Raw genomic sequence first — 144,179 nt, 5'->3', positions numbered from 1 at the left:
AAAAACACCCCAATGGAACATCAAGGGTCATTACAAAAGAGCTTGAGTACAAAATGCTAGATGAATACGTGTTAAAATGCTAGATAAACACTTGTGTGCACAGTTTGTGTAACATTGCCTTTTAAATGCCTCCAAGGTCATCACATTGCCTGAAAAACCTCAAGTTTTTGTTTCTCAGTGTTTGAGAGCATCCGTATCCAGGCATCAACACCCAGCCTTCCGCTTGGTAGGCTTAAGGATCAAAATTCAGCTCTTGAGTGCTCTTTCCTGGGTTGAAACTTTAGTGACAAAGATGTTGTTGGTTGTACTGTGTTGGCTGTCTGCTGGGCTCTCAGGCACTCAGAAACCTGACACCCATTTTTATAATTTAATATTGGACTTTATCAACCCAGATATTCATATGTTGTTGCTTAATAAACTTTAGAGCAGTGTTACTTCTACTGCCGTTATTCCCATTTGTGGCTTGTGCTACCCACAGTGGTGACACAGGTCTTGGTGCTTGAAACATCAGACCAGGACCAGACCAAACATTCAAGCACAATGAATGCCCTCTGAGTACCTTCTGTAACCCACCTCTGTTCAAATGGGGGTCACAACTGTGTCTGTTTGGGGTTCAGTCTCAAAATATCCAACAGCACTTATTTAAACAATAAGCATCAATAAGGCCAATCACTTTAAAGCACGTGTTTAAACGGTTTGCTGAATCACAGTCAGCATGTTAAAACTTGAAGGAAGCCAGTCTAAAGCTTGGCTTTACATTTGAAGGACTAGCTTTAAGAGTAATTTTCTAACCTCACAACCCAATCCTAGGAGTGTCTGTTGTACCAGGCATGGCATATCATACCAGATTCATGAGAATCACCTTGGCACAACCTGCACTCTCTGTTTCCTGGTTTTGCTCTGGAGAAGCAATGTTCCCACCACAGGTTTATGTCCAGAAGCTTCTCTAAGGAGGCATCACCCATCCAGCACTGCCTATCTGGATGCACAGTCTGGGCAGCAGAGCCCCTGGGGAACCTGGCCTTTTTCACTGCTACGTTCTCAGGCAGATGAACCAGAGCAATTAAACACAACGTTAATATATCTACTGAAATGCTAAATTCAAGACTTGGAAACGTTCCTGCTGAAATGCTAATTTTAAAACTTGGAAATGTTCCTATCTGCTTCCTTCCACTTCAAAACACAGTGAGTTAACTAGGTCTGACCCTTTGGCAGTGCTCCATTTAAGTGGCACAGATTTGCCTACTTAACAAAGTCCTTTTGTTTCCCACAGCTGTGAAATTCTGGTGCTCTGTAAATTTTCATGTTTCCCAGGTTACCTTGGCACCAGGCTGTGACTAAATGTCTGCAAAGGATTTTTAACTCCAGCTTTGGAAGAATATAACCACAAGGAAGAATGATGGCTTTCAGTGAGTACCCCATGCTAGCAAGAACAATGCTCAAAATCAGCTTCAGATGTCCACAAAGCTTCTGGGAGATCTGTAGTTAAATAGGGAGCTGAATTCTCTGTTCTGCTCTGTTCCTGACTGCATCATGTTTGTCTTTCTTCCATTCCCCTTCCCCATGTTATACCTGTTCAGGGAGACAGGGCGTATGATATCTTTTCAAAAGAATTAGTTTTAAGGATCACTTTTATTTGAAGAAACTTCAAATTCTGAAGCTGATTTCCTGCTCTGTGGGAGGAAATGGATCTTTTCTCACTGATTCCACAAGGACAGGAAGCAATTCCAAGCACACACACATATGGTATCAATAAGACACCTTGAAGCAAAGAGATTTTAACTGAACTAATGAACTACTGTGGCAAAATATCCTTCCATTTTCTTGGTGGCTGCAGAAGGTCCCAGGTGGTTTGAATGGGAGCAAGTCTGTGCCATATAGAATAAATAAGTAGGAAATATTTGCAGGTGCTGGAGCATTGGTCTGTGGTCGTTCCACAAACTCCCTCCATGCCTTATCCAGTAGGGAATAATAACCAGGACCTCTAATAAAAAGCCTCAAGAAATCATTGCGTGGACACTGGCAGACAGACCTAAGGGTTCTTTGCACTGGGGCCAAATAAGAGGCAGTGCCAAATCAGATGCTAAACATGGGTGCACTAAACCACAGAGACACCTTGTATGACTTTTATCAGCAGGGTTTCCTTTACTTTTTTTTTTACCTGAGACATTTAGGGTTTCTTCCTTAAATATTTAAGACATCTGTAGCAGGTTGGGTTTGTAACTGGGCAGAAACACTAATTTCATGTAGTGGTTTGGCCCAAAATACTCATTACTGTTTATCTTCTGTGAGATAAGAATCAGGAGAAATGCAAAGCAGGCACCAAACTTGAAAGAATATAAAGAAGTTTATTAACAGACCTAAAAGAAGTAAAAAAAAAAAATTATACCACTTTCAGAACTCTCCTCCTCCCCCCACCTTCCTCCCTTCTCCCACTGACAATGTAAAAAGACAACCCTTGAGATGTTCAGTCTATTTACCACTTCCATAATAACCTTGTTCAGTCCATTTAGAAAGAGAAGTCTCTTCTTGCTCGTGCTATGAAAACATTATCACAACGAGACAGCCACCCACTTCCAAATATTGTTCAGTCCATTTAGGAAGAGGAGTCTCTCTGCTGCGATGTGAGTCCCTTCCCCCGACTTGCAGCTTTTTCCGCAACTGCTTTCGAGGGTCCACTCTTGAAGTTTTTTGGGGTACAATTTTAAGGTTGAGCCGTTCAGAAACAAAAAACAGAGGCCCTTCTCCTTCCCTGGGAGCAAAGGGTCTTCCTCATCTTCATCATTAGGACTATCTCTGGGAGCATCTCTAGGAACTGAGGTTTTCTCCTTTCCCATTTGGAGCAAAAGTCCTCATCTGGTCCGTCTCTCCCTGTCCAAACTTCTCATGAAATTACAGCTGCGTCAGCATCTGCCTATCTCAGCGCAGGTGCTTTTGCTTACAAGTTGAACTGAACACTCCACCCCCCATATCTTCATGAAATTACAACGGGATACTCTGATATACCATAGCTTCACAACAGAATTTCAGCTTTAAGCCTCTCCTCTCTCTCTTCCCTCAGGTTTTCAGCTCTTCACAGCAATAAAAGGGTTAATCTCACCTCGACCTTGCAGCTTTGCAGCTGGAATGTTGAATTTTTCTTATCGAAGTGGAGAGGGGGGAGAGCCGAGCCGCTCTGGCTGCCCACGGCAAGGCAGTGGGGGGAGGGGGGGTTCCATGGGTGGAACAGGCCCATCGGCTCCAGGATGGCCGTGGCTCGGCCCGGCCTGGCCCAAGCAGGGCCTGGCCGGGCCCGCTGGCCCCCACACGGGGCCCGCAGCTGCCTGTCCCAGCGCCGGAAACGAGAGAGAGCTTGGGGGGGAGTTTGTCTATTCTTAAGTGTGTATCACAGAGGCGGTCACAACTTTAAGAGGCTTAAAGAATTGTCCATATTCAAACTGGCCAGCTGATAGGTTCTATCAGGTCCCAGAGGAAACTGTAAGCACCCCTTTGCAAGGACATCACCTCCGGGACTATGCTTGCTAACCTATGACAACATCCCAGGGCAGCAGGTAACCGAAGTAACGAATCCTGATGACCTTTCCTTGTCAATGCTCTACGCAAATCTTGAAACATCACCATAACACAGCATTTTTTAAAAATGTAATTTTTTAATTTATTATTATTACCAAAACACCCAGACCATGTCATAAACCAGGTTTCCAGTATTTTGATCATTTGTACTATGCAGAATAACAAATAATCCCTGCCTGAAAGGACTAATAATATCATTAAATAATATGGAAAATGGGGCCTGAAGAAGCCACAAATCCTGTCTACAGTCAAGAGAGAGACTCTGACAGAAACCATGGGAGAATTCCAAGATGAAACCTGGCATCACCTGGAGTCAAACACAAAACTCTCTCTAGTTTCAGTGAACCAGGTCTGAATGCATATGTTTCTGCTTCATAGCCCTTTGCTCAGACAACTCAAACCTGGTATTTCATAAGTTTTCTTATTTCTAGTCCTTTTTCTTTTGCACCAAACACATTTGTTCCCATGCCTTGTGTTTACAAACTGATACTTTTATAATATAATTAGGATAAAACTATGTGTAATTCTATTAATCTCTGTCCAAGTGTTCGTTAGTTAAAGTACAAAATTCTTGACAAGGATATATCCAATATTTACACTGCAATGCTTTTTCCCCAACATGTCCTTCTGTGAAATACTATTTCACTGCTTCTTGTTCTTTATCCTGCATTTCTATTGGTGCATTCAATAAGATTGGCTTTTCAGATTTCAGTTTCTTCTTTAAAATGAGGAGAATTAGTGTACTTGGGATGTAGGACACTCCACGTAACACTGCTGGCAGGCCAAGATAGAGCCACCTGAAATAAATCATGCGTTTCATTAAATATATGCATTTGTAAAAAAGTGCAAAACTATTCAGCAAACACTGTTTTGTGAAAATTACACAGCCACTCTAAAGCTTGTGCCCTGATCCTTTTGGATCTCACAGAGGATGAGAATGGGAGAACAGAGAATATGTCAGTTAGCGGAATGGCCTTTTACATCTCCCAGTTTCAGGCAAACAATTTAGCCAGTGAAGTCAGGCACCTGGTACTCTTATGGCTTTATCCATAGGGAAAAGAGAGAGTCCTGAAAGGGCTCAGACTACCTGGTTAAAATTTCTAGGTATTCATAGGAATATTCTTCCAAATCAACCTCAACACATTATTAAAAGGAATTAGTATGAGGCCACAAGTTCAACTAGATTTTTCTTTAAAATCCCACAACAATCCTTGAAGGACTATAAAAACATGAGGTACAGTATTCTGGGCCGATTTCCAACTTGAGTAACTGTGTCTTCTCTAGAAACTTCTTATCTTTTTAAATTCAAATACTCTTTCAACCATTTTCTGTTCAAAGAATTTGCAGTCACCCATTAAAACTTTTTCCCACGTAAGCTTGCTGCTCTTCAGTAACTTTATCATAATTCAGTGTTTTTAAGGCTTGTTCTCATGAAAGGTTATTATTGAATATTATGGCACCAGCACATTTCTGTTCAAAGGTTTTTCTAATGTCTGTGTCAAAGGTTGCACTTGACAAATAAAGCCAATGTCAAAGAAAATTGTGTCACGTCTCTAACACAGGAGCAGTTTGTCTACTAGGAAGACATAAAGTTCATAAAATTACATCTCTATGCATGCAAAAATAGAGTAAGAAGGAGAAATTAAAATAAAGTAGAAAATATACCTGTATGTGACAATATCATACATCCTACATGCTCCTTCTCCGCCACAAGTCATAGTACCCCACTTCAAGCAAGTGGTATCTATCAAAGCTCCAAAATAAATGGGAGATGGAATTCCAGCTAAAAAGAATATTAGCAACATTTCTGTGAATAGCAGTTTTCTTCTGGTTATCAGCTACGCTACAGAGCCTATGCTGTTTGTCATCTACTCCATCTGTACTGTCCTCTTGCAGCATGAGCCACATTCTCTATATATCTTGTGCTCTCTCTTCTTCCTCATCCACCTACCCTCAACCAAATATTTTCTTCCCTGCGGCCTGTTAAACAATATCCACATGCTACAGTATGGACAGTGTTTCCTATTCAGAACTCAACATTTTCTCTCATCACTGAGAGGCAATGCTGCCTTCAATAAACATAAACAATAAGCAAGAATGAAGGAATGCCACATGGCATTCCAACAAGTAGCAGATGTAGTCCCATGTCCTGGTTTCTGCTGGAATACAGTTAATTTTCTTCTAAGCAGCAGGTACAGTGCGGTGTTTTGGATTTAATAGGAGAATAATGTTTAAAACACAGTGATGTTTTAGTTGCTGCTCAGGAGTGCTTACATCAAGGAGTTTTCTGTGTCTCATGTTTTGTTAGTGAGGAGCTGCACAGGAAACCATGGGGGGGGAACAGCCAGGACAGCTGACCCAAACTGGCCAAAGGGATATTCCATAATCTGGAATGTCGTGCTTAGTATACAGACTGGACAGAAGTGGCAAGGAGGGACCGACTGCTGCTTGGGGATGGGATGGGTATTGGTCAACAGATCACACACAATTTTATTCTGCATCACTTTTTTTTCTTTTGTTTTATTCCTCTATTTTTCCTATTATTATTATATTTTACTTTATTTCCATTACTAAACTGTTCTTCTCTTAACCTGCATGTTCTACCATTTTTCCAACTCTCCTCCCTATTCCATGTGGGAGGAGAGTAAGTGGATGCATAGTGCTTATATCCTGACTGGGGTCATACCAAGGTACCAGCCTATTACCCAGTATAAAAAAAATGCAAACTGCAAGCTGTTCTACTTTGCCATGCTGCTGAGATCTGTAAAAAAATCCTAAATTCTTTCCAATCAAAGGCACTCCATAGAAGCAATGACTCCTGTGCCATGCCCATAGCCCTGATGTGACCCTTCTCTAACTCTAGGTCAGCTCTAACTGCTCTTCTGAAGTGTGTTAGATATTTTCTTACCAAATACTCTTGAAGCCAGTCCATGGATGCCCACTCCAAAAGATTTCTCTTCAGGCTTTAGAGACCTGTATGATAATTGCATTTTACACTTACAGGTAGAGGTGACATTAATAAGAGCTATTTAACCCTTTTTTTAAACCAAGTTCTTCATCACATTAAGCCCAAACCATTCTAGTAAGAGCAGTCGTTGAAAGAGTTACGTTCATTAGGTGATTGCTGAAAAGTTCCTTATCTAGAACTGCCAAATCACAAAAGGAAAAGCTACTGTCAAGGCACCCTCCACTTGTACCGAGGCCAACACAAAGTGCCAGGTAGCTGTGCCTTAATCAACATCACGTTCCTGTGATTGATAAACACATGGGTATCACACACCACTCAATGTCCCAGTGCCCTGACTCAGTGGTCCTGCATTAATTCAGGATAAAGCTGATAGCCAGAAGCAACATCAGATTATAAAGCTGACATGACACTAAAGCTTAGCAGCACAGAAATGACATAAGATTTCTCTGCTCTTCCTCCTTCCATAAGCAAACTAAGCAACTTTTAATTCCCTGGAGAATTAAAACCTCAAAATAAAAAGTTCAGTAGATTTCTTAAGGCAAGGAAATTTTACCGTACCTTATTAAGACCATGTATCCAGGCATGGCTGCTAAGGAAAAAATGAAGCTGCAGACTAATGTCAATATTAAAAAATAATGGAGCATCTTGTCACAGTTTTCATGTCCATCACACTGGCCCAGAGTTGCAGAGATGTTTTGAGATGAAAACCCTGAGGCTGCGACACAGGTGCAGTTTTCAAATACCTGTCATAAGAGTGTTTTAATCACACAGATTGTCCAAACTCACACACTGAGTGGCAAACCCACACTCTGTTGGCACCCAGCTCACTGTCTCCTGCACTTGAGATTGTCACTCATGAGCAGCCCTGCACTGTGGCCTCTCTCCCAGACTGCCAGGCACAGGTCCAGCCATCCCCTGTATGTGGGGATAGAAGGTCTGAAATACCTGGTTTCTTGCTTAAATCTACAGGGTGAAAGAGATTATTAAGTCCATGCTATAGACTATCATTTTGGCTGAAATGTTCTTGGGCACTCAGGTTCCCAACTGGCAATACCTTGAGAATAATTTCTCACTCCATGTTAAGCATTTAAGATTCCTTTAATTCTTAGTAGAGGAGCACTCTTCTTCATTATATTTTTTCATTTAAACTAGTTTTCATATTCATTTTGAAATTTCTGGTGCTACTCAATGAATTTGTTCAAATCTCTCACCTTATATATTCAATCAAATGTGCATGGATATTCCCCACCCTATATTGGTATAATTATTTGTCACCTACTATAGTTCATAGCTACAGTACAATAAATTGTATGCTTTACCACACTTCTTCCAGTTCCTCTTGAGGATTTACACCCAGCAAGACAAGGTGACACATAAGTGATTCCATTGTTCCCACAAACAGGGTCCCAAATTTTAAGCGGGCATTCACAATCCATGTTGCATCCAGCCAGTAGAGTATTTTCAGCATATGAAACTTGTTCTATTCTGAAACACATTTAGAAGATGAATAAATATTTCAATAATGAAATAACCACAGTAACCTTCTGCAATGCTTGAGATTCTATTCTAGCTCAAGTGTTGAATCAGGACCCAGTCCTACATGCTCCTATCCTGGAGTTATGCCTTTCTACCTTTCTATAGGACAATAAATTGTATTATATTACATTCATATTATAAATTAATGTGTACCCTACAGCATTTTTCTCATCTATGGCATGTATGTCCTTGATTGTCCATAAGAGTTGCATCTACACCTCCATGTCCATTTTACAAACACACAACCCAACCTGGTCTAGTGGAAGGTGTCCCTGCCCATGACAGGGAGGTTGGAAACAGAGGATCTTTAAGGTACCTTCCAACCCAAACCCTTCTATGATTCCCAATGATTAATGGCAGGCTTCAAATCAAGAAACTGCAGATAAAACATCCTCTGATAACTTGACAGTAATGAAATGGAGTAAACCGGTGTAAGATTAAGAAGGGGATTTTTTCCTCTCTTATTCTGAAATTGCACTCATGTATGCTGGATTTGACCAACAATTTTTATTTTCACCTGCAGTTACATGATTTTACTAATTGTATTAGTAAAAGAATTAATATGGACATGCAATTGTCTTTACATGGATGTCCATTTTAATGCACTTTTATTGTTTGAAACAGAGATAACAGAAAACAGACCTACTGCCTCATGCAAGCAAAAAGTCTTGAGAATTTAGAGTAGGAAAATAAAATTGAGCCCCTGGCAGATTCTTGACCAGAAAAATCATCCTGGTGTCTTAAGACTGAAGTCCTCTTGAGTCTCAAAGAACATACCCTTGATAGGAAACTGTTAGACCAGCAACTGGTGAGGTGTCACAGACAGTCCAATAGGCAGCAAAGTAGAGAAGGTATTCCAGTAAAGACACCCAAAATGCTATGTTCGCAGCCTGATAGATATTTATCTTGAATTTCTTCATGAACAAGCCTCCAGAAAAATACCCAACGCATAGAACTGGTAAGTTGTAAACACCTATTTAAACAAGTGAAACTTCCATGTTAAAATAAAGGAGACCATCAAAGCTGCTCTACTACAAGGTAGCTAAAGAAGTAGCTACTGCAGCTGCTGTTAGAGGAGGTTGTGTTTGGCAAAGAATCAAAGAGTGCCTGTGACTGAATAATTTAACTACAGTCAGAAATGGGTCCCTGCTAATTTCCTCTCACACCCAAAACCTCTGCCAAAGTCAACAGCAGGTGAGAACTGCTTGGGGAGTGAGCTACAGGGTAGGACTGAAATATTAATTGGAAAATTGCAATCTAGAGTTGAACTCTAGCTCCAACTCAAAAAAAAAAAACCAAAAACCAAGAAAAAAATTATATGGTTTCAGTCCAGCCTCTCCAGCTGACTGAGAAACTCAACAGAAAGATAAGCTAGTGCACATCTTAAGGTACATCTTAATGCACTCTGAGCATCACAGAAAGGAGGAACAGACTTTCAGTTTTGAGATGAGATTACTCAATGTGCTCTCACACTTCTTTGCTGATTGATACTTTAATGAAACAAATTCTGACTGAAAGACATATTAGAAGTGTTTTTACACAAATATCACATGGCTTAGTTCCATATCAGCTGAATTTTCTGAGCCAATTCAAAAGATGGGAATTAGATGATAAAATTCTGCACAAAAAATTAGATGTTTAGCAGAAAATGCATGGAGATTCTATTCTAGCTCAAGTGTTGAATCAGGACCCAGTCCTACATGCTCCTATCCTGGAGTCATGCCTTTCTACCTTTCTATAGGACAATAAATTATTACATAAATATTATAAATTAATGTGTACCCTACAGCATTTAGAAATGCTTTGTAGTGTGATATCCCTCACATGTAGAATCATTTAACCTTAGTATGTACATGTAAATACACATGAACATATGTATATATGTAAAAATATAGATAATTTGAATAGAGACATCACTAATTGATAGAACAGAGCAAAGAAAAATTCAAACATACCAATTAAAAAGATGGCATCTGATGCAGATTTTCCAAACTGCTGTTCCAGATATTTGGGCATGAAGGATATCATGCCATCAAAGGCACTGAACTGTAACACAGTTATGCATATAAATAACATATACACGGGGTTGTGAAACAGAGCCTTGAGGAAGGGGATGAAATCTGGAATGACATAATGCCATGAGTTAGTGTGATGCTTTATGAAAAGAATGACCCATTGCTCAGCGTGGCTGTGGGGGAAAGAGGGGAACAGAATTGGTCCTGAACGGGATCAAGCTAAATCTTGGTCTTTGCCAGACACCACAGGCCAAAGATTACTTGCTTAGCCCAGGGTACCCTAACATTTCTCCTCTACCCAAAGATACCCTCACACTTAAAAAATTTGTGCTTATAAAAAAAAAATACATCACAGCAGCAGCAGCTACTGCCCCATCTTTCCTCCCTTTTCTCTCATCTCATGCCTCAGAGCATTCATCAAAACCCCTGTCCTGCACCTGGCATTTGGCACAAAGGGGTGCAGATGTACTATAGATCTGTGACAAGCTGCCCCCAGAGACCTGAACACTGATTTTGGGTTTTGCTGCTGGGGAAGAAGAGGCCTGAAGAGAGCTGTAACCATCCTCTCAAAATCTGTATCATCCAACCTTCAGCCAAGGAAGCATCTGAGAAACTAATTTACAGAGGTCTTTTCTCTGCTTAATGCCCATTAAGTCAGGATTTGAACCATAAAAAAAGCCCCACAATTCCCCTTTGTCTAGTGTTCTCTGTTAATTAATGTGCTGAGCTATTGTCAAGAAACTCTGCAGATAAATATAAGCATCTACAAAACAATGACTGGGCCTCACTGAAAGTGGGCACCACTTCGGATGGGTGTGTATCTTTCAGAGGTAAGCAAGTACCTCATTAGAAGAAGATCTGTATGAAAATCTTGCAAAAATTAGTCGATTAGAAACACTATAAATAGGCTGCATTATTTACAGAGGCAGTGACACTTTTAATCAGGGCTTCTTGAGGAAATTTTATTATTATTCAATTAATCTTATTTTGGGTTATTTTTAACTATAAAAGCATCAAGTTTCAACTTGAAATCCCTGGTGATTAAAAGTTGTCTGAATATGCCCTGGTCAATAGGCAGTAAGTGGTTGAACAGGGGTTGGACCAGGTCAGCTCCAGAAGTCCCTTGCAACCTCAACTATTCTGTGAAATGAAAAGGTTCTACATTCAAGATATTCAGGGACAGTGAACATTCACAGAAACACGGGGAGGGAATAATCAGGAAAACATAAGCTTGGAAAGGACCCTGGAGTACTAAGGACCCACATCTGAGCTAGGAACCTTTCCTCACTAGAACAGTATTTTATTCATGGATTCATTTAAGGCTACGTGATAGCAGAAAGAGATGCTTCATTTTGATATTTATCAAAATGAAGTTTCAATATCAGCCAAGATCTAAGTACTCACTCTGAGTATGGTGAATTTGCAGGGCTCAGTTGGAAGCAGGACGGAGAGGGAGCTGCCACATGGCACTTACTTTCTGAAAATGAGGGCCCTGAGCAGGACAGGATCAGGAGACTACTCTGAAGATGATAGTCTTTGACATATTTTATTCACTTACATTTCCAACCAGCAACAAATAAGGAAGGAAAAAATAACCTCCTACAGATATATAGATTTGAAAGACCACAGATGTGAAAGCTGCTAATGGTAACATCAATAAATGTGAGTCGAATACATCTTTGTTCAACAGTAATTAATTTTTTTGAGACACTTAAGCACCTTTCAATTCCCTTTTAGGGCTTTCAGTTGGACTCAAGAAAGGCACAAGATATGTGTTGGTTTTCTGCTTTCCTGCACAGTGAGTGTGGGGTACAAGAAACCAATATCTGCAACTTATCCACAGCTCACTGAGTTGTAATATTCCTAACCAGATTTTAGTGCTTTAACCCTCTCATGGGAAGAAAAGATGTACAAACACCTGAAATGCAGGAGGGGAAAAGGAAGGAGTCCAGATCCTGGATCTATGAAATCAGCTTTATTCCTCTGCAAGGAGCCATTCTAAATCCCTACACAAATCCTTTGAACTACAGAGACATGAAAACAGAGTAGGCATTCCATATCCTGGACCCATCTTTAATTACACAAATACACACAGTTCACACCTTAGGACTAAAGTAAGAAGGAAATAAATCCAGTATAACTTGCCTTTAGCAATTTCATACATGGTCTGTTTGGTTCCATTTTTATCATTTTCTTGCAATGATGTTACTCTTTTTTCACTTGTCTCCTCAGGTTCATTGGTTTCACCTTCCTTCACAAGTGACTTGGGCAAAAACCAAAATGGTATTCCCACAAGAAGATTCAGCAGTGCACAAATCAAAATACCCAGCCACCATGCTCCAACCCAGCGGGCATCAGTAGCTGTTATAGTTATCTCATCTATAACAAAACACAAAACCAGACATCTTGGATCAGTTCAGAAACGTTCTTTGCTGTCATCTTGTGTTTTCCTAGTCATCTCTGATGTAAAAGCATTTCAATGATTCTTAAAATGAAGCTCATGAAGGAGAATATTCCCCAGTCTTCTTTTCTAATGTTGCTAATTTTCTGGGAAATTTCAGTGGTTTGTATTAAATTAATTCTAGTCCTTTCCTATGTTAAGCCAGATGACACAATTTTTCATCGAATAATTTATAAGCATATTGATTTGTGAATTGAATATTATACACAGACCTTCCATTCTAAGAGAAACACCAACAAACTCAGGTAGGACTATCACATATTAGCTAAGAAACATCTTTTGGCTCTGATAAATACACCAACTATAGACTTAAAAATAAGTTTTTATATATTCACCCATTACCTGCACCTACTGATCCAATGTCAACAAACAGCTCTGCACAGAATGAAGCCAACAGTAAACCAAGGAAGGGGCCGACTACAGTTGCTGTATGCAGACATGCTAGAGTAGGAAAGAGAGAAAACATCCTGAATTTAAACCCAGACATAATTATCTTCTTGGAATTGTTACATATGGTTAGGGCAGCTCTACTGAAAAGGCATTTGCACCTAAAAATGGCCTGGTTCCAAAAAGTTTCTCTCTGGCTAAATTACAAGTTCTACAATATTGTTATTTTGATAAGGCACTAATCACTGTTTTCTGTCTTCCTTTATTGGATTGAAGGGCATAATAATAATCCTTTTTTTTTGCTTTTGTTTATGTGTGTGTGTCTGGGGGAGGGTAGTTATCACAATAGGGTAGATTTACCCAGGTAGAAAGGTGAATTCTCTGCTTTGGCAAAATCCTCCAAATAGGAAATGCCCAAAGGCATGATGGGAGTTTCACCCATTCCTCGTACTATGTTTCCAACCATCACAAATATCCACAGCAAGGACCCAGGCTCTTTTTCACATTCTGTGAACAAAACAAAAAGTCAGAATCAATGTTTTAATCCCAACTATTAATGAAAATCTAGAGATAAATAATTGACCAATAGCTTAAACTTTGGGTAGCCTGTTCTATTAAAAAAAAAAAAAAAAAGAAAAAAAACGAGTCACAATACATTTTTACTTCCTTTCTCTCCTTGAACTGGGATTTCTTCATCCCATAGTCTGCTTCAGATTCCACTGCTCTCTCCCACTTTTTCATGCTGAGATTTCTCAGTGCAAATTCATTATCAAATAAAAACCAGCTTTGTTAGCAGCAACTGCTGTCTTTCTGAGTGGACGCATTACTGACCACAGATGAAACCTGGATCTCCCGTTTCAATGTCAGTTTGCTGTCAGCAAACACAGGTGAAGCAATCTACACACAGATGTGGTCAAATTCAGTCCAGCTTTCGCTTCACACAGGAAATGAACTCATATATATGAACATCACAGTCTTGCTTGTCAATAAACTAATAGAAAAACAATCACCTTACCCAACTGCATAGGCTCAAGGATTTGTGGGTTCTAATGTGCATATTGAGTGGCTGTAAATCATTTAGATGAAAATTATTTGCCTTTCTATACCTTTATTTTTACATTTATAAAATGGGAAAATACAGTATCTGAAATCTTCGAGTGAAAAGTTAATTCCGAGTGCTGTTAGGTGTGCCCATTTCACAACTTCTTGTGCAGATGCAAAAATGAATAGTTTAACTGACATGTAGTCTTGGAAAGCTTGGAAGCTGCATCCATTACTAAATGGCAGCAGAAAACTGCAGCACAACACTAAGGTTTGATGCCACTTCATTCAGACAGTATTACAGCAGTGTGATTCAGCTTTAGCACACCCTGATGGAACTCCATCACTAAGTTTAACAATAAACTGTGGGGTTCGGGTCACCTAACTTTTACCATCCACCAATCACCTAAGTTTCCAGCAGTCAGAAGGCAGACCCAAGAGGTAATCTGATCCACCCTAAAGTACCGAGCATGAATGTCCTTACAGCAAGGGACATGCTCTGCAAGAGCTCTGTAGTCTCCTTTTCCCAGCTACCAAGGGAGTCTGAAGGAATGGTTCTGATTCAATGCTTCCATTTGAGATAGCTAAAGACCCAGGAGATTAATCCCACCCTCAGCATGAGAATTTTGTGTGTGATTATTTAATGATTTCCTCTGAGCCTTTTGACTTCCCAGTAGTTCCTTTACATGCACATTGCTAGTGCCCATACATGTTTCAGTCTCACAGATAAGTTTTAGCCTAGTTTAAACTATTTTCTCTAAAGGGAATTGAGATCTATATTTTAGTTCTAGCTCTATTTCTCATTCTTTTATTTCCTATGTGGTACAAAAAACAAGCATCCTTATGCCTCTTACCCATTTTTGAAATATGCTTCCAACCTCCTCGTGGTATCATAGGATTTCAAGTCAAAAAGAGGAACACTTGTGAGAACAACCTGGTATACTATCCCAAAGTGGACTACCAGGGATGTTAATTGAACTGCCTGGATACTGTGAAAACTGCATGAAAGAAATGTTTTAGCTCTGGAGTCACAGACCAAAGAAACACGAAGGCCAGGAAATTTCCTGACCTCTAGTTTCTAGGCCTTCAAACAGTACTGATCAACAGCACAACCCTGAAGTGATTGCTAATGAAAATAAAAACCTATTTACTTAGACACTATAGACACAGAAAAAAATATTAATAGGCATAGGAAAAGCCATACCTGTTGATGGTTCTTCTGAAGGCAAAGAGGACAAGCTTTGATTGACAAGGCATAGAGGCATCACTGAAAAATTTTCCCGTTGTGAAATGCTGCTTTCAATACGATACCTGTTGGAATCAAAGAAAAGCATGCACCGATCAAGAAGATATTCATGAGAACCATCTCATGTGTCTGTACTGTAGTACTGGAGCTGCCTATAAGAAGAGTGTGTAGCTGTAGGAAGAAGGGAATCCATGTAAAAGTTAACTGAAGAGAGGGTGCCGCCAAGGCTGTCAGAGCCATTCCACACTTGACACAACAAGACTGAAGGATCAAAAAATACCTTTCTAATTGAAACCTACACAAGCCTACATTATTAATTTTTTAAGCCAAGCAAAAATCATTTAAAAGTAGTTGATGAATCATTATGGTCAGTGCAGGCCTTGCCAACACAGTGACCAGGTGATCTGTCATCCAGGTTCCAAACCAAGAGACCTTTAAAAATCACCTTCTCTTGCCCATCCAAGCAGATAAGAGCTAGTTGTGTAAAGTGACAGTATAACAGCACACTGTTCTTGGGAGAGCCCACACAAGGGGCAGCAAAAGGATGAAGGCAAAGGCAAGGGAAGGTGCCCACCAGAGGGGAGACTCTCCTCAGGAAGTGATGACTGACTTTTGAAGCCATCTTGGAAGCAAAACAAAAGAAACTGCTCTGCAATGATCGTATTGAATCCATGATCAGCAATGTCTCTCTCAATAAGCAACACAGTGGAAGGATGTATGGATTCATGCAAGTAAGGATCACAGAAGCTGATGTGAGCTAAGCAAAACACTCACCTTCCAAACAGAAAATGAGGAACTGATATCAAAAGACATCCCAGTGACAGAATTGTGCAGCCCAAAGCAATTATTCTGGGTCTGTGAAGCTTTGCTCCAAAGTAACTCACAAATGCTATCAGCAGCAAGTTACCTGCAAAGAGAACCTGGTTCACAATTCACAAACCAAGGCATCCCATGATCTTTGAAAGTGCAACACAAATTTGAGTATATCTTGTAAGCTCAGCTGCTAGTTCTTTTCTTGTCTTGTAAAAAGTGTCACCAGACAGGGAACTGCCTACATGGTGCAGTAATTCCCTGCTATGTATGATCTTTTTTTGGAAGAGTTACATCACATGAAAAGAACATGAGAATAAAAGGCAGAGTGGAAAAGAGATCACAGTGAGAGAGATTTTTGAGTGCACCTTTATAGAGAAGAAATTTCCCACTACTTTGCATAGAGATCAGGCCCAGGGACTGCAGAATAATAGCTGGTTTAGGAAGTTGTTCCCCTAGGATTCTTTATTTTGTAATGTGTAGGGAAATACGGAAGTGTATCTCCTAGTGTTTTTGTAGTGAAAATAATAAACACAAGATGACAATCATATTTAAAAAATGGAATAATAATTTAATATTAATTTCAGTAAATTTTTAAGAATAAAAAATACAGGTTTTTATACCCAGTACCATTTAAAAACAAAAAATGTGCTAAAAATCTTCATTTTCCTCTCCTCCACTTTCACTTCAGAATCACTTGATTTTCTCCATTTATTGCTATGCAACTAAGAAAAGAATCAAGCTTCATATTATGAATCAGGCCCTATAAAAATAGCAATTTAGTAATTGTACACCTACTAATTTTATGATCTTTTTGTCAGAAGAACAAAATCATGTCTCTGAGTGATGAGAGTCATGCTCTGAAAGAAGACAATGCCTTTTTTATGTATAATTTCTAAACAGACCATATTGAACCAGTGGCTTGAATGACACTTAAAGATGTGCATTTAAATTTATCACTGGGCAATAAAACTTACTGACAGGCAAGGCAACAGGCACTAAAGGTAGAACTGGAAACTTTCTTTGCAGGTACAGCTGTGCAGATACAGAAGCTTGAAATAGTATTGAGTTCAGGTAAGGATTCACAATCCACTCCAACCAAATTTAATTAAAGGAACTATAAGATGGTAAATATGGCCTTAAATTCAAACAAAGCTTACACAGTTGTTTTTCTGTTTTCTTCAAGAAGATTCAATACAAAGCTCATAAATTAGTTCTCTTTTGTTAGTTGCTCTGTCACATCTTATGATAGTGCATAAATTAGCTGAACCAGTTTTTAAACCTAAACTTCCCCATTTAAGTGGTCCTATTAGTTTCCAAGACATGAAATTGTTACATATCAGCTCAAATGGAATGACAGAGTTGGCCACTATTGTCACATACAGTAATTGAGAGCAAATGAGAGCCACTAATACATGCTCAGAATATTACATTTTCAAAGAATCAGAAATATTGAAATGAGAGATTACCAATTTCAAAGCTTCCATTAATGATGCCCACTAAAGAAGCTGGGATATTAAATTGTTTCTCTATCTGTGTGTACATGCTGTTCATGTAAGCACCAGACATAGTTTTCCCAAGGAATGCAAGTGACAGTGCCAGCAGAAATACCTGGAAGGGAAGAGAAGAATGCATAAAGAATTCAAAGTAACATATTTTTGAATATTCCATGGTTATTGCCTTCACTGAAGGTGTGCTTCCCGTCAAAAAAGTGAGCAGTTCTGTTTCACTGATGTGTGCAAATCCCATCATTTATTCTTTTCTAGAGTTATGGTTTCACTAAACAAACAAACAAACAACAAAAACACACACACCAAAAAAAAAGAAAAAAAAATCTAGTAAACTTTGTTCTTCACCTTCTCTAATTGACCAAGACTGTCTTCAGAAATCCCAAGACCCATTTACCCAGCCAAGGCAGCCGTGTGCCTGCTGCAAGGTTGCCATCTGCAGGACCTTTCCACCCTCTGTTCATCTGAATGACAAATTGCTTGCAGAACTAGGATCGTTTCCTTTGGCTGGATTACTTGATCCAGGATCTGCTCTCCCATCTCAGCAGAGGTCACAAGCCCAGAACACGTAATTTCAACCAGAAGGAGTATATAACATGTCCTTTTTACAAGACAATTAGTAGCAACTGACAGTTAAAAAGTTAAAATGAATGAGTGCAGTAGTTTTCAAATCCTTTTAATATCAGGCTTCTTTATAAAGAGAATTTAGGAAATGAAATCAATATTATTTTTAGATACATCTGCTGCAAAAGCTAAAAGGCAAAAGAAATGTATTTGGGGTTTTAATTACTATGAAAAATAAGTTAATTTACAAGATTTACTAGCATTTCTCAACAACTTGAATTACTATTCAATATCAACAGCCAGTTTTTACTGACACATCCCAGTCAGTAAGACTCATTTCACAGCTTTAAGAAGGAAGGGTAAACTCATTAGACTGGGGGGATTACACAAAGTCAGTGGTGGAGCTCCAAAGCAGCAGTCAACAACTACCTCCAACACATCACAGAGGGTAAAGTTCAGGGAGAGCAAAAGCCAGCCCCATTGTTCACAAACTTCTTTTTCCTTGGTTAGGACATTAAGGGTAGAAAAGAACAGCTTATCCATTCATTTAGTCTGGGCTGTAACTTCTACCAAAATACTGTAAATGCAAGTAATAACAGTTGCGTGTTCAATCAAAATCGCTAAAATATGGCTGTACCTTCAGCTTGGAAATGCAGCAGATTTTGTCCTCAGCATGTGGCTTCTCAGGGTCCTTCATGTTGCCTTTCTCAATTGATACTGATGTCTGTTTCTGAGTCTGTCAGTCATCCCATCACAGTGTTGAAAAAGATGAGAGAAAATAACAAAATTTTTTGTCCCATGTTCACAAAAATATTAGATTCCTTCTAAGAGATTTGATATATTAGCATTTTCCTTAAATAATTGCAAACTGGATTCCAATGAAAAATACAAGTCAACAGACTTTATTGAAGCAACTTGATTAGAATACACACATTAATCTCTTGGCATTAAAATTAGAGGAAAATAAAATAAAACCAAAACCACCAGACCAACTCAAGTTCAAAACAGACTCCACTCTCCTCATCCCAAGATTTTCAAAAATATTCCTCTTTATTTGTCTGCCTACTTTTACTTATCTCCATTTCAACTTGATGATTAGTGTGTCTCGTAGTGCTAAGCCACCTGCTTTCTTAACATTTTACATATATTCCAAAAATGTGTTCAAAGAAGGAGCAATATATCCCAGGGACTTGGCTATACTTACCTGTAAAAGCGCCAACACATCTGAGGGTTTGCACAATGAGTTAAACAGATCTCATTCTAAGGACTCCTACAAAGACTCTGCTAAATAAAGTTATTCAATATAGTTCCCTGCTGCCTGATGGAGTAAGCTGAAGAAAGCCAGGGCAAGTCAGAGCCCTACCTTATAGTGAGGACGGATACAGGTTAATTTCCTCTTTTTTTGTCTTGGATACACTTTCTAAGTGTGATCCTGCAGCACCTGCTCTTCTCTGTGTTTTCCACTTCATGGATCCAGGGCTGGGGAGCAAGCTTGACAAGCCCACCAATAGGACTCAACTGTGTTTCAAATTCTTCAGCTCGGCACCCTCCTGGTCAAGCTCTTCAAACATTAATTTCTACAACAATGTTAATCCTCTCAAATGTGTTTCCTAAGTAACTTGATTCCTAGCAAATTCACAAGCATTAACTCCTTCTATAGCTACCTTTTCACTTCCAGTTTTTAAAAAGATAATGCACCATTACAGCATTCCTGGAAATACTTTACAATTAATTGTAGGTGGTCAGCACTCAGACAATTAGCTATGATGGACACATAGTTTTTATTTCTGCTCTGCTCAGATTCCTGCACAAACTGTGTTCAATCACAGGACTGTGCTCGTACAGCTTTGTATTTTTTTTTGCAATTTGGAATAAAAGTTTATGTCCCAGGGAATTGTTTACACCTTATCTCAATACTGCTTTTCTCTGAAGCCCACCAGCACTGCCAAAACATCACAGCAGTCCCCTATGTCTGTCTTCTTCTAGGAGCTGGCAAAGGGATTCTTTCCCTTACTGTACCAGTCCCTGCATTTCACTATCACACACAGGGAACATCATCTGGCTAATTGCAGGTTTTCTCTTCTCTTGTGCTACGAGATACCAGACAGCCTGTTACCATTTGACTTGGGGAATCAGATGCATCACACTGCTCCTCATGCAATTAGAGAAGACAAAACAGCATTGTTTTCATTTAATTATTCATACCTTCCCTCAGAGCATAAATTATGATAGGGGAAAAAAAGCATTTCAGTTTTTTACTGGGAAGATTATTAAGATTATTAATTGAATAACAAAGTAGACAGAACTATTATTTCCATCTATGATTCTGAAATTACTTTCCCCAGCTTTATAATATTTTGTGGTCACATTTCATCAAGTGTTACTGAAGCTGACACAGACTAACAGCCTAAATTATCAGAAAGACACAGCTGCATAAAGCACTCAGCTTGGGTGCATTCACGCCACACTTTAAGTCTAGGTTAAAATTTAAATTACCATTTCTGTGCCTAAAGATGAACAAGAGTGCTCCCGCTCCCTTCTCCCATCTACCTGCTCTCCATTGTACATTCCTCTGGCGTACAAGGCTCTTCTGACTCATCTGCAAACCTCTTTAACTCATTAAACAGGCAGAAATACAGCTATATTAAAATATAGTTATATTAAAATATAGTTATGCAAAAGTTTGTCCTTGGGTTCTTGCTGACCCACTAGCTGTCATGTAAACACCTGCACCTGAATCCCACTCATAAGCCTGCAACATTCTCTGAAATTTCAGGGAAGAGGGCAGTAAAATCCCTCCTTCCACTTCTGCGCTGAGTTGGTGACATATTAATGGCATGATAAGAAGTTGGCAATGACACCACAACTGCCTCTTCCACTCATCTCCACTGTCTGACTAAATCTCCACAGGCAACCAGAAAGACAGACAAGTGATCAGAAGACACCCACTTTGCACAGGCACAAAGATTTATCTCACAGTGTGAGCAGTCCAAAGCAGTCGTAGGACACTCAGCATCCGAGGTAACCTGGGCTGAACAAGGCTGGCTTAAAACCAAAGCAGATGCTTCCTCTGTGGACCAAAACAGGCTTGTTTGGTGCAGCTGACAACAGCAGGCAGGCAAGCGCTGAGACATCACTTTGGACCCATTTGTCCCACACAAACCCAGCAGTACATTTTATAGTTCTAAATCACATTTCACTCTAGCTAACTGATAAAAAGGACAAAGGCACCCAAATATATGGATTAAAAAGTTGATGATGCAATGTTTTTCAAGTTGCCTTGTCTAAGTCCCAAGAGGACATCCTAGTTCCAGTGTAAAACCCATTTTCCATTTAGCTCAGCTTAGTCATACAGATAAACTGCTACATCTTTGTTTTGTTTACAAGCAGGGTTAAAAATCACGTAATGATTCAGAGAGCAATTATGGTGTCAGAGTTTTTAACTAATTTATTTTTCTGGTTGCAAAAAGCTTTTTGAAATCTTGTTTTACTAGGTACAGTTCAAACTGTTACTCAAATGCAATTACACTAATGTTAGACTGAGACAAAGGAAAATATTCTCATGGCAAAACAATTAGGTACTTAGAGTTTTGAAAAGGTTTCTGCAAGAAATCACTGATATGGCACACTTGAACTTTGAATTTTAATCTACATTGTTAAAAATGGGACCAAACTTGGTTTTTTGCCAAATTGTTTCAGCTGTGCATTTTAGAGTACTCACTCCGATGTGACAGACATGGGCTGAGTTCTTAGAAGGAAAATTAAGCCCATCTCTTTCTCTTCCTTGCAAAAAAAAAGGCCAAGGGCTACATCTGTGTCAGATCTCTGAGCACGAAGTGCTGACACTCCTGCCCACTGAAGACATCCAGAGAGCACTCGCAGGAAAGAAAAGAACTTTAAGAGTGTACATAATGTGTGAATTTACAGGCTGGGTGGAGTTCAAGAAAAGGGTGACACAGGGTCAGAAGGGAAGAAGGGAATGAGATTATGTTACTGATTACCGGACATTACAATATCAGAGAGTAGTTTGACTAAGCATAAATAGTTCTGGTTAACATGACAAGAAGAGATAATTTGACTTTGATTAAGTCCATTAGACATCACATTTAAGAATCAGTAGGTACACCTTCAAGTATTGGTGCTCAGACAGGTTTCATTTGTGACCTTAAGTCTCTTGCTGACACTTGTGTTTGTCCTCCTCCCAGAAAGAAGTGCCAATGCACACCAAAATCCTAAATGCCATGTGTAAAATTTGTGGTGAGGGTGGGACTGGGACTGATGAAAGCCTGAATTTCTGATATGGTAACTTCTCAGTTCTCACACATGAGAAAAACTCTCAAGTAAAAAGATCTTTACATGGTTCTAATATGTGAAAAGCCTCATTTTCCTCAGAAAATATGCATTTTGTTAGAGCTGTAGCGCTGCTTTCTGTTTTCTCTTCCTAATGGTCTCCAAATCAAACCTGATGGCTGCCTGTACTGGGATTTGGTTTATACATCTTAACTAGAAACAGAAAACATGTTTCCACCTTTGATCGTCTAACAAAAATCTGAGGTAAATTCTTATTTCCCCCTAATGTATTTCAACAGTTTTCTTGCATTTTATATTTTCCTCACTTACCCACTGCCACTTTTGGGAAATTAAAAAATCCTCTGACAAAATAATACAACAAAAACCTATGATCCGAGCTGTGAGGACATTGCCCACTGAAATAAGCAAAATGGGCAAATAAAAGCCATTGTCTTGGAGTTCAATAAATTATTAAATAAATAACCAAGAAATAAACTTCATTGAGATTAAAAAATCATAGTAACATCACATACAGGACTGTGTAATTCTACAGTCTCTGCAATATTATTTTGTTCAACAATAATTTCAGCTCAGGACAAGTAAGGGTGAAAATTCAGACGCAACAAAGGAATCACAAAAAAATAAAAATCAAAATTTCCAGTCAAGTAAACACCACCTTGTAGCAGGCACTTAAAATTTCCTTTAAATACTTATCTCCATGGCAGAAAAATTAACCCAGAGATTATTTTAACAGGTAGTTTAAGTGATTTATAATTGCCAACAGGTACAAATTAAACAGCTCTCCAAGAAGAGAGGAGTAGATATATGAAGTTATCATATGTTCATAAATGCACAGTTTCTATTCAGTAAATTTATGTAAAATTCAACACATAGGGAATTCAGCATTGTTCTTGATTGTGATTAATTAATGGGTAATAAAGCATTATAGAGAGTCTATGATGTCTTAGCATACAGAATTCCCTTCTTCTCCATGGGATTTCTGCTAAAGGCCATATTCTCACTAACTTCATATTTCCTGCATTATCAACCTTGTGTTTGAGAAACTGAGACCACATGTATTTTTTCCTGTCTGGATAGGTTTTGTTTCAGGGGTAGCTCTAATCATTCAACTGCTTCATTACAAGGAATAAACCTTGAGAATATCAAGTATTTGTACAGAATCAGGTATAACCTATTCTTAGCAAGGAGTTGTGTTGAAGATCCTCATCCAGAGCCTCACAATAGGAATTAGAGTCAGATATTTCCAGACAGTAATTTATCCCATTTTGAGACAGCTGTCTAAAGCAAGTAGGAGGAAGAACCTCTTTGGAGGTGCTTTTTTCTTCCTTTTGATTTGGAAGTCTCAAGAGCTTAGCTTAGTCTGGATAACTAATTTTTAGACAGATAAAAATCAGGTCAGCTGACACCTGTCCTGGTTATCTCTCTTTATGTCATTCTAGATCTACTCATCTTGGCCAAGGAACAAAAATCCTGTCAGCCAGCATCTCCCAGCCTAAGGTCAGGACCCACTTACAGCTGCTTGTGCAAACTCACAGGAAATTCAAATGGATAAACAGTGTTCTTATGGAAAGCAGTAAAAGTTCTCAGTGAAAAATGCAGAGTACAATTATTGGTCCTAGTCTAAATGTTATGTGTCATGATGATTTACCTACGAAAAATACAGAAGACATTTCTGCCCTCACATATTATTTTGAAACCACTAAGGACCAAATAGCTCTTTCCCAACACTGCAGTTGTAAGCAACCACTTCTAATCCATGAAAAGCTGGGAATATGAACTGCATCTCCACAGAACCACAGCAACCGAGGGTCGGACATCCCATAGGACATGGCATGGCAAAACAGGTAAGGATATCATGACACAGAGTAGGTTCACCATCATTCACCCCACCAGTTCAGAGCTGGATTCAGAGCAATGTTTAAAACCATTTTATTTCTCAGAAGTGTCTGCTGAGACCTGCTTCTCTGGCAGTGAAGAGCTGTGATAGCTGAATAGCCACGTACCTCCCAGTCAAATGGAGGTTAATAGGGAGAATTTCTTACAAGGACAACACAGAATTGGCTTCTCAAGGTTGTGTCCTGTTCTGGGTACACACACTCCAAAAGCTCCACTGCAAATTTCAACCTTTGAAGAGACCAGCAGAACTGAGCATAGGAACCTCACAACAAAGACTCTTTCACAACATTTTCACTCTTTTCATCTGCTCATAGGCATTCCAGCATCTGCATAAATGAAAAAAAAAACCCTGCTCAAGATATTTTGTGAACCTACTTTCTCAAAAGAAAGAGAAGCAGGATGCAAAATAAAGAAAGATATAATAATTTAATTGATTCTTCATTAATCAAAAATGTATTTATTTAGGCATTGTTTTTACCAAACTAAGGTAAATCATGAGGAGCCACAACGTCTCATTGTAGTGACCTGTGAATAAACTTATAGGTAAGACCTTGGTCTACTCAAACCAGGTAGAAAAGTATCCATCTGCATCTAACAAAAAAGTAGGGTGATGTTTACCCCTGTATGTGCAGAAATACAGACAGGCACAAAACTTTCTGCCCATTTTGAGTCTGAATTCAGATTTACTTTGACCATCCAGTAAGATTTCCTTCCCTCTCACCTCAACAGAGTTCATGTCAGCTACAGGCTAAATGAAAATTCAGATCTATCTTCCATCCTCAACCCTGCCATCAACTCTACTCATCCCCTTCAACTCATGATTGCCTCAATTTTTTCACAAGAACACAAGAACAATAAATAGACTTTTCTAGAAAGCATTCAGACCCTACTTTGAAGATAATACTGCATATGTGCAAAATATTATTGCTGTCTGGTTTCATAAGTAGTTATTTATTTAAACCAGTGATACTGTCATAACAGTTTCTCCCTTAAGAAAGCAGTTTAGCACATTGATTTGCACTTGTATGGATTTGAGGACTTTGCTTTTGTTTTAGCAAAGCATATTCATGCCTTCTAGCCTTGCAGAAAATTTATGAAGAAATAAAATTCTTTATTCTTCATAAAATTTGCTGCAAGTCTAGAAGACATTGTGTTGTACAAACTTCCAGTATTAAATGTTAGAAAACATAAATGTTTCAATTGTCAAAACAGCTTTTCAGGATGTTGAAAGCCTAATTATATACTTTTGGGCAGTACCTCCTAGTTGAAGTACAAAGGGATTTGTTGTGTAATCAGGTGGTCAGCTTTCCACTAACGAGGCAAATTGTCTCAAGTACATACTTTGAGAAAAGTTATAGGAACGAATGTACTGCAGGTTGACTGGGAGTTCAAAGCTTCAAAGTCTCTCTGGTATTGTGGTTGCTAAGTCCACTTTACACCCCACAAGTTGCCCTAAAATTGGTCTCTCCTTACAACACTGCTAGAAAGTTCTCCCTTTGTCTAGCTTCTGCTGGTCACTGGCCCTCTCCCCCCTCCCATCCCTTTTCCCATTGGCTCCTGTTATGTCATTCAACCTTGCCTCTGCCCCCTAGCCCTCAGACTATTGGTTTTGGATGCTCTGCCTGCCTTTGGGATTTTTTGGGATAAAAGTGGCCCGGGCATTCAGTTTTGTTTCTTCTTGCCTCTGCCCCCTTTGGGTGTTGTTGCCATTAAATGCCTCAGAATTGCATGCAAAGAACCCATCTCACCTTTTTGTCTCCCATTTGTGCACAGACTCTGTGTGTGAGTGGCTGTTCGTGACTACCTGCGAAGGTGAGATTGTGTGCACGCGTAGGTGCTGGGAGAGTGCCGCCTAAGTGTCTCCACGAGGGACCCAGTAGGAATAAACGCAGCATCCATCCATCAAAGCTCTCATTCAATACTCTGGAGTCTTTTCCTCTGAAAAAATGACATTACCTATGATTCATCAATCAGTGGTTTATGTAACCTGATAGCATTTCACTTTCACTATCCATCAAGTCCACAAGGTTTTTGGTGTGTGATAACATGCTTTGTGTGCAGAGATATCATCAGGCTAGATGATTAAAGATGATACTCCTGGCCTTTCTAGGCACACTTTACTTAGCTCAGTCCTAAAGGTGTGAAACACCTGAGTGGAAGATCCAGGATCTTTTGGGAGTCAGGCACATAGCTTGGCATGCACCTGTGAGCACGGCTTTCTAGCTGCAAACATCTCATTTTTAAAACATGGGAAATTTTCATAGGATCCCCTGAAGCAGATACTCTTTCTCAGAAAGGTTAAAGTTGCATGAAATATACATTCTCTTTTGGCAGTGAAAGTTAAAATACGGACTTCAAATAACAGTGTAGCTTTAAGACTTTCTAATAAAAAATACCTCACCTCTATGGTGATAACTTCTATGGTTCTTTCAACAGTGGCTTTTTCAACTTCTACAAACTGTTATGAGTATTATAGACGGCAGCAGGATGATATATGACTTGAAGCAGTGAGCTGTAGTGATCCATAAAACCATGAAGATTATGCCTGCTTATGACATCATCTTAAAAAAATTTGAGAATGTGTTAAACCCTCATTTACATGAAGTGGTATGAAATGTTCTGTAGACATGAAATCATTGCCAACATTGCTCATTTTTAACACAACTAAGCATGAACACAACTCCAGGTATGTGGCAAAGTCATAGCTCTCTAAAGTGAAATGAGCCATTTGCAGCCTGTGGCAACTCCATGAAAACTAACAAAATCAAGCCTACAGTCATGAGAATCATGGTCACTAGCTGGAGTGGAAACATGTAGGAATCCTGCAAATCAAGAAAAATAATAATAATTAAAAAGACTACCTATGTAGACAATAATTTATGCAACAGAAAATACTCTGAAATCAAAAGCAGAGTTTAAGATACCCACTCTAAATATACAGTAGGTATTCAACAACTACGGATTTTAAAGACACTTCCTGAAGTCTGTGCCTCTCTGCTGCTCTGCACAGGGCTCTTTTCTGAATCAAATGTTTTCATAAGGTGACTTTATAACTTTGTCCCATTGAAATTTTATCATTTGTTAGCACAGTATGTGTTAATATGAAATTGTTTCAATATGTTAATGACTGAAATGTTCCAGAGCCTCATTTTTTTCCCCTCACAATGATGCAGTCCTTTCAATTTTCACTGGGTATTTGGCTCCATAACAATTTATTGAAAAGAAACAACATCTTTTGAACTAGCCATGTCCCTTGTAGCTCCCACATTATTTGTGAGAGCTCACATTTAAGTACTGACTTTTTCACACCATTCCTGATTTCTGTTATCAAGGATGAGCTCAGCCAAAAGTGGATTTGCTGCTAAATGGAAAGAAACAGCAATATCTGGTATAAAAGACACTACCATAACAGACCAAAAATCCACTAGCTGTTTTCAGATGCATATGCTGAACTTCTAATGAATTGTTAATGACTTCTTACAGTAGACAGATGATGTCATGTACTGATTCACGTTCCCTATGCTTATCTAAGTCTTTTCCCATCTCCAAGCAGAATGAAAAGGTCAGGTCTTACACTCACACATACAATGATTCAAGCACACTGTAAATTCAGCCCTACTGCACTTCTTTTTGAAGCAGGGCTATCTCTTATCTTGCAGCTACGTGTGATGACATACCATAAATAAGTTAATTAATGTTTCATGGTATTGTCAACGTAAATTCTCCTACGTAAGCTCATAGACTGCATCTGCCCTTAGTGAAAAATTATTGCGAACATGACTGATTCTCAGTTCATCACAAGTCTCCTTTTTAAACAGCAGGGAAAATGCCACTATTAATAGCAGAGCTGTCAAGACAGCATCATCTAAAAGACTCGGAGTGTTTCAAGACAAAGCCAGATTGTCATTCTCTTGCAGCAGTTTGCCGAGAAAAAAAAAGTGATTTTTTAAAAGTGAGATAGTTTAAAAGAAAACTTCGTTAGAAGTTATGCACTGCATCAGGGGTGAAGGGCTGACATGAATCTGTGTAGAATTCTTACGAAAACCAGCAGTTTCCCAGAAAGGTCACTGATTTCATTTGCTTCGTACTTGCCAGTGATTCACCTGCAGTGCAGTAAGTCTGGGGAGCATGGAGGGTGGCTCCTGGTCTCACTGCATCTTCTACAGATGTCTGTGCTCTTTATGTAAGGTGCTGGGGTGGGGAAGAAGGGGTGGAGAGTTCTCATAGTTACACTTAGTAAATCAGAAACAGCACTTCTACACATGCCTAATTCCTCTCTTTTCTCCCTAACAGGATCATTTAGAGAGACTTCAGTCTGTCATTCAAGAGCTTAGGGGTGGCCTAATTTAGGCCTTCCAGTGCCTGAAGGGATCCTACAGGAAAGATGGAGAGAGACTGTTCATAAAAGTATGGAATGACAGGACAGGGGGGAATGGCTTCAAGCTGAAAGAGTAGGTTAAGGTGGGATATTAGGACGAAATTCTTCCCTGTGAGGGTGGTGAGGCCGTGGCACAGGTTGCCCACAGAAGCTGTGGCCCCCCCATCCCTGGAAATGTCCAAGGTCAGGTTGGATGGGGCTTGGAGCAACCTGGGATAATGGAAGGTGTCCCTGCCCATGGCAGGGGGTTGGAACTGAATGATCTTTAAGGTCCCTTCCAACCCAGGCCATTCTGTGATTCTATAATTTGATATAGTCACCCTGCCCTTCCTTTTAGCAAGGCTTTTTGTCCTGCTTTGAAGTACACATGAATGCAACACGTGTTAGAGAACTCCCTATACTACTGTAGTAGTGGCATGTATACATTCCAGCAGTATCTTTGAAACCTGAATACCTTTTTATACATTAATTGCTATAGAAAGTGACTGATAGGAATTAGCATAGCAGGAAGCAATGGATGGCTTAGGCTACCAGAAAGAAAGGACAGTATTTCTATTCCATATTCATATTTACCATTAGCACTGTCTAGAGCCCTTGAGAGTGACACTGCTAACCAAAAGGAAGTCCTGCTTTTGCTTTTAACTTCTGGAAACAGGTTGCAGGAGAGACAGGGGAAAAGAAAATCAAAAAGTTAAACCTTTTGTTGTATTCAAAGGTAAATCGTTGGATGCAATTAAAACTCTATACACTGTACATAAGAATGGCACTTGGAACTATAACTCACCACTGAGCTGTCAGTTCTGACTTTTCTGATCTAAACATGGAGTTTATTTCTCTTGCTTGAAGGATTCCCAGCTATAGGCACCAATTCAGCACAAACTGCTGACCTCATTCTCAGAGCAATCATTAGCAATAGTCCTTTGAGGCTACATCATTGTTCTGTGAGCTGAGTAACAAAGTGCATCATAAAAGTTGGTTTAAAACACTGTTAACTACCCAAATTACTTCTTTCCATTTGCTTGTCAATTCCATAGATGGACACCACTCATTTCTGACTCATCTTTTTTTTCCACTGGAGGAGAAATTATTAACTTTCCACCTCTTACCTCTCAGCTGCTTCTTACATATTTCTTCCTCAAGTTTAACATCAGTTTTGAGATCAACAAGAACAGCTCTTTGTATTTTTATCAGCACTGAAATGGCCCACATGAAACAGGAGTAACAAAGAAAGTTGTGCTAGCAAAAGCATATTTGACAAAACACTACTTGATCAAAGCAGTTCACACAGCTTAAGTGCTAACAGTAGAAAATTACCACTCCACGCACCAGAAAGTACAGACATTGTAGTATTCAACAACACAGCACCAAGCAAGAAATACTGGGAAGAGAGCATTATAGCCAAAATTTTCAGACCTTGCCATCCAAATGTAAAAATTTAGGGAACAATCAAGGTCCCTAATTATAATTGTCTGGTGTGATTTTACACTCCCTCTGATGGTCCGAATAGTTTTCAGTTGTTACAATAGTGTCCTGATAGCCAGGTTCATGAATGGCAATCCTGGATTTTAGGACATATAAAATGACAGCAGAAGTCTTCTGATTTCACATTTGGCCATGTAGGCTACTTTGGCTTTTTCAGATGTGCTGAGACTGTCAATGAAATCTCTTTTTTATGCTTTACTTTTGGTTTGCAGCTTAATTTAAAAGGAATGAAAGGCTACTAAAATTGCTATAAACATGAAATAATTGCATTAAACATTGTGCTCAACTCAGGTAACAGCTGCAAGCTGTGACACCTGCACCATTCTGTGTCATTACTGGTAGTATTTACACTGATGTGTATTAATGCTGCTGCTGTTCTGATTGCTAGTTTACTCAAAAAAGTGAAATAAACCTATTGCAAGGTAATGCCTAAACCTTACTTTTTTCTGTTTTGATACAACAGGCCAACTAATCCATGAGTTATTTACACACTTCTAATTCCTGGTAACTGAGCAGCAGCATAATTTACCAGAGACATCTGCCTCACACAGCTGTACAGCAGCTGGGGAAGTGCCCGCAACAGGTAATATGGCTCTGACACTCACAAATGGGACAGATACATCCACATCCATTACAAAGAGTCTTAACGTGTCTTATTAACATTATTAAGCAAATTTAGAGCTCAGACATTGAAAAGTAGCCATTAAAAGTGGGAACCAGCTGCCCAGCAGGTGCCAAGAATAGCCTAAGAAAAAGGTAAATGTGAGAATGAGAGAGACAACCTTAAATCTCAAGCACTGAGCACATAGGAGAGTTGAAGCATCCCTGATGGAATTAATTTCATTTGCATCTAGACACCCACAGTGTAAACATTTGCACCTGAGCAAGTCACCCAAGGCTTCTTTTGTAGGCAAAAAGGAGAAACAAGCACAAATCACCTAAGCTGTTTTAGACCTCTGCATTAGAAACAGGCACTAGAATGATCTCCTTCTTCATCTCACATTTAGTCATTCAAATCCCACTGCTCAGGATATAAAAGCAGCAGACACTTGAGACAAGGCTGGTTCCCTGTTCCTCTGATGCCAGTACATCCCAGTGCAGAGCATGGTCAGAATTTTGCAATTCCAGACATTGTGTAGGTAGTTTCCAGAAGGAACCAGGGCATTGGGAAAATATGTCTTCTGGATTGTTTTTAAACTTCAGCTATGGTGTCACCTAACCCTCTTATAGGCACAATTCTTTAGACAAATCTTTGTACAGAGACTTAAACACCAGTATGAATATCTAAAATGAACATGTAACTACTCAGAATAGAATTGATCACAGACTTCTTCAATGAGAACACTTGATTTTCCTTTTCCTTAGGCTGATAACACTTGTCATGCACAGTAATAAAAGGTTTTTCCTAAGATCAAGGTTAAGGAACTTTGGTAAAAATAGCTCTCCAACCACTCACTGAATGGCACCAACTGCATAGTATTTAGTGCCAGCCTCTTAAAATCTGAGTTATGAATTGTTCTGCTGTCAAAGAGATTCCACAATTTCATATTCCATTCCTGTTTGTGTAGGAAAACACTACTGCTGCTCAAGAAAACTTGCAAGAGAAGCTGCAATACCTTAATTTTGTTAACTTTACATGTGACTAATTGCTGGATAGACTTCTTGCTGACTCTGCCAAGAGGCTGTGTGGCCCAGGAGGCTGGCAACGCTCCTGGGACATCATGAGCCTACTTTCATTTCTACAATGCACTCAAGAAGCAGCCTTTCTCTTCTTCTCTCAAAGCATTAGTGGCTCCCCCCAGTCCACTTGCAGGACAGCTGCAGTTAGAATTTGGGATCAATATTTATTTGAAAATTGGTGTTTCATTTTATCTCTCTCAACCCATAGCTTGATTAAATTTTGATACAGAAACCACTCACTTAGATGCCTTAAAACAGAAGAGATTCTGCGTATTCAGTCTTTTGAAATCTTAAACACAAACTGGTCTATCCATTGCTTTTCAGGACTTGAAACAACATCTCTCACATAGGCTGAGCATACAGACCACTGCTGAGTGTCACTGGCACACAGATCTCTTTCCACCCAGGAAAAAGCACACCAAGGCATTTTCAAGTCCAATAGCCAAGCAGTGAATATTGGTGTCAATCCCCAGCCAAATCCCCATCTGTATAATTGCTTTTCAGCACAATTCTATCTCTGTAAAATGGGTTTTATCATGCCTTCATTTCAGAGGAGTGAAATTGCTACAGTGAAAGTAACACCAGAATATTATTTCATCCTAGTCAAATTCTACAGTGAGTCTTTGAAGAGATAAACTTGTTTCAGATGTTGCACGAAACTTACTGTCATGGTGAAGATAAAGCACTGTACTTACTTCTCTCACACTGGGACTGTCCATCCAGAGAGAGGATAACAGGAACCTGGTGAAAAGAAGTATATGATCATATCAAAAATAGAGAGCAATATCCAGCAGTGGCACCCCCTTAAAAAAAAATAACAACTACACACAAAAACCCCAAAGCAACATGTACAACAATAAACAAAGCATTTTGTCACTTTCTAGAGTCTTATTTGCAGACTGTTGTAATCAAGTTAAGAGGCTACTCCCCCAGCTAAATATTCCTTCTGTATTCACCTCAAGTAGCACAGATGCCTGAAGCAAGCCAACACTGGAACTTGAGCCATTGCAATGAAAATCTGGTACTACAGACTAAACCAACAAAGAAGGGGGTTTCCAGTTAAGGCAATGGACTTGGCACTGAAGCAACTAATTCCTGTTCTTGGGAATAGAAAAGATGTACATGGTAACTTCTTATCACTGAGAACTTTTGCTCAGCTTTTGTGCCAGAACCTTGGCCTCTATAAATAATTAAAAGACCTGTTTTCCAAAGGCATTGGGGTACCTAGCAGAAACTAAGGAGACACAGGACAGGAAAAAAAAAAAAGGGATTTGCCTAATTTCCACTGAAATCAGAGGAAAATGGTTCTAGTTGTATCCTTGGAAATCTGCAGTCAGATTCATTAACACTGGATTTAGTCTATTAAAACCTGTACATTTTTCCCTGAACCATACTCCGTGCATACTAGAGAAATAAATTTGCACAGGTGGTTTTATTCTGACATTTCCTGGCTTTTTAATCCTAGTCTTTGCGTTCTGAAAAGTATTAATTGAGCCAATTTTCTTGCATGACAAAGAATCCACCAGTGTTAGTAAAACATGAGATTTTACTTTAATAGTGACAGAATTTTCATTCACATTTAGACTTGACTGAAAAATGTACATGATTTCTACCGTGTTACCCTGAATGAAAACTCTATCTGTCAATTTAAATAACTTTCACTCTTTCCTTATTCGTCATACCGCTTTTATCCCTTCAGACACCTTTTCTTTTTGATCTATATTCTACAACAAACCTCCCCAGCTTTAACTTTTTCCATCTTTTCTGAGATATGTTTTCTTGTATTTCGATTACCAGTGGCCTGGTGTTTCATTTGCTCTGGCTTTCTTTGTAACTTTTGTTACCTTATTTAGCCCTTGAAAACACCCACGGGGAATATTATCTCAGCAGCTTATCAGAGCTGTAAAATTGAGGCTACATTCCTGATGTGCAATATGCTGTTGCAGTACCTTCACGAGGGCATTCTGCATACACCAGGTGAATATTTACTGATGTACTAGTGCAATAATGACCCACCTTCCTCTGCTCCTCTCTGGGGCACTTTCTGTCTATAGGGATCGGAATTAACGACAGTCTCTCTGTGCTGCCTGATGTCAGAGCTGAGAAAGGTGTCAAGGATATATAAGAGCCGTATTACTTGCCAGAAAGGAAGAGGGAAAAGGATACTCCAGAGCTAGAAGCAAGCGTGGAATTGTTGCATGCACACTTCTTGCTAACCAAGAGGGCTTGCTGGCTTCTCCAGTCAGATCCGTGACCACAAAAAGGTAAATAATTTCCCCTTTTTCTTACTTTACCTGCAGTGCAACAGATGTGCTTTAGAAAAGCACAATATTCCCTATTATTAATCAAGAGCATTTTTCAGGAAAAGGCTAAGACAACTTCAGAGTAAACTGCACTGGGGACCAGAATTTGAGACTGGGATATGTCAGGAAATGCAACCCAGAGAGAAGGGATAGGATTGAAACTACTGTATGGAAAACGAGCATTTACTGCTGAGAGCTGTATTTCTGAAACTGAATTGTGTCACTAAACTTGAGGGGATCATTTTTCTCACTCTAGCCTGTGAAAAAGACTAGCTGCTCTTGATTTAGGACAGAATGGGCATCAATAATAGGATATGCTGAAGAGTATTTGGGTTGGCTTTCAGTTTTGAATCATTGTTCTTTTCAGAAAGTTTGGAAGGAAAGATGTGCAACCTAAAGCTGTCAGCTTTCTTCATTGCACTTTCTGTCACTCTGAGCTGTTTGGAAGCTACACCTATTGAGAAGTGAGTAATAAATAATCATGTTCATTTCTTTTTAGGGGAAAAGATTGGATTATTGCATGAGTTGCTTTTGCTTTTATGTCTAAAATAATACAAAAATAGAGTTTTTCAAGCTCACTATTTTATTGTTGTTCAAAGATTACTGTCTATGGCTGATGATCTATCTGATAGTACTTCCAAGAGACAAGGATGGATGTTGCCTGTAATGTCACAGAATACACTCTCAGGACTTAGTGAGGAAATGCCAGAACAACCAGCAGCAAAGACAAAAAGGTATTGATTTTCCTTGTTTCTTCCAGTCATATCAGATTGAATCATGAAGCAAACTTTGTTCCAGTGATATACTGCCACTTGAGACTCTGCTTCTGCTGTTATTTCTCAAAAAAAAAAAAAAAAAAAAAAGAGATTAAAATATCCTTCTACTAAGCTTTCCTGTAAGCATAAAGATCAGCTTTTCTGTAACATAAAGATCAAAGCATTCAGGGTAGAAGGTGAAATCCAGGGACAAAGTTGCAAATCATTTAATCACTTTACAATTATAACACTTTCATAAATTACAAAGGCTGCAAATACTACATTACCTTGAGAAGACGGTGTATTTTGAAAGTTCCTTCTTTTTTTTAAAACTTTGTCAGATTTCCAAGCCCTGAAGGGGAAAAAAAAAGAAAACATAGCCTTCTTAACAATACTACTGTTCTGCTAGAATGGAGTTATTTTATAGTACAAATGCTTTCGGTAAGTAAGCAATTTTTTAATCACAGAATTAAATATGAATTTAATCATGGGAAGAAGGAAAATAAGAAATTGGTTCTGATAGAATTTAACTTGTCTGAAATACATTCTCATTTATAAATTCATAAATTCAATTTCAGGCAACTTTTTAATGAATAAAAAACATTTCAAGATGTATTTGCAATTTGTGCTAAAAGATAAGCAGCACTGAACTATTCTACTTTTCACAGAATCATCAAGGTTGGCAGAGACCTTCAAGTTCATCTAGTTTTGTCAGGTTTTTGAGTGAATGTCTTTCAATGACAATTCTGTTATGGATAAATTCAGAAAATACATATGTATATAGTTGCCTGTTCCTCTCTCTCTGAATACATATATTAAAAATAATATTATATGACAATTTTTGTACCTTCCGATGTATTTTTATAATGAAGTTCTCACATTTTTACAGCTATCACTTAAAAAAAAAATACAAAACCCCCAAAATAACTGCAATGCTCAAACACAAGGCATCACTTTCATGAGTGTGGTGTGCCTTATCTGCCTTTTTGGGGCTGAGAACCATGTCTCACTGGGTGAATTTTCTCCTGGCAGCATATATTCATTTAAAGGCTCCAGACCACACAGCTAAAAGGGTTGGTGGGTTCAGCCAGGCCAGACATGAGACAGAAACCCAGCAGCTTCCTGTAAGGGCTGGAGTTTTGAACTTGGGGTATCAGGCCCTGATTTTGTAGCTTTAAGGAAATAGAGAATTCTGCCTCCACAAACAGAGCAGGATCTCCATGAGAACCAGTTGCTGTTTGAACCTCGTATGTTAAGGAATTGATTAAAATCAATAGAAAGACGCATGAACATCAATGAGAGGTTATATCAAGCCCTATCCAACCATTTTCTTTTAATGCAATTACACATTTAATATATTAATTGCTTAAAAAATTGCTGCCCATCTGCTAATGAAGAACCAGTATAATACAGACATTCCTTTCACAGCTGCTGTTCCATTTGGATTCTTACATCAATACAAATAACTTCAAATATGACATTTTAGATGACAGATTTAATAATCAATAAGCAAAGGAACGTATTGGTAACTGCTCAGAGTTTGAAACTGGGAAATTGTTGCTCTTCACAGTAAATTTTAGCCACAGTCTAGTATCTAACTCGTGCCATATCAGCATGAAGACATCCAAGAAAATCAGCAATAACTCAGTAGGCAATCTCAGCAAGCCAGTATTTCTGTCTGAAGGAACAACACAGCAGTCTAAGAAACAAATTTGAAAACCCAAGCTCTCTCAAGCGACCTATTTTATTGCGATTACAAAAAACCCCTTATGCTACATAAGTTTTACATGTGGTTCTGTAAATGGTCTGTTGGTTCAGATGATAGAATGTTCTTTTTAGATATGGATTCTTCCATGGATGCTCTTTAAAGTATCATTCAGCAAATGGTTCTCTCCCACCACAACAGAACTTTCAAGTTGCTGGTGTTTCAAAAAAGATGGGGCAGATTTTCAGTAGATGAAATCTCTGTTTAGTCAGAGCTAAGTGGTAGAGGGACAGAGCTAAAGACCATCCTAAGTGGTACTGAAGTTGGCAGAAGCTGGCAATGCCTGCTACCTCTCATGATATGTAAGTTGGGAGAAAGAGTCTTTGGGTTTAATCCACTTGATGTGGACTGGAATATTACCACTCACTTCAGTGAGAGAGGGATATGATTCTGTGGGAACAAGAGAACTAAATAAATGTTAGTGATTATCATTATGTTAGTAATCCTCATGATATCAGTAAGAGCTCTAAATAGATTTAGAAGTTCAGCTGAAAGTTAAACATTTAGTCATTGCTTTCACTTAGTGTCTTACCTATACTATCATTACAGGTTTTCTAGATGTCATAAACTGCTATGCAGGATATCAATAAAAATGACATATGACTGTTCAGGTCTCTGCATTTCAATAACCCCCATCATTAAAACTGATAATAACACCCAGCACAAGGATTTTTTTCAGGCGCAAAGTAGGTGGTGGGAAGATTGTAATGTTCTTGTATTTGTGCACATATTAGAAGAACTCCCACGTTAGCAGAGCTCAAGTGACTATGAGAAGTGGCACACTCGATTGCTCATCATTTGACTTCATCTTGGTTCTCTTTGTTTCATCTTGGCAGTCACCAGCTGGAGAAGAGGAAATGCAACACTGCCACATGTGTGACACAGCGCTTGGCCGACTTCCTGGTCCGCTCCAGCAACAGCATTGGCGCGGTTTATTCACCTACAAACGTGGGCTCCAACACATATGGAAAGAGGGACACAGCAGGGCTATTAAGCAGAGAACCCCAGAACCATGCACAGCTTTAGGGTGTTGAGATGGCTGCTGACATAGTTTTCATTAGAATCTCGGTTTTTAATGTATCAACAACCTCTTGGTCATTTATTACTTGTACAGTCTTACCAGTGCCTTGTTTTCTGTCTGTATGTGGGTATGTGATTTATGTTCACCATTCCACTATGCATGTACAACAACATGCATAGGCTATTCTTTCAACTCCATTAAGAACTCCAAAAATCTGTGCTTGTAAAATTCCTTTGTAAAAATCTATCATGATAATAAATGGAAAAGTAATTGCAACAGGGTTTTTAATCATAATTATTATTATTATTATTATTATTATTAAAAGGATTGAAAAGGTAATCCATGATGTGTATGTCTTTATAGTCACAGTTTGGTAAGAGAAAGAAAACATCTTAATTAAAGAACAACAAATATCAGAATGCAAGCAAAAGTTATGTCCTAATGAAAGTACAACAGAAGAATCTTTTGGTTTTGAAACACCTACAGCATCTTGTTTTGTACAACTGAAGGAACAGCTCGATGAGAAAAGATGCTGCATTGTGCACCATAATCATACAATTGTGCAGTTAACTGACTGGTCTGTTTCCACTACAACATACATCAATCAAGGAAAAGTGGTGTTGCAGCACAGACCTCTGTGCCTACTGAGCAGGGGATTTTAAGGATTTGCAGTTGTTACTTTAAGATGGTATCAGTAAAATGTAAGCATAATGAGCATAAGTGCTTTTAAATATGAATGAGATAAAGCTCTGACAACAACCTAGCAGAAACTCCAGTCCTTGGGTATTCCTTTCCTTGAACTAAAATAATGAAGGGAAGAGAAAAAAACAATGAGTAGTTCAAGAACCAAAATGTATCATAGAAACTGGGTAATTTTTTGCACTGGCATACTTACATTGCTACCAAAATCCAGGGAAACTATTTTACAGATGGGCAGACCTTAATGAGAATCTGACAGTGTTATTTTCTCCTGTCTCAGCCCAGAATCAGTGCAGGCTTAAAAAATATGTTTTTTCCTTTCAATTGTTAAGCAAATTTTCATAGAGGTGACATCTTATATCACAGGAACGGCTGTTTTGTCCACACTTTCTCAGGGAAGGGTTCACTATTGTCTGAAAAACATTATTGTCCAATTATGAAAAACATTCAGCAGAACCTTAGTTCTGGAGAAGCAAATGAAATTTTAATAACTGCCTTCAGTTGGTTTCTTTCCTTTATAAAGTATACTTAGGAAATAGAAACATTTTTGCTAAGTTTACGGTTAAATGGCATATTCACTTCATTTCACAAAAAATACATGGGAAAAAACATTACTGCACAGAATTCCTACTGTAAAAGAGTTACTAAGTACTCTCTTTATTGAGGAAAGTTTCAACCTTTATTAATGTTCTAATGGATATTAATTCTGAATTTTATTGAGAAAACCATTTATATGGTACTAAACTTCTCTAATATTTCTGCCAGCTTGAAATGCTTTTAATTCCAGTTACTTTTGAGTTTTGTTGCAGACTCATCGTGTGCTTAATTTGTTTTTCAATTAGAATATTTGTGTTTCAGAAAATAAATGAGAAAGTGAGAGGATGTCTTTGAAGTGTCACTGTGACATTGTTTGTACAGAGGATGAACCAAATGGAGTCTTCCCTGTGGGTGGATGCTGATCTCTAGGCGGATCCCAATGTGGAATATGAGCACCAGATGAGTGCCAGAATGAGCACCAGATGAGTGTGGAATATGAGCACCAGGTTTTGTTTTTTCAGCTACCATTTGACAAACCCCAACAAAGCACAGGTTTCCCATGCACAGGACCAGTGGAACTGGGTACATCGATTTTTGCCTTATGCACTCTTGACTCTGGTGGATTTGACACTAGCATGGCCAAACTATTTGGCAAATACTGAAAAATGTAACTCATACCCTAAATCAGTGAAACCAGGGAGAGAGAGAAGAGGAGGACCGTCTCACCTGTCTTCAGCTCCTCTTTCTCTAACCAGTTGTCAGTGCTCTCCTGCTATTTGGTGGAGGAAGACAGCTACTTCCAATTCATCCCATCTTAGACATCTATTTTAGGATGGGATTAATCACTCCTGAAGTGCCTCTATTTCTTCATTGATGATCTAGAGTGTCTAGACAATTAGCTGAAAATGAGCACTTAACTTTAAGATAACTAGAGTTAGGTGACAGGAATCTCATCTGCATTTGGTATGAACTGTTCAAACTAAAATAAAAGAGAGAAAATTTGGTAAAAAACCCACACCTCCAACACCTCAGACTCCAAATCAACTCTTTTTCTGAGCTATGTTAGTTAATTCATCAGTCAGATCATCTTGAGAAACTTCCTTCAGTGAGACTTGTTTCCCCACATATTCCCTTGAGAACACAACTCTGCTCCCCTGCCTCCTGCTGTTAACTGCACTGAGGCCTCTCAGAGAAGAAGGATCTAGCTGTAGTAAGTCTGGATACAAGCACAACACTGAGCGAATGAGCCAGGGAGAGAGTGGATTGAAAAGAAAAAAACAAAATAAATAAATAAATAAGTCAATCAATATTAAGCATTTAAGCATTACTTCATCAGCTCCACAAGCAGAATAACCAGAATTTTCAGAATATGAAAGAGAAAGTAAGTGCCTCTTGTGCATTTCTTTAAATCCCAGTATGTATTGCTCTGCCTCTTCAGGGATGTAAATATTACTTAAGCAAGTTTTACATAGCATGGGTTCTTTTTCAATTCATCTGGATTTCCTACACCTTTCAGAGAATACGAAAGCAAACAACAAATACAAAAGAGGAAAACTAAGAATACAGACAATGTGATAAACATGGCTATATTCCCTTTAAAAAACTAAAAATACCAAATCTCTGGGTTTTAGTGTGTTCTATTAAGTTGTGTTTTAAAAAAAACAGAAAAAGGACATAATATTGAATTCACAAAATGAGAAGGGGAAGAATAAAAGTCATCAAACAAGCAAAAGGAATGTGAAAAAAAAAGATTGTAGGAACATGAAGGATGTTATAAATGGAGTAGTGGGCCCTAGGGTCTAATATTTCTTAGGAACTATGACAGCTCCATAAAAGACAGGATTTATATTTTTTCATGATGAATAGAGTTGAGGAAAGAAATTTATTTCACTTGTAAAAGCTTAGGCTAAAATTTAGAAAGCACACAATATTCATGGAACATAAAATGTATTTTACTGAATAGTAAATTTGGAATTAATAGTTTCAATTTCTATTAAACAAATTAGCTATTTTTCAAATAAATAGGTTTCTTGATGAGAGTTTTAAAACACTAGGTTGACAAAGCTTCCATTCACTTTCAATGGGATTAGTTATTAGAAAATCTGGATTTTACTGAATGGCTTTCTAAGCTATTTGAAAGGTAATATATTGATAACCTGAATAAAACCCTTTTCCTGTAATGCACTACTGAATATCTTCAGTAGCTGCCATCTACACTCTCTAGATTTATGCTGGGTTTGAGTCAACAAGCTCATTTGCAAATACAGTTTGACAGGTATGGTAGACTTTTTGTTCCAAGCTCCAAGGGTAAGTAATTTTGTTGTCTTGGTTCATTATCATATAGAAAAGGGGCAGCTCTGCACTGCTCTTGCAATGCAATGAGCAAAAAGCTGTGGTTAGGAATGACACATCTCCTTGCTCTATACAGAATAATGGTTGAAGTCACTTCTATGGGATGTGACAACTTCTGTTCGAATCATCCTACTGTTATCTCTGTTTTTCCACACTCAGAAAAAATCCCACACTGAAAACCAAAATATTTTTGTGGAGCTGTGTAAGGCTCCAGAACCAGACTCAAACTCAGACCTGAAATCCACCATTTAAACTAAGCTTTGGTTTAGGAACAAAAATCTGGATTCTCTAGTTTTCCTGAAAGCTTTAGACAAATTGGTTTCCAGCTACAATTGCTACAAAAACTATTTACTTAATTAGATTCAGTTAAAACTTTTTTCTCTAAAACCTATCTTAAAATCAAAATGCTAACAAAGAAGTCTCAAACTAGGAATCGTACATGCCATGAAAAGCTAAAAGTCATGTTATCAAAGCTCACTAAAGAATGAGACAGTGATGATAAAACAATAGTTAAATCTGCTGTTCATTGTTCAAGAAATTGTCTCCCTGAATGCTAAAACACCTGAATAAAAAGAACAAATTCAAATGCATTCTAATCCTAACAATAGTGCTGACTTGAGTAACAATCATGCCATAAAGTCCCTATTTCCTAGAAATGTTTTTAAAAATACAAAATAGGTTTAATTATTCAAATTAAGAATCTTAGACCTGCCCCTACTATAATAACTTTTTTCCTCTCCACCTTAAAAGATTCTTTTGGATCCTGAGTTAGAGACAATGAAACTGTTTCTTACAGGCTCTTTTACAATATCTTTAATATAAATAATGATAGCACAGGTAACCTGAGATCTGCTGCATAACAACTAGTGACATTTATTATTTTGCTTTTCAAAAGGAATTAATATACTGGGATGTATCAAAGTAATTGGAGTTGTAATAAATAAACCATTACACATGTGAATTTAAAATGTTGGAATCCATTTTAAATGAAGTGCTACTCAATATGATTAAAATAGCACTAAAGCCAGAACCAGCTTATTATTATTTACACTCTCAACAGAGGCAGATCACTTTTTTCCAAACAGAATCAGTCCTTATTAATTAAGCAGTCCCTTTGGAAGGAGTCAGAGTGGGACTTGCTTCCACTGGGGAATTGTGCTAAAATTTAAGCAGCCTGTGATAGATTGTCAGTCCAGCACTGAGGAAGCTGAGCTACTTAGCTCTCAGAATATGGGGCATTTTTAAATGTCATTCTTGAATGAGCTCACTACCTGTGTTGCATGTCAAACTAGCCATACAACAGAGAAAGGGATTTTTTGTAATTTATTTGTTTGCTTTACAGAAGGAAGAAATAAAGGGGTCATAAAACTGGAGGAGAGGATAAATAATGTTAAGATTGCAAAATACATAAATCCTTTTTCCAGGATCAGTAAGCAACTGGCAGCCATTTTTTAACTTCTAAGTGGTCTGCTATGCTGTGGTACAGGAAGGAGAGAGGAAAAACTAAGATTGTGGGACAGAATATTCTTTGTCTCAGAGAAAATACAAATCTGAGGCAGCCTGAGACAGTGGGAGATGGTCGAATGGACCTCAGAGGAAAGATTATCTCACTGCTCCAAGTACTGGCTCTGACTTCAGAAGGATCACAGTGATATTAGAATCACAGAAACATTTAGGTTGGAAAGGACTAAGATTATCAAGTCCAGCTATTAATCCAGCAAGTCCCAAAATGTCACTTCCACATGTTTTTTGAGCACTTCCAGAGATGATGACTCCACCACTTCCCCTGGGCAGCCTGTTACAGGGCTTGATAACCCTTTTGCTGAAGACATTATTCCTAATATCCAGGACGTCTAAACTTCCCCTGGTGCAGCTTGAGGCTATTTCCTCTTGCCCTATTATTGTTACTTAGGAGAAGATGTTAATCACCTGGCTACAACCTGCTTTCAGGGAGTTGTAGACAGCAATGAGGTCCTCCTTGAGCCTCCTTTTCTCCAGTTTAAACATCCCCAGCTCCCTCAGCCTCTCCTCACAGGACTTGTGCTCCAGACCCTCCCCCAGCTCCGTGCCCTTCCCTGGACATGCTCCAGCCCCTCAATGTCCTTCTTGCAGTGAGGGGCCTGGAACCAAACACAGCACTCAAGGTGCAGCCTCACTGAATACAGTGGGACAATCCCTGCCCTAGTCCTGCTGGCCACAATATTGCATATCCAAGCCAGGATGCTACTGGCCTCCTTAGCAACACACCTTGTGGCCAACCTCATGTTGTTCTCAGCCCATCAACCCAGCCTGTCCAGGACTTACTGAGGGAGGACTTACTAAAACATTATTCTTGAGTCCACAGTTACTTGCTGTTAATTATATTTTTTTTTAACAGGAGACCTTTTCCCAAAGCAAAAAGCAAATATTGCTAAAAATTCTTCCTACAATTCTTTTCCCCAGTATTGCAGTAGCCCTTTTCCAAGGCCTGATGAATACGCTCTGCCTCCTAACATGCAGCTTACACAATGGGAACAAAGCCAGACCAGATATCAGTGTGTTTGGAAAAGACCTAATGAAAGTGTTTTTAGATTTATCCAGAGAATGTAAAAACTAAAGAAACCTAACTCAGTGCTATAAATTTATTTCTGGGAGAAAAACAGGTTGCTTTTCTCTTTGTTCATTCAATGTTTTCCCAGCTCAAATCCAGGCAGATGAAGCACAGCCCTGATGGAATCAGTACCAGTTCTGTAAACACACTAAGCGAGCCTAACACGCAGCACAGAACTACTAAACCATGGTGTCTGGAATTGAACCACTGCAGAATAAGTCTCTGCTTCATCCTAGTATTCTTCCTCTTCATTCCACACCTTAGCAAATATTACTTCTGTGAATCACCACTCACAGCTGTGAACAAAAGTAATTTTAACCCCAACATTTTCCACCTTTTTAACATTAAACAATTGGCACTGGAGATGAATGATTTCTACCAAGTACACCCTAAGCATCAAAGAATCATAGAATATCCTGAGTTGGCAGGGACCCATGAGAATCATCAAAGTCCTCCTCCTGGCTCTGCAGAGAACAGCCCCAAGAATCCCACCATGTGCCCAAAAGCATTGTCCAAATGCTTCTTGAGCTCTATAAGGCTGGGTGCTGTGACCACCTCCCTGTGGAGCCTGTTCCAGTGCCCAGCCACCCTCTGGGTGAAGAGCCTTTTCCTAATATCCAACCTAAACCTCGCCTTACACAGCTTCATATGCACCACTTTCAGCTGATCAGCCTTAATGTCTGAAAGGAAGCTGTGCTCTGGAAGATAGTTAAGATAGGGTTTTTTCCAGAACAGTGTGCTGCAAAAAAAGACACCCCTGTGTCCCTAGAAGGGTATACATGAGTTCAGGCCTCAATCCAGCAGACACAGTAAAAAAAAGAAAGACACAGAAGACAGGTGGGCACAGGGGCCCACCTGTCATCTTCCAGCACTTCCTTAATTTCATCATCATTTTGCACCCCAGAATCCTCAGCAAAGATATGCCCACAGATCATCCTAACTAGGGACTTTGCTACAGAACTTCCCAATAGTTTTTCCAGAAAGATCACTCCCATCAGGAGGGATGTTTCCCCTCTCACTGCAGAGCACAGCACAAGAGAACCTGAACTTCAGATGCCTTCCTCCGTACTGTTGGAGGTTACAGGCTGCCTCTAGGAAGTGCTGCTCGGACTGGTGGTCCTGTAACAGGTAAATCTCTTCCTTTTTAAGGCATTATGACTTTCCAGCCTGGCTTTTTCTCCTTTTTTCTTTCCCCTTCTTGTTTTGGGAAAGTTTGAAGGGAGGAAAGAATCAGTGAACTCAACGTTGCTTTGAAAACAGCACAGCACAGATAGGAAAAGCAGCCAGGGGAAAAGATAACAGAATGTTTTCCAAATCTGCAGACAGACACAGCTTCACACAGACTCCCAGTCACAAGGACAGCCTGCCTTGAATGTACAGCTCAAGCAGCTATGCAGAAACAACATGGATTTATCCAGTGACCACATCAGGCGACATGGTACAAAAGAGTTTTCCAACACTGAGATCAAAACCAAAATTTTGAAAAAGAGGGTGAATATATTTTTGTTGCTTAAAAAAATATTTTGGCCAAAAGTCACAGACACTTTCACAGACTTGTATCAAAGTTTTCAACCTTAACGAACCTGTAGTCTCCTTCAAAAGCATTCTACCACACATTAGGTAGGTATTTCATAATTCATTTAACAAACTAGAGGGCACATATATTTCTGATGTGATTTTTCAGAAAAGTAACAATTATGTTAAGATCACTATCAAGTACAAATCACAGAATCATGGGATATCCTGAGCTGGAAGGGACCCACAAGGATCACTGAAGTCCAACTTCTGGACCTGCACAGGACAGCTCCAAGAACCCCACCATGTGCCCAAGAGCATTTTCCAAATGCTTCTTTCTACAAAACCTGGCTAGGAGAAGAAACACTTGTAAACCAGGAAATAACTTCTGAGTCAATTTAAAACCCCAAAACAATGTTGTTTCAGATCACTTGCATCACTAATAAGAGCAAACCTGAGATTTTTGAGAGTTCTGCAGCACGGCAGCAGCAAAAGAGCCTTGACATTCAGGCCATTTCCTTCACATGCTGTGTATATCTGTGTGCATGCACACGAGTAAACACAGCACAAGACAAAATTCTGCAGCTTTAGACAAATAGGAATTTCCTCTTTGCTTTTCATTTGTGGCAAAACACACTGAAGTTCCCAGTTTCTGTTGGGAGTCAGCTGAATAACCCAACATTTTATAATTTATAATAGTACTGCCAGAACTAATATCAAAATTTATCTTTTTGACAAATTCTTTTTGTCAAAATTTTCTATGAGGAGTGCCAAAATAATAAGAATATCAAAAGAGTTTTAAATCAGGACACGTGTTATTACCTGGTTTGGGAGACAGGGAGGAGTGAGGTAAGAAACATAATTTATTAATATTGTGATCATCAGTCTTGCAGGTAATGTAGGAAAAAATGAAGGATAGCATGATGCAATGCAGGAGGCACCTAATCAGCATCCTGGAAAACATCTCAGAGATGTAAGTGAATATAGAGGACAGCTAAGGTAAAGGGAACTCTATAGGTGGTAGAGCTAACTTTGGCATTTTTGAGACCAAAATGCATCTTGGGGACTCAACAGCACAAGAAATAACACTTTTGTATGACTCTCGGGACTCAAAGATCACATGCTTTGGACTGGTTTTCTACACAGGAATTAGCTTCATTCTAGAGGTGAAAATCTCAGTTTCTTCATTTAATCATCATATTAGGTAACAAGTTTGAGTAAAGGCTGCAGGATTTAGCCTACTGCTACTACATGTCTATGGAAAGAATCAAGACTGTCCATGTTTTAAGAAATTGTTTTCTTTACCCTCTGTTCAGCATCACACGCAAGAGACACAAGTGACATCAATCAGTGGGCATAAATTTTACTTCTTGTGCATTACACTGTATTTATTTATATATCCTGAATGGGACTGGGGATTGGGTAGGTGACTAATGCTTAGGTTATAAATTGCTCAGAGGAGAAAACTAAACATAACTGTGAACTTCCTCCTCATACAAATACATCCATCACATTCTAATAATACGAAGTGCAGTTCTAATCAAAACTGATCTGAACATTTTTTTCAATCCAGGTATCTGCATCCAATGCATATTCACTCACAAAGTAAGACTCTTGAGTTTGTTGGGTTGTATTATTACAGAATTAAAGACCTAGAGAACTAGCATAAATCTCTGTGGCATCAACGTTTCTTGTGTCTTCCATATCCCATAAAATCTCTGTTTCCCCTTCAAAGTTTGCATAATATCTGATCACTGAAACCAAAATATTCATCAGCTGAGTTGCTACAGACTGTGAACTTGTTATTTTACATGCTGGGTGCCACTCTGTGCCTCACAATCTCTCTTTGAAATATCTGTTTAAAAAATGCCTGGCATTTCAAACTGAAAAAGGTAAGCTGGAGACAAGACCTAAAGAAATGGTGTGCCTGTCTCATTGTTTCCCATGGTGTTTCACCCTCAAACCTATTAAACACTGCTCACAAATAAACACTGTTAAGTATTTCACTGTAAGCAGGCAAGGATGTAGACATACAAATTACAATGGTGGTGTGACAATCTGCTTATAAAGCCATTTTCTTTGGGCAATGTGTTTTGCTATGACTGTCAGAGTACTGCGGAATTCTTCTTTGCAAAACAGCAAGTTTGAGAGTGAAATCCACATAAGTCTTCAGACTTTCCAAAGCAAAACTGAGTAACAAAGTCACACACATCACATATCAGGCAATGTTTAAGCCAGTTAAAAAAAAAGCCCAAGTGCACAAGCATAAGATAAAGCAGGAATATTTTGTCTAGGGATATATCACCCATTATCATTCTGTTTAACCTCTTATTGCATCTACTTGCATTAGTCACTTACACACTCTTTAAACCTGTGTCCTTTTCCCCCCCTTTCTATATAATGCTTTTACTTTTCAATGCATTAAAGGCTATTATTGCAGCCAGAGAACACTCCCATTGCACTCATCTATGCCCAATATGCAACAAATAGTAGTAAGACAACCTTCTCCTGTTGATATGACCCCTGCTCTCCTGTCCCTGCAGCCTCTTGTCCCCAAACCCTTGTAGAGACTCACGGTAGCTATCCTGCTATGCTGAGTTTTAGCACAAATACGTTACTTGAAATATATAAATCAGTGCCACCTGCAATAGGATTCTGCAGCGATCAGTTGCTACTGCCCAAGGAATCAAAACAAAACAGATGTGGCCAGACTGGCTGCACACTTGAATACAATTACACAGCTGAAGTCATACACAAGTACAATTGTTATACCCCAAAGGAAAGAAAAAATACCAGTTTTCTAGTGAAGCACAGAACAGCGTCAACTTCCACAAATGAGGTTTAGCCTTAACTGGACAGGGAATGATTGCTCTGAGCCTGTGATATGACAAGAACACGAAAGTCACTTCTGATGTCAAGGCAGAAGGGACCCAGTGCCCTCATCCCCATTACCAAAACTGACCCCTTCCTCCCTTCTACCTCCACATCACCAGCTCCTCACTGGCAAGCCATGGGGTACTGATGGCCACCCACACTCACCCTTGCTCCAGGCTGCACCTGACAGATGGCTTAGAACTGACTAAGAGCTGCAGCCCCACACTGCCTGGAGAGTTCTTCACTCCTCCCACACCCAGGTCCACTCTCTCCAGCAGAGCAGCAACGTCCAAGCTCAGTGTTCCAGCTGCTCATCTCTCTTTCAAAGAAAACTTAAGAATAAAAGCAGCTGTGAGTCAGGAAGACAGCCAAGTTTGTTTGCCCTTGAGAGGTGGTCACACACAGTGAAAGACAAAATGAGCAGAGAACTCCTAAGGAAATACATCCACCCTAACATCTCCTCTAGGTATTAGGCAAAAACTCCACAAGCTGGGCAGCAAGACACCATTGTCACAGTCCTGAGGTACATTTCTTTTGTGCTTTTTCAACATAAATAAAGGGAGCCCCAACCTAAGGACAAACACATTGCCAAGGTGGAAACACCTTACCAATGTGCTGAGGTTCCCTCTCACTATGTGTAAAGTCAAGTAGTTCCTTTACTTAGTGCCAGAAACCTCCTCTGAATATAGTAGGAATTTCTATAAGCAACAGGGCCAGCAAAGAAGGCTTAAAATGCTTAAAATAAGTTTCAGAGACAGAAACTGAGATCATACATATATGTGTACATTTGCAATAAAACCCATAGCTGACTCCTGCAAGTCAGCAGAAGGCATTTCCACAGAATAGAATTTTGGAAAACAGAGAAGACAAGGGCTAAATACTTGGAGAGCAGGAAAAATGTTTTCTTCCTGAGGTCACCCCTAAAATGTGAAAAATTGAGTCAGAGAAGCCTGGTTACCCCCCCCCCCCCCCCCCTTTCTCTTGAAAATTTCAGATGCTGCAGCTGTTGTAGGCTATAAAGAGAGTGAAAGACAGGGACACCTTCACACTGTGAACCCTCTGGCCAGAAATAACTTCCAGGTAGGTAATAATGCAGAGAGTAAAGCACACTTTAATTCTCAGCATGCATGTGGCTCATCCACCAGGGCACAAGGATCCCCACATTCCTTTGCCACCTTCCTTCTACCACAAGAGCAGTTTGGAACTGTCCTTGCTGCTTCTGCAGACCATGGGAGTCAGCAACAGGGCTGAGGTTCACCCTCTCGCTCTGAGTGAGGGACTGTTCCACATGGGGTCACCAGTTTCAGTCCATGGTTGTCATTCAACACCTTTGTCATGGAAAAGGGAAAGACAACCTCAAGGATCCTGAAGCAACACTCGGGCTGCCTGGAAATATGAAAGTCCTCATCTTCCCTGCTTCTGCCATCAAGGCTGACAAGATCAAAGAAATACAGACATATGGAAAGGCATTCAGTGAATTCATAGATACACATGAGCTCATTCCTTTCTTACAGGTGTCCCTGATCTTGCACTGAACTCCTATTTTCTCCATTAGCCACTATCTCAACAAGCAACATGCACTGCTCAGGTCATCAAGGAAGTGATGCTACCCAGTAGGGAACTACTAAGATGGTTGTGAATGTGGAAAAGCCCTTCTTTATTATCACCGTGGGTCTGTTCTTCAGAGATACTCTTCCAAGCCTTCAATTTTTGTTTAATCAGACTGAATAATAAAGTTTTCTTACTGAACTAAAAATCCAGTAATAACAAATTTGCTACAGATTAACAAACTGACTCCCTGTATGAAATATCAGCAATGAGAATCAACATAACTGATTAATAAAAGTCAAGCTGTATCCAATGCAGGGCAAACAATAACTCTACAGATTTTTGTATCTTATGGCTACAGGTTTCAGAAGAGCACAGTCCAGCACAATTAGTGGAAAGGCTCAGTTGGGGGAGAGGAGGTAGGAAATAATCAAAACACCATCAAAACACAAATAAAAGCCTCAGTGAATGTAATTAAACAGTAGGAAGGGCTAAAGGGTCCTCAAGACTGTGATGTGCATCATTTCTGGGGGATGTGAAGAATTAAAATAACTCCTAATATTATTTAGGTTCAGAGCTTACATTAGGCATAGCAAAAGAGAGCAAAGAAAAAGAAAAAGCACTAGGCAATGAAATATTAATAGAAGTTATATATAGCTCTTAATAAAAAGAAAACAATCATATGAAAAGTAGGTGAGCTAGAGAAAGGAGCAATTAATGGGGGGGGGGGGGGGGAGAAATTGGAAAACAAGCTGAAATTGAGAATAGTAATATAATTCTTCAGCACACAGCCTGGAGAACAGAAAGATACCCCAGAGGCTGTTTTTTATACCCTGAATACCCACAGTAACGGCAAGAAAAGTTAAACTGGAAGAGATATTCAAAGGATATAAAAAGTGATGACTATAGAATCAGAAAGCTCATGAGCAATTAACTAAGGCAAAAAGAAAATCCATTCACACTAAGCTCTGGAAACAAACAAAAAAAAAAAATGGAGCAAGTAGCACTCCAGTCAGACAGGGTTTTGAAATAATTTCTACCATGCCCCAGCATACACAAACATAAATAGAAATGATGGGAGCTAAAGGGCTCTGTGCTAGCAGGAACATGATTCTGAATAGGACGTCTCTTATATTGGGGAAAAGAACAGAAAAAACCTGCAAAGAGCCTAAGAAGAAGGCAAAATGTTCCTTCACTACACTGCCTAAGGCAATTGTAAGGGAACAAAGCTGTTCCATAAATCTAAAATACTCACATCCCACATGTTGAGGTATGTATTTCTTCTAAAAGGGATTTACATTACAAGAATGCCAGAAGAGTTTTATCTGAGGACTCAGGCCATTTGAGTGAAAATTTAGTCAATTATTATTGACACAAGTAGCTCCATACTTTTTGGGGTATGTTTGTTTCAGGGACTCATTTGGTTCACTATGGAAATTTAATGAGCAACACTAACTTCCAGAAGAAAAACAAAACTAAAAATGTGCAGCATCTCTCCTAGTTCATGATGGAATCTGTTAAATTCATTATCTTGGGAGCTTAATGCTCTTTTTCAAACTGAGGCATTTACAAAGTGATAGAATCTACTGGCTTTTCTCCCAGCACCTAGTGCTTCTGCTCAGATAAAGAAATAGCATCTGTCACTTTGCTGATGAGAATTCTGTATTTCTCCCTGTTCCTTCTGTGTTCAGTTCTGCTCAGCTACAGCCCTGCTCTCACTGGTGCTCCTTGTCCTTCCTCACCTCCATGCTCCACACAGTTCTCCCACACCTGTTGAATTCTGCATATGATTCACTCTTTTCCATTTTAGCCAGTTAAGAGACAAAGAGCACAGAATAACTGCTAATTTTTTATCTTCCACACCCTTTCTAGACTGCAGCCTTTTTAGGGGGAGGTAGGAATAATGGCACAATCCTTCAGCATCATATTGAAGTGCTCTAGGCTCCTCTCTACTCCAGAAGAGAAGAAAGTGAAGCAGTTTACAAATACTGCAGAGGTTTTTTTAGACCAGCTTAGAATTTATTAGCAGGCAGGAATTTCCTTCCTGCTGATATGATGGCTCCAACCTTGAACAAACTTTTGTGTCACATGGCAGAAAAGAGAAGACAACATCTACTCATCCCACCAAGAATGTCCTGAAGGGCTACTGAGATCAAAAATTGGTGCCAAACATTCAAAACTCTTTTATGTCAGGTGAGATACACGATACCTGGCATTTTGTATGTCTAATTTTGATTTTATATCAATTACTTTACTTTTCTTTTTTTAAACACACAATACATTTCATTCAAGCAACATATGTTTGATAGCTTTTGCTGACACATCTGAATATAAGTAGCTTTCTCCATATTCACGTGTATTTGGACACTCAGACACAGGCAAGGATTGAGAACACTTCTAAAATTATTTCTGTAGCTTGTTAACTGACTGAATTTGCTGGAAAAGACAAGAAAATGCCACAATGAAATTCTGGAACTGAACAGCCATACAGTGAAAGTTAATACAATCTCCAAACAAATCTAGCAATAATACCATCAGCATTAACTAGCCCTGACACCAGTTCTCCCAATTAACAAGTGATAGGACTAAAGGAAATGGCCTCAAGCTGCCCCAAGGGAGGTTTATATAGGATATTAGGACAATTTTCTTCACCAAAAGGGTTATCAAGCATGGGACTAGGCCGCCCAGGGAAGTGGTTGAGTCACCATCCTGGAAGTGTTTGAAAGATGTGTCACGTAAAGACATGGTTTAGTGGAGGATTTGTTAGTGCTGAGTTAACAGTTGGACTCAATGGTTTTAAAGGTCTATTCAAACCTAATTGATTCTATGTTTCTGTTACTCCTGGGGAATTCTTTCAACAGTCAGGTTTATACTCACATTGCCCCAGTTTTCTCCAGTTATAAGTTAAGCAACCAACATGGAAGATATCCACACAAAGACACATCTGCCCTTTTACTAACCCCACTTAAACAACAGCAGCTCCTGCTGAACTTTGCCCCTGCTATGGATTTCTCTCTACATGATTGCTGTTAGTAGGAACTTTACAGGACTGCTTTAAAAATGAGGGCTGAGGGCTTTTCTTAGTCCATGAGAAGAGATCATGAAGAAAAGCTAAAAGCAACAAAAATTGAGGACATTTTACTTCAACCCTTCCTTGACAGTAAATTCTGCTTTACAGAATCATAGAATGCTTTGGGTTGGAAGACACCTTAAAGATCGTCTTGTTCCAACCCCCTGCCATGGGCAGAGACATCTTCCACTAGAACAGGTTCCTCCAAGCCCTGTCCAACCTGGCCTTGGACATTTTTAGGCATGGGGCATCCACAGATTCTCTGGGCAACTTGTGCCAGGGCCTCACCACCCTCACAGGGAAGAATTTCTTCCTAATATCTAATCTAAACCCACTCTCTGTCAGTCTGAAGCCGTTCCCTCTTGTCCTGTCACTCCATTGGCCCTTGTCAATAAGTCTTTCTCCATCTTTCCTGTAGGCTCCTTTCAGATACTGGAAGGCTGCATTTAGGTCACCCCAAAGCCTTCTCCAGGCTGAACAATCCCAGTTCTCTCAGCCTTTCCTAATAGGAAAAGTGCTCTATCCCTCTGACCATCTTGGTGCCTCCTCTGGACTTGTCCCTACTTTAGCAGGTCTTCCTTCCTCTTTCTCTCATGAAAAAATTGAAAAATCTAGATGATGCACCAGCACTCCTGCAACCTGTCGTTCTGACAGTCTGCTGTCACTAACTGCAATACATACTCTTTCCTGCCTGAGATCTGGAGCAGGATTCAGGCAGCCAAATGGGCTGCAGGAGAGTAAGAAAATTTTCATCATTGAACGTATTATTATAATGATAACATAGCTTATTATTTATTATGATGTTTTATCCTCAGTTACCTTTGAGTAGCCTTTTTTCAGCAGAGATACGCCTGGAATTGTAACGCTCCAGTCCATACAGTCAGCAATAAGCAATCATTGGACTTACACAGATTTTCTAATACTTTTCTGATGTTCAGAAATAGTAGCAACGTATTTCACTTATCAGCAGTACCTTCTGGCTATACAGCTTATTTTCTGACACAAACTAGTTCAAAAATATTTCTGTGAATGTATGCTGTGGTAAATCACATTTCTAAATGAACCTATATTTAACATATTAATATAGTGTGATGTAACTTTTATAAAATGTGAATACTTCTTCCTCTGAAAATGTGTTTATTAAGCAAGGGCCTTAGGGTGCCCAACAAAGTCAACGAGTGCTTTGCTTTTGCTTTAAACCACACAATTCTCTTATTATTCTCTACACTGAAAAGGACACTGTTTGCTGTGTCAACATAGCAAATGCCCAACAGGAAATACTGGAGTATATGAAATAGCATATTTATTTGTCAAAATACTTTTGAGCAGAAAGGCTTGTTTGTGGATGTGAAAAGACCAAGGGACAGTTTCTAGTTTCTCACTGCTTTTTTGAGGTAACTTTAAAGGGTACTACCTAAATAAGGTAAATACTCTCAGAATCAGGCTGCAAAAGATGTGCTATTTAACACCCTTGCATTTTTTTAAAAAATCATATATTGAAAAGGAAGGAAAATTACAGATCATTTTAAAGCAGAAATCAGTTCCTTGACTGTAAACTAAGGTGGCTTGCAGTCAGAAGTGTGCTGACTTGCATTCCTGACTCAGTCCTCCATTTTGTCACCAGTAAGTTCACAGGCATTCTGTATTTACTAAAGAATATTTTCCAAAACTGACAAAAAACAAATGCGAAAGTTGGCTGTAACTTGAAAGAGGTTTTCTGAATGTGGATTTTTCAAAGGTAATGTCCATTTTATTCATACTTACATAAGCGCCCATTTTCAGATCCCAACAAGGTGATTGTTAAGGTCATGCTTTTTCTGTCAAACAAGATTTTGATTTTAAAACTAGACCAACATATTTATAATTTTATGAATTCTGCCCAGAAGATAGGGTCATGCTGACCTTTTCAGAGAAATTATATAACAAAGGAGAAAGTGATCCTGATAGCATCCTGCTATTAGAAAAAAATTCATGTTCCAAAAACTTCAATCAAGTTGAACCTCTGATGCACCAGCAGAGTTAAATGACAGCATCTGCGTGAAAATGAATCATCAAAAGGGACTAATGAAAAAAACATGGCAGAAGAGTTTCTCCCCCTGCAAATGATTCAGGAAGGAAGGAATTCGGAAGGAAGGAAGGAGGAAAGAAAGAAAGAAAGAAAGAAGGAAAGAAGGAAAGAAAGAAGGAAAGAAAAAAGAAAGAAAGAAAGAAAGAAGGAAAGAAAGAAAGAAAGAAAGAAAGAAAGAAAGAAAGAAAGAAAGAAAGAAAGAAAGAAAGAAAGAAAGAAAGAAAGAAAGAAAGAAAGAAAGAAAGAAAGAAAGAAAGAAAGAAAGAAAGAAAGAAAGAAGAAAATAAATAAATAAAAAATAAAGGTGGAAAGTTACGCAGTCAGAAAGCAGGAGGCCAGAAGACAAGTATGCTTTTCTTTGTGTATAGCATTTTGATGGGTAGATGTGTACTGGCCACATTTGCTCAGAAAAGGAAAATTTGTTAACTATGTTGGTTATTGCAAAGCTTTATGATGAATTCATTTAATTTGCAATGTTCTGTCTTCCACTTCAATACTATTTACAGATCAGCCTAAGCAGAACTCATCTCAAAATTCCACACCTCAAAACAGGCTTCCTACAAACACCAGAGAAATATGTGCCATTTTCCTGTATATCAGACTGGTCAGAGGCTTAAGACAGGCAATACTCAGTCCTCATCATGTCAGAATTACAATCCCTGTTCCTCTGCTGTTATTCACATGGGAATTGGTAAGGCACTCCTACAACTGTATCTTCAGCTTAGCTATCAGGAGGAAATTCTTCCCTGTGAGGGTGGTGAGGCCCTGGCACAGACTGCCCAGGGAAGGTGTGGCTGCCCCATCCCTGGAAGTGTTCAAGGTCAGGTTGGATGGGGCTCTGAGATGCATGGTCTAGCAAAAATGTGACCCTGCCCATGGCAGGGGGTTGGAATGAAATTAATTTTAAGGTCCCTTCTAACCCAAACCATTCTATCATTCTAAATATTTTTATGAAGTTCCTAAATGCAATTTTCCTTTCAGCCTGTCTTGTGCTGTTGGAATTATGATTTGTCAGACATTAAAATATATTTTTTTTTAAATAAGAGCCTTAAAATGTTGTAGGGTATTCTTGTCTGTTTGTTTCATTCTGTGTGTGGGAGTACACAGTTTTCCTAATGGGATGTCTGTGCTAAGGACAAAGATGCCACAAGTGATTTACAGCCCATCCATGTAAGTAAGCCACCAGGTATTTCCAATAACTGATAATTAAACCACTAGATTTTCTAAGCCCATTGTTCTGAAGAAGTAATGGTTATACCTGAATTTATCTCTAGCTGCAAAGCTCTCTTGATCAGTACATCTACTGAGTAAACTCTGGGTCTGCATGTGTAAAAAACACCAGTAATCATACTTCTTATTCAACTTTTTCCACAAGGGATAACTTCTGAGGCTATTCTGTTCTGCAAGAATGAGATTTGAGTTCCACATGACACTTGCAGAAGTCTCATATCCCATGATATTTCTCCATTATGTAGTATTTAAACTGTCATTGCTGTAAGAAATCAAGGTCAGGGCAGAAGGATCAACTTCCAGGTAGGAAAAAAAAATAATTGAAGTTTTGAATTTGAAAATATACTTCTATGTATCTACTTAGCAGCATAGCAGCACTTTCCCCTTCCTAGCAACATTTGTTCAGTTTGGTCTGAATTCCACATCAGCCAGCGCTGCTTTTTCAGGTGCAAGCATTGTATTTATCCAGAGATACATGTTGGCAAACAGATATGTTTGATGGGAAAACATGCAGAGCCATCAAACCATGCAAAACTTGATAATATTCCAGGAAAAATTTTGTTTTGTGGAGTGCAAGAGGTGATCCCACAAAGGAAAGAATAAATTTGTCAAAAGGAAAGAAGAGTGTGGCCTACAAAGATCCTGCAAGAAAATTACAGTCATTACAGAATATTCTTATGATCTCTGCAAATAATCAGCAGCATTTGGTACTTACTTCTTTAAGTCCTCAATTAGAGTAAGTTGAGATAGGCTTACCACATCCATACAGTGAAAACAAAGTCACACAGAAAAATAACAGTATATTATCTTGGTTGCATTCCTTACTTGGAATGATCAAGGATGATCAAGCTCCATTTCCAGAACTACAAATCATAGCATGACTTCTTGCCTGCCTCTGAAACATGTAAAGCATTTTGACATTCTGAGATGAAAGTGGCCTTAACACACCATAAAAATGAATGACACAGAACAAAAAAAAAAAAAAAAAAAAAAAACCAACCAGAAAAATAAATTGGTTAAACAAACGCATTTAAAGTAAATCTAGTTTATAATCATGATGCTACTAAATCCCCTGAATGCAACTTCTTACTTATGGAAAAACTCCAGTCAGAGTATTATAAGTATCCATATCCCATGGTGTCATACATCACACATAACCACCACAGACCATGGTGTTCTCTGTTGCAGTAAGAAGCCATGTAAAATAACAACATTTTAGAGCTTTAAAAAACTGCATAGAAATCATGTACTGAATGAAATTCTTAATGGCGAGGCACCTGTGACAGAAAAGCAGGAAATAACCTAGTGTATAATAATCACTACAGTTGTTCATCATAAGCCCCTGAAGAAATGACAGAAAAATAAAGCAGTTCACAGAAGTCTCTGTCTCAGTTCTGATAGTTTCATTTATCAACAAACAAATTTAGCTCCATGACAAGACTATATTAAGGGAACTATTAAGCTAAATGTGCCCAAATGTTATTTGTTTTACCTATCAAAAGCTATTAGTGTCAGAACCACTGCCAACATACAGGCTTGGAAAGAGAGACACAAAAGCTGGTTGTTTTAGGCTATTCTTTTAAAGCACAGTTAAGACTCTGCACGGACAGAAGCTTTTTCTCTTGCCTAATGTTACCATGGCAAGTCAGGAAACAGCACAAAACCTCAAAAAAAATTAAAGGTTAAATCTTTATCTTAGATGAAAATCACCCTGGGGAGAATGTACATGACTAAATCACCAGTGAACATTATTATATCTGTGCATACCCTGGGCTGCCTGGCCACATCAACACAGGGACATTGCTTGACCCAGATGGCTAGAGTGGATAGCCAAAAATGATCTGCAGACACAAGGTGTTTGAAGCACCTGCTTTAGAATTATCCACAATATTAACTTACATGCTACTTTTTTCAGAGTGTAGATGATTAAAATCTTGGCCCACGGGCAGAGGGACAAGGAGCATCTCTGACTGTATCTAAACTACCAGTTCCCTCCTGCGTTGATGGTGTGTTGAAACTTTGCAGGGAGAGGCAGCAAAACCACTTGGAGGGTGGCTCCTAACAACTTTTGGCAGCAGTCCCTGCATCAAAATACACCCAGCATTGCACCAGAGATTGATCTCAGCAGGAACTTGTTGCCCAACTCCAGGAAGCAGCACCGAGGCAATCTTCTACACAATGAGGATGACCAGAGCACCAGGAGATGGATAAGAGGTGGAAAGAACTGGAGATGTACAAAAACATGCGGATAAAAACATTTCTGTCAGGCACTAACAGGTTTTGATCCCCTGATGGTCCCTCACCTGGGACCTCCTATGCTCTCTGCCTGGGAGCCCTGCAGAAGCTCTGGCTGAGCATGTACCTGTCCCTGGTGAGTCTGTGGCCTTCCCTGGAGTTGTGTGTGCCTCCTGGTGAGATTCCCTGGGCAGACCTGGCTCATCACATGCAATACTTGGGGCTGCTGATATGCCCCTTATCCAGAACCCATAGGAAGGGCACAACCTGCATGAGGGTCATCCCAACTCCGGCTTCTTCCCCCACTGAGGGCAGCTCTGCTTCCACAGCCCCCTCAAGCAAGACTGCTCTCCTCCCATGATCCTGGCTCTGCCAAAAAAGTATTGCTATCACCTTAGAAAATCTAGACTCTTTTATTAATAGTTCAGAGAAAGTATTGTTCTGGGAACAGCATCCGTAAGTGTTCAGGACAGCAGGAAATAAGCAGATGAAGTGATGCTGGCCATCGCACGATGCTAGAGAGGAGGGGAGGGAGGGAAAAGCACATACATAAAAATAAAGCTATATGGGGAAAAACAAATTTTCTATCCTGAAAGCTTATCACTTCCCAAAGCTGAATTGCAAGCCAGATAATTTGCTGAGGTGGGTCTGTGCTTGACCTAGCTGGAGCCAGGCTTCCCTCCACTGATGACCATCTGTTCAGGGGCAGTGACAAGGGAAGAGGTTACCTGGAAAGGGAGCAGTGTCATGACCCCTAATACTGTAAATTTCCCTGGCAGAACTAATCCAGGCTGCCATAGGCAGTGACAATTAATGGGAAGTGACACAACTGTGGTCTGAAAATGAGGTAACAGAATAGAACTGTCACTATGCTTCCCAGGGCAATGATAAATGATGTAATCTCTATTTCAGGATGTTTCAGGTGAAAAGCAAGCTTCAACCACACAAATTAGAGAAGGAGAATGAAAAGGTATTACACCCAAGAATAAAAAAGATTAATTTGCTGTTGTATTGTATACATTTGGCTTGCATTCTTGCTATGCACCACCTCATTTTGCACAGTGAAAATCTCTGTTCTCTTTTGCCTGGCTGGATCCTGGCTGAGCAAATAGGCCTTCTCCATATCTAAGAACATATGCATTCCAACTATCATTTTGCTCTCCACATGGTTGATTCACAATGGATGGGTTACAGAGTGGCTACAAGACTCAGGTAATCCTTAAATGTTATTCCCAGAATTCCCCATTTCTGGGGAAAATATACTGGCTTCCCTTAGCAGCCAGCTGGTCCATACTTTTCAGATGTCTTTTCTCCTGTTTCTAAATTCTGAGTTTGTTTAGGTATTTGCTTTTGTCCTGACAATCTTAAAGAAATGGGGAGCTGTCAAGATTTCATTTTTAAAAGCTAGCACTAACGCAAGCCACACATAGTTAGGGTGTTACATTAATATTTTATTTGGCAAATACACCAATCCCAGAACAAATCATACTATTCATGAAGTAAAATATTCTCCATGCAGATTAGCAGCCCCTTCACACCAGGAGGTTAAAAAATAAGTATGTTGTTTGCTTCCAGGAAAAAAGGCCTGCAAAATGGTACAAGAATTTGCATGGTGTTTCCCCCAGTCAGCTACTCACACACAGGTGCCTTACAAAAAACAGTTAGAATGGCTTCATATGGCATGCTTGGGAGTACACAGGACAACATTGATTTCTCTTATTTCTGAACTTCTGGGTGTTTTTAATTGAAGCACTTTCTGACTGTGAATTAACTAAAGAGACCATCAGAATAACAGGTCATCTCAAACGTGAAGATTCATGAAAAGTGTTAATGAATGAAGTACTCTTTAGAGGTTCACATCTTTTCTGCTTTCACCTAACAAAGGCAAGCTTAAAGATTAATGTTCCAGTAAGAGCCATAACAAAATAAACTTCTCACAGGTCCATGGTAATAATGTTTACTCGCACTCACAGAAATGAAAGCAGAACCCAGTCAACATATTTTCACTGGCAAACTCCTGAATGTTTTTGCTAACTGATGTACTTTCAACTAATAAAAATATTATGACAGCACAAAACATTCATTTAGCTGGTATTTAACTAAGCATCAATTTATTTTGAAGTCTAATGTGTCAAAATTACAATGCTTGGCACACAAATGTTTCTAGAGAGAAAATACTAGTAGTAATCATTGCAGAAATAAAGAAAACATACTAATATCTGGATATCTTGTTGAAGAATACATCCAAAGCAGCTAAACTCTGCTTCTGAATGCACTGAAATGGCAATAAAATGCATAAGCACATTATAAAGGCATTTCCAAACATCCTAGTAGTGAAGGCCACTGAACATTTAGAAGTTAGCACTGCACAGAGTAGCTGTCTTGACTCAGCAGGTTCAGGTGTGTTGCAGTGCAGGTACAGCCTGGTCGTCCTTCATCCTGCACACATCCCTTGGCCTCAGGATGAATTTATCCAGCGAAGTGTAGTGAGGAGTCTGTTGTCAGCTCCCACTCAGCACAGGCGATTACACCACCTGCATGGCCTTGCCTTTATCTAAGAGTGCAGCGAGTTCTCATGAGAACATCTTTTTTGTTTGACAGTAGAAATGATTAATCGAAATGTTTTCACGCAGGAGAACCCTATAAGACCACGGCGCCGGGTAACCTTTCCACCGACGAGACCAACACAGAGCGCTGCGCCCCGACTCGACGGCACCCGCGACCAATCCCGCAGCGCCCGGCGTTCCCAGCTCCTGGAGGACCGTAAGATTACGCGCAGCTGTCCCCTCTTAGCTCTGGCCATGGGGGTTTACGCTACACTCCAGCTCTTGCCGGGGTCATAGCCACGGGCACGGGGCACCGGGAGGGATCCCTCTGGGAACGCCGCTCCGGAGCGGGCACGGGGCACCGGGAGAGATCCCTCTGGGAACGCCGCTCCGGAGCGGGCACGGGGCACTGGGAGGGATCCCTCTGGGAACGCCGCTCCGGAGCGGGCACGGGGCGCCGGGAGGGATTCCCCTGCAATCGGCGCTCCGGAGCGGGCACGAGGCACCGGGAGGGATCCCTCTGGGAACGCCGCTCCGGAGCGGGCACGGGGCGCCGGGAGGGATTCCCCTGCAATCGCCGCTCCGGAGCGGGCACGGGGCAGCGGGAGGGATTCCCCTGCAATCGCCGCTCCGGAGCGGGCACGGGGCAGCGGGAGGGATTCCCCTGCAATCGCCGCTCCGGAGCGGGCACGGGGCGCCGGGAGGGATTCCCCTGCAATCGCCGCTCCGGAGCGGGCACGGGGCGCCGGGAGGGATTCCCCTGCAATCGCCGCTCCGGAGCGGGCACGGGGCAGCGGGAGGGATTCCCCTGCAATCGCCGCTCCGGAGCGGGCACGGGGCGCCGGGAGGGATTCCCCTGCAATCGCCGCTCCGGAGCGGGCACGGGGCACCGGACAGGCCGGGGTTTTGACGCGGGGGCTGGGCCGCGCTGTCCCCGAGCTGTCCCCGTGGGCGCGGGGCAGTGAGGCCGCAGCCCCACAGAGCCCGGCTCAGCGCGGCCCTGGCCGGCCGGGACCGAGCGGCGCTGACCCGAACACGGCCCGGCTTCATCACCCCCGGGCGGCAGCCGCGTCCCCTGGCTTGGGAACCTCCCGGCACAGCGGTGACTCCCTCGATGGGGGCTGCCAGGGAGGAGCGGTGCGGGACGCGGTCATCGCCCCGGGGGCAGGAGGGAGCGCTGCGGCCGCTTGCAGAGGCGCTGCTGCGAGGACATGGGCGGGCGCGCCGTCGGGAGCCGCCGCCGGGAAAGACACAGCGATCCTTCAGAGCGGGTCTCCTTGGGAGGGGGAAAGAGGGGGTGGGTTTGAGTGTGAGGAGGTGTCTCTTTAGCCTCCCAGCCTCTCCCAGCTGCGCCGCAGTGGAAACGGGATGCGGGGGGCGGGCGGCCCCTTCCCGGGATGGCTGGGTGCTGCTTGCATATCAGCAGTGGGAGCAGCGGGTTGTGGCTCTTCTGCAGCTCATCTGTTGAGGGTATCCAGACCCTGAGCAGTGGAAATACGTGCCATTGCCCCAAAAATAAAGTGATGAATATTAACATACTGGGGGGAATTGGAGGTGGGCGGGGATTGGGGGGCGGGGCGGTGGGAGCAGAAAAATTGGATTAAGAAGTTTCTCGCAGCCAGAAGAATGCCAAATTTATCGTGGGTGACGATCAAGCAGGTTTAGTACCATTGGTGAGAAATGCCTAATTTAGTGCTTAACAGGGAAAATACTCCTTCAGGGTGTCAGGAAAATCCACGAACGCCAGAGATTTATGTTCAATAAAGGAGACAGAGGAGTCCTGCAACTTTATTAAAATAAAGGGTAAGAGGCCACTGGGGAACATGCCCGAGGTATTTCTCCCTTGAGGTTTCAGAGAACACAGCCTCCTTTTCTCCTAAACTCCTGGCCGCATGATGCCCTCTTCCTTTCCCCATTGGCTGGGGTAATAGGAAGGTACGGCCTTCCCGAACCACCTACCACATATACTCCTCTGAACCTGTCGTTTTACCCCAGAGTTCAGAAGTTCAGGCTTGTGCAGACCCCCTCGCTGTTTGGGGAGCCAAGCTGTCCAGGCTCTGTAACAAACCTGCTGCTTGAAGTTAATAGAGACATTAAGACCCATTTCAAAGGCGTTAACACCCATACCTTCACCCATCAAATTGTTTGTAAAGACATTAGCTTTCCTCTCAAGCACATCACCCACTCAAGCCCAGGTGCTGGTTGTGGGAGATGTGGGAGATGCACTGTGCCAACTCCACTCCATGGCTCAGAGTGCTATGAGAGCACTGGGACCACAGTCCTGGACCATAACACACCTTCCCTTTGGCACAGCTCTGTTAGGCCTGTGAAAAACAGGGTGGATTGTGGCATGCCAGAGAGTAAAGTTTGGGAGGGAGCCTGCAGCAGTACAGGGGCTGGCAGCTGAAGTAAAACTTTAAAGAATCTTCTGGCAAGCACCCTGGCAGGCCATGCCCAGGCTGCAGATGAGCAGCACCTGGTGTTAGAGGAGTGTACAACCCGCCCTGTGATGGCTAATGCAGGAACACACATGCCTCTGTGTCGTGAGCACTGTGTGACTGCTGTTTTCTTCTAACAGGTGTCTTTTTTCATGTCTGTTTCATCAATGTATATTTTATCAATGTGCAATTAACTCCTAATTAATCATTTCCAAGGTTCACTCTACTACTTACTAGACGGTGAAGGCACACCAAGGAAAAGCAACAAACAAAAATCCAGAGCAAATCAATCTAAACCAAAGTAAACTGAACACTATTTATGTGGAGGTGGGGGGGTGTGTGTGTGACAAAAGGATAGAAGTGATAAGGATAAAAAGGAATATAACCTAAAGACTCAATAGCACTTAACAGCATTTAAACTTAACAGCACCTTAAACTTAATAGCATTCAGCTTAACTTGCGACTTAAATGTAACAATTTAGCAAAGGACTCATATGGGATTTACTATACTACAATAGTAATTTATTTACTTAGAAGTATAATGTGCTTAAGAATGTAAGATGTCAAAAACACTCTCTTGAAGTTGCCAATTGCTAATTATCTATTTTAACAGTAACTGGGGACAGGTATATGAAATAGCCCATAATACCACACACAGCAAGGCCGTGATAAATAACAGTGTGGGTTCAACACCAGGCACTCCAGCAGTAAACAGGACACATGAGGAGAACCCAGTGCTGGCCACCAGAACAGTTTATATAGTCCTTGGGTTTGCCCATGATTGGTCAGTTCACTTTCAAGCCTTCATTTGCATGTTCGATAGGATTGGCTCGTTCCGTGGTTCAATTCTGACCAATCATTTGTCCAGGGGATGATTCCATTGGCTGTTCTTTTTACCCAATCCGTGCCTCTCTTGATGATGTGTAGGATGATGTCATGCACTTGAGGAAGCAGTGATGTCCATCGTAGTACCTAAAGTTTCCAGCTCCTTAAACAAACTCCGCGCGCAAAAGAACCAAACCCCAAAACACCCTCTCCCAACACCAATCACTAGGTCACAGAACCCTTCTTAACTTGACCTGACAAACCACCTTAACACTCTAATTTCTTAACTTTGTTACATTACTTACTAGATTATTTAACTGTTATGAAAGACCAAAACACTTACAACATAGGAGAACAGCATTTCTCCCATATTTGCTATAGCTTATGCACACTTGCATGCACACAGACATAAAGAGTCTGTGAAAAGTACCTGCAAAAAATTCCCTGCAAAGGCAGTGAAATACTCATTTCCGATGCTTTTGCATCTTCTCAACAAGCCAAGGGTCAAGCCTCGAGGAGTGGGGGGTGTCACTCAAGGATTCATTGTCATCCAGGGATTCGCTGAGTGTGGTAAACTTGAGAGTTCACTCGCTGAGAGGTCCCATTCAGAGGGAAGTTGCTGATCACAGCCTCTGCAGTCCAGAAGGGCTTAAAGGACCACTCAAAGGGCTCATTTTGGACCACTGTTTATAGGGCCACAAGACTGTGGGCTTTAGCCATAAAAAAGCAGGAGCTCATTAGACAGCACGAGTTCCTGAGAGCAGTTACTGTTTCTGATATGCTCAAGAGGAGCTGAGTCCAGGTGCCGTCCATCAAGGCCAAGGCCTAATAGGCATTTCTCAGACCATAGTGCAGCCTGGGGGTGGGAGGGACATGGGGGAGGAAATGTACCACCACACTAGATTGGCTGCCCATTTCATTTTGTCCATAGAGAAAAACTAAATTTTTATTTCATGTGTATGCTTATATATATCTATATATCTATATATCTATATATCTATATATCTGTATATCTATATATACCTAGTAGCAATGAGGAATAAGGACATACAGACCTCCTTCTTGCTTGTTCCAAAGAAAATCATTTATTGGAAAAAAAACAGGCCTTTTTATACTCTAAACTTAAGCAAAACAAGCCCGTGAAATATTCCCATTTAAATTATCTTATTAAAGCTGTGGGGTAAAAAGCAAGCAAACGGGTAAAGCTGGCACAATTCTGCCTGCTTTTGCAGTGGAGATTTGTGAGCTAATTATATCTAAACCTCGAATAGCTTCTGCAGATAGTGGTCATGAGGAAGTCAGGATTTGCTTTCAAGTGAGCAAACAAATGCTTTGAATGATGAGTGTCTAAACCTAGCATGAGCCTGACCCAGCTAATTGCTCCCAGTAACTCTTGTAAATCATTCAATGTTTTGACATCAGGCTTTAAAGTTAATTGCTGTGGTTTCACATTTTGGTCAGTTAAGTATTTCCAAGGAGGGATCTACTGATGTTTCTAAGGGGCCACCTGCAACTTATGCTGAGTAAGATTAAGATGTCGAATAGTATCTTGCAAATATGAATCATTCTGTCCACAGGGCTACCGAGTTTGCAAATATCTTTTCAGGTATGCATTTTTCTAATTTAACAGTAAAATCTTCCATCATTACTACTAAGCAAAAAGTCAGTATTAATTCAGCCAAATCATACTTTTAAATCAAAGTTCTTGACAAGGCAGTATACATCTTGCATGATAAGTTTTAGTAACCATACAATACGTGAATATTTCCTCTGAAGAGTTTAGACCTTGCTAAGCAGTGTTAAAGTAAGGATGATGCTATCTGCAGGCAGAAATACACTACATTCACACAGGTAGCCTTAAATTTCTCTAATAAACAGTCCTTTCAAAATCTACAGTTTACTTAAAATATAAAGTTAGGTTTAACAAAAGCAAAATATGTTTCTGTGATTCAGTAATACCTATTTTCTAACATTATTAGTTTGCATTCACAAAGACACTAAGGTTGGGACAAAGTATTTCCCAAAAGCTCAAAATGAGATGGAAGTTTTCTTAACTGTGAAATGACATGCAAACCTACTGATTTCTTGTAGGTTATTTCTCTCCCACTTACAAAAATGTGACATACAGAAAATTTTCTCACGTGTCTTTGACACAAAGGTTGTTTCTGTAAATTTGAGTATTATGCCCTTCAGGCCCTCATAACCAGTGCAGCAATGAAATAACTTTCAGAAAGCTTAACAATACCTAAATCTGCCAATTTTCCTTTACAGAGAGTATATACAAGTTTATAAATCCAGGCCTGCCATTACAAGTATATTAACAGTAATTCATTAACTGGTTTCAAAAGATACTTGCATTCTGTGAAGACTCTACAGCTGATGCACATTCAATAGGTACTGCTGATGCACATTCAAGGCACTGTACAGTTATTAAATCTCTAGTATTCTCCAAGACATGATGAAGAATTGCATGAATATTGTTAAGTTGTTAAAAGGCACTGAGTCAGTTTGCTGCGGGGTGAAAGAGTTACCGTCTTTGTCAAATTTCGATTTACAGGCTTCACTTCAGTGTTAATTTTTTCCATATCGCGGACACGGGGAGGGGGGAAGCAGCAGGCCAGGAACCGTTCTGTCCTTTACTTCGAGTGGGACAATTTCTCTGCAACTCAGTTTCATTAGTTAAAAAGGTATTTTGAAAAAATATTTGCTGATTGAGCTGCGTAGCCCCGGACGGCTTCCCCGGGCCCCCCCGCACGGTGTAGGTATCTGAGTCTCCCCGCTGGGGCCCGCCTGCCCCCGCCGCCGCCCTCTGGGGCTGGGTGATACACGGTGAGAACAAAGCGGTGGGGCTGCTCCATGCCTACGGCCGTGCCCCAGGCACAGCTGCCACTGGACGGGCTGCGGGAAGGCACCACCGCTCATGGAGCTGCCCATGCCAGGACGGAGCTGCTGCCGGCGCCGGGGAGGGAGGGGCGGAGTGTGGGGGAAGCGGCTCCGACCCACGGTGCACACGTTTCACATTGCTAAAGCACGGGAGTATCAGAGGGTTCCAGAGATGGGGGTAAGGGTGGTTTCAAGGGAAAATACAGGTCTGGCTTTTTTATAGGCGTAACAGGAGCTGAGGGCAGTACGTCCTTCTCCGGTTCACTATCAGTATGCTTCTCAGCACTCCCTGCCTCAGCTACACTCAGGGGTTTTCAACATCAAAGCGTCTCTCATTTAGAAAACAGTTACAAGGTTCCTTAACCCATAATAGAAGTTGCTCCAATGTGGAGAATCTGTTGCAATATCTTTAAGCTTCATGGACACTCTGTGGACACCCTTGGTCCCAAGATAGTAACAATCTTGGGGTTCTTCGTCCAGAGAATAGCACTGATGTAATGGTATAGGCAGTGCCTGCAATGTGCCCTCCATCAGATTGCAGTTCGCAAATAAAGTCCCCTGTCTTTGTATCAGGGTCTGAGCTCTGCCTTCTGCTCGGGGTCTATGGGTCCAGGGTCGAAAGTACCACCTTGGGTAAAGATTTTCATCAAGGTCAAGCACCTCCATAGGTGATGGGCTGACCTTGGGATAGGCCAGTATGTTGGAAGTGGGTGCGGGCGGGGCTGAGGGCTCAGGAGAATCCGTTTCTGAAGTCACAAAATGGCAGACCTCCGTGCGGGTTTCTTTAAGAGCCGCCATAATAGTCCCCCACATGGCAAGGTGCTTGCAAGCATCGGCATCGCTATTCCTGGCAATATCAAAAAGTTTCTGTCCTATTGCCTGCCAGGCCTCCAATTGAAAAGTCCCAGTTAGAAGGGAAATATTTTACATGCGTGGACGCCCTGTCCAGAAAGGTATTTAGCTTAGCATCAGAAATGTCTGTATTTTGCCAATGCAAGAGCAGCTGTAGAAGGCCTAGGCTCTGTCTTTGTTCCAGGGACATTTTTCCTCCCATAATTCCCCCACTGCTCATCTGCTAGGTGATAAGTGCACATTTTGGGTCCCTTTGTTGAATTTTTCTGGTCAACTCACCACTGTAGTTTAGTGGAGGTTGCTACCAGTGTGGTCCATGTCTTTCACTGTCTGTGAGATGCTCCTGATCGAGCTGCCATTTGTAGCAATGAGGAATAAAGACACATGGACCTCCTTCTTGCTTGTTCCAAAGAAAATCGTTTATTGCAAAAAAAACTTTATGCTCTAAACTTAAGCAAAGCAAGCACACATTAGCTACCTGCCACTGTGGTGTTGCTGTTCACATGTCCTTTTACCCAACCACCTTTTTGATCACACAGGGTCCAAGCGTATCCCCATCCAATCACTGCCTCATGCACAAGGTGACCACATGCTAGCCATACAATTTGTTCTCTGGTTATGTAACCTGTTTTTTACCTTGCTGTTAGCTGAACCTTTCCAACAGTGCTTTTGGGTGAGCAAGAGTAAACAGAAGTGAACAGGATTTCTTATCTCCCACAATAAATCATTGTATAGGTGTAGATATTGAATATATATAGATACATTTTATATAGGCAGAGAAATTATGTATACAGGAATGTACAAATATATATTGTAGATACATTTTATTTATGCCTAGATCCACTTTATCTTTACCTTTTTTTTATAGAATCATTATTGCTACCAGAGAGCCGGGGGTGGACAACCTGGTGTGCCACGACCTTCCTGGAGGGAGTGTCCTGCAAGGAACAACTCTTCCAGGGGCGGTGGCAGGCCTCCCTGAGCAGCAAATTATTTCAGTGGGTGTAGCGATTTCTCAGCTACAAGTGATTCCAGCTCTTGTGATTCAGCTCTTTGTGAAATCACCAAGGCGAACTCAGGAACAGAGAGACAGGAGCCTCGTATAGCAGTTCCACAGAGGTAGCTTTTATTGCCCAGCAGCCCCTGTGAAGGGGAGGCCAGGGACAAGGCTCCCTGCTGAGGGGCAGAAACAGGGGGCTTTTTATTGGAAAGGCAGGGGGTAGGGTAGAAACCAGCTAGCCTACTGGGTAGAAGCTATTACCATAGAGAAACAAGGCATGCTGGGGGTGGTTCACTTTGTCACCACGACTTGGAAGAAGGTTGCTTATCTCTGGGGAAAGTCGTCTTGCCCTCAAGCCTCTCTGCTCCAAGGGAGTGCAGAGGGCTCTCGTGAGAGGGGCTCACAGCCCTCCACAACTCCCCCTTCTTTTTTACCAAGAATGCCTCCCCAATGGCTCCTTTAAAGCAGCATAAAAAACATAAGAACATAAGCAAGACAATAAGAATTACAATGAAAATCCACAAAGCACCCTTAACTAAAGAAAGTGCTCCCCCTTGGAGTCCCCATTGTCTGAGAAAGTTGTTGAGACAACCTGTGATTTTTTCTTCTGTCTTGATTTGGTGGACTTGATTTTTTAGCAGCTGGATGTTCTTTGAGATGGAGTCACTACGTGATGTTAAATCAAAACAGCACATGCCTTCAAAATCTTGACAGCCATGCCCATGGGCTAGGAGCAGGAAGTCAATGGCTGCCCCGTTTTGCAGTGTCACGTGTCTGGTGGTTTCTTCATTTAGGAGGAGATCACTAAGGGCGGCAGATGTTGCATTGGCCTGCTTGCTAAGCCAACACTTCAGGTGATTTAGCTCACCAAGGGCTTTAGCAGCGGCTACCCAAGGTAGAAGCAGGGAGACTGCTTCCCTTTTTCCTTTACTCCAATTAATAACTTGGGAATCACAATTTTTGTCATATTCCACATTCGATCGTTTTTGGCGTGCCAATTTGTGTGCCGAATTATTTTTTAAACTTTGGAGTATCGTAATGTTTGGGGTGAGGGTAGTAAGCTGGCCAAGGCTACAAGGACCCCCTTGGAGGCGTAAGGGGATCCCAGCCCATGCCCTGTCTCCACAAATAAGAAATGATCCTCAGGGTAACACTTTGGGATGGAGCAAGGATGATGAAAGCATATGACTGGTATAATTGCACCAATTTGGAGGATTATAAACTTTGTTATTTGGTGATATGTTTTTTTATGGGTAGACCTAATAAGATCAAGGTGGTTCAAATGTTGGCCGGATAGTTTATAATGAAATTGCATACTGTAATGAGCTTTGGAGGACCCCAGTAAGTCCAGTTCCTGAGGTTCCTCTGGTGCTTGTGGAACAATCTTGGTCCACTCGTCCCAGATGTCTACCAGATTGGGTTTCTTACCTGTATATGAGTATTCGTGTGCTGCTAGAGGAATCCCTACCAGGCACGTCGACAATGCCTAAGTTGCCCATGGACAGGCACAAGTTATCTTGTTTTAATGTCCTTGCTAGGGTCACGCAGATATTATGGCTGGGCTGTGGGACAACCCAACTGAGGACCTGTGGTGCTGTGAGGAGCATCCAGGCAGCAGTGAGGGCAGCACCAAGGTAGATGGGTCTCATCTTTAGACAGGGATGGGGCTTCTGATAGGGAATATAAATGAAAATTTGTTAGCTTTGAGGTGAAGGGGAAGGGTTCTCTTCACTCTCCCTCCCTCCTCCCTTTCCATTTCCCCTTTCTTTGTTTTTTGAAATGAATGCTTTTGCGGGGGATAGAGGATTTGGGATATTCTGGTTGGAGGTAAGTGAGGGCTGGGGAGGAGAGGGAGGAGACGGAGCAGGAAGGTAGGTATATAGGTAAAGTGGGGTTTTAGGGATAACTGGGGAATATCTTGTTATTTATAACAGTGTTGGCCAGACATATGTCTGGCCTGTAGTTTGCATTTTGTTAAGTAGAGTTCTTCTTGGAGCTGCATTTTGTCTGTGACAGGACGGTGGATTCTTCTTGGTAGTCTATGCTTCCTCCGTCTCCAGGCCAAGCTTCTCTGGTTATCTGGACCTGATGTGTCAGACTGTGGGATATTTTGGTTATTATTTGTGGAGGCAGTGTTTGCAGGGCCTAAGTATGGTTTGATGTTTTTTCCTGGGAACCATTTGGGGCTGGATTTTAGTGAAACACAGGCATACTCCCTTCCCCCAGGTAATTAGCTGGAAAGGCCCAGAAATCTGATGTGTTTCTGGATCCTTGATCAGCACTGGCGGCTTCTCAGTGAGCTTAGCTCGGGTCAAATTCGGGAAGTGATGGAGTACGGGGGAGTCAGGCTCTGATGATGTACAGTTCAGGAATTTAGTAACATAGAGAACCTTACAGAGTCTCTCAGTGGGAGACATAATCTCTGTTTCTCTCCGCTGTTGATTGAGGACTCTTTTGAGGGTCTGATGAGTCTTTTCTACTATGGATTGTTCTGTGGGATTAGCGGGTATACCCTTCATGTGTTTTACTCCCCATTGGTTGCAGAAATCTTTCAATTTGCAGGAGGTATAGGTGGGCCCATTATCTGTTTTTATTTGTTCAGGGACTCCCGGGGTGGCAAATGCAAGGAGAAAATGCTTGATGGTTGTCTCGATTTTGAAAGACAGGTGTCTGCTAAGGAAGGCAGAAGCCTCCCTTGAAGTGGCAGATATAACCCCTTTCCCTCTGAGTTATAATTTTGAAATCAAGGGCCTTTAGGCAAAGATGTGGGAAATAGGAATAACAGTTCTTTACTCTCTATATATATATAACCAGTCAGACAAAACAACAACTATGGCAGTAACAGCAAACAATCACAAACCCAGTCCCAGCCTTCTCGGCTGTCAGGCTATTTCCCCTTGGGTGCAGTTCCGCTCGCAGCCGGCAGGGGCGCTGGCGGCTCCTGGTGAGCAGGGCAGGTGCGATGGTTCCCCCACGGCTGCAGGGGGCGCTCCGGAGAGAGCTCGGGAAGCACGCGGCACTGGTGGCCTGGGATCCCGGGGAAGGGTGGGACAAAAGCTTCACAAACCCCTGGGCAGCCAAGCCCAGACTCTCGGGAACAGCGGGCTGGAGCGGCGGGCACAAACACAAATCCCGGGTGGCAGACGAGATGTATCCAAAAGGGGAACCCCCCGGCGGTCCAGGCAGGCAGGGCGAGCACGGCTACAGCGCAGCAAAGGCTCAAAGCAGCAGCAGGGCAGGGTGGCCACAGCCCAGCCTCCAGCAGGGCAGGGAAAACGGCTTTGGGATCCCGGCATTGTTTCCAGCAGAAAGAAAAACGGCCAAAAAAAGGAACCAGCAGCTCCTTTCTCTGCAGCTTCTCTCTCCGGACGGACGCTGAGAGCGAACTGAACCCACACCCAGGTCAAACAAAAGCCTGGCCAGGCCCTTTTGTCTTCTCTTAAGTATGGCCATTTGTCCCCTAGCAACATGCATATGGGAAAAAATTCCTTTAACAGGAAAAAAACTAGGACTAAACTAAAACCCCAACAATGGTGTTGGTGGCATTCTCTCCTGAATGGGCTGATGCAAACGCTGCCCCAGAAAACATGTCGACTGACACGTGCACATACTTAGACTTTGCAAAGGATGGGAAGTGGGTCACGTCAGACTGCCATAACTGGCAGCTGTTCAGGTCCCGGGGGTTAACTCCAGTACCCATAGATGGTATCTGGTAATTTTGACAGTTTGGGCATGTTGCTACAATTGCTCTCACTTGGTCTTTGGAGAGCTTGAACATCCTGATGATGGCAGGTGCATCTTGATGATAAAATGCATGCGATAACTTTGCCTGGGCGAAGATGTTAGGGATATTAGCAGTCTCTGCCAACATGGCTAGCGCGTCTGCCCTCCTGTTCCCTTCCGCGATGGCACCTAGGAGGTCAGTGTGTGACCTTACTTGCATAATACAGTAAGGTTGCTTTCTGTGGGAGATTAAATTAATCAATGTAGAAAGATCAGTGGGTGTAAGTTTGGATTGGAGACCTCTTTGAGAAAGGCATGTTCAGCCCGTATAGCTATGCCAGCAACATAAGCTGAATCTGTGACCAGATTAAAGGGTTTGTCTTTGAATTTCTCAAAGGCTCTGATGATGACTGCTAGCTCGGCAATCTGTGGTGATCCTTCCACTACCTGGACATCAGACTCCCACTTCTGAGTCCTGGGATCCCTCTAAATCATTACTGAATTGTGGGATGACCCTGAGCCATCGGTAAAAAACGGTTAGAGCTTTGAGAGGTGTTGTACTTTGGATTAATTTTGGGATCAAATTAAAGGCCGAATCATGATTAAAAAGTCTATGTTTTGGCACCTGGGTGGAAATTTGGCCTGGGTAGCTATCCAGGGCAAACTGGAGGCTCTCGTTGGTCTGGAGCAAATGCTCCAGATCTCCAGTGGTCAATGGCAAGTATATGCATGTGAATTCACACCCTGCAAGAGAGCGGAGGTGAGTTCTGGCCTTTTTTATTAGATGTGCCATCATTTCTGGAGGAGTGGTTATTGTTTTTGTAGGCTGATTGCTTGTAAAAATCCATTCAAGTATTAGTAAAGGGTCTCTGAGTTAAGGATCCCATTGAAAAGTTAACCCATAGAAACGAGGGGCCTTTCCCAAAATGGTAAACTGGAGGGGCAGGCTGGGCTTGACACGATGTGCTTGGCATGAAGACAGGGCCTCCTGGACTTTGGTGATAGAATCTTGGGCTTCTGGCATGAGGGCGTGTGGAGAGTCTAGGTTCTCACCACCGCGAAGAAGACTGTAAGAGGGGGGTGAGGTCTTCTGTTGTAATCCCTAGCAGGGGGCGTGTCCAACTGATGGATCCGCATAACTTGTGTAAGAGTCTTAGGGTCTTTGGGTCATCTTGGATGGGAAGTTGCCAGGGTGTGATGGTCCTCTTACAGTTCTGGAATCCAAGGTAAGTCCATGGGCTGGTGTACTGCACTTTGTCTTCACGAATCTCGAACCCTGCTTCCTCTGTGGCTTTGATAGTCCTTTTAACAGTCATGTCCAAGTAAGTTTTTTCTGATGCACGGATCAGAATATCATTCATATAGTGGTGAATGATTGCATCTGGGAACAGGCTCCGGATGGGGGACAGAATGTGGGCAACGTACCAGTGGCATATGGTCAGGCTGTTCTTCATGCCTTGGGGAAGGACAAGCCAGTGGTACCTTTTGAATGGGGCCTTTCTGTTGAGGGAGGGGACAAAGAAAGCAAACCAGGGGGTGTCCTGAGGGTGGAGTGGGATGTTGAAGAAGCAGTCTTTTATATCTATGATGGCAAGCATCCAGTCTCTGGGCAGCATCAGTGGTGAGGGCAGGCTGGGCTGAAGGGGACCCATGTCATCAATGACTTCACTGATCTTATGGAGGTCGTGGAGAAGCCTCCACCTGTCTTTGCCAGGCTTTTTCAGCACAAAGACAGGGGAGTTCCAAGGCTGGTGGTCTCGATGATGTGACCCGTGGCACACTGTTCCTCCATGACAGCTTCCAGAGTGCACAACTTTGCTTTGGAAAGGGGCCACTGCACAATCCACACTGGATCCTTTCGTTTCCAGGTGAGCTGAGGGATGGAAGGTGGTGCGCCTCTCAGTGGCCCCAGTTAGAAATTCTTACTATTTCTAGTCACCGCAACATCTCCTCCATTTTTATTACATTGAAATGAGGGAGAGGACTTAAGGGATTTTAAAGCTGAGCACTTAAAAATGGGAAGAGCAAGTAAAATTAACAACACCATAAACAAAACCCATACAATGTCTTTGATAATGGAGATAATCCAGCTGCTGAAGCTCCTGGTGGGCAAAAGGGAACTGGAGGCGGAAAAGAGGTTTGAAAATCAGTCAGTGCCCTCTGCGCACAGGTTGTCTACGTGGGCACGAATATTCTAATCTCGGCATGGATGGACTTGCTCTTTGAAGAAAGGTCCATACAGCAAAGTCCTTCAAATTCATTGCAGCTGTGGCCATGAGCAAGGAGAAGGAAATCAATGGCAGCTTGATTTTGTAATGTCGCCTGCCTTGTTTTTTCTTCCTCAGCTAAAAGCTGGCTAAGGACCGAGGACATGACTTGGGCATTTTTCCCTAGCCAGCAAGAAATCTGCTCAGGTTCTCCAAGGGTCTTAGCTTCTGCCACCCACAGCAAGAAAACTGACAACTCTTTTAGAATGAGGCCAAATGACCAAATCATCACAATCATCAGGGATTTTGTGAATAGCCAAATTATGCCATTTGAGAAGTTGAGCCCTGTCTGGGGTGAGGGTGGTCAAATGCCCCAGAGTGCAGGGACCTCCTGTGAGAAATGGTGGGATCCCTTCCACGCCTGGTCCCCACAGATTAAAAATAAACCTTCTGGCAACACCTTGTTGTGACTGACAGAGTTGGAAATTGACAGGGCCATATTGTGACACTAACCCTGGGTTTTATAAATTTTATTGAAAGGGCTGACTGGGAATTGGTGTCTCAGCTTACTCTAGCGTGAGTTAAAACAATAGGCTGCCTCAGCGGGCCCCTGAAGATGCAGTTCTTGGGGCTCTTGTATGGCTGTCGGAAGTTTCCACATGCACCAGTCCCAGCGGTGGGGCTGGAGGATGTGGTTGTTGTTGGTGTAGGCAACAAATTCTTCGGAGTGCAAGGGAATGCCAATAAGGCAGGTCGACATTGGGGCCTTTGCCCTGCCCATGCCCAAGCATATCCCTGTTTGATTGAGAGCTTGGGCCAGCATTACCCACATGTTGTTTTGTGGCTGCGATATGATCCATGCCTTGGCTCGTTGGTGGTGGCACAGGAGGAGCTGCAACAGCAGGTGGGACAGCAGCAGGTAGGAGGTCATCATGCGGTCAAGGGTGGTAGCCTTAGGAAAAGTATAACACAAATACAATTAACTTAAATAAAATGATGGTTCCCATGGACTCCCCCTCTTTCAAAATAAAATGAGGGATCATTTTTGGGAAGGAAACACATTAGGGAGACTGGGAAGAGGATGGTTTGTCTTTCGGGCCTGGAAGAGGAGTCTTTTTTTCATGTGGTCTGGTTTTTCTCCTCTTCCAGGCTGTGGCAGCTTCTTTATTCTGTTTGGTACCTGTTGGTGGTTTCAAAAAAGGCTTGATCCACTTCCCAGGGATCCATTTTGGACCCTCTGGGGTGGGAACACACCCATAGCCTCTACCCCAGGTGACTAGGGGGTATGGGCCACGTATTTGTAATGTGTCAGAACCTTTAATTAGGACCTCAGGTCTCTCAGTTAGTTTATTTTTAGCAGAGTTTGTGAAGTATGTCATGATAGGAGGGTTGGGTTTTTCATAAGAACAGTTTAAAAAGTTTAAAGTGAACAACGCTTTAGAAAATCTTAGGATGGGGGCGGCGATTTCATTGCCGCCTTTTTGTTGTTCAAACAGTTGTTTTAGTGCCTGATGTTTCCTTTCTACAATGGATTGGTCTGTGGGAGAGTGAGAGATGCCAGTAATGTGTTCCACACCCCACTTGCTCATGAATCTTTTTAATTCTGTGGAGATGTATGCTGGGCCATTGTCAGTCTTAATTTTCTTTGGTGTCCCCAACACAAGCAAAGGCCTGGACTAAGTGGTTGACAACATCTTTGGCCTTCTCTCCACAGTGGGGTGAGGCAAGGTCGCACTAGAAAAGGTATCCACAGAAACATGAATATATTTTTGGCGACCAAATTGGGGGAAGTGGGTGACATCTGTTTGCCATACCTCGCAACTGCCTAGGCCTCGGGGGTTAACTCCCTGACCCAATGATGGTAGTTGGTGTTTTTGGCAGTTGGGGCATGTCACCACAATGGCTTTCACCTGGTCTCGAGTGAGGTGGAACATTCGTATGAGAGCTGGAGCATTTTGATGGAACATTGCATGGCTCAGCTGGGCTTGCTGGAATCTGTTAGGCAGATTTGCTAACTCAATGGGCATTGCTAGGCCATCTTCTCTCCTGTTCCCTTCAGCAATAAATCCTGGCAGGTCAGTGTGTGATCTTACATGCATGACATAGAATGGTTGCTTTCAGTGGGAGATCAGTTGAATCAGTTTTGAAAGCAAATTGTGAATTTTTGGGTTTGCGACTTCCTTTAGTAAGGCTCTCTCCGCCCTGGAAACTACGCCTGAAACATAGGCCGAGTCAGTTATCAGATTAAATGGCTCATTGAACCACTCAAATGCTCTGACCATGACTGCAAGTTCTGCAACTTGTGGTGATCCTGCGACCACCTGCACATCAGACTCCCACTTCTGAGTGTGAGGATCCCTCCAAGTGATGACAGATTTGCGGGATGCTCTGGAGCTGTCTGAAAAGATTGTCAGGGTATCCAAGGGTTTTCGGCTTTGAATTTGTTTTGGAATTAGTTTGAAGACCGAATTAAACAGTTTGTGTTTTGGATGGTGTATAGAAATTTGGTCTGGGTAGCTGTCTGGGGCAAATTGGAGGTGCACATTGTCTTTTATTAGGTGGTCAAGTGAATTGGTTGTCAGCAGTAAGTAGATGCATGTAAAATCACACCCTGAAAGGGTGCAGAGGAGGGATCTAGCCTTCATCACTAACTGAGCCATGAGCTCTTGTGGCACTGTGATACTTTTGGACAGCTGGTGCAAGAGGAAAACCCACTCGATGATCAACAGGGGATTTCTCTACACCTCGTCCCATTGAAATATCAGCCCGTGGAGGTATGGCATTTCCCCTAATACAATAAATTGAAAGGCAGACCTGGGGCACAGTGGTGTGCCTGCTGGGACAACAGCGCTTCTTGTACCTTGCAGATGGATTCTCACCTCCACTGTTAGAGGCCTAGGTGACATGAGGTCATCTTTCCCTCGCAGGAGGTTGAACAGAGGAATGAGATCTTCTGTCGTCAGCCCTAGGAGCGGCCTCACCCAATTAATGGACCCACATAGCTGATGGAGTTCCTGCAAGGTCTTAGGGTCATCATTAATTTTGATTTGTTGGGGAACCACAGTCTGTTCGTGGATTTTTAGTCCAAGGTATTTAAATGGAGAGGTCTTCTGGACCTTCTCAGCCTGGATTTCAAATCTATTTGCCTCTAAGGCCCCGATTACTTTCCCTAATGTCCAGTCTAGGTAGGTTTGATTGGGAGCACACACCAAAACATCATCCATGTAGTGGAGCACCACAGCCTTTGCTGCCAAGTTTCAGTTGGGGGACAGAATGAGAGCTACATACCACTGGCAGATGGTGGGTGAGTTCTTCATGCCTTGTGGCAGAACTCACCACTGGTAGTGCTGCATGGGGGCCTCTCGGTTGATGGAAGGTACTGAGAAGGCAAAGCAGGGCGCATCGTCTGGGTATAGTGGGATATGGAAGAAGCAGTCCTTGGTATCAGTGACCACTAACTTCCACTGCCTAGGGAGCATGGAGGGTGAAGGCCTTCTGGGCTGCAGGGGTCCCATGTCCTCAATGACTGCATTTCTTTTCCGCAGGTCATGGAAGAAGCGCCACTTGTCTTTCCCTGGCTTTTTGATTACAAATACTGGGGAGTTCCAAGGGCTGTTGGAGGGTTCAATGTTTCCCTTTTTCAATTGCTCCTCTATGAGTGCAGTGAGCGCTTTTAATTTGTGTTTTCTCAAAGGCCACTGATCCACCCAGGTAGGTGTGTCAGTGATCCAATTTAACTTCTGGGTGGGGCGCTCCGCAATGGCCCCTGACGAGAATTCACTGCTCTCTCAGTCGTCAGACTCACCGTTCTATGCCCTGGAATGCCTTGAGCTGCCTGGAGAGACAGCACAGGTGATCCAGCAGCTCGGCGGCTCTGAAACGCGGCAGGTGAGAGCTGTTAGGCTATCATCATAAGCAGAAGCAAAGAGGTAGAAATATAGCCCTGACTCCATGCCTGTATTCCTATTTTCTTTATTCTTCCCGTCCTGGGAGGGATGAAAGAATCTGTTCACAGAAGGGAGAAGCAGGAGAAAAAAAGGGTTGGCCAACTGCGATTGCCTGTTTTTATTTGGGGGAGGGGAATGGGGAGAGCAGGGGGTGGACCCATGGTAACCAGCCAATTGGACTCTGTTTCAGGGGAGTCCGTGCTACTTTCAAATTCTACCCGCGCTTGGAACAAAGGGGATTCAGAGCACAAGGCAGAGACAAGTCTGGACATGCCTGGGCAGGTCCTGGGGCCAGGCAGCCCTTCGGGCAGGCAGCAACAATTCCAGATTTTTTTTTCTTTGAAGCTGGGCTGTAACACTGAGTAACTTAAAGTGTACAAAACAGTAATAAAACAACAGTGCAAAAGATAATTGAAATCCACCGTCCCTATAACCCAGCACTACCCAGGATGTCCCTAAACCAGTCACCCAGTTCTTCTTTCAGATGGTTGATTTAGTCCTGGATCTCCTTATGGAGACAGGGAATGATTTGACTGCGAGATGTAAAGTTCATGAAGCGTAACCCCTCAAGCTTGTTTTAGGGCTGTGGGGTAGTCCGTGCTGCCATTGATACAGCTTTCTAGAACATCAGGTAGGGGAGAAAACTCAGGAGGTTAGTCAGGACATCTATGGTATGGGGTATCAGGACAAGGATCTACAAAATAAAGTACAAAATGTGAGTGCAAAACAGCATAACTTAACTTAGGGGATCAACATCGAAATCCAGTGCAAAGGGCTCAAATGGAGGTGTAAAATCAGGATCTTCTTTACAGTGTCTCCTCCAGGAGGTAGTTTTGACCTCCTTGACCTTTGTGGAAGTAACATAGGGTTTTACCCATTTTCTGGGGATCCACCTCAATCCCTGAGGGGTGAATACACTGGCGTATCCACGTCCCCAAGTTATTAGTTGGTCCCTGGATCTTTTGAGTCTCTGGGTCCCAGATTAGGATCTCTGGATTTTCTTTCAGTTTCTGTCTCCTGGTGTTCTGGAAATGATGATAGATCGGAGGGTTCAGATCCTCAAAGATGCCATTCAGAAAACTTGTTGTAAACAATGCCTTGCTGAGTCTGATGACAGGTGAGTTGAGTTTAGTGGTCCCTGACTGTTGCAGGAATTTGTTTGAGAGTTTGGTAGGTACGTTCAACAATGCCCTGTCTAGTTGGGGAGTGAGGAATACCTGTGACATGTCAAAATCCCCACTGCTGACAGAAGTTTTTAAACTCCTGAGAGATGTAGGCAGGACCATTATCAGTTTTTATCTCCTCAGATACATCGACCATAGCTAAAGCTTGGACAAGATGTTTTCCAACATCCTTAGCTTTTTCACCAGCATGTGCTGAGGCATACATGGCACCAGAGAACGTATCGATGGAGACATGAACATATTTTAATCTCCCAAATTCAGGGAAATGTGTAACGTCCATCTGCCACATTTCACCGCTATTAATGCCTCTGGGATTAACCCCCATGCCCAGTGATGGAAGCTGTAGCTTCTGGCAGTTGGGACATGTCGCCACTATTGCTTTTGCCTGTGTCCGCGACAGATGGAACATGCGGATAAGAGCAGGAATATTCTGATGGTACATGGCATGGCTCAATTTTGCTTGTTCAAAAACTTGAGGGAGCTTTGGTAAGTTAGCTGATAAAACTAGGTCTGCTGGCATAGCCAGAGCATCAGCTCTACGATTACCCTCTGCAATAAATCCTGGCAGGTTTGTATGTGACCTCACATGCATGACAAAATAGGGATGCTCTCAGTGGGAAACCAGATAAATCAAGTTCAAGAGCAGATCATAAATTTTCTTATTTGAGATTTCTTTTAGGGGAGCATGCTCAGCTCTAACAGTTACTCCAGCTACATATGCTGAGTCTGTGACCAAATTAAAGGGTTCTTTGAACCTCTCAAATGCTCTAACGACGGCTGCCAATTCAGCTACTTGTGGTGACCCCTGGATTACCTTGACGTCAGATTCCCACTTTTGCATCTTGGGGTCTTTCCAAGTCATAACTGATTCATTAGATTTCCCTGAGCCATCAGTAAAAATGGTTAGAGCATCAAGGGGTTTTCTACTTTGAATTTCTCGAGGAATAAAAGAGAATGCCAGATTAAACAATTGATGTTGATATTGACTTGATATTTGGCCTCAGTAACTGTCTAATGCAAATTGTAAGTTCATATTAGTTTGGACCAGGTGTTCTAATGAGTCTGCTGTTACCGGTACGTAGATGTCACATCCTGCCAGGGTGCGGAGCCTTGCTCTACCCTTCATGATAATTTTTGCCATCATTTCTTGTAGCTTGGTGATGCTCTTGGACGGTTGGAGTGGGAGGAACACCCATGCAATTATGATGAGGTGTTCCTTCTGCTCCTTGTTCCACTGGAAAATGAGGCCATGAAAGCGTGGTACCTTCCCCAGAATGACAAGCTTAAAGAGTAGGAAGGGCTGATACCTGTGTGCTTGCCTGGTGGAAATTGCCTCTCGCACCCTATTGAGAGACTGCCTTGGCTCTTCTGTCAGGGATCTAGGAGATGCTGGACTGCCTCCCTGTGACAGTAGGTTTGTAATAGGAGCCACGTCCTCTGTGGTGAGTCCCAACCAGGGTCTTATATAAGTCAGTGACCCACAGAGCTGTTGCATTTCTTCTAATGTTTTTGGATTGTTATTAACAGTGATGGGTGTTGGGGTGATGGAAGTCTCTGTGATTTTGAGTCCGAGGTATTTCCAAGGGCTTGTTCTCTGCATTTTTTCTGGTTGTAATTCAAAGCCCTTGGCCTCTAGGGCCTTGATCTCCATGTTAAGTGTCCACTCAAGGTATTGGTTATTGGGAGCACATATCAGCACATCATCCATGTAATGCTGGATGATGGCTTTCTCTGCTTTGACATAGATGGGAGATAGAATTTTGGCAATATACTCTTGACAGAGACTTGGTGAATTTTTCATACCTTGGGGGAGCATAAGCCATTGGTAACGTTTCATGGGGGCCTCACGATTAATAGAAGGCACGGAAAATGCAAATCGAGGGGCACCTGCAGGGTGGAGTGGAATATGGAAGAAACAATCCTTAATATCAAGGACAGCCAAATTCCAATGTTGTGGGAGCATTGAAGGTGATGTCATGCCTGGTTGAAGGTGTCCCATGTCTTCAATAACCTCATTGATTTTTATGAGATCTTGGAAAAGCCACCACCTATTCTTTCCCAGTTTTTGTATCACAAACACGGGCAAGTTCCAGGGGCTATTAGTTGGTGTGATGTTCCCTTTAGCTAATTGTTTATTTTCTAATGTGTGGAGTGCCTTTAACTGTTACAGTGGGGATACTGTAACACGATGTATCAAACATGGAGGCCCGTGGAAAGAAATATATATGGACCGATTCTTGATAGATGTTTCAGAGATGTTTATTTCTCCGGCCACATGGCCGAAGGTCTGCCGAGAAACTGTCACAGTCACGGGATTCGAGGGTCCTTGCCCGCGCAGGGTAATACAAAACAACCAATGGGAAACGAGGCTGACCCGGGGCTAGGGAAACCTGGTGCCCCTCTCCCAGGGCTACATGGCAGGGGGGACAAACCCCAACACTTCACCCGTTTATTTTTAACAAAAAGAGATTTAAAACTTAACATTGAAAACAACAAGGACAGTTTCAAAACAAAACAAGCTACCCTCCTGAGTCTTTGAATGTCCAAACAGATTCTCTGGAACATCTTAAGGCTGACAGAAGGGAGACAGGACTCTCCGGGCATGCTTTCTGGGGAAACTGAGGCAGGAGAGGGTTTAATTTCTTCCCCCCCCCCTTCATCCCCCACTTGGCATTGGAAAGGGATTTTTGGGGAAACAATTGGAAAAGGCATGGTTTTGTGAGGGAAACCATGGGTGAAAAAACGGATTTGGAATACACTGAGGGTAATAGGATATAGGGTAAAAGAGAAAGGTGGGATTAGGAAAGGGAGACTGTAAGGGGGGCTTATAATGGAGATACTGTCTAACATGGCTACGATTTTTAGCATATATACTGCCTTTCACAGAAACACCATCAGGTCCAGTGACCTCTGATGCTCGTAACCCTTTTCTACCTTGCACAATTTTGAATTCCACCACCTCTCCATCTCCCAAGCTTGGGATGTATTTTTCAGGGTTATTCTTTTTAATAGCAGTTCTATGAACTAATATGTCTTGCTGGTTGTCATATCTTGTTATAAAACCATAATTTTTTTAAACATTATACCATTTTACTATTCCTAAACCTTAGCTACGGTAATCTTTCCCTTTTTCCAAGTGGCTGCTGTTTTCTGTCTCGCTGCATTTTTGCTTTCTCTTTCGGTCACTCCCGTGTTGGAATTGTCGGAGCTGCTCGTGCCTGCGTGCTCTTCCCACCATCGCATTCAGGGCCGTGCAGGCTGAGCCAGGCTGCACCGCTCAGTTCTCCGTGTGTCACCACTTTTGCTCTCAGCTACGCTGCCGCTGCCAGGCACTGCACCTACATCTTGTCCGGGCCCCCAAGCGATGACCCCCCCACGCCCTGCTCCAGCATTCATTTCGGCTGGGCGTGGCTCTACTCTGCCACGACCACCGCCAGCTGCCACTGGCGCGCCACCCCTCTCGGTCGGGCATTCACGGGGCTCGCTCCACCACGCGTTGTGTGGGGCCGGACAGGCACTGCCAGGTCGCACCGCTCTCACCGTGCCTCGCTCCACCGCTGACACTGCAGCTCGCATCGCTCCACTCGCGCACGGGAATTGCCTCACTGCTGCTTGGAGAGGGCTCGGTCCATGTGGCCTGGGTCGCACGGACTCTGAGGCAGGCTTCCCTTCTCCAGGACACAGCTGACATTGTTCAACAGTCTCAGTAATTAAATAATATTCCCGGAAATATTCTTCCATCGGCATATATTTTGACTCAGAAATTAACCGAGTCTAAACAGTGTTCCAAAAGTCTTTGGTAAGAATTAAATCCCAAGAAACATAGAAAAAGTTCTTAAACAACCATGCCAGGAAGTATTTCAGTTCCTTTTGAGCTTGAATTAAGCTAAAATTTACAAATCGTTGTTCAAGAATCTTTTCAAGTTTAAGATAAATGTTCATATGCGGCTCTGAGAGCCAAGAGTCTACGGTTCCTCCATAGTTTAGATATGGAATAGCAAAACAAAAACAACAAGTGGAATCCAAAGTTTCTTTACTCACACATCAGTCGCTTAGGGATCGGGGATCGTTCTGCTTGCATTTCTCTACCATTTGTTACAGTGCAGATACTGTAACATGCTGTATCAAACAAGAAGGCCCATAGAAAGAAATATATATGGACCAATTCTTGATAGATGTTTCAGAGAGCTGTTTATTTCTCCAACTGCATGGCCGGAGATCTGCCGAGGAACTGTCACAGTCACGGGACTCGAGGGTCCTTGCCAGTGCAGGGGAACACAAAACAACCAATGGGGAACGAGGCTGACCAGGGACTAGGAAAACCCCGTGCCCCTCTCCCAGGGCTACATGGCAGGGGGGACGAATCCCAATGCTTAACTTTTTGGTTTTTTAGCGACCACTGGCCAATCCACAGTGGTTTATCAGTTTTCCAAGTCAATTTTTGTGGAAGGCACTCAGCCCAGTGGCCGCAAGGGAAATTTTGATGTCCAGGGGTGGTATCAATTTTTGTTCCCCACTGAGACATCCCTTCTCCACAGGGTGAATTCGGTATCCAGGATACACAGGCTAAGTGTCGCTATTTGTCCTTCAGGACCTTCAATTTGAATAATGTTTTTAGATTGCTTTACAATTTGGGTACCTCCAATCCCTTGTATGATACCCTGAAACGGCAATTCCCATTGCGCAGGCCACTTATCAAGTGGAATGACAGACACATCAGCACCTGTGTCTATCATTCCCATGATATTGATTTTATGTGATCCATGACAGAGCTTACATTTCACTATAGGTTTATCATTTCCCAGAACCTCAGTCTAACAGATGGCTGGGATATGACCATCTGTGGGCAGGTATTTGGGCAGTGGAATGGCTTCTGCAATGACCTGACCCTTTGGCGTAAAGTATGGTGGACATATACAGTGTGCCATTAGGATAGAACCCCCCTTCCTATCCACTTTCATGAGTGCAGGTATAACCTCTATCCCAGCAGGTGTTTCCCGAGTGTCCCCAATAACAGAAAGGTATGTAAAGTCTGGCATGTGGTCCACATTTTGGAATGAGATTGGTATCACAGTCCGTCTATTGCTGTTGAAGTGATGTGCCACATCACAGGTTACCTTAAACCTTAGTCCAGGAGTCCATGTTACTTTGTCTGCAGCTCCATTTATGTCCGAACACGGAGCTGTGACGTGCTGGGTCGTTAGTTTCTGTGCTGTTGACCTGGGGAAACAGTCTTTGAAGAGTTTTTAGCAGCAGTTATAGTTGCTCTGCAATTCCAAGCCACATTTCCCTTTTTCTGACAACGGTAGCACATGAGGTTACCTCAAGATTGAGTTTCCCCTGTACCCACCGTGTCCTCCATGACCTCCCGCACCATCCCCACTTTTTTCGAAAAGGGAACAGTTGTGTTCAGCTGCACCTTCTTTGTACAAACTTTGAGGATGGTTTCAACCATTGGGGGTGGATGCAAGGGGAGATTCAGAATCACTTGCAAGCTTCATTTGTATTGGCCTGGAGCAGTTTGAGCAGGAATGTTTCTTGCAGGTCTGGATTCAGGACCTGGGAAAAGATTGCTTCATGTAAACGATTATAAAACTGTATAATATTTTCAGTTGGCAATTGTTTAACGTTGGTATAATGAGATTCAGGAGTTTGAGGTGGTATTAATGTTAAGGCCTTTTCAGCAGCACGTGTTATTTCAATAAGGACTGGTCGTGGAATAAGCATTGCTTGTTCCTGAGCATTTGCCATATTATTGGCAAAATAAATGGTCTAATGTCAGATAATTGTTGTCAAAATCCAGATAGTTATCTGGTTTGCCACAGAATTTGCAATAAATCGGATAAAATTAGCTTCCACTGTTGTTTCCACAACACAAATTCACCAAGGGTGAGAAGAGATTGCATTAATACAATCAAATCATGAGGCACCAACAGATGCGTTGAAAAAGTAGCAAGTAACAAGCTTTTAAAACAGTGATTATGCATCCTAAACTCCTTAATTGCCTTGCACAAATCTTTGCTATTGGAATATGGGAAAGGAGTCTAGCCAGGGTTCGCTCCTGTGCTAGTACAAGGGAGAGCAGTAGCAGCTGGAGGCACTTCCTGGTAGCCATGGGTTCCCGGATGTAAAGGGGTAGTCACATGACCGTGGGAACATGGAGCTGGACAGTGGGAAGCAGGGGTAGGGGGGAGAGGCAGGGGTGGGGAGTGGAGGGGCGGTGGCAGCAGGAGCAGGGGAGGGGTTGGGGCGGGGTTGTGGACAGAGGGGGCAGTGCTACCCTCAGGGGTAGGAGCAGTGCCCGCCTCCTGGGTGGGAACAGAGGGAGGAGTGAAACACGACACCGTAGGGGTGGGGTTGAGGGCAGGGGTAGGTTTCGAGGCAGGCGTGGGAGGGGATGGAGATAAGAAGGGATTTGTGGGATGGAGGCGAAAGGGATTGTAGGAGGTGTAGTTTGGAGTTGAGGCCACGTGGCCTCCGCCATTGTTGGGAACAGATAGACTTGGGGAAAAGGGGGTGGCAGGGGGTGTTTCCCATGCTATGAGCACATGGCTATTGCTGTTCCTGGGAACAAAGAGATTGGGGGAACAGGGGATTTTTCATGTGCTTACAACATGTGGACTAAAAACTGGGGACAAGGGAGTGGAGAAAAGGGGTTGGAAAGTTCCTGGGACAGGCTCCAGATTCCCATCCAAGGCAGGGTGCTGAAGAGATACAAGTGGGCCGGGAGGTCGATAGCTCTCCTGTGTTAAAGAGCAGGCTACTCCAGCTGTGTTTTCCAGCGTAGGGGAAGTAGGATCAGGGGCATGGGGGTTAGGAGAAGGTGTGAGGGAGTCAGCTGGGGGTTTTTGCAGTGGCTTTTCCTGTACTGTGTTCTTCTTTGGCAAAGTGTAAGTTAGTAGTAGAAGAGGAAAAAATTTTGAAACTGTTTCATCTCCTGAGCACCTGAGAGAGGAAAGCTTTCTCCTGACACCATCCCAAAGCTCAGAAGACCTTATGTCTTCAGAGGTTAGCCGAAGAAATTACTGGAAAACCCAACGCACGAATGATTGAACTAAACTTTTAGGAAATTTATGCCCAGTACAAGAAAGATAACCCTGTACTTGGTCATATATTTCTCTGTGATGTGCAGAGACTTCAGATCCCATGATAAAAGCAACACCACTCCCTCAGCCCCAAATTGTGAAAAAAGAGGAAAAAAAGAGAAAAAATTTGCACTGAAACCAGCTTAAGACACGAGCCCCCAAACCAGCAGGGAAATACTCACCAAAGCTCTGGATTTACCACAGGTCACCTTTTCCAGTCTCTGACACAGGTAACTCCAACCTGAAATCTCTCTTAATGTAATTGAGTCAGGCTCATTCTCCCACCAGTTTACTTCGAAACCAGCACATCTTTTGGTGCCCAGTGTAGGGCAAGAGACAGAAGTCAGAATTACAGTTTGGTTCTAAAGCATTTGTGTTTGGGGTACAGAAAGTCCCTGATCATCATGATGCTCGATGTAGTCACATGGATATTGTACATTATGCTATATATATTTCTGTAGTGGTGGTGGTGTTAGGGTGGAAGGGAGTTCACTGCTTTTTTCCCCAAAAGCGTCTCAGGCAAGAGTTTGCTTGGGTGTGGCCTTATAGCCACTAGCAAGCCCTTCTCCCTGCGGAGCTATTTAGGTGCTGATATCACACATACACACACAGACTCTCAAGCCAGATAGCTTAATATTCCCAGGGACAAAGAGTCGGACAGCTCTCTGCATGGCAAATTCCACGGTAGAGGTTTATTCCATCATCCGCAGAGGGCAGCCAGAGACAAAGAGGCATGGCCTACTCGTAAGCCAACTTACATAGTGTTACAGAGCCAATAATCTGAGGGCACGAGGGCGGCACAAAGGTGGGACTAGGGAAGGGAACCAGTGAGGGGAGGGAAGAGGTGGAGTGGGGGACCAGGTCAAGCATGCAGCTGCACAGGCTGCTGGGAGATGTAGTTTTCTTTTAACCAGGGTCTGGGGGGTGTGTAGGGTTACAATTTGTTCCCAAGGCATTGTGGGAGAGGCTTTTCCTTTTTTTACAGAGGTAAAAAGGATATTTCAAACATCTGAGTTTTTCCACCAGCAGGCCTTTGCTATTTCGGGGCTCTCTGGCTCATCAGCTATCAGCCGCTGGCTCAGTGACCCCAACATATTTCCACACATGGAGAACTATTTGCTCATCATGATGCTCATTTTAAGGCCAGGGAGAGGAACCAAATTTCTTTGTTAATATGTTTATTGCATGATAACATCAGAGGCAATTTCATTTCGAATATATATTCAGACTTGTTTGCCTATGCTAACCAGATCTCAGCTCTGCCAGGCCTGGAATGAGCACCTTTCTGTCACAAATGTCTCTCTTCTGTGCTTATCTTAAGATCCCGCAAGTTCCTTCCACTGTAGTCTTGATAGTGTTTGAGACAGGCAACTGTGCTCTTTAAGTCCTTACAGACCTCTGGAGGTCCCTTCCAACCTCAACCATTCTGTGACTCTGTGAATATCCCTTTGGTCTGTTAGGGTCAGCTGTCCTGGATGTGTTCCCTATCAACCTCTTGCTTGTCCCCAGCCTACCAGTCTTTGGGGGGAAAATTATTCACATCGAACCTGCTCCCTTTGGCTTGGAACTGAGGCTACCACTCTGCCACGCTTACTTGACCAGAAGTGACCCCTTGTCTTCAGAAGAAACTCCCTTCCCCCTGCCCCTGACAATGAGGTAAGGTGGTATGGAATAACCTCCAGGTCCTGGCCACACCTCCACCGTGCTACTGCAAAAATTACCCCTGTCCTGGCTGGAAACAGGACACATTGACCATCTACAACCTCTCTGGGCAACCTGTTCCAGGGTTTCATCACCCTCAATCTAAAAAATTTCTTCCTTGTTGTCTTGGTTTGAAAGACAGGTGTCTGCCAAGGAAGGCAGGAGTCTCCCTTGAAATGAAAAAAAAATGCAACCCACTTTCCTCCTAATTATTACAGTTTTGAAATTAAGGAGCTTTCGGGCAAAGGTATGAGGAATAGGAATAACAGTTCTTTACTGTTATATATATATATATGTATAACAAGGCAAACAAACAACAATAACTATGGCAGTAACAGCAAGCAGAACCACAAACCCAGTGCGAGCCCTCTCAGCTGTCAGGCCCTTTCCCTTCGGGTGCAGTTCCGGTTGCAGCCGGCAGGGGCGCTGGCGGCTCCCGGTGAGCAGGGCAGGTGCGATGGTTCCCCCGCGGCTGCAGGGGAAGCTCCGGAGCGAGCTCGGGGAGCACACGGCAATGGCAACTTGGGATCCTGGGGAGGGATGGAACAAAGCCTTCACAAACCCCCTGGGCAGCCAATCCCGGTGTCCGGCCGGACCCTCAGGAACAGCAGGCTGGAACAGTAGGGGCAAGCACAAATCCTGGGTGTCAGACGAGGTGTATCAAACTCCAGAGCTGTGGTGGGAACCCTGGGGGGTCTCAGCAAGCAGGGTGTGCAGGGCTACAAAGTAGCAAAGGCTGAAAGCAGCGACAGGGGCAGGGTGGCCGCAGCCCGGCTCCCAGCAGGGCAGGGAAAGGCGAGCCTGGGAAAATCCCAGAGTTTTCTCCCTGAGGCACCTGAGCAGATGGTGAACAGGTCCCTCTTTTAGTAAGGTGGGGTGTTAGGGTCCCAGTGCAACAGCTGCTCCAGTGAGCAGGCTCCACTCACAGTAGAAGGAAGGCAGCCGAAAAGCAGAAACCTGAAGCAGACAAGATATCTCCACAAGGGTGGCAGCCTCTCTCCCCCGTCCAAATGCCAAGAACACACACCCCAGTCCACACACCCAGGTGAAAGCGAATAGCCCCCCTCAGCTCCTCCCTCCTGGCCAGGTCCTTTGTTCCTTTCAAGCACCCAGCAATTTGTTGCCCTGGAAACATATATGGGGAAAACTCCTCAAGGGAAAAAAGAGAACAGAAGGGGAACTCCCAAAACCCCAACATTATCCACACCCAAATTTTTCCCATATTAACATGTTACATGAAACTTAACCCTTTTAACCATATAAATACATGCATCACCCGAATTATATACATATATACATAGAGATACTGATACAAGCACAGTGCCATGGATAGTTCAACCCAAAATAAGGTCCCCTTGAGGTATGCATCGGATCTCTCCGTCCTTTTGCATCACCCACCAGGTGCAGCCTGGTCCCTGAGCGAAGACAACCCCACAGATGGGTTTGTCTTTGTTCGGGGCAGAATTTACCCAAACAGTTTTTCCAAGCATACCTCTCATGTGCACCACTGGAACTTTATCCCCATCTGTTGTTTGTAGGGGTTCAGATTGAGCAGGGCCTGCTCAGTTGGTGGAGCCTCGAGTGTTAACTAACCAGGTGACTCTTGCTAAATGCACCTCCCAGTTTTTGAAAGTCCCCCCACCAGTGCCTTCAAGGTGGTTTTAAGCAAACCATTACACTGCTCAACCTTCCCAGCTGCTGGTGCATGGTAAGGGATGTGGTACACTCACTCAATGCTATGTTCTCTAGCCCAGGTGTTTATAAGGCTGTTCTTAAAATGAGTCCCATTATCAGACTCAATTCTCTCAGGGGTACCATGCCTCCAAAGGACTTGCTTTTTCAAGGCCCCGGATGGTGTTCCAGGCAGTAGCATGAGGGTAGGTCTCCAGCCACCCAGTGGTGGCTTCTACCATTGTGAGCACGTAGTGCTTGCCTTGGCAGGTTTGAGGCAGTGTGATGTAATCAATCTGCCAGGCCTCCCCATACTTGTATTTGGACCACCACCCACCATACCACAGGGGCTTCACCCGCTTGGCCTGCTTGATCGCAGCGCATGTCTCACGATCATGGATCACCTGGGAGATACTGTCCATGGTTAGATCCACCCCTCGATCTCATGCCCGCTTACAGGTGGCATCTCTGCCCTGACGGCCTGAGGCATCATGGACCCATCAAGCTAGGAACAACTCTCCTTTATGTTGCCAATCCAAGTCTATCTGGGACACCTCTATTTTCGCAGCCTGATCTACCTGTTTGTTGTTACGATGTTCTTCATTAGCCCAACTCTTGGGAGTATGAGCATCTATGTGACGGACTTTCACAGGCAGCTTCTTTACCTGAGTGGCAATGTCTTTCCACTCCTCAGCAGCCCAGATTGGCTTTCCCCTACAGTTCCAGTTGGCCTTTTTCCACCTTTCCAGCCAACCCCACAGAGCATTGGCTACCATCCATGAATCAGTGTAGAGGTAGAGCTTTGGCCACTTCCCTCTTTCAGCAATGTCCAGAGCTAATTGGACAGCTTTGAGTTCAGCAAGTTGGCTCGATCCACCCTCTCCCTTGTTGCTTGTGCAGCTTGTTGTGTGGGGCTCCATACGGCAGCTTTCCATTTCTGGCTAGCATCTACAGTTCGGCAGGAACCATCAGTGAAGAGGGCATATTGTCTTTCAGTCTCTGGTAGCTCGTTATATGGTGGGACTTCCTCGGCACATGTCACTTGTTCTTCTTCTTCAGATAACCAAAAAGTCTCAGCTTCTGGCCAGTTTATAATTATTTCCAAGATCCCAGGGCAACCTGGGTTTCCAAAATGGGCTCGCTACATGATGAGGGCGATCCATTTGCTCCAAGTAGCGTCGGTGGCGTGATGCTTTGAGGGAACCTTTCCTTTGAACTTCCACCCCAGCACCGGTAGTCGGGGTGCCAGGAGGAGTTGTGCCTCTGTGCCGATTACTTCTGAGGCAGCTTGGACTCCTTCGTAGGCTGCCAAGATTTCCTTCTCTGTTGGGGTGTAGTTGGCTTCGGACCCTCTGTCGTTTTGTCTCCAGAAACCCAGTGGTCAGCCCCGAGTCTCCCTGAGCACCTTCTGCCAAAGGCTCCAGGACAGACCATTGTTCCCGGCTGCAGAGTAGAGCACATTCTTCACTTCTGGTCCCATCCTGACTGGGCCAAGGGCTACGGCATGAGCAATTTCCTGCTTGATCTGGGCAAAGGCTTGTTGCTGTTCAGGACCCCAGTGGAAATCATTCTTCTTGTGGGTAACCAGGTAGAGAGGGCTCATGATCTGGCTGTACTCAGGAATGTGCATTCTCCAAAAACCTATGGCACCTAGGAAAGCTTGTGTTTCCTTCTTGTTGGTCAGTGGAGACATTGAAGTGATGACCTCAGTGGGAATCTGACATCATCCATCTTGCCACTTTACCCCCAGGAATTGGATCTCTCGGGCAAGTCTCTTGACTTTGTTCTTCTTGATGGCGAAGCTGGCTTCCAGGAGAATCTGGATGATTTTCTCTCCCAAATACCTCCAATGCTGTGTTTCCCCACACAATGATGTCATTGATGTACTGCAAATGTTCCAGAGCCTCACCCTTTTCTAGTGCAGCCTGGATCAGTCCATGGCAGATGGTGGGACTGTGCTTCCACCCCTGGGGCAGCTGATTCCAGGTGTACTGCACACCCCTCCAGGTGAAGGCAAACTGAGGCCTGCACTCTGCTGCCAGAGGAATGGAGAAAAATGCATTGGCAATGTCATTAGTGGAATACCACTTTGCTGCTTTGGACTCCAGCTCATACTGGAGCTCCAACATGTCCAGCACAGCAGCGCTCAGTGGTGGAGTCACTTCGTTCAAGCCACGATAGTCCACTGTCAATCTCCATTCTCCGTCAGACTTGCGCACAGGCCAGATGGGGCTGTTGAAGGGTGAGTGGGTCTTGCTGACCACCCCTTGGCTCTCCAGCTCATGGATCATCTTGTGGATGGGATCACAGCATCCTGATTCATCCGATACTGCCAGCAGTGCACTGTCAAGGTGGCAATTGGCACTTGTTGCTCTTCTACCTTAAGGAGTCCAACTGCAGAAGGATTCTCAGATAGTCCAGGCAAGGTGTTCAATTGCCTAATGCTCTCTGCCTCCACAGCAGCAATCCCAAACGCCCACCTGAGTCCTTTTGGGTCTTTGTAATAGCCGTTCCAGAGGAAGTCTATGCCCAAAATGCACCGGGCCTCTGGGCCAGTGACAATTTGATGTTTCTGCCACTCCTTCCTAGTCAGGCTCACCTCGGCTTCCAACAGGGTCAACTGCTGTGATCCCCCTGGTACCCCAGCAATATGTGGAAAATACTCACAGCTTTTTACTGGCTCGGCTCATAGTTCAATGCCTTAGAAAGCCTCAGGCAGCCTAGAGACGTAGCACGGGCAATCTAGCATTTCAGTAGCTCTAAAAGTGGGAAATAGTAGCTGCAAAGCTGATACCACAAGCAGAAGCAAAGAGGGAGAAATATAGCCTTCAGTTGCCTAATTCCTGCAATCAGAAGCTTTCAAACAGAGACAGAAACACACAGATATTCGCAGAAGGGGTGCAAAGCCAAAGAGGGTGGGCCCCCTCTCGGGCCTTTCTTTTATTCAGAGAAGGGGAAAGGGGAGGACTTTGGGCAGACCCGGGGTGACTGGCCAATCAGACACTGCTGAAGAGTTTGAGTTACATTTGGTTTTGCCCGTGCTTGGAACAAAGGAGTTCAGAACACATGGCAGAGGCAAGTCCTGGCTTGTCTTGGGGAGGGGGAAGGGAAGCTCGGAACAGGCAGCAACAATTCCCTATATTTTTTTCTTTAAAGCTGGGTTGTAACTCTTAGTAACTTAAAGTGCATAGAACAGTAACAAAACAACAGTGCAAAACATAATTGGAAACTATCGTCCCTACAACTCGACAGTACCAAGGATGTCTTTAAACTAGTTCCCCAGTTAAAATTCAGGGGGTTAGTCAGGACATCTATGGTATGGGCAGTCAGGACAAATATTTACAAAATACAGTGCAAAATGTGAGTGCAAAACAGTGCAACTTAAGGGGTTAACATCAAAATCTGGAGAGGGGTGCAAAATCAGGATCCTTTTTATGGCATCTCCTCCAGGAGGCAGTTTTAACCTCCTTAACTTTTGAGGAAGTGACGTAAGGTTTTACCCATTTCTCTGGGATCCACCTCAGGCCCTGAGGGGTAGATACACTGGCATACCCATGTCCCCAAGTTACAAGTTTGTATGGTCCTTGGATTTTTTGAGTCTCTGGGTCCCGGATTAGGACTTCTGGATTTTCCTTCAGTTTCTGTCTCCCGGTGTTCTGGAAATGACGATAGATGGGAGGGTTCAGATCCACAAAGGTGCCGTTCAGGAAGTTTATGGTAAACAACGCTTTGCTGAGTCTGAGGACAGGTGAGTTGAGTTTAGTGGTCCCTGACTGTTGTAGCAGCATTCACTTGAGGGTTTGATGTGCACGTTCAACAATGCCTTGTCCAGCTGGGGAGTGAGGAATACCTGTGACATGTCAAAATCCACACTGCTGACAGAAGTTTTTAAACTCCTGAGAGATGTAGGCAGGACCATTATCAGTTTTTATCTCCTCAGATACATCGACCATAGCTAAAGCTTGGACAAGATGTTTTCCAACATCCTTAGCTTTTTCACCAGCATGTGCTGAGGCATACATGGCACCAGAGAACGTATCGATGGAGACATGAACATATTTTAATCTCCCAAATTCAGGGAAATGTGTAACGTCCATCTGCCACACTTCACCGCTATTAATGCCTCTGGGATTAACCCCCATGCCCAGTGATGGAAGCTGTAGCTTCTGGCAGTTGGGACATGTCGCCACTATTGCTTTTGCCTGTGTCCGCGACAGATGGAACATGCGGATAAGAGCAGGAATATTCTGATGGTACATGGCATGGCTCAATTTTGCTTGTTCAAAAACTTGAGGGAGCTTTGGTAAGTTAGCTGATAAAACTAGGTCTGCTGGCATAGCCAGGGCATCAGCTCTACGATTACCCTCTGCAATAAATCCTGGCAGGTTTGTATGTGACCTCACATGCATGACAAAATAGGGATGCTCTCAGTGGGAAACCAGATAAATCAAGTTCAAGAGCAGATCATAAATTTTCTTATTTGAGATTTCTTTTAGGGGAGCATGCTCAGCTCTAACAGTTACTCCAGCTACATATGCTGAGTCTGTGACCAAATTAAAGGGTTCTTTGAATCTCTCAAATGCTCTAACGACGGCTGCTAGTTCAGCTACTTGTGGTGACCCCTTGATGTCAGATTCCCACTTTTGCATCTTTGGATTTTTCCATGTGATCACTGATTTTTTTACTCTGTCCTGAGCCATCAGTAAAAATGGTTAGAGCATCAAGGGGTTTTCTACTTTGAATCTCTCTAGGGATGAAAGAGAATGCCAGATTAAACATTTCATGTTTTGGGTAATGATTTGAGATTTGGCCTGATTAACTATCTAATGCAAACTGTAAATTTATATTATTTTCGTGATCTAATGCATCTGTTGTTACAGGTAAGTAGATGCATGCAAAGTCACATCCTTCCAGGGCGCAGAGCCCTGCTCTACCCTTCATGATAATTTTTGCCATTATTTCTTGTGGCTGTGTGATGGTCTTAGGCGGTTGGAGTGGAAGGAACACCAATTCAATTATAATGAGGGGTTCCTTCTGCTCTTTATCCCACTGAAATATGAAGCTGTGAAAGCGTGGTACCTTCCCTAGAATGACAAGCTTAAAGGGTAAGGAGGGCTGATACCCGTTACAGTGTGGATACTGCAACACGATGTATCAGACAATGAGGCCCGTGGAAAAGAAATATATATGGACCGATTCTTGATAGATGTTTCAGAGAGATGTTTATCTTCCCAGCTGCATGGCTGAGGATCTGCTGAGGAACTGTGGCAATCACGGGACCCGAGGGTCCTTGCCCGTGCAGGGGAACACAAAACAACCAATGGGGAATGAGGTTGACCAGGGGCTAGGGAAACCCTGTGTCTCCCCCCCACAGCCCCTCTCCCAGGACTACATGGCAGGGGGGGAGGGCCCCAACATTTCACCCATTTATTTTTAACAAAAAGAGATTTAAAACTTAACATTGAAAACAACTGGATAAACATAACAAGAACAGTTTCAAAACAAAACAAGACACCCTCCTGAGTATTTGAATGTCCAAACAGATTCTCTGGAACATCTTAAGGCTGACAGAAGGGAGACAGGACTCTCCAGGCATGCTTTCTGGGGAAACTGAGGCAGGAGAAGGTTTCTTCTATTTGTACCTGTTGGAACGCTAAACAAAAATACTTAATTTCTTCCCCCCCTCCCCCCCCCTTCATCCCCCACTCAACATTGGAAAGGGATTTTTGGGGAAATAATTGGCAAAGGCATGGTTTTGTGAGGGAATCCATGGGTGAAAAAACGGATTTGGAATACACTGAGGGTAATAGGATATAGGGTAAAAGAGAAAGGTGGGATTAGGAAAGGGAGACTGTAAGGGGGCCTTATAATGGAGATACTGTCTAACATGGCTACGATTTTTAGCATATATACTGCCTTTCACAGAAACACCATTAGGCCCAGTGACCTCTGCTGCTTATAACTCTTTTCTACCTTGCACAATTTTGAACCTACCACTTCCCCATCTCCGAAGCTTGGGATGTATTTTTTCAGGGTTATTCTTTTTAATAGCAGTTCTATGAACTAATATGTCTTGCTGGTTGTCATATCTTGTAATAAAACCATAATTGTTTTTAACATTATACCATTTTACTATTCCTAAACCTTAGCTGCGGTGATCTTTCCCTTTTTCCGAGTGGCTGCTGTTTTCTGTCTCGCTGCGTTTTTGCTTTCTCTTTCACTTTCGGTCACTCCCATGTTGGAATTGTTGGGGCTGCGACAATTGAAGAGCCTGCGTGCTCTTCCCACCATCGCATTAGGGCCACGCGGGCCGGGCGGCACCGCTCAGCTCCCTGCATGCCGTCTCCTCTGCTCTCAGCTGTGCTGCCGCTGCCTGGCACCACGCCCACATCTTGGCTGGGCCCCCGAGTGGCAGCCCCCCTGCTCCCTTCTCCAGCACGTGTTTCAGCTGGGCGCGGCTCTGCTCCACCGCCACCGCCAGCAGCTGCTGCCCACGCACCACCCCTCTCGGTCGGGCATTCACGGGGCTCGCTCCACCACGCGCTGCACAGGGCTGGACAGGCACCGCCAGGTCGCACTGCTCCCGCCGCGCCTTGCTCCGCCGCCAGCACTGCAGTTCGCATCGCTCCAACCACACACGGGGAAATTGCCTTGCTGCTGCTCAGAGAGCACTCGGTCCACATGGCCTGGGTCGCACGGACTCTGAGGCATGCTTCCCTTCGCCGGGACACAGCTGACATTGTTCAACAGTCTCGGTAATTAAATAATATTCCCGGAAATATTCTTCCATCAGCATATATTTTGACTCAGAAATTAACTGTGTCCAAACGGTATTCCAAAAGGCTTTGTTAAGAATTAAATACCAAGAAACATAGAAAAAGTTCCTAAACAACCATGCCAGGAAGTGTTTCAGTTCCTTTTGAGCTTGAATTAAGCTAAAATTTACAAATCATTGTTCAAGACTCTTTTCAAGTTTAAGATAAATGTCCATATGCAGCTCAGAAAGCCAAGAGTCTTTCCACGGCTCCTCCATAGTTTAGAGAGAATATCCAAACCAAGGCGAGAAGAGAGATCTAGAGTGATTTTTACTCCTGAATTTTCTGTCCTTAGGGATCAGTGTCTTGCCAGCATTTCTCCACCCTTTGTTACAGTGAGGGTACTGCAACACGCGTATCAATCAAGGAGGCCCCTGGAAAAGAAATATATATGGACGGATTCTTGATAGGTGTTTCAGAGAGATGTTTATTTCTCCAGCCACATGGCTGAAGGTCTGCTGAGTAACTGTGGCAATCACAGGACCTGAGGGTCCTTGCCCGTGCAGGGGAACACAAAACAACCAATGGGGAACGAGGCTTACCAGGGGCTAGCGAAACCCCGTGTCTTCCCCCCACAGCCCCTCTCCCAGGACTACATGGCAGGAAGGGAGGGCCCCAACAGGTACCTGTGTGCTTGTCTGGTGGAAATGATCTCTTGTATCTTTTTGAGAGACTGCCTTGCCTCTTCTGTCAGGGATCTAGGAGATGCTGGACCACCTTCCCCTTTTAACAGGTTTGCAATAGGAGCTACATCCTCTGTGGTGAGTCCTAACCAGGGTCTTAAATAATTCAGTGTTCCACAGATCTGTTGCACTTCCTCTAGTGTTTTTGGGTTATTATTAATGGTGACGGGTATTGGGGTGATAGAGGTTTCTGTGATTTTGAGTCCGAGGTATTTCCAAGGGCTGGTTCTCTGCATTTTTTCTGGTTGTAATTCAAAGCCCTTGGTCTCTAGGGCCTCAATCACCATGTTAAGTGTCTGCTCGAGATACTGATTATTGGGAGCACATATCAGCACATCATCCATGTAATGTAGGATGATGGCTTTCTCTGCTTTGGCACGGATGGGAGATAGAATTTTAGCAATATAATCTTGGCAGAGAGTTGAGGAATTTTTCATACCTTGGGGAAGTACAAGCCAATGGTAATGTTCCATGGGAGTTTCATGATTAATAGAGGGCACTGAAAATGCAAATCGAGGGGCATCTGCATGGGGGAGTGGAATATGAAAGAAGCAATCTTTAATATCAAGGACAGCTAAATGCCAATGTTGTGGGAGCATTGAAGGTGAAGGGGTCCCATGTCTTCAATAACCTTATTGATTTCTCTAAGATCTTGGAGTAGCCTATATTTGTTCTTTCCTGGTTTTTGTATTACAAACACGGGAGTATTCCAGGGACTATTAGTTGGTACGATATTCCCTTTAGCCAATTCTTCAGCTACTAATGTTTTGAGTGCCTCTAAGTTTTCTTCTTTTAGCAACCACTGGTTAACCCACACTGGTTCATCCATTTTCCAAGTTAGTTTTTGTGGTTGGCACTCAGCTCCAGCGGCCGCAAGGGAAAATTTTAATGTCTAGGGGTTGTATCAATTTTTGTTCCCCACTGAGACATGGCATCCCTTCCCCGCAGGGTGAATTTGGTGTCCAGGACATATGAACGAAGTGTCACTATTTGTCCTTCAGGACCTTCAATTTGAATGGTGTTTTTGGATTGCTTTGCAATTTGAGTACCTCCAATCCCTTGTATGATACCCTGAAACGGCAATTCCCATTGCGCAGGCCACTTATCAAGTGGAATGACAGACACATCAACCCCTGTGTCTATCATTCCCATGATACTGATTTTATGTGATCCGTGACAGAGCTTACATTCTACTACAGGCTTATCGTTTCCCAGAACCTCAGTCCAACAGATGGCTGGGATGATCATCTGTGGGCAGATATTTGGGCAGTGGAATGGCCTGTGCAATGACTTGACCCTTTGGCATAAAGTATGGTGGATATATACATTGTACCATTAGGTTAGAACACCCGTTCTGATCCACTTTCATGAGTGTGGGTGTAACCTCTATCCCAGCAGGTGTTTCCCGAGTGTCCCCAATAACAAAAAGGTATGTAAAGTCAGGCATGTGGTCCACATTCTGAAATGAGATGGGTATTACAGTCTGTTTGTTGTTGCTGAAATGGTGTGTTTCATCACAGGTTACCTTAAACCTGAGTCCAGAAGTCCAAGTTGCTTTGTCTGCAGCTCTGTTTTTGTCTGAACACGGAACTCTTAGGACATGTTGAGTCGCTAGTTTCCCTGCTGTTGACCTGGGAAAAGAGTATTTGGAGAGTTTTTATCAGCAATTATAATTGTTCTGCAACTCCAAGCCACATGTCCCTTTTTCTGACAGCGATAGCATATAATGTTACCTCGAGACTGAGTTTCCCCTGTACCCATAGCATTCTCTACAACCTCCCCCACCATCCCCACTTTTTTCAAAAAGGGAACAGCTGTATTCAGCTGCACCTTCTTTGTACGGACTTCAAGGATGGATTCAACAGTCGGAGGGGGGTGCAAAGGAAGAGTCAGGATAACTTGTTTGCAAGCATCATTCATACTCATTTGGACCAGTTCGAGCAGGAGCGTTTGTTGGAGGTCAGGATTAGGGATCTGGGAAAAGATAGCTTCGCACAAACGGTTATAAAAGTGAATAATATTTTCATTTGGCAATTTTTTGATGTTGGTATAATGAGATGTAGGAGTCTGAGATGGTAGTAATGTTAAGGCCTTTTCAGCAGCATGTGTGATTTCAGTAAGAACTGGATGAGGGATAAGCTTTGCTTGTTCTTGGGGATTTGCCATATTATTGTCACCAGATAAAAAGTCTAATGTGATATAATTGTTGTCAAAGTCCAGGTAATTATCTGGAGTTTGCCACAAAATTTGCAATAAATCAGATGAAATTATTTTCCATTGTTGTTTCCACAACACAAAATCAGAAGGTGTGAGAAGAGTTTGCATTATTGTAATTAAATCATGAGGTACAAGCGAGTTGCAAAAGCAGCACTTAAAAGGCTCTTAAAATAATTACTATGCATCCCAAACTCTTTAACTGCCTTGCACAAATCCTTAATATTAGAATAAGGAAAGGGCATCCAGCCAGGGTTAGCTCTTTTGCTAGTATGAGAGAGTGTAGTAGTAGCAGCAGGAGGTACTTCCTGGCAGCCATGGGTTCCCAGATTTAAGGGGGTAGTCACATGACTGTGGGAACCTGGGGCGGGACAATGGGAAGCAGGGGCAGGGAGTAGAGGGGCAGGGGCAGGGAGTGGAGGCAGGGATGCAGTGGGAGGAGGGGAGGGGTTGGAGGTGGGGTTGTGGGAGGCAGGGGTGGTACTTGCATCATGGGCGGGAAGAGAGGGAGAGGTGAAACACAATGCTATGGGGGCGGGGTTGGGGGCGGGGACAGGTTCCGATGTGGGAGTGGGAGGGGATGGGGACAAGAAGGGATTTGTGGGGTGGGGGAGAAAGGGATTGCGGGAGGTGTAGTTTGGAGATGAAGAAATATTGCGTCCGCCATTATTGGAGACAAACAAACTCAAAGAAAAGGGGTTGGGGGGAGGCAGTTTTTCCCAGACTACGAGCACATGGCAATGGCTGTCTCTGGGAACAAAGAGACCAGGGGAGAAGGGGTTTTTACGCATGCTTAAAACATGAGGGCTAGAAACTGGGGACAAAGGAGTGGAGAAAAGGGGTTGCAAAGGTCCTGGGACAGGCTCCGGATTCCCATACAAGGCAGGGTGCTGAGGAGACACGGGTGAGCCAGGAGGACGATAACTCTCCTGTGCTAAAAAGCAGTCTGCTCTAGCTGTGTTTCCCAGTGTAGGGGAAGAGGGGTCAGGGGCACAGGGGTTGGAAGAGGGTGTAAGGGAATTAAAAGAGGGATTTTTTGGTGGCTTTTCATGTACTGCTTTTTTCTCTGGCAAAGTATAACTTAGTAACAGGAGAGGAAAAATTTTGAAACTGTTTCGTCTCATGACCGCCTCAGAGAGGAAAGTTTTCTCCCCACCTTATCCCAAATTTCGGAAGATCTCATATCCTTAGAGGTCAGATTAGGAAAGTACATCATACAAAAGATTGAACTAGATTTTTAGGGTATTTATGCCCAGTACAAGAAAGGTAGCTTTGAACTTGCTAGTATATTTCTCTATGGTGTGCAGAAACCTCAGATCCCATTACGAATGCAGCATCACAAACCTCAGCCCCAAATCGCAAAAAAGAGGAAAAAAAGAGAGAAAATTTCACTGGAACCAGCTTAAGACAAGAGCCCCTAAACCAGCAGGGAAATACTCACCAGAATTCTGGATTTACCAAAGGAAGGCAGGTCCAGAGAAAAAAATAAGTGAAATGGGTCTTCCACTTTCAGCCGTTCCCTCGCTACGTGGTGTGGGGGAGGGTACAGGCTGAGGCTCTGGGCTCGCTGTTATGCAAAAATTAACAGCCTGCTACAAAGAGCTGGCATGGCAGGATGTGCAGAGCTAACTCCAGCAGACATGCAGCTGCTGGCACACCCTAGAAGTCTCTCAGAACTGAGGTTCAGAGAGAGCACACTGGGTGCCAAATGGGGAAAATACTCACAGCTTTATACTGGCTAGGCTCGTAGTTCAGTGCCTTACAAAGCCTCAGGCAGCCTAGAGAGGTAGCACAGTGTACTAGTTTGAAAACAAACCAGTGGGAGGCACCAAGTCAGAATAACAATTTAATGGGGAAATTAAAGAAAAAGAAGGAAAAGAAAATAAGAGAACACTGGTTCAAACTGACAGAGTCAAGATACAACCTGACACCCTGTTGTAGCAGTCTGGTGGAATGGTGGCTGCAGTCCTCCTGAAGCGGTGATCCTGTAGAAAAGGGTCTGCTCTTCCTCAGAAGGTCCAGTGGTGGCTGTGTAGCTCCCGTCCTCTGGAAATCCAGTGGAAGGGTTGTTTCTGGTGTTCAGAATCTCAGATTATATCCAGGATGGAATGCTTGGTTCCTCCCTCTGGATGGAACATCTCACAATGGGATAATGAGTCATGAGGCCAAGTGTTGATTAGGCTAATTAACAGAAGATGGTCCAGAGGGAGTTATCTCTGAGTCATGCAGCATGGCATTGATGGGCCATTAACAGAAAGGTAGTCTGGGGGGAGGAGGCAAGGAAACACTGCCCCACCTGATTTCAACAGCTCATGAGGATGGTAATAGAATACACTGCAACCCAGGACACACGGGCAATCTAGCATTTCAGTAGCTCTAAAAGCGGCAAGTAGTAGCTGCAAAGCTGATACCACACGCAGAAGCAAAGAGGGAGAAATATAGCCTTCAGTTTGCCTAATTCCTGCAATCAGAAGCTTTCAAACAGAGACAGAAACACACAGATGTTCGCAGAAGGGGTGCAAAGCCAAAGAGGGTGGGCCCCCTCTCGGGCCTTTCGTTTATTCAGAGAAGGGGAAAGGGGAGGACTGGGGGCAGACCCGGGGTGACTGGCCAATCAGACACTGCTGAAGAGTTACATTTGGTTTTGCCTGTGTTTGGAACAAAGGAGTTCAGAACACATGGCAGAGGCAAGTCCTGGCTTGTCTCGGGGACGGGGAAGGGAAGCTCAGAACACGCAGCAACAGCAATGGAAACGTGTTCTGCCCCCACATGTCTTGATGGGGTTAGAGTAAACTGCCCACCAGTATCACCCAATGCTTCATATTTCTGTGACTCTGATGTGCCAGGCCATCGGATCCACACTGCCCAAAAAATCCAGTTCTCCCGTTCCTCTCCCTGGCTAGAGGCACGGCCCCTCTAGCCCTGGTTATTCCCTCCCTTGGCATACATGGTAAAGGTCCGTTTGAGGGGATTTGACATATCATCTTCCCCTCTGTAATAACTGGCAGCTTGGTCACAGGAGGCTGAGGCTACTTTCACTTTAGCAGAACCTCTGCGGTTAGTGTCTTCCCCTTTGAGTTCACTCACCCATGCTGCCAGGACAGAAGTGGGTTTCCTATCCCACCTTCTCATATCTTTCCCGTGGTCATACAGAAAATACCACAGCTCAGCTTGTGGGGTGTACTCTTTCTCTAGCTGGGGGACATCGGTCTCTGACTTGGGGGCCTGTAACTCTCACTGGTGCCACACTGATCTTCCTCATCTCCTCTCTCATGTCCTCCCTCATCTCCTTCACCCGTACCCCGACCCAGTTCAGGTGGTCCATTTCTGAGATGGGCTGTTGGGCAGTATCAGGCTATGGGACAGGATCTCTAGTCTCTGGGGACAGATCTCTAGTCTCTGGGGTTGTGTCGGGCTCTGGGGCAGGATCAGGCTTTGGGGCAAAATCTCTAGTCTCTGGAGCTGGATCTTTAGTCTCTGGGGCCCTGTCAGGTTCTGGGGCAGCATCCTTAGACTCTGGGGCAGGTGCCTGGGTAGTTATACAAGTCAATTTCACCTTATCCCTGGGTGCTAAATAGAGTAGAACTATCAACAACACCAGATAGACTAAACCTATCACCAACACTTGGCTAGTAGCTAGGGGAAATCTAAACCCTTTGAAAACTGGTGGGGTAGGCTCAAAGAACTAGTTGAAGGGTTGGAGAAAAATTCCCTCGGGGTTATTTCCTCACAGAAGGTACCATTGTTAATGTAACCCCAAAAACATATGGTTAGTGTGTGATAGCTTTTTATCCATGTGCCCACATTCAAGAGAAAATTAAAAATCCATGAATTCCTCACCTTATCAACTCATAGCACTAACTGGGTAACAGCCACAGTAACCTTAGTCAGAGGACCTATGTTTAGATAAGGAGATGCAAAGATGAGAAATATAGCCATGAGCACATGACACCTGTAAGCTAGCCCACATGGTGCCACCTAACAAGGTTCCTATATCCAGCACACAGAATTAAGTTACCCAGGAACTGTTATTCCTTTTTCTTAATGCCCTCAAGCCCCACCTTGGGCACCAAGATCTGTCTTGGTTTAAAAGACAGGTGTCTGCCAAGGAAGGCAGGAGTCTCCCTTGAAATGAAAAACTGCAACCCCCTTTCCTCCTAATTATTATAGTTTTGAAATTAAGGGGCTTTCAGGCAAAGGTATGAGGAAAAGGAATAACAGTTCTTTACTATTATATATGTATGTGTATAACAAGGCAAACAAACAACAATAACTATGGCAGTAACAGCAAACAATCAGAAACCCAGTGCGAGCCCTCTCGGCTGTCAGGCCCTTTCCCCTCGGGTGCAGTTCTGCTCACAGCCGGCAGGGGCGCTGGCGGCTCCCGGTGAGCAGGGCAGGTGCGATGGTTCCCCCGCGGCTGCAGGGGAAGCTCCGGAGCGAGCTCGGGGAGCACACGGCAATGGCAACTTGGGATCCTGGGGAGGGATGGAACAAAGCCTTCACAAACCCCCTGGGCAGCCAATCCCGGTGTCCAGCCAGACCCTTGGGAACAGCAGGCTGGAACAGCAGGGATGAGCACAAATCCCAGGTGGCAGACGAGGTGTATCAAACTCCAGAGCTGTGGTGGGAACCCTGGGGGGTCTCAGCAAGCAGGGTGTGCAGGGCTACAAAGTAGCAAAGGCTGAAAGCAGCGACAGGGGCAGGGTGGCCGCAGCCCGGCTCCCAGCAGGGCAGGGAAAGGCGAGCCTGGGAAAATCCCAGAGTTTTCTCCCTGAGGCACCTGAGCAGATGGTGAACAGGTCCCTCTTTTAGTAAGGTGGGGTGTTAGGGTCCCAGTGCAACAGCTGCTCCAGTGAGCAGGCTCCACTCACAGTAGAAGGAAGGCAGCCAAAAAGCAGAAGCCTGAAGCAGATAAGATCCCTCCACAAGGGTGGCAGCCTCTCTCCCCCGTCCAAATGCCAAGAACACACACCCCAGTCCACACACCCAGGTGAAAGCGAATAGCCCCCCTCAGCTCCTCCCTCCTGGCCAGGTCCTTTGTTCCTTTCAAGCACCCAGCAATTTGTCACCCCAGCAACATATATGGGGAAAACTCCTCAAGGGAAAAAAGAGAACAGAAGGGGAACTCCCAAACCCCAACACTTATATCTAACCTAAATCTATACTCCTTTAGTTTAAAACCATTACTGCTTCTCCTATCTCTACAGGCCCTACTAAAATGTTTATCCCCATCTTTCTTGTAACTCCCCTTAAGGTAGTGGAGCGCTGAGTTGTTGACCGCTCTGGGATCTGCTATTTAATAAACATATAAAATTATATGTTTCTTTTCCGGGTTAAGTAAAGGTGGCCCGTCCACCTGGTCAAATCCGAATTTGTGGCCCAAATATGGGCAGGATGCGTTATGACGGGTGAACCCCTCCCACCCAAAACCAATTCCACTGTCCAGCTGAAATCCCTCAAGGAACGGGCCTTTATTGTAAGGGTACAAACAATCTGGCTTTGCTTGCAAACATATGTACAATATCTACAGAAGACAAGAGCGCTCTGGATGCCAGGGCCCGAGGTAGTCTCCCTAGCCTCGTTTTAGAGGGAACCAAGGCCTCTAGCAATTCAGAGTTCTTCTCGTACCATTTCCCCCGCGCTCCTAAGGGGAAACCAGTGAACTCTACGGATGTTCTAAGAAGAGGGAATCAGGAGAGAAGGACAGAAAAGTTACAGAAAAGCACACATATAGCTACCAACTTCTGGGTTCTAGCAGTGTTCAGATAGAAACTCCAAGAGGAAGATAGTGTCCAGATGACTGTCTTGGCCTCCTGCTCAGCCTTAAATACCCCCTGGCCTTCATGGGCCCTCCCCCCAGGTGGGTCTTCTGGTCATTTGGCTATTGAATGTGGGCTTCGGTGGATGGATGCTGCATTTATTCCTACTGGGTCCCTCGTGGAGACACTTAGGCGGCACTCTCCCAGCACCTACGCGTGCACACAATCTCACCTTCGCAGGTAGTCACGAACAGCCACTCACACACAGAGTCTGTGCACAAATGGGAGACAAAAAGGTGAGATGGGTTCTTTGCATGCAATTCCAAGGCATTTAATGGCAACAACACCCAAAGGGGGCAGAGGCAAGAAGAAACAAAACCGAAAGCCTGTGCCGGTTTTATCCCGAGAGCACCCAAAGGTGGGCAGAGCATCCAAAACCAATAGTCTGAGGGCCAGGGGGCAGAGGCAAGGTTGAGTGGCATAACAGGGTCAATAGGAAAAGGGATGGGAGGGGGGAGAGGGCCAGTGACCAGCAGAAGCTAGACAAAGGGAGAACTTTCTAGCAGAGTGTTGTAAGGAGAGACCACTTCTAGGACAACTTGGGAGGTATAAAGTGGACTTAGCAACTGCAACAATTTGGCCACTCAGGAGCTGGGTTAGGGCAGAGTGGGGCACTGCCTCCAGTGTACCAATGACTGGCAGCTTTGGAAGTTGGGATACAGGCTCTAGGGCTGGGGGAATGTGGAGCAGATCACTGCCTCACCATAGCAAGGCCCAACCTACCCCATCTCACACTCATGCATCCCAAAATGTCTTGAGACATCAATCTTACCAGTCTCTGGCAACCACTCCATGGCTCGAGACGTTGACTGGGACTGTCACTGAAACTGTGGGAAAAACAGAAACTCTCCAACAATGTTTTTCAGTGTTAGAGAATCGCAGAAGCCATTACTTTATTCTGGCAAGGATGTTGTTCTGGCCAGGATGTGAAAAAGCAATCATTTCATCCACACATGCCTGGGTTCTGCAGTGAAAATCATTACATCACACATGGTTCTTTATTATACTTTTCACATATTTATACACACAAAGCCCAAAGAAATTCTCATTCATCGGTCTTAAATTACACAATTCTTAGTATTCAATCTCCTATTGGTTATTGATCCCTTCATCTTTGATACTAATTTGGTCCTCATTCATCCGGTCTCTTATCAGTCTTTTCCCTAACCAGGTGTCTCCGACTGTGCCAGGGGTTGATGTTTAGGGGTAATGTTTGTAATGGTTGTTAACTGCTGTGTATCTGCTGGCTACTCCCAATCTGTGGATGTTAAACTCATCAGGCCTCACCCAGTGAACAGAGTTTTAGGAAGATGTCCGGGGTTACAATATGGGGTGTGACCAAAGTAAGTAATTGGCCACCATCTACATCACCTTGTGATGAACTGTTAAGATGGGTGGAGCCGTGTTTATTTATCTTTGTCATGACTCAACAGTGCTATATCCCTCTGGGGAAGCAGCAGCACCACCCACCCTGAAGGGGTCATTTTCCCAATTGCCAGTAAGGGTTTTCCAGGCCCTCACTGAGAAACGGGGCTGCCCAGCGATTGTGGATTCTGGATGATGGTAAACTATTTAGTCAACTGGTGATATATCTTTCTCAATCACTATTCTTTCTCTCGTATAGTATTTAGATGCATTACCTTGCTCATTTTTACCAGTTGTTAAAGCCAAGTGAGTAATAAGCTTATTGTTTTACCAAATGTATCCTTTTACTTCTGTTTTGCCTCAGTATTAATAGTAAAATAAGAGCATTCTTTGTATTGGTGTCTGTGTCCATTCTATTGCCCCTGTCAATTGGCAAAACAGACTACCACCCTAACTGTGAGGAATGAGACAACTCTTAGTAGAAATTAAAACAATTTATTAAAACAGAAAAATTGAAAAATTGCAAAAATTAGCAAAATATAAAAATTTGGGATCCTAGTGGCTCAGGAGGTATGCACCAAGAGCGCAGGGATTCAAGACCTTCAGGCTTAGACACCACTGGACCTCAGGTAGAGAAAAAAAGGGCTTGCAGTGCTGGGCTGGTCAAAAAGAAATATATTTCTAAAGGCTCCTGAAAAGGAGTAGGTTTCTCCAGCACTGAACTCAGCAGGCTGGAGAGGAAGGGAGGAAGAGGAAGGGCATGTCTGTCTCTTGCACTTTTATAGCCTTTGCTCCGCCCACAGCCCGCCCACAGCCCGCCCACAGTCCGCCCCTTTGGTTTAAGGTGATTGGTGTTTTCCCTTTGACAGATTATCTCTGTCCACCAATGGCTCATCCTTGTCAGAGGGGTGGTATTAGTTGAGATAAGGGTCATTAAAATTCAGGTTGCCATGGAGCTTACAGGGTAATGGCTATGGGGGCTGGGCTGTTTGTTGGAACTGGGATTTTGAAATCTGCCTTGGAAACAAAGTACAAGTAAAAACATAAAAAAATACATCTAACACATCTTAAAACACTTGTAAAAGTATACAGTAAACACAGGAAGGATAACTCTTACGGTGTACAAGTGATTAATGTTTGAAAAGGGATTTTAACTGGGGAACTTTTAACTGGGGATTTTTTACTGGGAAGGGTGCAAATGAACTGCTTTGAACAAGTGAAAACCATAATAGTAAAACTTGATTTGTGTACCCGGGCTGATGGGTTAATTTTAACATCCAATTTAAAAATATTTAACTCAAAATTAATTAAAGCACTTAATATGCAAAGACCAAGCACAAATAGGGATTTCATGTATGACACTAACCAACTGGATATCTGACTTTGTGGTTTTAAGCCAGTCTTTCTGTATTCATTGTATTTATTGTACTCTTTCTACAAAATTGTAACTCCAACTTAAAATCTCTCACAAAGTATTTGTGTGGGGTTAATTTCTCCTGCTGGTTACCTTCAAACCAGTACAGAAGAGAAACTTCAATTCCCTCCTCCCTGGGCAAAGGCGAACAAATGCCTGACTAAAGTTACGTAATAAATTTTAAAAGTTGTATCATTTCCAACAGGACCACAGTAATGTTACCTTCACTCCAGTGGTCTAACCTAGCAGACAGAGCAGAAAGGAAAGAAGAGGAAAGTATACTGGAACTCATGTAGTGGGGAATTGCTATTCCAACAATCAAAGCATAAGTCTAGTTAATATCCTTCTATGCAGTTCATTGCGCCCCCTCCACCCTGTGAGTCTCTAAAAGTGCAAGCAAGGTGTGATGCAAATTGGGGGGAAGAGTTCATGAACCAATCTTTCAGCTGCATTGCTCAAAGACTCCAGAAGTTTGGTCTGTGATTTCCTGTGTGTTCTTTGAGACAACTCTCGAACACTCTTCTTTGGTGAGGTGCAGCACTTTTGAATGTTAGACAATTTTACAAAACTATTTTTGATACTTGTTGGACTTGTAAGCTTGGCTCAAAAATAGGTTGGCAAGTTCAATTTAGGCTGCCTTGCCTTTCGGAGCCATAACCTTACAGGTCCAGGTATCACCACAACCCAACTAAATATACATGTCCCAGATTACCACCCTCCCACCAACCAGATGATCCCCAGAACCTATACCCAGGGAAACAGGAAAAGGTCAGTGGCAAACAAGAGTCAGTAAAACTCTACTACCTGAAATAATCTGGATTGCCTCAGGTGTGAGAGTCAAAGACTCAGTCATTCCAATCTCTTCAGCGTATCATTTTAGAAACCACCTTCAGTTTTTGCCAGTCCCTCTCAAACCACCTCTCTTTTCTCAGGCAGAATAAGATTGTACTAGTTTGAAAACAAACCAGTGGGAGACTCCAAGTCAGAACTACAATTTAACAGGAAAATTAAAATAAAGGCAGAAAATACCATCTTAAACTGACAGAGTCAGGATACAACCTGACACCTTGTCAGTCAGGGTGATGGTAGCAGTCTGATTAAATGGTGGCTACAGTCCTCTTGAGGTGATAGATTATTACAGCTGGTGGTGGGGTCAGTGGCTCTGACCCAGGAAGAGATGACCGGTCCGGAGAGATGGTCCCGAAAGGGATCGCCTTCCCGAGGCCCAGTGTCTTCCCTCAGCTGCTGGCAGAGGAGCCCCTGCAGAGGCTATCAGCTCTTTAGTGATTATCAGCTCGTGATTCCAGCTCAGCTCTGCAGGGCAGCCTCCAGGCCAAGCCAGACCAGAGAGAGATGAGAAGGCCCGTGTGGCTGGTTCCGCACAGAGGTAGCTTTATTGTTGGTTCCCTCCGGCGAAGGGGAAAGCCAGGGACGAGCTCTCTCCCCCACAGAGCCAGGGGGCTTCCTTTTATAGGGATACAGGGGATCAGCAGGGGACCAATGGGTTACAGAGGGTCTGGGACAGACCAATGGGTTACAGAAAGATCTGCATAGTGTCTCTCAAAGGATTGTGGGTCCACTTTTCCTCGCCATGACCAAGAAGTGGCTGCCTTTTCAGGGAGTCCTGCTGGGCGATTGCGAAATCTCTTGTCTCAGCAGAGATCCCTCCAGGGCAAGGGCTGGGCATATCCCACAACTCCCCCTTCTGTATTTATTAAAAAGGCATTCCCAGCAGCCTTTCTGCAGCAACGTAGGAGGCAAGAGAACATAAGTAACACAGTAATAATTACAATGAATACCCACAAAACTCCCTTAATCAAAGATGCAATCCATCCCGTTATTCCCCATTGTCCAAAAAGGTCATCATCTACTTTTAGGTCATAGAGGCTGTGGTGAGGATAGCATCAATGTAGATACATTTCCTCTTTGGGCAGGGATGGGGCTTCTGAGAGGGAATATAAGCAAGATTTGTTAGCTCTGTGGTGGGATGGGAGGTCTTGGGGTTTAGGGAAGTTTGACAAGGGTTGAGGGAAGGGAATATTTTGGGGTAACAAGGGGTGATAACATATAAACTAAGGATCATTTTTTTTCAGGCTGTGTCTGGCCTACGGCCTGACTTTTTGCTGTAGCTTCTTGTTCAGCTTTCTGTTTCGTCTGCTGCCGTGTGGTGGGACGATCTTTTTCCTGGTTGGTGGGCATCTGGCGACGTTTTCGTCTCCATGCCGAGCTGGTCTGGTTTTGGGGAGGTCCTGTATTTGTCTCAGGAGAGTTCTTTGTGTTTGTGGTAGCACTGTTTGTAGGGCCTAAGTATGGTTTTATACTTTTTCCTGGGAACCACTTTCGGGCCGGATGGTAGCTGGACACAGGCGTAGCCTCTCCCCCAGGTAATCAATTGGAAAGGCCCAGACACCTGGTGTGATTCAGGGTCCTTTACCAGCACTGGTGGCTTCTCCGTGAGCTTAGCTTGGGTTGAGTTTGAGAAGTGGCGGAGTACTGGGGGGTCAGGCTCTGACGATGTGCCATTTAGGAAGTTAATGACATAGAGAGCCTTACAGAGTCTTTCAACAGGAGACAAGATTTCTGTTTCTCTCCGTTGCTGGTTGAGGACTCTTTTTAGGGTTTGGTGGGTCCTTTCTACGATGGATTGTCCTGTGGGATTGCTAGGTATGCCTGTCTTGTGTTTTATTCCCCATTGGTTGAAGAAATCTTTTAGCTTATGAGAGGTGTAGGCAAGCCCATTATCTGTTTTGATTTCTTCAGGGACTCCCAGGGTGGCGAAGGCAAGGAGGAAATGCTTGATGACGTGGACGGCACTTTCCCCTGCATGGGCTGATGCAAACACTGCCCCAGAAAATGTGTCAACTGACACGTGCACGTATTTGGATCTCCCAAAAGATGGGAAGTGTGTTACATCAGTTTGCCACAATTGGCAGCTGTTCAGACCACGGGGGTTGACTCCGGTACCCATAGATGGTATTTGGTAGTTCTGGCAGTTCGGGCACGTTGCAATGATTGCTTTTGCTTGATCTTTTGAAAGCTTGAACATTCTGACGAGGGCAGGAATATTTTGGTGAAAAAAAGCATGTGACAACTTCGCCTGGGCAAAGATGTCAGGGACGTTTGCAGTCTCTGCTGGCATGGCCAGTGCATCTGCTCTCCTGTTCCCTTCGGCAATGGGACCAGGGAGGTCGGTGTGTGACCTCACATGCATAATGTAGTAAGGCTGTTTTCTGTGTGAGATTAAATGGATTAATGTAGAAACCAATTGATATAATTTTTTGTTGGAGACCTCCTTTAGAAAAGCATGTTCAGCCCTCATAGCTATACCAGCGACATAAGCCGAATCAGTGACCAAATTAAAAGGTTCATCTTTAAACTTCTCAAAGGCTCTGACAACAATAGATGTCATTTTGTTGAAGCGGTGATCCTGTAGAAGCTGGGACAGAAGGTCTGGTCTTCCTCTGAAGGTCCAGTGGTGGTTATGTAGCTCTTGTCCTCTGGTAATCCAGTAGGTAAGGGCTGACTGTGGTGTTCCAAACCTCAGATTATATCCAAGTAGGGATGCTTGGTTCCTCCCCCTGGGCAGAGCATCTCACAATAGGATGATGTAATTTATGAGTCATGCAACAAGGACTTGATGGCCCATTAGCAGAAGATAGAACACTGCCCCACCTGCTTTAACAGTTTATGAAGATGGTGATAGAATACATACTTTTGCTTACATTGTAACCTAAGACATTATCCACCCCTAATTCTGTTACCATCTACATCATACCCAAATCAATACCCTCTTTAAACTCTACATATATATACATACACAATGAAAATTTACATGCAGTTCTCACTTAAAATTAGGTCTCCTTGTGGTATACACCGGGTTTCCCAATCTTTCTGCATTACCCACGAAGTGTAACCAGGTCCTTGAGCAAAAACAATCACACAGATGGGTGGGCCTTTGCCTGAGGTGGGACTAATCCAAAAAGTCTTTCCTAAAATACCTCTCATGTGTACCACAGGGACTTTTTCTCCATCTACTGTGTGCAATGGCTCAGACTGGGCAGGACTAGCTCGATTAATGGAGCATCATGTGTTGACCATCCAGGTAGCCTTTGCTAAAATCAGTTCCCAGTTTTTGAAGGTCTCTCCACCAAGTGCCTTTAGGGTGTTCTTAAGTAGTCCATTGCACTGTTCAACTTTCCCAGTATCTGGTGCATGATAGGAGTTACGATGTATCCATTCAGTACCATGTTCTCTGGCCCAGGTGTTTATAAGCTTATTCTTGAAACGAGTCCCGTTATCTGACCAGATTCTCTCGGGGTGCCATGTCTCCACAGGACTTGCTTTTCCAGGCCCAAGATGGTATTCCAGGCAGTAGCATGAGGCACAGTGTAGGTCTCCAACCATCCAGTGCTGGCTTCCACCATGGTCAGCACATAGTGCTTGCCTTGGGGGGTTTGGGGAAGGGTGATGTACTAGTTTGAAAACAAACCAGTGGGAGATCATAAGTCAGAATTATAATTTAATAGGAAAATTAAAATCAATGCAATAGTACAAGAACATTGACAGAATCAGGATACAACCTGACACCCTGTTAGTCAGGGTGGTGGTAGCAGTCCAGATGAAGTGGTCCTGTTGAAGCAGTGATCCTGTAGAAGGTATGGTCTTCACCTGAAGGTCCAGTGGTAGCTCTTGTCCTCTGGGAATCCAGTAGATAAGGGCTGCTTGTGCTGTTCCAAATCCCAGATTATATCCAGGTAGGAATGCTTGGCTCCTCCCCGCTAGGAGGAGCATCTCACAATGGGCTGATGTAATTCTATGAGTCATATCGTGGGTGCTTAATGGCCCATTAACAGAGATGCTCCAGGAGGGAGTTATCAGGGATGTGTCATGGTAGGAGATAATGAACACAGCCCCACCTGCTTTAACAGCTTGTGAAGATGATAATAGAATACATGCTTTTGGTTACATCTTACATTGTAACCTAGGACAGGTGATGTAGTCAGTTTGCCAGGCTTCCCCATACCTGTACTTTGACCATCGTCCACCGTACCACAGAGGCTTCACCCACTTGGCCTGTTTGATTGCAGTGCAGGTCTTGCAGCTGTGGATGACCTGTGAGATGCTGTCCATAGTTAGGTCCACCCCTCAGTCACAAGCCCATCGGTATGTTGCATCTTGTCCCTGATGACCAGAGGCATGATGGGCCCAACGAGCTAGAAATAATTTTCCCTTGTGCTGCCAGTCCAGACCCACCTGTGATACTTTCACCTTGGCAGCTCGGTCCACCTGCTCGTTGTTGCGATGTTCTTCATTAGCCCGACTCTTGGGTACGTGCGCATCCACGTGTCGAACCTTCACGGTCAGCCTCTCTACCCGGGCAGCAATGCCCTGCCAAATCTCAGCGGCCCAGATGGGTTTCCCTCTGCGCTGCCAGTTGGCCTTTCTCCAGCGATCCGGCCATCCCCACAGAGTATTAGCTAGTGTCCACAAGTCGGTGTAGAGATAGAGCCTCGGCCACTTCCATCATTCGGCAATATCCAAAGCCAGCGGCACGGCTTTAAGCTCTGAAACCCAACTCGATCCACCTTGTCCCTTGGTAGCTTGTGTAACTCATCCTGTGGGGCTCCATACTGCACTTTCCACTTCCAGTTAGCACCTACAATTTGGCAGGAACCATCAGTGAAGAGGGCATAACATCTTTCAGTCTCCAGTAGCTCGTCATATGGTGGGGCTTCCTCAGCATGTGTCACTTGTTCCTCCTCTTCTTCAGAGGATAATCCAAAACTCTCACCTTCAGGCCAGTTTGTTATATTTCCAGAATCCCAGGGCGATTAGGATGTCCTATCCAGGCTCTCTGTGTGATCAGAGAGGCCCACTTGCTCCATGTGGTGTTGGTGGCATGATGCATGGAAGGAACCTTTCCCTTGAACATCCAATCCAGCACTGGTAGTTGGGGTGCCAGAAGCAGCTGTGCTTTGGTTCCAATTACTTCTGAGGCAGCTCGACCCCCTCATAAGTCGCAAGAATCTCTTTCTCGGTTGGGGTGTAGCTGGCCTCAGACCCTTTGTATCCCCGACTCCAGAACCCGAGCAGTCATCCTCAAGTCTCTCCACATCCCTTCTGCCACAGGCACAGCACATTCTTCACATCCTGCCCCATTCTGACTGGCCCAAGGGCTACTGCATGGGCAAGCTCCTGCTTAATTTGTTCGAATGCTTGTTGCTGTTGAGGGCTCCACTGGAAATCATTTCTCTTTTGTGTCATAAGATTAAGAGGGCTTACAATTGTGCTGTACTCTGGGATATGCATCCTCCGAAAGTCCACAGCTTGTAGAAAAGCCTGGGTTTCCTTCCTGTTGGTAGGTGGGGACATAGCGCTGATCATGTTGATTAACTCTGTCAGGATCTGTTGATGTCCATCTTGCCACTGGACTCCTAGAAACTGAATTTCTTGAACATGTCCCTTAACCTTACTTTGCTTAATGGCAACACCAGCTTTTAGAAGAATCTGAATAATCTTTTCTCCTTTCTCGAAGACTTCCCCTGCTGTGTTCCCCCATATGATGATGTCATCTATATACTGTAGATGTTCCAGAGCCTCACCCTTTTCCAGTACAGTCCAGATCAGTCTATGGCAGATGGTGGGACTGTGCTTCCACCCCTGGGGCAGCTGATTCCAGGTGTACTGTATTCCCCTCCAGGTGAAAGCAAACTGAGGCCTGCACTCTGCTGCCAGAGGAATGGAGAAAAATGCATTAGCAATGTCAATAGTGGAGTACCACTTTGCTGCTTTGGACTCCAGCTCATACTGTAGCACCAACATGTCCAGCACAGCAGCACTCAGTGGTGGAGTCACTTCATTCAAGGCACGATAGTCCACAGTCAATCTCCATTCCCCATCAGACTTACGCACAGGCCAGATGGGGCTGTTGAAGGGTGAGTGGGTCTTGCTGACCACCCCTTGGCTCTCCAGATCACGGACCATCTTGTGGATGGGAATCACAGCATCTCGATTTGTCCGATACTGCCAGCGGCGCACTGTCGAGGTGGCAATTGGCACTCGTTGCTCTTCCACTTTCAGGACCCCAACTGCAGAAGGATTTTCTGATAGTCCAGGCAAGGTGTTCCAATTGCCTAATGCCCTCTGCCTCCACAGCAGCAATCCCAAACACCCACCTGAGTCCTTTTGGGTCTTTGTAATAGCCATTCTGGAGGAAGTCTATGCCCAGAATACATGTGGCCGCTGGGCCAGTCACAATCGGATGCTTTTGCCACTCCTTCCTAGTCAGGCTCACCTCAGCCTCCAACAGGGTCAACTGCTGTGATCCCCCGGTCACCCCAGCGATGGATACAGGTTCTGCCCCCACATGTCCCGATGGCATTAAAGTACCCTGTGCCCCAGTATCAACCAATGCATCATATTTTTGTGGCTCTGATGTGCCAGGCCATCGGATCCACACCATCCAGAAAACGCGGTTCTCCCATGCCTCTTCCTGGCTAGAGGCAGGGCCCCTCTAGCCCTGGTTATCATTCTTTCTCTGGGTGTACATGCTCGAGGTAACTTCAAGGGGATCTGACATATCATCCTCTCTTTTGTAATACCTGGCAGCTCGGTCACAGGAGGCTGAGGCTACTTTCACCTTAGCATAACCCCCTCGGTTAGTGCCTCCCTCCTTGAGTTCATGTACCTGCGCTGCCAGGACAGAGGTGGGTTTCCCATCCCACCTTCTCATGTCTTCCCCATGCTCACACAGGAAAAACCACAGCTCAGCTTGTGGGGTGCACCCTCTCTCTCTAGCTGGGGGACAACGGGCTCTGACTTGGGGGCCTGTGACTCGCACTGGTGCCACACTGATCTTCCTCATCTCCTCCCTCATTTCCTTCCTCATCTCCTTCATCTCCTCTTTGAGGTCCTTAACCACAGCAGAGACATGAGCTTTCAGCGGACCATTGACCATACTGTCATAATTCCTGAGCCTGTTGGCGACAGAGCCCACTGTTTCTCGGGTATTGTCAGCATCAATCATTGCAATGAAGGTGGTGTATTGCGATGGCCCTAGCCTTGCCAGGTTCCACATCATCTGTCCTGTGCACCTGACCTTATCGGGGTCATTATCATGCTGTCCATCCTTCCCAAAGAGTACCTCTAATACTGCCACCTCTCTTAGCTGTTGGATCCCTTCCTCAAGTGTCTTCCACTGCATTCTATGATGGTAGTCCTGCATTCTTTCTTTGTGAATGAACCTTTCTCTCACACTCCTTAAGAGCCGCTCCCAGAGAGAAAGGGGCCCTGGCTCTCTCACAAATATCTGGTCCACACCTGGGTCCTGGGTCAACGATCCCAGATACCTTGCCTCACCATTATCCAGTTGCACACCTGTGCCCATAAGGTCCAAAACCTGAAGCAGCCAAGTGGTATAAGGCTCATGTCCCCGTTGCACAATGTCTTTTCGCATACCACAGAGACTGTCGTATGACAGGGACTCAGTGATGATTTCCAGCTCTGACTCTCCTGCTGGTTGTGAGGGCCCTGGTTCCCCATCATCATTAACTGGGCATACTGATTTGGTCTTACACTTCCTCCTTTGCACAGGGTCAACTGATGCTGGCTGTGGTTGTCCTTGTGGTTCAGCTGAAACCTGGACGGTTGTAACATCTGTGTGTTCCACTGCTGTACCATCGGACTCACCCTCTTTGGGGCAGGGAGAGGGTTTTTCACTAGCTGAGGAGGTGTATTCCCTTAGCACCTGGCATATCTCCTGGCACATTTCCTGCATCCCCTTCACCAGTACCCCCAACCAGTTCGGGTAGTCCATTTCTGAGGTGGGCTGTTGGGCAGTATCAGGCTTTGGGGCAGGGTCAGGCTTTGGTGCAGGGTCTCCAGTGTCTGGGGCTGTGTCAGGCTCTGGAGCTGGATCTGGCTTTGGGGTAGGATCTCTAGTGTCTGTGGCTGTGTCAGGCTCTGGAGCTGGATCTGGCTTTGGGGTAGGATCTCTAGTGTCTGGGGCTGTGTCAGGTTCTGGGGCAGGATCAGGCTCTGGGGTAGGATCTCTAGTCTCTGAGCCTGGTGTCTAGGTAGTTATCCAAGTCAATCTCAACTTATCTTTGAGTGCAAAATAGAGTAGGCCTATCAGCACCAGTTTGTTAGTACCCAGAGGAAATCTAAACCCTTCGAAAATTGGTGGGGTGGGCCAAAAGAACTGGTTGAGGGGTTGGGAGAAAACTTCCACTGGTGTCATTTCCTCACAGAAGGTACCATTGTTAACATAACCCCAAAAACATGCGCTCAGTGTGTGGTAGCCATTTATCCACGTGCCCACATTCTGGACGAAGTTAAAAACCCATGAATTCCTCACCTTCTCGACCCATAATGCACACTGGATAACAGCAATGGTAGCCTTAGTCAGAGGACCCATGTTTCGGTAAAGAGATGCAAAGGGGAAGAATATAGCCATGACCACCTGCCACCCAAACCAGGGTAAACTAGACCACACAGTGCTGCCTAACAAGGTTCCTATATTCAGCACATAAAATAAAGTTATCCAGGAACTGTTATTCCTTTTTCACCCCTTTCTCTTAATGCCCTCAGGCCCCACGGTTGGGTGCCAAGATCTGTCTTGGTTTGAAAGACAGGTGTCTGCTAAGGAAGGCAGGAATCTCCCTTGGAATGGCAGATGCAACCACCCTTCCCCCTGAGTTATTATAATTTTGAAATCAAGGGGCTTTTAGGCAAAGATATGGGAACTAGGAATAACAGTTCTTTACTATTATATATCTGTATGTGTATAACAAGGCAAACAAACAACAATAACTATGGCAGTAACAGCAAGCAGAACCACAAACCCAGTGCCAGCCCTCTCGGCTGTCAGGCCCTTTCCCCTTGGGTGCAGTTCCGGTCGCAGCCAGCAGGGGCGCTGGTGGCTCCCGGTCAGCAGGGCAGGTGCGATGGTTCCCCCGCGGCTGCAGGGGGCGCTCCGGACCGAGCTCAGGGAGCACGCAGCACCAGTGGCCTGGGATCCCGGGGAGGGATAGAACAAAGGCTTCACAAACCCCCCGGGCAGCCAATCCTGGTGTCTGGCTGGACCCTCGGGAACAGCAGGCTGGAACGGCAGGCTGGAACTGCAGGGATGAGCACAAATCCCAGGTGGTAGACGAGATGTATCCAAACTGTGGAGCTGTGGTGGGAACCCTGGGAGGTCTGGGCAGGCAGGGTGTGCATGGCTAGAACGTAGCGTAGCGAAGACTTGAAGCAACAGCAGGGGAAGGGCGGCCACGGCCTGGCTCCCAGTGGGGCAGGGAAGGCAGGCTTGGGATCCCAGGGTTTCTCTGCAGAAGGAAAAAAAGCAGCCGAAAAAAGCAGCCTCTCTCTCTGTCCAAACGCCGGGGACTGACTGTCCACACACCCAGGTGAAACAAAAGAGTAGCCAGATGCACCGCTACCCCAATGGGTAGGTCTTTTGTTTTTCTTAAGTATCCAGCAATTTGTCCCCCTAGCAACAGGTATGGGGAAAATTCCTTTAACAGAAAAGAAACCAGGAGAACTCCTAAAATCCCAACACCTGGTTTGCTTGAATGGCATAAAGTTATTGGTCCTTTGACCATCCACCTCTCAGAATGATTGGTTAAAATGCTACAACACCCATTTCAAAATATTTCTCCAGTCAGTATCATAACAAAGTGGAAAACAATCTTGTAGGTGCAGATAAAGTCTTGGTTTACAAAAACATCTTCACTGTTTTTAGCTAGCCTGCATGTGAAAGCAAAACTTTACAGGATGCTGACAGAAAGCTGGAAAATTTCTCTGCATCAAGCTTTTCAGCATCCACACCATCGAGGTGGCAATTGGCACTCGTTGCTCTTCCACTTTCAGGTGCCAAGCTGCAGAAGGATTTTCTGATAGTCCAGGCAAGGTGTTCCAATTGCCTAATGCCCTCTGCCTCCACAGCAGCAATCCCAAATGCCCACCTGAGACCTTTTGGTACTTTGTAATAGCCATTCTGGAGGAAGTCTATGCCCAGAAGACACAGGGCCTCTGGGCCAGTAACAATCGGATGCTTTTGCCACTCCATCCCAGTCAGGCTCACTTCAGCTTCCAACAGGGTCAACTGCTGTGATCCCCTGGTCACCCCAGCAATAGAAACAGGTTCTACTCCCACATGTCTCGATAGGATTAGCATGCGCTGTGCCCCAGTATCAACCAATGCATCATATTTTTGTGGCTCTGATGTGCCAGGCCATTGTCTAAAAGACCCAATTCTCATATGCCTCTTCCTGGCTAGAGGCAAGGACTCTCTAGCCCTGGTTATCATTCCCTCCCTGGGCATACATGATAGAGGTTCCTTCAAGGGGATCTGACATATCATCCTCCCTTCTGTAATACCTAGCAGCTCGGTCACAGGAGGCTGAGGCTACTTTCACTTTAGTGGAACCCCCTTGGTTAGTGTTTCCCTCCTTGAGTTCACGCACCCGCGCCGCCAGGACAGAGGTGGGCTTCCCATCCCACCTTCTCGTGTTTTCCCCATGCTCACACAGAAAATACCACAGCTCAGCTCGTGGGGTGCACCCTCTCTCTCTAGCTGGGGGACGTCGGGCTCTGACTTGGGGGCCTGTGACTCGCACTGGTGCCACATGGGAACTGCTCTTCCTCACCTCCTCCATAACCTTTTCCCTAATCTCCTCTTTGAGGTCTCTAACCACAGCTGAGACACAAGCCTGCATTGGGCCATTGACCATTCTCTCATAATTTCTGAGCCTGTTGGTGACGGAACCCACTGTCTCTCAGTTGTCCTCGGCATTAATCATTGCAATGATAGTGGTGTATTGGGATGGCCCTATCTTTGCCAGGTTCCACAACATTTGCTTTGTGCGCCTGACCTTCTCAGGGTCATTGTCATGCAGTCTACCACTTCTCTCAGCTGTTGGATCCCTTCCTCAAGTGTCTTCCACTGCATTCTATGATGGTACTCCTGCATTCTTTCTTTGTGAACAAACCTCTCTCTCACACTCATTAAAAGCCACTCCCAGAGAGAAAGGGGCCCTGGCTCCCTCATGAATATCTGGTCCACACCTGGGTCCTGGGTCAAGGATCTCAGATACCTTGCCTCTCCACTATCCAGTTGCACGCCTGTACCCATAAGGTCCAAAACCTGAAGTAACAAGATTGCATAAGCCTCACATCCCCGTCGCACCACGTCTTTTTGCAGATTACAGAGACTGTCGTACTACAGGGACTCGGTGGTGATTTCAGGCTCTGGCTCCCCTACTGGCTGTGAGGGGCCTGGTTCCCCATCATCATTAACTGGGCATACTGATTTGGTCTTATACTTCCTCCTCTGCACACGGGCGACTGCTGCTGGCTGTGACTGTCCTCGTGGTTCAGCTGGAACCTGGATGGTTGTAACATCCAGCGATTCCACTGCTGCACCATCAGATTCTCCCCCTTCAGGGCAGGGAGATGGTTTTCCACCAGCTGGGGAAGTGTATTCCCTTAGCACCTGGTATACCTTCTTCTCCATTACCCCCATCCAATCCAGGTGGTTCATTTCTGAGGTGGGCTGTGGGGCAGGGTCAGGCTTTGGGGTAGCATCCCTAGTCTCTGGGGGCCATGTCAGGTTCTGGGGCAGCATCCCTAGTCTCTGGGGTAGGTGTCTGTGTGGTTATCCAAGTCAATCTCACCTTATCTCTGAATGCTAAATAGAATAGGTCTATCAGCAACACTTGGTTAGTATCTAGAGGAAATTTAAACCCTTCAAAAGCTGGAGGGGTAGGCCCAAAGAACTGGTTGAAGGCTTGGGAGAAAATTTCCCCCAGTGTTATTTCCTCACAGATGATACCATTAATAACATAACCCCAAAAACATACAGTAACTGTGGGATTGCCCTTTATCCATGTGCCTGCCTTCCAGAGGAATTTAAAAATCAATGAATTCCTCACCTTATTGATCCATAGTGCAAACTGGGTAACAGCCCCAGTAGCCTTAGTCATAAGACCCATGCTTAGATAAAGAGCTGCAAATGGGCTAAGTATAGCTGTGACCATGTGCCACCCGAACCAGGTGTAACTGGACCACATGATGCTGCCTAACGAGGTTTCTATATTCAGCACATAAAAAATTAGGTAACCTGGGAACTGTTATTCCTTTTTCACCCTTTTCTCTCAATGCCCTCAAGCCTCACATTGGGCACCAAGATCTCTCTCGGTTTGAAAGACAGATGTCTGCTAAGGAAGGCAGGAGTCTCCCTTAAAATGGAAAATGTAACCCCCTTCCCTCCAAATTATTATAATTTTGAAATTAAGGGGCTTTCAGGCAAAGGTATGAGAAATAGGAATAACAGTTCTTTACTAGTATATATAACAAGGCAATAATACAGAAACACTGGCTTCAACTGACAGAGTCAGGATACGACCTGACACGGTGTTGGTCAGGGTAGTGGTAGCAGTCCGATTAAATGGCAGCTGCAGTCCTCTTGAGGTGATAGATGTGGTTCTTTTGAAGCAGTGATCCTGTAGAAGGGTCTGGTCTTCCTCTGAAGGGCCATGGTGGTTAAGTAGCTTTTGTCCTCTGGGAATCCAGTAGGTAAGGGCTGACTGTGGTGTTCCAAACCTCAGATTACATCCAGGTAGGGATCTTGGTTCCTCCCCCTGGGCAGAACATCTCACAATGGGATGATGTAATTTTATGAGTCATGCAGTGAGGCTAGATGACCCATTAACAGAAGATATCCCGTGGAGGGAGTTATCAGGGATGTGTCATGGAAGAGTCAAAGAACACTGCCCCACCTGGTTTTAACAGGTGGTGATAGAATACATGCTTTTGGTTACTTCTTACATTGTAACCTAAGGCAAGCAGCTATCCCAAAAGCCCAACGATGTCCTTTTGGGTCTTTGAAATACCCACTTCTGAGACAGTCTATGCCAAGGATGCACGGGGCCTCTGGGCCAGTCATGATGGGGTGTTTCTGCCACTAGTTCCCAATTAAACTCACTTCAGCTTCCAGTACAGTTAGCTGCTGGGATCCTCCTGTCACCCCAGAAATATAAATGGATTCCGCTCCCACATACCTTGATATCATCAGGGTACATTGAGCACCAGTGTCAACCTGTTGGCAATTGAATCTCGGACCCAAACCGGCAGGGAATATGAATAGTTTATTCAAAGGAGTGAGTTGGTTTCATACACTTTTCTAAGGCACAGTATTTCCTTATGCAATAAACGAGATAGCCCAATCAAAATTAATAAAGAAATAAAACTTTTTATGCGGCCAAAATATCGGTCTCAAAAGCCAAGATCGAGAAAAGCAGCACCGAGCCTGGGATCAGAGCTGGGTGAACACGCATAGATCTGACCTCTATCGCATCAGACCTCCCAAGTTCACACCAGCTGCCTTGTCCGGGTTATTTTTATACAATTTTTGGGGAGTGTTCAAGTCCAGTCTATTCTTCTTGTTCTTTAATGTATTCATGAAGTTCTTCTTTCACAGTGCAAGGCTGGACAAAGGGTCTTCTAGATGTAATGAATTGCCCATCTTCGGTGATGAATTTGTCTGTCTTCAATTCCTGGAACCCTCAATGGAGTTCCCGGAATGTCCAATTCCTTATCAGCTGAGATGTAGATATCAGAAGATAATGATCAAGTCATCATAGTGTTAATGTCCCAGTGATAAGATCCAACCCCACCTGGGGTGGAATCCTCACCTATTGATTACTTCTGTGCTGAAAGAACTTCCTTTTCAACTGCTCCAGTGTTGTAAAATGTTCCTCTCAGCCAGGCTGGTGGGGAGGGGGTTGAAACTTTGGCTCTGTATAGTTTTATTACAGTTCATTTTTATACATAACAGCATGAATTACAGACTTCATTTATAACACTTATATCGCATGACCTATCCCGTGTTGCCACATCAGCAACACACTTTGTAGGGGTCTACCACATGACACCTCCTCCCTCCAGGGCCCCATGGAGACAAGCCTCTCTGTGCTGCCATGTGCTCCTTTGTGCTGCCATCTGCCTCTGCAGGCAGGTTTTACAGCTCACAACCTAATTCTCTCTTAAAATTCTCCATATCAACCAAAGCCGTGTATCTTTGTGGGTCAGACGTGCCAGGCCATCAGATCTACACAGTCCAATAGATCCGATTGTCCCTTTCCTCTACCTGGCTAGAGGCAGGGCCCCTCTAATCCTGGTCATGGTACACATTGCTCTTATCCTGTAAATATATTCCTGAGGTCCCTTCAAGAGAATCGGTCATATTATCGTTCCTATACTGTCTGGGGTTCTGTCCACAGGAGACCTGAGCAGCGTTGACCCTAGATGAGGTCCTTGTGGTAGATGTTCCTCTTTTCAATTCATGTACCCGGACTGCTAAGGAGGAAGTGGATTTTCCACCCCAGTTCCTCGTTTCTTCTCCATGTACCCGAAGGAAAAACCAGAGGTTGCCTCACAGAGTGTATCCTCTCTCTTTGGCTGGGGAACATCTGCTCCTAATGGCAGAGACTCTTGTTGGTTCGGGCGAGATGTGGTAAATGTCTTCCTTAAGCTCCTTTCTCAGTTGCTCTTTCAAGCTCCGGACTTGCTCATCCAGCTTTGTTTCGATGGACGAGATATGGGTGTGTAATGGGGCGGTGACAGTGTCCTCTGTGTTGGTTTGAAAGACAGGTGTCTGCCAAGGAAGGCAGGAATCTCCCTTGAAATGAAAAAAACAATGCAACCCCCTTCACTCGAAATTACTATAATTTCAAAATTAAGGGGCTTTCAGGCAAAGGTATGAGGAATAGGAATAACAGTTCTTTACTATTTTATATATATATATGTGTATAACAAGGCAAACAAACAGCAATAACTATGGCAGTAACAGCAAACAGAACCACAAACCCAGTGCGAGCCCTCTTGGCTGTCAGGCCCTTTCCCCTCGGGTGCAGTTCCGCTCGCAGCCAGCAGGGGCGCTGGCGGCTCCCGGTGAGCAGGGCAGGTGCGAGCTCGGGGAGCACGTGGCAATGGTGGCCTGGGATCCCAGGAAGGGATGGAACAAAGGCTTCACAAACCCCCTGGGCAGCCAATCCCGGTGTCTGGCCAGACCCTCGGGAACAGCAGGCTGGAACAGCAGAGATGAGCACAAATCCCAGGTGGCAGATGAGATGGATCAAACTCCAGAGCTGCGGTGGGAACCCTGGGGGGTCTCAGCAAGCAGGGTGTGCAGGGCTACAAAGTAGCGAAGGCTCGAAGCAGCGACAGGGGCAGGGTGGCTGCAGCCCGGCTCCCAGCAGGGCAGGGAAAGGCAGGCTTGGCAATCCCAGGGTTTTCTCTGGTAGAAGGAAGGCAGCAGAAAAAGCAGAAGCCTGCCATGCTGACGAATTCCTTCCAGCCTCTCTCTCCATCCAAATGCCGGAAACTGACAGCCCACAAGCCCAGGTGAAAGAGACTAGCCAGATGGACTCCTCCCCCTATGGCCAGGTCTTTTGTTTTTCTTAAGCACACAGTAAATTTGTCCCCCTGGCAACATGTATGGGGAAAATTCTTTAAGAGAAAAAGAAAACAGAAGAACTCCTAAAACCCCAACACCTCGTAAATTCTTAGTTTGTTGACCAACACACCCACCGTGTTCTCTCCTCCCCTCCATTGCAGCATCACTAGGTAACGGGAGTATATCTCTGGTCCAAGTGATGCCTTAGGATTTTAGCCTTTATATTTTTCATCCTGCAATTCTTTAGTGTATAACTCTAAGCTCCACATAGCCTGTTAGCTGCTGTTCTCCTATTTTGGTCAGACAAAACAATTCCTCTCTAGGCCTGGGAATCAAGGACACCTTACTGTCTCAGACCCTGAGAAATGTAAACAAAAGTGAGTTGGGGGGGGAGCAAACTTGGGGTGAATGATTTTATTACCTGTCTGTAATGAAGCTGTAATTGGAAGATTAACCCCCAATATGCAAATGGACCAAACTTATAAAAGTATGAAAACCTGTGACCTGTTGTCCATTGTTTGGGGTAGCCCCTGGGGGGGCTTCATCTGCCCTAAATGTACTTGAAGGCCCTTCAATAAATAGAACCACTTTTATTCTCTTAATTTTGTCTGACCGCTCTTTTTAGGTAGTCTCATAAGGCATCAGTTTCTGATGACCACAAAGGGACAGGAGGCCTCTGGAGAATCCTCTGGACCAAGTTAGACCCAGCCACCCCCCAACCCTCCTTCCTCCCCTGCCAGCACTTTCAGGGTCAGTGGCTACAGTCCAGGAGGCATCAGAGCCCAAGAATCCAGCAGAGGCAGAAAACATAAACAGGCGAGCAAAAAAACAGTGTTTTGTTGTTATCACTTGGGTTTGGTGTTAAGAGATCTCTTATAGTTTTGTTTGGTGCATGGAAGGGATCCGAGAGGGTCCAAGGCAGTTTTTGTTCGTTTGTTGCTTTCCCCGTTCCTCGCGGTGGTTTAGTCCAATGACCAGAAAGGAGATGCCCTCCTAACACAGTTAGCACTACAGGGGCAAGTTTCAGCCTGAGGCCAGTGGGAGTGTGGCAGGTTAAGCCCTACGCTGCTAGTCGGAAGGTTGGGAATTTGAATCTTGTGCATTCCTCGTTCTTGTTCTTTCTCTCTCCCTGCTTATTAGTGTTTGTCTTTAGGTTGCTTTGTTTTATTTCTTTGATTTTCTCCTGTTTATAAGTGTAGACATGGGGTGTGTCTTCTCACTCAAATACATAAAGATTCCCCTTTAGGTTTAATATTGAAGAACTGGCAGAGATTAACAGGAAAAGAAACATTTATTTCAAAAGTTGAATTGATTAGACTATCAGGACAGACCCGGCTAATGTATAAACTAGAGAAAAAACAAGACATGGCCTAAGTTTGGCAGCTTAGATGAGGCATTAATATTAAATCTGATGTCTTGCATAGGCCAAGATCAGTATTTGGAGGAACTTAAGAATGCTAAGCTTTTTGTGCTCTTATTATGTGATGAAAAGCTACAGAGATCTAAGAAGGAACAGCATGTAATGCTTCTGACAAGGAAGGGGAAGAAAGATGAGAGGGAGGAGCCTGTCCTTAGTCCACCGTGTCTGAGCGACAAGAAGGAGGTGGAAATGGATTTGGTAGCACCCTCTCTGAGGGCAGGGCTGCCTGCCGTGGTAGGTCCTCCTCCACCACCACTGCCGCTGCCACCCCCTCCACCGCAACCTCCCCTGGAAGCGGCCAGGAGTGGGGGTGTGGCTTTGGCGATACCCAGGGTGTGGCTTTGGCGATACCCCCACTGATAAAAAAGGAAGGGGAGCGAAAAGTGGATTTTTGTAGACCACCGCCCCCCTCTCAGGAGACAGAGGCACTACCAAAAGCTGACTCACCGGCTTCACTCTGGCCTCTGCTTCCACCTTCCCCTCGTCCTCCAGCCCCTCCTGGGTCTGGAGGGGCAGAGGGGCAGCCCCTGCAGCCAGCAACACCACCCGTAAAGGCAGAGACGGAGGGCAGAGCCTCCCATCAAGAGGGTGGGCACAGAACCTCCGATCGAGAGAGCAGGTAGAGGACTTCCCAGCAAGGGGGTGGCATGTCTGTCACTCTCAGAGGTAACAACTCGTGCCTGAGTTTCCATGAGAGCACTGTTCACCTAGAGACAGGTGCAGGAGATGACATCACACTTGGTGCCAGAGAACCCAGCAAGGCTGGAGCTGCTCCACCTCAGAGCTATCGGGCCGGGGCTGCTTGGCCTCCGTGCTGTTTTAAGTCCTGCTTGGTAATTCCTAGCACCAATACTGTCACAGACAGCTCCAGCAAGGCACATTCAATGGAAATGGACAGTAGTATTAACTCAGATCACTCCTCTGGAGAGGAGGATGAGGAGACAGCGGTTTTGATCAGATGAAAAAGGGGAAAAATAGCAAAGAAAGCCATTGAGGCATGTAGTCCAGTACCTAACATACCAGATCAAAAAAAGAAGATCCAGTCTCACAAGCCCCTGTAAGACAGGCAGTCAGTAACCAAGGGCCTATATATGTAAAAGTCCTCTCTTGTAGAGTTAGAACAGTGGAAGACCATCATTTGAAAATATAAAGAAAACCCAGACAAAGTAGCTAACTTGTTAAAGAGGGCAATTGACACACAGAACCCTGACTGGAGTGAATTGAAGTCTATGATGGACACATTGCTTGATCACACTGAAAGAGAGATGGTTAATAAGGCTATTATAACTTCTGTAGAGGCACAAATAGCCTGCGGATCCATTCAGGGCACAGTTGCTGAATTCTTCCCACTGGATAATCCAGGGTGGGATCCTAATGTGCCAGACCAAATGGCAAGGCCAAAATGATACCAGAATCTCATAGTATATGGGTTAAGATATGGAATTCCTAAAGCTCTAAACTGGGCTAAGTTATAATAAAGCAAAATCAAGATGAATCTCCCACTGATTTTTTAAGTAGGCTAAGAGAAGCTGCAATCAAATATTCAACCCTAGATCCTGATTCAACTGAAGGGAAGTCTCACCTAACCCTCCTGTTTATAGGTCAAGCTACAAATGATATAAGAAAAAAGCTGCAAAAGATAGACAGGATTCAGGACATGAGTAAATTGTTAGAGGTAGCCTGGAAGGTGTATTGAAACAGAGACTCAAGTGACAAAGCTGGACACCATCCTAGTACGAGGGTTAATCAGGAGAAGTCACCCAAGAGAATTTCTTCCCCTCTGGACAAAGATCAGTGTGCCTCTTGTAAGAAAAAGGGACATTGGAAAAATGACTGTCCGATGTTGAAGAAGAAACCCCCAGTTCCCCAACTGACTGTGGGACAAGACTCAGAGTGCCAGGGACCAAAGGCCTCTCCCCCCGCAGAGCCTTTGGTTATAGCTAAGCTGGGGAAAGATGACATTGAATTTGTGGTAGATACCAGAGCATCATATTCTGTGTTAAATACTTTAGCAGGGAAACTGAGTCAAGATGCTGTGTCATTGGGGCTACAGGGGTAAGTGAAACATGGCCTTTCTTCCAACCTTAAAATTCCAACAGGGGAAGCACTGGGTAACTCACCAATTGCTCTATATGCCTAACTCCCCCAAACCATTGCTGGGGAGGGATTTACTGGAGAAATTGGAAGCAGAAATTAAATTTTAAAAATGAAGGGGTGTACAAATGGTAATTCCTGAGACCAAATTTGCCAAAGTTGCTGCACTTTTAATACAGGAAAAATGTGGTGAAATCCCCATTGAAGTTGAAAATGCTGTCAACCCAATAGTGTGGGCCAGTGATGTTCCAGGAAGATCCAAACAGTCAGAACAGTGAGTAGTGCACTCAAACCAGGAGCCATACTGGTAAGACAAAACCAATACCGTTTGAAATTAGAAAATCATAGGGGATTGGCATCTGTAATTGAAAGATTCCTCCAACATGGGTTATTAGTGCAATGTGAGTCTAGGTATAACATGCCCTTCCTTTCCGTAAAGAAAGCTGATGGTAAGAGTTATCAATTAGTGCAAGATTTAAGAGCAATTAACAAAATTAGAGGACATATACCCAGTGGTAGCAAATCCCTACAGTCTTTTGACCACACTGACAGACGAATTAGGGTGGTTTACTGTCGCAGACCTGAAGGATGCCTTTTTCTGCATTCCTGTGCATAAAAAGAGCCAAGAGCTTTTTGCTTTTGAGTGGGAAAATCCTGAAAAGGGAAGAAAAAGCCAGCTTACTTGGACAGTCCTACCCCAGGGTTTCAAGAATAGCCCAACAATATTTGGAAACCAGCTGGCAAAGGAATTGGAAGATTGGAAGAGACAAGAGCCATGGGGAGTTATTCTTCAATATGTTGAAGAACATATGTTGATGATTATCTTGATTGCAGCTAAAACACGAGGTGACTGCATCCAACTCACTGTAAGCTTGTTAAACTTTTTGGGACTAAGTGGGTACAGAATTTCTAAAGATAAGGCACAGATTACCAAGGAAGCAGTAGTTTATTTGGGGCTTGAGAGCTTTTGTGAACATCGACAGCTCAGCAAAGAATGGAAAGACGCCATCTGCTGACTTCCAGAGTCCCACACCATGAGAGAGATGCAAGCTTTCCTGGGAATGGTAGGTTGGTGTCATTTGTGGATAGCAAATTATGGGGTACTGGTAAAACCCCTGTATGGAGTACTAAAAGCAGACGAAAAGGGAATCATTACATGGACTGAGAGCACAAGGACTGCATTTAAATAGATGAAACACTCTCTATTGTCAGCTCCAGTATTGGGATTGTCCGACTTAACTGAACCTTTTGAACTCTTTACATATGAGAGACTAAATGTTGCTTTGGGGCTACTAGTGCAGCGCCTTGGAAACCAACGGAAGGCTGTGGCCTACTTTTCCAAACAGCTAGACAATGTTAGCCAAGGGTGGCCTGGGTGTTTGAAGGCCATGGCGGCTACTGTCATCTTGATTCAAGGGGCCTGAAAACTCACCCTTGGGCAACACATTGTAGTGTATATACCCCATACCATAGCAGATGTACTTGAACAGAAAGGAGGACATTGGCTATCCAGCAACCGGATGCTTGAATATCAATCACTGTTGTTGGAACAAGATGTTACCCTGAAAACAACTTCTGTTGTTAACCCTGCCATGTTTCTGTCCTCCACCTTAACTGACGATGTGCCTGAGCATGACTGTTTCAGACAATTGAGGAGGTCTATTCCAGCAGACCAGACCTGAAGGATGTGCTCTTAGAAAATCCAGATTGGGAGCTATTTACGGATGAGAGCAGCTTCATGAGAAAAGGTAAGCAAATGACAGGTTATGCAGTAACAACCCAGGACAAGATGATCGAGGCGAAGGCCCTGCCAGCAGATGTGTCATCGCAGAAAGCTGAACTGATTGCACTGGTGAGGGCCCTAGACCCAAGCAAAGGAAAGAAGGTAAATATATGGACTGACTCTGAATATGCATTTAGTGTTGTCCACACTCATGGAGCCATCTGGAAGGAGAGAGGACTGTTGAACACTCAAGGTAATGAAATCAAACATGCTGAACAGATCCTTGCCCTCTTGGAGAGCATCAGATAACCAACAGAAGTAGCTATCATCAGTAGAGGTCACCAAAAAGGGAAAACCACTCCAGAATTGGGAAATCACTTTGCTAATGAAGCAGCAAGAGGAATCGCAGAAAAAGGTATTCTCACAGTGATACCACTAAAAGAGATTGATCTGTCAGGGTTCACCCCAAAGTATGATCAGGCAGACTACAAGTTAATTAAGTTCCTTAAAGCTAAGATCATAGAAAATGGATAGGCTGTTCCAGCAGCGAACCAGGCTGTAGTCCCACCCCTGATCCTCTGGGAGCTAGCTCAAAGACACCATGAAAGCACACATTTCGGGGTTGAAAATTTTTTGAAACATCTAAAAAAGGTAGTAATAGGAAAGGGAATGACTAATACTGTACAATCTGTAGTAAGCAAATGTGAAATCTGCTGTAAAAACAATCAATCCTGATACGAGGAAAAGAGTTGTGTTAGCAGTAAACAAAGGCAGGGGATCTTCCTGGAGATTACTGGCAAATAGATTTTGCCGAGTTACCATGCAAAGAGGGATACAGATACATATTGGTATTAGTTGACACTTTCAGCAGATGGCCTGAAGCTTACCCCTGTCGCACTAACAGAGCCAAGGAGGTGGTGAAAGCTTTGCTCAATCATATAATTCCAAGTTTCAGGGTTCCTTTCATCAGACAGGGGACCACATTTTGTTGCAACAGTGATTAAAGAAGTTAGTCAGAATTTGGGAATTACTTGGGATCTGCATACACCTTACAGACCCCAAGCAAGTGGAAAAGTTGAATTTATTAATAGAACCCTTAAAACACAAATTAGCAGAATTTGTCAAGAGACATCCATGACATGGGTTCAGGCCTTGCCTATAGCTTTACTGAGGATCCGCATGCAACCGAGGCATAGGGATAACATCAGTCCCTATGAAATATTGTATGGCAGGCCATATCAAATACTGCATGTTCCAGGAGAAATTCATATGAGGGGGAAACTTGATTTACAGAGATATCTAACTGTCACCCATAAGTAAAGCTTTTATAAAGGGAAGGCTTTGTAAAGTCATGGCTCAGGCCTGTTACTTCAGCTAAGTAGAAAATGACTGTGAGAAAGAGCCACAGCTGAATTAGGGGGTGGAAAAACATGTTATATAATCATTGCATGTACACATCGTGGTGTATGGTGGTTGGTTGAATTATGTTTGTTATGCTTTAAAACTCTGTAACTGATAACCAGCTAACAGCTTCAAAAGGACGGGTTTTTGCAATAAAGCAGCTCTCCTTTGCACCCGCCTGTGGACTCTACATCACTACGGACCCTCACCCACAGCTGGCGCCTGAACACGGAAGATCCACCTACAGTGAAGAGCATACCACGACCGAGACCGAAGCCCGTGGACCCCAGGAGCGGCCCAAGGCAGCACATTCCGACAGTGGACTCAGGCAGCAGACCCAGCCACCCCGAGCGACCCTCACCTTCACCTTACTACATCTCAGCGCATGCATTCATCATTTTAAGGTGAGCAGCGGGGTAGATCATGGGGGCAAAGCTGTCAGTTAAGCAAAAGCAGACCCTAGACAATTTACAGCAGCTTTTACAATGGCAGAACAGAGACATTCCTGATGCTAAATTACTTGCTTTGCTGCATTGGATTTCCACGCATGTAAAAGACTTCCCCTCAGCCAGCATTTTTCAGCTAGACGCCTGGCAGGCAGTAGGACACAAACTTTTCGAAATTGTGAGCACTGGCAATGCATCTGCATCCAGGCATTTCACGACCTGGGGAATTATTATAGCAACTCTTACAGATACTCACATAGATTTGAATTCTCAGCTGCCCTTGGAGGATGCCTCCCCCAGACCACTGGATCTGCCGGCAGCCTTTCCCACGGTGAGGCCTCTTTGCATGCTGCCTCCCCCACATCGGAGGCTCTCCTGAGTGCTACAGCTCCTCCACGGTCTGCCCCCACAACCGCTGCTTCTGCACTGCCTACTCCACCCACAGTACTTTCTTCACCGCCTGCCCCCCCGACACAAGTCTGCCCACAGCTGCTTCGCTTATGGCAGCCCCCTTGGCCGGTACTGGCTCCTTGGGCACGGATGCCCCCCTGGCTCTTTGTAGCCCCCCACCCTTGCTGGGCTCCTGGAATGCTGCAGCTCCCCTGTTCCCTCTTGGACCCCCAGGCGATACAACTCCCCCACCTAGCACTTGCCAGGAGCTGCTGGCCAGCTCCGTGGCTATGGCACCCCCTGGGGAGATAATTACTTTGGATAGCTATCCTGAATCACCCTGTCCTGCAGACCCGGCACCCTTAAATGCTCAAGTGGTACAACTATACCCACAGGAAACCAGGACCGGGACCCCTCATTTATTACTGCATACTGAGTTGTCTATGAACAAGGTTGACCAGCAGCTTACAAAGACATAGATTACTCTGTTGTGAGAGAACTACAGAGGCTAGCACAGGAGAGTGGTGTATCTCCTGAACATCTCATTGCTTTCTTAGAGACCATAAGTGCCGCCTATGTTCTTACTCCTGCTAATTGGAAGAACATAATGAAAATTATCTTAACTATGACACGGTATATGGTTTGGTTCTCGGATTACCGAGAGTCCTGCATGGCTCAGGCACGGCATCTGCAGCAAAGGAATCCTCCTGTACTTGTTGTTCAGTTAACCGGTGACGGTGCGTTTGCGCATGCCAGATCACAGACAGACTATCTGCATGACATTTATGACCTCATTATCCACCTTTCTATTGCGGCGTGGCAGCAGATTCCAGTGACAGACAAGAGCGCTAACATTTCTTATACTAGAATTCAACAGGGTCCCACGGAATCACACATGACATTTATGGACAGGCTGCAGGCTGCGCTATCCTGACAGATTGATGATGAGGACACACGGAAAAATCTCTTGTGACAACTTGTGTATAAGAATGCCAATGATGACTGTAAAAAGGTGTAGATAACAAAAATGCAGCTAGCAAGGATTTTCTTGCTATTTTCTAAGTCCGTGAGAGACTTTTCTCTCTCACAGAAGAGGTAGCAGAGTTATGTAAACAACCACCACCTGCAAAAACAAAAAGCCACCTGCAACCTTGAAAAGTCTTGTTTATGGTATAGTAGAAAAATATTTTGACAATGGATATTCTAGGATTTTAGCCAATCACCCCCAAGGGGTGGCTGATCCTTTGTCCAATTAGACTATGAAGAAAAAAGTCTATAAAAGAGTTTGTAAAAGAATTAATTAAGTCAATCTTGCTGCACAATTCCTGCCTGCTGTATCGTCTCTCCTCCTCCTCCCTATGGCTGCAGGACACGGTGATATACCCTAGGAACCAGGCCTGCGGTAATATTTGGTGCTGCCTGACATGATCTGCACTCTCTGACGTGTCCTGCTGCTGCGAGCCAAGCCGAATTCCTCTAGAGGTACGCTGTTCCCCTTCCCCCCCGGGACCAGGAAGTCTGACAGGACTGAGAAATGGCGAACAGCGGCTCACAAACCGACACTGTGGTACTGGTCTGGAAAGGTGTGTTTAGTATAATGCACACCTCCATTCCTGAAAACTCAGTTCGGGAATTATTAGATTGGGCTACCTTAAAAGGGATTTTCATGGACAGAGATACTGCCCTGGACTTTGCCTTATGGCAGGAACTTGGCTGTGCTGTCCGACACGAGCTCCTGTCTGGGAACCCATCAGTGTCAGAATTATATCAAACCTGGCGTTCGTTATTTTTTCTGCTGACAGACCTTGACTGTAGCAGCAGAGCTGGCTCACCTATTTCAGTGATGAGTGACGGAGGAATGTCCAAGGGGGACCCCGCTGACCGGGCTTGCAGGGAAAATGATGGTGGATCTGGAAAAACCCCCCCAGCTCCACAGGCAGAGCCTGCACCGCCTCACCCTGCACAATCGCAGGACTCCGTGGCCCCCAGGGACCCCGCGCCAACAGAGGCGGGGGAGTCAGGGCAGCGGGAGGGTGCACAGCCTGCCTTGCTGCTAAGCTCGGCGGCAGCCATGACTTATCCAGGGCCGCAAATTAGCAGCTTAGCGAAATGGACCCCCAGAGCGGCTCCTAGCCCGGTTGTGTATGCACCAACAGAGCCAAAATCGCCCGGATGTCCCTTCTTAGCTGGCGTAGTGCCGGGCGAGACTGCACCGAGACTGCCTGGGTGTGGTCCGCTGCCCTCCTTGGCGCTGGGCTGTTCTGCGCAGTCACAGAACCAAGTCATTGACCTTTTAATACAGCATCTGCCTTTGCTGACAGAGTTACCAAACATATCCCAAAAACTGGAGGACCTGCTCAGCTTGCTAGAGCGGCTGCTGCAGATGCCAGAGCCCCCCTGCCGTGCAGAGCGTGCCGAGCCCACGCCACCAGCACCGCCCACTTCGCCCGCGAGAGCCGCGGCTCCAAACCAGGAAGCGGTGTGGCCAGCGGCGAACCCGGAAGTAGTGCTGCCGCGGGAAAACCCGGAAGTGGCGGCAGCGCCGAACACAGCCGTGGAGCAAGGGCCAGCGGCGGCGCCGGGCACGGCTGCAGCCCCAGAGATGGAGCCAGCAGCTCCAGTACCAGTTCGGTCGGGACCGGCCGAGATGGTCTCCCGTAAAGAAGCTGCTGTTCAAACTGCAGCACAGCCAACTGCAGTCTGTGCTGTCTGTTCTGCCTCTAGCAAACTTAGCCAAAGTGCCCCTCTCCGTCCATTTCTGTTCACTCCCAGCACCTCAGAGTTGCCTTTGCCTGATGATTCCTCGTCAGGCAGTGAGGCAGATGAGGTTCTGGCCCCAGGTCATCAGGCAGCTGTAGCCGTGCGGCGAAGAAAAAGGCTGTGCCGGTCTCGCCCCTGGACCTTTCAGGACTGCACGGTAACAGTGCATCCAACCCACTACAGCCGCTTCTTAGAGTCAGTTAAGATGCGAGCATTGGAGGAGGATGACTGGCGGTTATTGGAAACACTTGGAATGCCAAATAGATTTGAGGATTCTAGGGGTAACCGGGAAGCTGTTAAACTTCATTCACAGGCTGTGCGAGAAGTTCAGGATGGTGGGGATTCCCCAAAAGGGGAGATCCAAACTTCCCCAGTGTATAAGGCTCTCCCAAATTCAGGCAAGCGTGATAAACATGAGGTGATTGCTTGGAAAATTGCCCAGGACCTGCAATCCAAGGTTGCACAATATGGGCTAGGTTCTGCTGAGGTTATGCAGATAATAAGGGTGGTAAATACAGAGTTGCTTTCTCCATTTGATATCAGACACTTAGGTCAAATTCTATTTCAACCTGTACAATTTACAGTTTTTGAGAAAACCTGGAGAAAGCTGGCCAGCAAGGCTGCATTAGGGAATATTCAGCTCCCTGCTGCCGATCCTAGACGGACAGCAGGAATGGATGCTTTGATGGGGACTGGTCCCTTCTCTGATCCCAGTCTACAGGGTACCTTGTCCTCTAGCGTCCTGCAGCAAGCTCAACAGGTCGGCATGGCTGCCCTGTTGAAAACCATAGAGTTGTCTGCGCCAAGAAAGCGATATACTGAAATAGTTCAAGGGAAATCAGAGTCATTCCTCTCTTTTGTAGAGAAAGTCGCTGCTTCTCTCGAGAAGCAGGTTGAGGATGACGGGTTAAGACAGTTGTTGTTAAGGCAGTTAGTGAGAGATAACGCAAACAAGGAGTGCAGAAAAATCATAGATGGGTTGCCAGGGGATCCTGAGGTAACAGACATGGTCGAAGCCTGCGCTAAGGTGGGTTCTGGGAACCAGAAAAGGTCTGCTTTGGCTGGGTTCCTGCAGCCTGTTCACGCATCTTCTGGTTGTGAACCAAAGCAACCAAAACAGGCGAAAAAATGGAAGCAGCCTAAGCCGAGCCAAAAAGAGAATACACCGATCCCCCAGTGCAAGAGGTGTGGCAGGCCAGGCCATTGTACGGGCTACTGTAGATCCTGGACTCATGCTGATGGTCGGCCGTTGTCAGGAAACTTCCACCGGGGTGCAAGGAGGGCGAATTGCTCTCCGATGCAGTCGCTCCCCCAGAGAGTGGCACAGGTACAGGCAAAGGCCTACTCAGCCACCCTAGAGACAGCACCCAGGGATCAGATGGTTTTGACGTCCACACCGCAGCCGCAGTCATCTTAGACTCTAGCGGTATTTATAAGGTTCCCTTGGATGCATATGGACCCTTAGCCCAGGGATCCAGTGCAATGCTGGTGGGAAAACCTGACGTTGCCTGTTGAAGAGTGGTTAGAGGATCAGGGGCATGGGTCATTGATAGAATTATGGGATCAATAAAAGAACTGTACAAGGAAAAGGCCTGCAAGCAAAGGTTAGTGTGAGAAACTGCCTGCATGAGAAAGCACCTTGTGTGAGAAGCAAGCCTGAGAACAAAAAGGGAGTTTTGAGGATGTGCAGCTGTGCAGATAAGATGTACTGACCAGGAGAAGGGAGGGTGAACTCTGAATTCTTTAATCATAACATAACTAGTAGAAGCTTGCCAATGTAGTCTAATTAGGTTGAAGCAGAAATGCGCTTTGATAGGTTTAAGCCACTTAAGAGTTAACAAGCTGGTATATTATATAAGTGCCTCTGGATTGCTAATAAACAGAGCTTGCTTTTATAAATCATATTGGTTGTTCTGCAATGTCTTCCCCCGCCTAAGTCCATTAACTTTTTCAACATTTTGGCGCCCGAACAGGGACTGGCACTTCCTTTCTTTTGACTCGGCGGGAGGCCAACTGCAGCCAGAGCAGCACCAGCGGGCGTAAGGATCAGCAGCTGCGGGCCGGCGCCTGATCCCAGCCTGGACTGCCCGAACAGCGGGGTCCACCATTTGGCTGACAAGGGCTAAACCTGAAATGCTGCACGACCCTGACAGCAGGGAGAGTGGTAAGACACAGAATTGCGGTTAGACGCAGATTGTGGTTAGACGCAGAGATTGCAGTTGGACGCAGATATTGCGGTGAGATGCAGATATTGCGGTGAGATGCAGATATGGAAACAGAGGTGGCCCTTGGTTTATTTTTATGCTTTTTAGAAAAGCGGGGAATTAAGGAGATAAACCTTAATAACGAATTGGTGGGGTTAGTGGAGTTTGGAAAGGCAAAAAGGTATTTTAAAGAGTCAGGGTTGCTGTTTCATGAACAGCAATGGAGAGGCAAAAAGGTGACTGTTTGTGGAATTTAGTTATAGACGAGAATAAAGAAGCTAGGAAGTTAATGAAGCCATGGAGAGCAGTTACTAATTGCCTAAAACAATATCAGGTTGAAAAACAGGTAGCAGCAGTTGCTACAGCTCATTTAGAAGGCAAAGACCCTCCACCAGGCACAATGGCACTCGGGAGAGATTATGTTCCCACGCCACCAATAGGGTGTCCCGTAACAGTAAAACCCCCTACAGATCTGACACCGTGTACCGCGTCTACTGCACCCCCGGTGAGAAAGCAGAATGAGTTACCAGACGGCGACAAAAAGGAGTTACAACAGGAAGCCGCTAGATGTCGCCATGAGCCTGCTGGAACCGAAATTCGCAAAGCATGTAACACCCTTAAGTTACAATGTAGTCGGGTTGATTGGAGAAATATCATAAAGACAGCCCTTGAAAATAAAGACTATGAACTCCCCAAAGCGATTGGAGATCCGGTTGCCTTCCCAGAAATATATCAAGCAGGTGGGGATGAAATAGTAGGAGAATATAGTCCTGTAAACTGGAAGTTGTTAACTCAGCTACGGGGTACAGTCAATGAGTCAGGGCTGCACAGTGAGCCAGCCAAGCAGATGCTAAACTACATATGGGGCTGTGGGATTCTTTGCCCGGAGGATATTAAAACTATTGTTAGAATGATTATGACCCCTTCACAAGTTATGCTGTGGCAGGCGCACTGGCAACGCCTTTGTGATGCCTCTGCTAACACTCCCCGTGACCCACAAGACCCTTTACATGGGGTTACAGTGGAGCAGCTTATGGGTGTTGGGCAATTTGCCAGAGTGGAAATTCAAGTGCAAGTGGGACCAGAAAGATTATTAGAGGCTATGAGACTTGCCCGGCAGGCAATGTCCTATGTAAAAACAACACCCCCTCAGCCCTCCTATCTGTCAATCAAGCAAGGAAGGGATGAGTCCTTTTCAAGTTTTGTCGACAGGGTTTCTAATGCTATACACAATTCAGATGTACAGGATTTTATGAAGGGACCATTGTTAAGACAGTGTGTAATGGAGAATTGTAATCCGTTCACCCGATCCATAATAGTTACTTTGCCAGCAGACGCACCAGTAGAGCTGATGCTAGATAGAATGAGCCGAGTGCCAGTAGGGCCACAGGCAATGTTAGTGGAAGCTGTTAAAGAGATAGGGAAATATCTCGTGCACGCCCAGACTCAAGCCTTTGCAGCCCTTGCCCCCTTGAAAGGGGCAGAAGCACCGAGAGATGGGTGCTATAATAAGTCTAATGAAGTTAAGTGCTACCGATGCGGCCGCAAAGGACACGTGAAACGGCAGTGTCAGGTCCAACGAGTATGGTGCCGTAACTGCAATCTCAATACACACTCCACGGAAGCCTGCCGGAGGAAGCCGGGAAATGGGAGACTGAGCGTGAAGGGTCGCGGCGTGCCGACACCAACAGTGGCCCCAGCAGTAGCGATGCCAGTCTCCACAGCTCCCTGCAACCTGCCGGCTGCCTTCGGCCAGCGACCCGAGGAAGCCTCGGCTTGGACCTGGCAACAGCAATAGATGTGACTCTGATCGACGGCCGGCCCCAGGGGATTCCAACAGGCATCAAAGGGCCCCTAGTCATCAATGGGCAGTGCCATGGAGTTCTGCTGTTAGGCCGCTCTTCTAGTAGCCTGAGAGGACTTTTTATATTACCTGGCCTAATTGATAAAGACTATGAAGGAGAAATTTGCATTATGGCACTTTCCACCTGTGCGCATCCCAGCACATAGCAAGATCGCTCAATTAATTCCTCTGCCTCACCTGACTGCAGCCATAGCTGAGGGAGCGCCGGAGCGGGGAACGGGAAATTTTGGTTCAACTGGGAGTCTCGCTCTTCTTACCCTCCCGCTAGCTCGGCGGCCAGTTGCTACTGCAGTGTTCACTCATGGCAGTGATTCCATAATGTTATCTGCTGTCTTGGACTCTGGAGCAGACTTGACAATCGTGGCCAATTCATGCTGGCCTCCGCATTGGGCCCTTCAACAGGCAGCAGGAGGGGTCGAAGGTGTCAGAGGCACTGCATCAATACAACACAGCTGGGATCAAATTCAGATTATACTAGACGGATGCGCTGCATCTGTTGTACTTACAGTGATGCCTCTGCCTGAGAAAGTTAACGCTTTAATAGGAAGAGACGTGCTCAACCAGCTGGGTTTTGTGCTGACCACTGACATGCCTTTTCAATAGCGGCCGCTGCATTGACTTTCCTGATAGCCTTGCACTGGATTACAAATGACTCAGTGTGGATCGAGCAGTGGCCGCTCAAAGAGGAAAGTCTGCAGCAAGCTCATGCACTAGTGCATGAACAGTTAAATCAAGGACATTTGCGACCATCTACGAGTCCATGGAATACACCCATCTTTGTAATCAAGAAGAAATCTGGGAAATATCGGCTGTTGCATGATTTGCGTGCTCAGATGCAAGCTATGGGGACCCTGCAACCTGGTCTTCCCAATCCTGCAGTTGTATCTGAGAACTGGCATTTACTAATAGTGGACCTAAAGGACTGGTTTTTTACTATACCATTGCATCCTAATGATATGCATCGTTTTGCTTTCACTGTCCCTACTAGAAACAGGGAAGGGCCTGCTTCTCAATATGAGTGGACAGTACTTCCACAAGGAATGAAGAACAGCCCCACCTTGTGCCAGATGTATGTTGATGCTGCACTGAAGCCAATTCAAGTGCAGTGGCCGAAAGCCATCATTTATCATTATATGGACGATATACTGATCGCTCAGCCAGACCCAACCACCCCCCAACAAGAGCTCCTGCTCACCAAGCAGTTGAACCAGTATGGCTTGATTGTTGCGCCTGAAAAGGTTCAATGTACACCTGTTTGGAAGTACCTAGGGTGGAACATCACCGAGGCACAAATCAAGCCACAGAAGGTGACAATTCAAACCGATCTCAAAACCCTGAATGATGCACAAAAACTCTTGGGTGACCTGCAGTGGCTGCGACCAGTCGTTGGCATCAGTAATGAAGATCTAGAGGTACTAAGGCCCTTGCTGAGAGGGACTGATCCCTCCTCACCTGTTCGGCCCACACCATAGCAAGTTGATACTATCCAGCATATCAGTACTGTTATTGCAGACAGAGCAGTTGATCGAATGGACGCTGATCTTCCAGTCGACTTTACTGTCCTCCACGGAGAGAGTCAACTTATTGGTGCACTGACTCAGTGCAAAAAGAAAAAGGGGGAGCAAGTTAAGGTACTAGAATGGATGTTCACAAGCCTACAGCCTAAAACAACATTGCAACAGAAAATCGATAATGTGGCAGAATTGGTATAGAAAGGCCGCACCTGTAGAATACAAGTCACTGGGCAAGAGCCAGGAACGATCTACTTGCCAATGAAAAGAACTGAGCTCAAGTGGTATCTACAAAATTCTCAAGCCTTGCAAATTAGCTTGCTAAGCAATGCCCAGCAAATTGAAGTACAACCACTCAAGGCCCCAGTACTGAAATGGATGACACAGCATTCATGGATTCAGATTCCCAAAAGGAGCAAGCACCCACTACAAGAAGCAATAACAGTGTTCACCAACGCTGGAAAGAAATCCCGACGAGCAGCTGCGCCGTGGCAGGTTCAAGGACAATGGTGTCATCAGATACTAGAGGCTGAACCTGGAGACTCGTTGCAGACCCTTGAATTAGCTGCAGTGGTCTGGGCCTTTAAGCGATGGTTGTTTGTTTAACTTAATGTAGTAATAGACTCATTATATGTTGCTGGCATTGTGGAACAGATAGAGGATGCTAGGATCAAAGACATAAATAACAGACGCCTGTTTGAACTACTGCGCCAGCTCTCCAATCAGCTATCGGTCAGAGATCGTGTGCCTATGCTATAATACATGTCAGGAGTCATCTATGGACAGAGGGCCTGGGCGAAGGGAATGCCTATGCAGATCAGTTAGTCTCTGTGACAGTGCCATTGAATGAATTTGCAAAGGCACGGGAAGCCCATAACACATTCCATCAGAATGCAAGAGGTCTTCATAGACAATTTGACATCACCATGGAAGAAGCCAAAGGAATAGTACGGGCATGTCCTACATGCAGTCATCATGGCCCGGGTCTCGGTATCGGGGTTAATCTCCAAGGCTTAGGCCCGAATGAACTATGGCAAATGGACGTGACCCATGTTCCTGAGTCTGGCAGACTGAAATATGTGCATGTCACCATAGACACTTACAGCAAATTTATATGGGCATCAGCGCAGACAGGTGAAAAGGCCCTTCATGTAATACGGCATCTGACCAGCTGTTTCACTGTGATGGGGGTACCGGAGCAGATCAAGACAGACAACGGTCCTGCCTACATTAGTGAGCGGCTGGGAAAGTTTTGTCAGCAGTGGAGTGTGCGGCACGTCACTGGAATCCCTCATGTACCCACAGGGCAAGCTATTGTGGAGTGTGCTAATCAGATGCTGAAGTTATATTTAGCTAAGTCAAGGACATTTCAGATGTGCAGGAAAAATTAGCAAAAGCCTTGTATGTATTAAATTACTTGTGTTTGTTTGGGGATAGTGACGCTGCACCTGCCTATCTTCACAGTGGTATTGTAGAAGCAAAAAGGAAAGTAACAAAACCTTTTTATGTGATGTATAGGCACCCAGCTACAGGGATCTGGCAGGGGCCCGCTGAGGTTCAATATTCAGGCAGGGGGTACATGTGTGGTACATGTGCTTATCCCAGCAGGACCTCTGTGGGTACCCAGCCGTTGGACTCGTGCTGCGACAGAGCCTGCAGCGAACAGCACCGACCCTGGATCCAGAAGTGTATCAACGTGAGGAGGAAAGGCTGAAAAGGGCTGTTGTGCCCTCTGCATATAGACTGCAAACCTGACTTGGAATAAGGGCTCACCTTATGTCAAGAACTGCTTCAACTGTGGTTTTGTGAACTGTAAAGCTTGGGTTAAAATACTTTGTGATTGTTGTAATAAGAAAATTTGGGTATAACACCAAACACAGAAGTGAAAAATTGTTTTTTTGAATGTCTTGAAACAAGAGCATTAGCAGGCATTTTTAATCAGCTGTCTGCCCATTTAGATTAAGTGAAAGCAGTCAATTTAGCAATTAGTTATGCATTTATATTTTTACCTGGTATTTTAGCAAACAGGGCTTATGCTATTTTGCTTAAACTTGCTTGCTGGGAGAGGGATAAGTTTAATATAACCTTGCAAATGCTTAATAAGTTAAGTGTGTGTGTTATTAGTGTTAGACATATATTATAAAATTAAGTAGCCATTGATTTTCTACTATTAGCCCACAGCCACAGCTGTGAAAGGTTCCAAGGTTTGTGCTGTATAAATCTTTCTAACCACTTTTTCCTACTTCACAAACAGATAAGTGAGTTACATCAATTAACTACACAATTACAGAAAAAAGAAGACGGTCTCAACTTAGAGGGATGGTTAAAGTTATTAGGTTTAAAAATCATAGCTAGTTTTATTTGTGTAGCATTTGATTACTGTAGAACTAGTAATACTACTAATAATAGTGTGCTCACCTTGCCTTCCCACGCTTACAAGAGATAACATACAAAGTCACTACATCTGTGACCCATCAAGTATTGCTTGTACAAAAGAAAAAGGGGGGAAATTGTTGGGAAACAGAATTATTTGGAACAATAAAAGAACTGTACAAGCAATAGGCCTAGAAGCAAAAAGCCTGTGTGTGAAGAAACTACTCTCCATGGGAAAGTCCCTGTGTGAAAAATAACAAGCAGGGCTGGGAACAAAGAGGGAGTTTTGAAACGGTGCAGCTGTCCTGATAAGCTATGCTATCCGGGAGTGAACGAGGGAGATGAACACTGAATTCTTTTAATCATAACATAACTATGGAAACTTGCCAATGTAAGTCCAATTATGTAGAAATAGAAATGTGTTTTGATAAGCTTTAAGCCACTGAGGAGTTAACAAGCTGGTATACTATATAAGTGCCTTTGGGTTACTAATAAACGGAGTCTTGCTCTTATCAACCATATTGGCTGGCCTGCTTCTCTCTCCCCCCGCTGGGGGCCTGGGCTTCTCATCTTGTTACGCTTCTAACAGTGCAAGAGTGTAAAAAGGCACCCCTCAAAAGTTTGAGCAGTGCTGTGGAGGAAGTATTAATAGTGAATTCAAGAAAATATATTTGGAGAGAGAATATTGGAATAAGCAAAGGCAGAAGAAAGAGGGTTAAGAGAGGTGGAGTGTGGAGTGTTACG

The 144,179-nt window shown here is 44.1% G+C and overlaps 2 protein-coding genes and 1 long non-coding RNA gene across 5 annotated transcripts; 2 read left to right on the top strand and 1 right to left on the bottom strand.

Moving 5' to 3' along the window:
* Positions 1–4,120: 4,120 nt before the first annotated feature.
* On the bottom strand, positions 4,121–32,593 carry LOC138104781 (solute carrier organic anion transporter family member 1A2-like). Its single transcript, XM_069003983.1, has 15 exons — positions 32,552–32,593; positions 18,747–18,845; positions 17,507–17,648; positions 16,002–16,134; positions 15,186–15,292; positions 13,301–13,447; positions 12,896–12,994; positions 12,238–12,471; positions 10,033–10,197; positions 8,855–9,050; positions 7,861–8,026; positions 7,100–7,284; positions 6,482–6,546; positions 5,239–5,356; positions 4,121–4,370 (listed from the first exon to the last, which is right to left on the bottom strand). The coding sequence occupies exons 1-15, from the start codon at positions 32,573–32,575 to the stop codon at positions 4,211–4,213; spliced, it is 2,040 nt and encodes a 679-aa protein (XP_068860084.1). The 5' UTR covers positions 32,576–32,593; the 3' UTR covers positions 4,121–4,210.
* Positions 32,594–33,899: 1,306 nt separating this feature from the next.
* Positions 33,900–37,976, top strand: IAPP (islet amyloid polypeptide). The gene is made up of 4 exons (XM_069003982.1): positions 33,900–34,120; positions 34,527–34,623; positions 34,759–34,893; positions 37,516–37,976. Exons 2-4 carry the CDS (start codon positions 34,544–34,546, stop codon positions 37,703–37,705), a joined length of 405 nt encoding a protein of 134 aa, XP_068860083.1. The 5' UTR covers positions 33,900–34,120; positions 34,527–34,543; the 3' UTR covers positions 37,706–37,976.
* A 23,090-nt stretch (positions 37,977–61,066) lies between these two features.
* Positions 61,067–143,951, top strand: LOC138104347 (uncharacterized). Of its 3 annotated transcripts, none has more exons than XR_011148026.1 (4): positions 61,067–61,181; positions 132,103–132,291; positions 134,092–134,205; positions 137,457–143,951. It is a non-coding gene; the product is annotated as an uncharacterized lncRNA (long non-coding RNA). The 3 variants fall into 3 exon arrangements; XR_011148027.1 differs by lacking the exon at positions 61,067–61,181 and having other exon boundaries at positions 129,044–132,291; positions 137,457–137,647; positions 138,158–143,951; XR_011148025.1 differs by lacking the exon at positions 61,067–61,181 and having other exon boundaries at positions 129,044–132,291.
* The last annotated feature ends 228 nt before the right edge of the window (positions 143,952–144,179 follow it).

This window comes from Aphelocoma coerulescens, chromosome 1A (genome assembly GCF_041296385.1).
Source record: "Aphelocoma coerulescens isolate FSJ_1873_10779 chromosome 1A, UR_Acoe_1.0, whole genome shotgun sequence".
Taxonomy (NCBI): Eukaryota; Metazoa; Chordata; class Aves; order Passeriformes; family Corvidae; genus Aphelocoma; species Aphelocoma coerulescens.
The sequence above is the reverse complement of the archived record's forward strand: the minus strand, read 5'-3'. Positions and strand labels throughout refer to the sequence as shown.

Coding starts and splice junctions, on each gene's coding strand:
- LOC138104781 (XM_069003983.1), bottom strand. CDS start 32,575: ATGGACAGTCCCAGTGTGAGAGAA. Junction 18,846..32,551: donor ACAGTCCCAGTGTGAGAGAA/GTAAGTACAGTG, acceptor GATGACTGACAG/ACTCAGAAACAGACATCAGT. Junction 16,135..17,506: donor TAATGGAAGCTTTGAAATTG/GTAATCTCTCAT, acceptor TTCTCTTTGCAG/GTAACTTGCTGCTGATAGCA.
- IAPP (XM_069003982.1), top strand. CDS start 34,544: ATGTGCAACCTAAAGCTGTCAGCTTTCTTCATTGCACTTTCTGTCACT. Junction 34,624..34,758: donor GAAGCTACACCTATTGAGAA/GTGAGTAATAAA, acceptor TGTTGTTCAAAG/ATTACTGTCTATGGCTGATG. Junction 34,894..37,515: donor CCAGCAGCAAAGACAAAAAG/GTATTGATTTTC, acceptor TCATCTTGGCAG/TCACCAGCTGGAGAAGAGGA.